The 144,179-nt window shown below is 40.8% G+C and overlaps 1 protein-coding gene, 1 long non-coding RNA gene and 1 pseudogene across 9 annotated transcripts; 2 read left to right on the plus strand and 1 right to left on the minus strand.

Annotated features, from left to right (window-relative positions):
* Nucleotides 1-23,456: 23,456 nt before the first annotated feature.
* LOC109027739 (uncharacterized) lies at nt 23,457-35,795 on the minus strand. Of its 3 annotated transcripts, none has more exons than XR_010134683.1 (5): nt 35,669-35,795; nt 35,006-35,095; nt 27,346-27,472; nt 24,544-24,619; nt 23,457-23,671 (listed from the first exon to the last, which is right to left on the minus strand). It is a non-coding gene; the product is annotated as an uncharacterized lncRNA (long non-coding RNA). The 3 variants fall into 3 exon arrangements; XR_010134682.1 differs by lacking the exons at nt 35,006-35,095; nt 35,669-35,795 and adding exons at nt 29,075-29,381; nt 29,686-29,882; XR_008667217.1 differs by lacking the exons at nt 35,006-35,095; nt 35,669-35,795 and adding an exon at nt 29,686-29,882.
* On the plus strand, nt 35,791-85,622 carry ZNF736 (zinc finger protein 736). Of its 6 annotated transcripts, none has more exons than XM_063708568.1 (8): nt 36,057-36,824; nt 36,937-37,271; nt 37,425-37,581; nt 41,766-41,809; nt 42,834-43,113; nt 65,202-65,328; nt 65,831-65,926; nt 77,039-85,622. In XM_063708568.1, exons 5-8 carry the CDS (start codon nt 43,111-43,113, stop codon nt 78,094-78,096), a joined length of 1,284 nt encoding a protein of 427 aa, XP_063564638.1. In that variant the 5' UTR covers nt 36,057-36,824; nt 36,937-37,271; nt 37,425-37,581; nt 41,766-41,809; nt 42,834-43,110; the 3' UTR covers nt 78,097-85,622. The 6 variants fall into 6 exon arrangements, with proteins under 6 accessions (XP_030868756.1, XP_063564638.1, XP_055202910.1 ...); XM_055346935.2 differs by having other exon boundaries at nt 77,063-85,622; XM_031012896.3 differs by lacking the exon at nt 36,937-37,271 and having other exon boundaries at nt 35,791-36,638.
* On the plus strand, nt 84,610-85,622 carry LOC101132569 (tripartite motif-containing protein 60-like; annotated as a pseudogene).
* Nucleotides 85,623-144,179: the final 58,557 nt, after the last annotated feature.

Below are 144,179 nucleotides of genomic sequence, written 5' to 3' on the forward strand. Positions count from 1 at the left end.
TAGTAGTGTGAAAACAGACTAATACAGAAAATTAATACTGGGAGTTTGGGGCACTGCTATAAAGAAAATTGAAAATGTGGAAGTGAATTTGGAACTGAGTAATAGGCAGAAGTTGAAAGTTTAGGGAGCTCAGAAAAAGAAAGATGTGGGAGAGTTTGGAACTTCCTAGAGACTTGTTGAATGCTTTTGACCAAAATGCTAATAGTCATATGAATGATGAAGTCCATGTTGAGGTGGTCTCAGATGGAGATGAGAAACTTGTGTTTAAAATGGAAGCAGAATATAAAAATTTGGAAAATTTGCAGCCTGACCATGAGGTAGAAAATAAAACCCCATTTTTTGGAAAGAAATTCAAGGCACTGCAGAAATTTGCAAAAGTAAAGAGAAGCTGAATGTTGATAGCCAAGACAATGGGGAAAATGTCTTCAGGTCACATTAAAGATCTGAGGCAGGTCCTTCCATCACAGGCCAGGAGCCCTAGGGAGAAACAATGGTTTCATTGTCGAGGCCCAGGGCCCCAGTGCTCTGTGAAGCCTCAGGACTTGGTGTCCTGCATCCCAGCTGCTCCAGATCCAGCTGTGGCTAAAAGGGGCCAAGGTACAAGCTTGGGTTATTTCTTCAGAAAGTGCAATCCTCAAGCCTTGGTGGCTTCCGTGTGGTATTGGGCATGTGAATGCACATAAAACAAGAGTTGAGCTCTGGGAACCTCTGCCTAGATTTCAGAGGATGGATAAAAATGCCTGGATGTTCAGGCAGAAGTCTTCTACAGGGGCAGAGCCCTCATGGAGAACCTGTAATAGGGCAATGCAGAAGGGAAACGTGGGGTTGGAGCCCTCATGCAGAGTCCCCCCTGAAGCTGCCTACTGGAGTTGTGAGAAGGCCTCTATACTCCAGACCCCAGAATGACAGATCCACCATGAACTTGCACTGTGCACCTGGAAAAGCCACAGGCATTCAATTCCAGTCCATGAAGGAGCTGCTCAAGGCCATGAGGGCCCACCCCTTGCATCAGCATGGCCCAGAAGTGGGACATGAAGTCAAATGAGATCATCTCAGAGCTTTAAGATTTTATTACTGCCCTGTTGGAATTCAAACTTGCATGAGGCCTGTAGCTCTTTGGTTTTGGGAAATTTCTCACATTTGAAATGGAAGAATTTATCTAATGCCTGTACCCCCATTGTATCTTGGAAGTAACTAACTTGCTTTTGATTTACAGGCTCATAGGTAGCAGGGACGAGACTTTGGAGTTAGACTTTTGGGTTAATGCTAAAATGAGTTAAGACTTTTGGGGACTGTTGGAAAAGCATGTTTGGTTTTGAAATATAAAAAGGGCATGAGATTTGGGAGGGGCCAGGGGCAGAATGATACCCATCGTGTTTTCATGATAGTGAGTGAGTTGTCATGAGATCGGATGGTTTTATAAGTGGTAATTTTTCTGCTCTCCCTCTCTACTGCCACCTAGTAAAGAAGATACCTGCTTCTCTTTCACCTTCTGCCATTATTGTAAGGTTCTTGAGGCCTCCCCAGCCATGTGGAACTGTGAATCAACTAAACTTCCTTTCATTATAAATGTTCCAGTCTTGGGTAGTATCTCTACAGCAGTGTAAAAAGAGACTAATGCACAAATATAAGATAGGACTATCTGTGTACTAGATGCTTCATAATTAGCCATAGTTATTCCTGCTTGATTTTCTTTGTAACTCTCAATCACAGATGGAAAATATTCATGGTGAAAATATAACATTGATTCTGCATGTGCAGAGGACATCAGTTCTTAGGTTGCAAAATGGCCTCTCTGAATTTAAATAAAAATTCTACTTTTTAAATTTTCTGATTATCTTTTGTTTTGTGACTTTTTATGTTTATCCTAATGATGTGTCCATCACAGCCCTTCCCATTTATTTCTGTGCTATGGCTACAGCTTTCTCACTGTTCTCTCTGTGCCACATCATTTCACACAGTACTTTGTAGGTTCTGATGAGAAAATAGGAATTTTTTAATATGGTGAAAAACTGTGTTAAACTTGGGAGTTTCAGCTTATTTATAGCTTCTCAGTGTAGCTTCCACATAAGTTGAGATAAGAGGCATACACTGTCCACAGGTGAGACAATTAAGTCAGATAGCACAATTTGTCTTTGTAAAAAAAATTTTCATTAGATTCTAAGACAAACTGAAGCATATACAAAATTATTTAGAAAATATATCTTAGAAATCTGAGGCAGGTGGATCACAAGTTCAGGAGAGTTAATATTAACGGATAATTATTAAATGTAGTTTTTACGATATATTTATAGCACAACTTAAGTTTTCATGCAGGATCTTGTATTTTTGAGTGTGAATGTTAAATGTTGCAAATAAAATGAGCTCTATGAATTTAAAAATTGGAATAATATTTCCTTTTCATATTAATGTTACATATTATGAACATATAATGTTTCATATTAATGTTACAGTCTTGAGAGATTTTTCTATCATTTTATGATTATTTTTTAGTGGGTGAGATTCAGTCTACAGTTTTCACTTACTCACCTAACCGTAGCCAACATTTTGGTCATTTTCTCTGGGAAAATTTTGGAGATTATGGCAGATTCAGATTAAAACAATTACTCAGTTATTTTTCATGCAAAGATGTTTATTGTGTTCACGGAGTGACCAATCATGTGACAGGTGGCAACACCTGATTTTTAGTGTCTTCCACTACATTGCCATCAGCACCAGAAACTAAAGGTTTCCAAGCGAAAGTAAAAGCCCTGAAGTATATTGGCTCCTCCCATGTTCTGCTGGACCCAGAATATGCTGTAAACATCAGAGTTTCTATTGCTATTGCTGACAAGTTAAATAACAGAAACAGCACAGAAAAACTGAGTTATCTTTAAGTTCTATCTAGGTGATGGTATTAATATTGTAATTGCTTATAAGATAGCAAGAATTGGCCAGGTGAGGTGGCCCACGCCTGTGATCCTGGCACTTTGGGAGGCTGAGGTGGGCAGATCACAAGGTCAGGAGTTCAAGACCAGCCTGGCCAATATGGAGAAACCCCATCTCTACTAAAAATAGAAAAAATTAGCCGGGCATGGTGGTGCATGCCTGTAATGCCAACTATTCAGGAGGCTGAGGCAGGAGAATTGCTTGAACCCAGGAGGCGGAGGTTGCAGTGAGCTGAGATCGCACCACTGCACTCCAGCCTGGGCGACAGAGTGAGACTCCATCTCAAAAATCAGAAAACAATAAAAAAAAAGAATTACTCTGTTTGGTCTAATGCAAAGTAGTTATTTCTCTTCTAAATGTAAATGGTAAATAGGGTTTCTATGATCATAAGCATATAAGGTATTTTAAGATGATCACTAAGATTAGAACAAAATTCATAGGCTTTTAGTAACATAAATTTTAATTTTTTTCTAATAGAAGTGAAGAAGCAATAGAAATAAGTTGTTAAAATGAGTTCAAGGAAACTACACATGTGGTCATTAAATAATATTTAAAACCACGTTGTAAGTGACTGGTTAGTAATTCTAATTTGTTTCATTTTAGTCACTGAGAAAACAATATGCTTTAATCATTCTATATGAAAAAGTATCCTTTTTTTGTTTTTTGAGACAGAGTTTCACTCTGTCACCCAGGATAGAGTGCAGTGGCGCGACCTCAGCTAACTGCAACCTCTGCCTCTCAGATTCAAGTGATTCTCCTGTCTCAGCCTGTTGAATAGCTGGGATTACAGGCACGTGCCACCATGCCCAGCTAATTTTTGTATTTTTAGTAGAGACAGGGTTTCACCATGTTGGCCAGGCTGGTCTCGAACTCCTCACCTCGTGATCTGCCCATCTCAGCCCCCCAAAGTGCTGGGATTATAGGCGTGAGCCACTGCACCTGACTGAAAAAGTATTCTTATATTAGTGTTTTCAAAACTTTCAGAAACTTTAGACCACTCAATGAATAATGATGTACATTTAGATCACAAATTTTAAATAAAATAATAGGCTTATTCTAGCTTTTTTTTTTTTTTCAGATGGAGTTTTGCTCTGTTGCCCAGGCTGGAGTGCAGTGGTGTGATATCGGCTCATTGCAACCTCTGCCTCCCAGGTTCAAGTGATTCTCCTGCCTCAGACTCCCAAGTAGCTGGGATTACAGGCACCGGCTATCACACCCAGCTAATTTTTGTGTTTTTAGTAGAGACAGAGTTTCAATATGTTGGCCAAGCTGTTCTTGAACTCCTAACCTCAAGTAATCCACCTGCCTGGGCCTCCCAAAGTGCTAGGATTGTAGGTTTGAGCCACTGCACTCAGCTTCATTGTAGCTTTTAATATAAAAGATATTTTTCAAAAGTACCATTAGTGACTCTTTTAAGTAATGGGAGGAATAAGGTCATTAGAAACCATTTACCAACCAAAATATTTGTGATAGGCTTTGTTTTGAGCCCTTTGAACCCTAAATGAAGTTCTCTATACTATCTAGGGGTGAAAAAAGTTGTTTTTAAATTCTGCTTCATTTCTAATAAATTAGAAAATTCAAAGCAAAAATGTTAAATAAAAAATGGAAAAAAAAATTGAGTGAGAGGGACTGGCCATAAGGGCTAATATTAAAGCTCGCTATCTGGTGGTCCCTGATTACATCCTGGTTCTGCCACTTATGGGCTGTGTGACCTGGAGACAGTTTCTTGACATCTCTGTGCTTGACTCTTCAGCTGTACAGTAAGGATAATACTGCCTAAATCCTAGGGTTTTGATAAAATTAAAGCAATTAATACAAATGAAGGTGTCAGAAGAGTGCCCAGCATAGAGCGAGTGTACAGAAAATTTATTAGCTCTGGTGATTTGTAAAGTTTTTTAGATCAGGACCAATGTTAAGCCTGGGATCAACAAGGTGGCCACACCAGGGGTTTGTAATTTATGTTCATTTTAATTGGTCAGTTTGGGACTATAATAGTCGATGGATATTTTTAATACTATCCTTGGCAAATTTTCATATATTCTCATACAGCATGAATATAAATACTAAAAAGAGATCCCTCATCTTGTTCTGCTCTTTACCACTCTAGTAACACTAGAGAATAAGCACTTAAATGCTGAGTGTTGTCAGTTTTAAAATTAGAGAAAGAGGCAAATTGTTTTCTGATCTATTTGTTTAATAAATTCTTTTTTGCCAGCTAATTTTTTATGTTCACTTTATAAATTTAAAGGTAGTTTAAAATATATATTTAAATAACTTTATAAGTGAAGAAAATCATTTATGTTGAGAAGATTTTACTTTAAACAGTTGCTTTAGAGTCTGTCTTTGAAAGTATTCTATTATCAAATAAGGCCAGGCACAGTGGCTCACACCTGTAATCTGAGCACTTTGGGAGGCTGAGGCAAGTGGATCTCCTGAGGTCGGGAGTTTGAGACCAGCCTAACCAACATGGAGAAACCCCGTCTCTACTAAAAATGCAAAACTAGCTGGACATGGTGGCACATGCCTGTAATCCCAGCTACTTGGGAGGCTGAGGCAGGAGAATCGGTTCAGCCTGGGAGGCAGAGACGGCAGTGAGCCGAGACTGCACCATTGCACTCCAGCCTGGGCAACAAGAGCAAAACTCCATCTCAAAAAAAAAAAAAAGAAAGAAAAAGAAAGAAAGAAAGAAAGAATTGTATTATTCTGAACAGTAATAATTAACATTTTATTATTGAGTGGTAGGTTCAGACTATTCACAATATCAAAAGTTTACTTATCTACATCACTAAATAAGCAAGCCATGTGTAATTAAAAATATATGTATATTTTCCTGAAATTATAAGATATGAAGAAACATTTATTTCTCTGGCCCAGTTTTTTAAAGTTAATTTTTAAAAAAACATGTATTACTAGTATATTTGGTTGAGTAATCAAAACTGTATACATTTATGGGGTACAGAGTAATGTTTTGATATATGTATAAAATATGAACTAAGTCAATTAACATATCTATCACCTCACTTACCTAGCATTTTTTGTGGTGAGACATTAAAACTTACTGTTAGTTATTTTGAGATATACAATACATTATCATTGACTATAATCACTCTACTGTGCAATAGATCTCAAAATCTCTTTGTCCTGTCTGTAAAACTTTGCATTCTTTTATCAACAACTGCCTCTGGTAACCAATTATTCCACATTCTACTTTGTAAATAACAAATACAACTTTATTAGATTCTACATACAAGTGAAATCATGCAGTATTTTTCTTGTGTGTCTGGGTTATTGTACTCAGCAAATATTCTCTAAATTTATCCTTATTTTTTCAATTGACAATATTTCCCTCTTTTCAAGGCTACATAGTATTCCACTGTGTATACTATTATTCTAAACGTATATACCACCTTTAAAATAAAATTGTAATTCAAATATATATTCATCTATTGGTTGGAAAACTCATATGTAATGGAAAAATATTTGTGTGAAAGCATGTATTAACATAATTCAGCATATAAATATCTCATTAATAATAGCTAATTTGTACTGAGCACTAACAATAACACTATACATGTGTTAATAAATTTTGTTGTCACATTGATGTGGTCTGGCTGTGTCCACACCCAAATGTAATTTTGAATTTTAGTTCCCATAATTCCTATGTGTCATGGGAGACACCTGGTGGGAGGTAATTGAATCCTGTGGTCAGTTACCCTCATTCTGTTCTCATGATAGTGAGTGAGTTTGCATAAGATCTGCTGGTTTTATAAGGGACTTTTCTCCCTTTTGCTCAGCACGTTTTCTCTTCTTATCACCATACGAAACAGGATGTGTTTGCTTCCCCTTTCATTATGATTGTAAGTCTCCTGAGGCTTCCCCAGCCATGCTGAACTGTGAGTCAAATTAACCTCTTTCCTTTATAATTTACCTAGTCTTGGGTGTGTCCTTATAGCAGTGTGAGAATGGACTAATAGACACAGTAACCTAATAACAAAGGTATTATGAGCCTCAATTTATAAAGAAAGAAACAGAGCCAGAGAGAGAAATAACTTGCTCACAATAGCAGAGCCAGTATTAAAACACAAGCAACTTTGACTCCAGGGATAATACTCTTGAATACAACAATAAAAACCCTGTCAAACAGAAAAGAAGTTACCTTTAACATCCATTCTTAAAAATTTGACAAAAATTAAAAAGGATACATTTGTACTGTTATATATGTATGTATGTGAATGTATAATATAAATGAAAAATACTTCATATAAGCCAGAAAAAGATAATTATTTTAATGAATAAAATTAGAAAGCAGTGAAATTATTATTTGCAGATGATATCTTTGTTTACTTAGAAACACAACAAAAGCAACTGAAAGGCTATTTTAGATATCTATTCAGGAGGGTAGGCAAAATTCTCAGATGACCTTCAGGTTCCCACTTCAGTGCACACCTGCTGTGTATCCTTTTCTCCTGAGTGTGAGAAAATGTGTGTGACTGTGGTGGGACATTTTTCATGTAATTAGGTTACTAATGTATTGGCTTCCTGTTTATCATAAGAGAAATTATCTTGATTAGATTAAATTTAATCAGAGGTGTTTTTAAAAGAAAAAGCACGTCATGGAAAAACAGCCCTGCTTCCCTGAAATTAATCAAACTTCTAGGTAAGCCATGTTGTAAGCTGCTTATGGTGGCCACATGGCAAGGGATATATTTGCATACTGCCTCCATTTCTGCCTTCAACATGTTGCTTTCTGTAGGGATAATTGGAGGATCTTATGGCAGAGAAAAGAGAAGAGATCTCACTTATGCAAGAAATAATCACCCTTCATCTGGGACAGCTTAATAAAAACAGAGGCCAGAACATGACCACATCAATGGGAAACAAAGGCAACTTGGTTGCAAGGGCTCACTGGCATTAGGAAGCAATGTCTACACAGCTGAAGTAAATGATCAGCCTCTGGGATACCAGTAGTCTACCAACAAGGCTGAATTCATTCTCATTCTGATTAAATTAGCATTTCTGTTCCATTCTGTTAACTCAGTTTTACATAATTCATGACAAAAATACCAGGCAGACCAGTAAGTACTCTCCTAGAATTGAACTTATCATGAAAAAGCATACCCAATTATTTAATTTCAACACTGGAAAATGTTGAAAAAATAATGAACTTATTAATAATAATTTGACATTGAAATTTCAGAGAATTCTACTCTTCTGTAATAGAATATTGAACTTTGAACATCTTAACATATTTCTTGAATGCACAAATTGTGATGTAGATCATTTCTCTTTTAGATTAACACAATAAGACTAACAATTAGAGAGAACATTTGAAATAAAATAACAGTCATCAGAACCACATCTTTCAATGGCTTGGCATAATTGCCATGCTCTTTGAAATGGTCAAGAAGCAAAGACAAGATTTTGGCTTTGCCCAATTATTAAGTCCTTGACCTTTTAAAATCTAATATCCTGGCTAAAAAATTAGGAGGGAATATTTTTTAGGTGGCTGCCTACAGTGTCAAAGGCAATATGAGAAGAATTTTGATAGTTAGGCAGGAAAATGCATACTACATACCCACACTACTCTTCTCTGATTTGCTTTAACATTGAAAGATTGGAAACTGCAAATCTAGTCCCTCAATTGAGGGTAAATTAACAAAGGTTCATGTCTCAGCTGAGCAAGTTATTATATGAAACTTATAGGTAACAGATGTCATTAGCTGCAAAAATCAAAATAGTATGACTACATTCAGTAACAATCTAGCCATGCAAATGATAGACCAATTAGATTAGTATCCTAACAGGTGCATGCAAAAAGAATTTATGTGCAATATTGTGACCCTCCCCCAAGCACTTTTTCTGTCTCCTTACGGAGATACCAGTTTTTCCTGAATGACTCAGGGTGAATACCGGGAACTGAGAATGCTCAGTGTTCAGAGTTGATACCGGGAACATAGTTAACCACATTTCTTCTATATTATAAAGAAATTTTATGAATCTTACTCTGCCCCAGAAAGGCTTTTAGCAAAAGATTGTTCATGTATAACACTCTATTTGGATTCATGGAAATTTTAAATATTCCATTTAAGTCAGAGACACTGAAATGTCAACCAAATTTCATAAAACATATTTGAATGAGATCAAGCCTTTCTTAGCTAAGAATTTTATTTCATTAGTACATTTAGAGGAAAATAATAAATGTGTGTACTTTAGGCCAAATCACAGTGTTTGCCACATGGGAACGATTCAGACAAGTGCTCTTCATCATTACTCTTAAAGTAGCACTAGCAAAACGCCCATTTCCTGGCACCAGCTGGCCTGTTTTTCACTGATATGAAGTGCAGAAGGCATTGAAACAGTGAAGAAGGGTGATATAAATGGAATGAAGTACAATTGTTAATAAAAAGTAGCATGACCCATAGTTAACCCGGACCATACACAGACTACTCACCAGTTGTCAGGGAGTCAAACACGCGTATCTGTGGACCAAACCGATGACATTTCTCCACACCTACCAAAGGGAATTGGGTTCCCACATGCACTTAGGAAAAAAGAAAGACCACGTGGGCACCAGATATTGGGTGAAATTCACCCCCGATATTTCACGTGGGTCCTTTTCTATTTTCCCCTAAGTGTCAGCTGGTCTGAGAAATAAAGGGAAAGAGTACAAAGAGAGAAATTTTAAAGCTCTCTTTAAAGCTCCTCCGGGTGTCCGGGGGAGACATCACATGTCAGCAGTTTCCATGATGCCCCCCAAGCCACAAAACCAGCAAGTTTTTATTAGTGATTTTCAAAAGGGGAGGGAGTGTATGAATAGGGTGTGGATCACAGAGATCACATGCTTCACAAGGTAATAAAATATCACAAGGCAAATGGAGGCAGGGTGAGATCACAGGACCACAGGACCGGGGCGAAATTAAAATTGCTAATGAAGTTTCAGGCACGCATTGTCATTGATAACATCTTATCAGGAGATAGGGTTTGAGAGCAGATAACTGGTCTGACCAAAATTTATTAGGCGGGAATTTCCTCGTCCTAATAAACCTGGGAGTGCTGCGGGAGACCAGGGCTTATTTCTTCCCTCCGCTATGACTGTAAAAGACAGCCATCTCCAAAGCGGCCATTTCAGAGGCCTCCCCTTAGGGATGCATTCTCTTTCTCAGGGATGTTCCTTGCTGAGAAAAAGAATTCAGTAATATTTCTCCTATTTGCTTTTGAAAGAAGAGAAATATGGCTCTGTTCCACCCGGCCCACAGGCAGCCAGAGTTTAAGGTTATCTCCCTTGTTCCCTAAACATTGCTGCTATCCTGTTCTTTTTTCAAGGTGCCCAGATTTCATATTGTTTAGACAATTTGTGCAGTTAACGCAATTATCACAGGGTCCTGAGGCAACATTCATCCTCAGCTTACGAAGATGACGGGATTAAGAGATTAAAGTAAAGACAGGCATAGGAAATCACAAGAGTATTGATTGGGGAAGTGATAAGTGTCCATTAAATCTTCACAATTTATATTCAGAGATTGCAGTAAAGACAGGCATAAGAAATTGTAAAAGTATTAATTTGGGGAACTAATAAATGCCCATGAAATCTTCACAATTTATGTTCTTCTGCCATGGCTTCAGCTGGTCCATCCGTTTGGGGTCCCTGACTTCCTGCAACACTGAACCTTGGTGTGAGAGTCACCATCCTACCTGTCGGCTGCATTCACGTATGAGAGTCACAATTCCAACTTTTGACTGCCTCTGAGTGTGAGATTCAGGACGTTGTAAGGAGGCTGTGTTCAGGTGGGAGGGTGAGAATCCTTATTGTCAGCCAGGTGTGCATATGAGAGTCAGAATCTCACCTGTTTGCTGGTCCCTGTTATGACACTCTCTGTACCACCTGAGGGTTTTATATGGCACATGTGAGACTCAAAATCTGCTTTGAGACCTTTGTGCTTGCCCAGGTGTTTCTTACAATACCAAATGTAGGATCTCACCCATTGCCCTAAGCCCAGGCATGAGAGTCAACATCTCTCTTATTTTTGGGTCCAGGTAGGAGAGTCATTTTTGTTCCTGTTATCTGGTTACAGAAATTGGTCAACATCCCTCCTGTGGCTCAATCCACATGTGACAGACATGATCCAACTGTGGACTGTGTCTGTCAGTGAGATTCAGGAACTCACTATTTTGCTCTCTCCTATGTAAAGGTGACAATTTTAACAGTCAGCTGAGTGTGCATACAATAGTCACAACCTCAGTGTTGTGCTGGGTCCTATGATGACACTCTCTGTACCATCTGAGGGCTTTACAGAATATGCATGTGTGTGGTAATCACCTGTGGTATTTTTTAAAGTAGAAAACCCAGAACTTTATTTTTTGGCCTAATCCCAGCTATGAGAGAGAGTCAACACCTCTCTTATTGGTGGGGTCCAGGTATAAGAGTCATCACTGGGCCTGTAAGCTGGGTCCAGATATGATCCACCATCTGACTTTTGGCCAGATCCACATGGGATGGTCAATATTCTAACTGTGTATTGTGTCCTCATATGAGAGTCAGGACCTCACCAGTAAGTTTTGTCAATGTGTGAGGGAGACAATTTTAATTGTCTGCTGGGTGTGCCTATAAGAGTCACAATTTTACTTCTGTGCTGGATGCTGATATGACACTCTTTATATCACCCAAAGACTTTATAGAATATGCATGAGTGTGATATATTGTGTGATCTTTCTACATGTAGAAGACCCAGATCATTGCCTGTTTTTCTAAGCCTAGCTAGAAGAGTTAAAATTTCTTCTATTGGCTGGGTTCACCTATGTGAGTCTTCATTACACCTGTGAGCTGGGCCAAATGTGTGATCATCCCACCTGTGGGCAAAGACTAGGAGGGAGAGTCGCATCAACTAGGTGGTGGCCCAGCGATATGTCAATATTTTTACTAAGGGCAGGGTCCTGACAATAAAACTTACATCTCCTGGGTGCTAGGAAAAGCAATATGTCACAATCCAGCCTGTAAACATGTTCCAGGTAGAAGATGGTCACACCATCTAGGTGATGGGCCCAGTGATATGTAACCATTTCTCATGTAAACAGATTCAAGGCAAAAAAGAGTCACGTAACATAGGTGATGGGCCAAAGGATATCTCATGGTAACCCCTGTGGACTGGCCCAGGCAGAAAGGGAGAGTCACATCGCCTAGGTGATTGGCCCAGAGATATCTCACAATACCCCGGGAGGGCAGAGCCCAAGCAGGAAAGTCACATTATCTAGGCCCTCAACCTAAGTATAATTTACAATCTAAACCGTAGGTGCAGCCTAGGCAAAGAGAAAAATCAGTCAGATACTGAGCGAAGGTATATGTCACAATCACACCTGTGAAAGTGTCCAGAGATACAATTTACAATCTCTCACATGCCCAACTTCAGGATCAGAGTCAATACCTCCTGTGAGTTGCGCCCAAAAGGCAAGTAACAACCTCAGCAGTGGACTGGATCCATGTTTGAGAGCCACAACTCCACCTGCAGACAGTGTTCCACTAAAAAAGTCAAAATATCACAGGGGTGCTGAATCTTGGTCCAAGAGGTGTATGGAATCCATATATGATGGTAACAATGCCAACTCTGACTGCCTCTAAGTGTGAGATTCAGAACCTTAACAGTGCACTGTGTTCATTTGGAAAGTGACCATACTGTTGGCTGGTTGTGCATATGAGAGTAACAATTTCACCTGTGTTTTGTGCCCTTTTATAATGCTCTCTGTAGTACCTGAGGGCATTATAAGGTATGCACAAGAGTCACAATACTCTCTGAGATTTGCATGCTTGTGTGGACACATGATCTTACTGATTACTTTAAGCCCAGAGAGGAGAGTCAACATCTGTCCTATTTGCTGTGCCCAGGAATGAGATTTACCACTGTGCCTGTGAGAGGGGTCCAGAAATGAGTCACTATCCCACCTTTGTGCAGATCCATATATGACTGTCACAATATCAACTGTGAACTGCACTCACAAGAGATTTAGGACCTCAGCAGTGATCACTGTCTGTGTGTGAGGGTGACAATCTTAATTTTTGACTAGATGTGTATATGAGATTAACAATCTTAACTCTGTGCTGGGCCCTGTTTTGACCTACTCTGCCTGTACCACCTGAGGGAATTATACCAGTTATACCATATGTTAGGGTTTCATAGTCCTCTGTGACCTCTGTACAGGTAGGAAAAGCAGGACCTTACCCATGGTCGTAAGTCTAGCTATGAGTCAATATCTGTCCGATTGGCTTGGTCTAAGCATGAGAGTCATCACCATGCTTGTAAGCTGGATCTAGAAATTACTCACCATGCAGCCTGAGGCCAGATCCACATATGACAGTCACAATTCCAACTCTGGACTGCATCCATGTGTGAGATTCAGAATCTCACCAGAGCGCTCTGTCCACGTGTGAAGGTGACAATTGCGATTGTTGGCTACATGTGTCTACAAGAGTCACAATCGCCCCTGTGTGCTAAGCCCTGTTTATCACTCTCTATACACCCCAAGGGCTTTATAAAATACATGTGAGTGTCATAATCTTTTGTGACCTTTTTATAATTACTAGACCAAGGCTTTTAGTTGTTGCCCTAAGCCTAGCTATTAAAGTCCAAATTTCTCCTATTGGCTGGGTCCATGTAAGAAAGACACCATCATGACTGTTGCCTGGGCCTAGATATAGGTCATAATCCCACCTGTGGGCAGAATCAGGGAGGAAAGTCACATCACCTGAATGCTGGACCAGGGAAATGTCAATATCCCTCCATGGGCAGGACCCATGCAGGAAAGCCGTATCACCTTTATTGCTAGGCTTAGTAATATGTCACAATGCCCACTTAGGAAGAACCCAGTCAAGAGCCACATCACCTTGGTGCTTAGCTTAGCAATATATCACAATCCTTTGTGTAGGCAAGGCCCATGCAGGAAAGGGGAGTCACATCACCTAGGTGCTGGGCCCAGTACTGTGTCACACTCCACCCTGTTAACAGGGCCCAGTCATGAGAGGAGAGTCATACCACCTAGATAACATGCCCAGATTATATGTCACAAATCTTACTGGAGAAAGAGATAGTCAGGAAAGTAGAGTCTCATCACCTAGGGGATGGTCTCAGAGATACCTTACAATGCCTTCTGTGGGCAGGGCCCAGGCAGGACAGTCACATCACCTAGGTGTTTGGGCCAGGTATGTCACAATCCCAACTGTTGCCTGAGCTCAGGCAAGATGGTAAAGTCAATCAGGTGCTGGGAAAAAATTATATGTCAGAGTCACACCTGCAGTAAGGTCCAGGGATGAGATTCCCAGTCCCACATATTTCCTGGCTCAAGGTATAAGAGAAAACACCTTTTGTGAATTGTATTTAAGTACACAAGTTACAATCTCAATTGTGTACAGAATTCATGCATAACAGCTCCAGCCTCACCTGCAAACACAATCTCATTAGGGCAGTCACAGCCTCACAGGTGTGCTGAGTTTTGGTATAAAATCATCATTCTACCTGTGAACTGCATCCATGTAACAGATTCAACTTTCAGTGGATGTGGGAGTGATACTCAGAACCTCAACAATGTGCTGTGTCCATATGGAATGATGACATTCCTCACTGTATGTTGTGTGTGCACAGAAGAATCACAATGTCACCTGTGTCCTGGGCCTTTGTATGACACCCTCTGTTCTACTCAAGAGCTTTTTATTTTTTATTTTTTTAATGCATGAGAATGAAAACCTGCTCTGAGACCTTCATACTGGTATAAACTCATGATCCTACATATTGCCCCAAGTTCAGGTATGAGAGTCAACATTTCTCTTATTTGTTGGGTCCAGATATAAGAGTCATCATTATGCCTGTAAGCTGGGTCTAGAAATTTGTCACCATCCCACTTGTGGATGGATCCATATATGACAGTCACAATTCCAACTGTGAACTGTTTCTGTGAGTGACATCCAGGACCTCATGAGTAGATTGTTCACATTTAATAGTTACAATCCAAACTGTGGCCTGTGTACGCATGAGTCACAGTCTCACTTTTGACAGGAGCCCTGTTTCGACACTTTTTGTACCACCTGAGGGCATTATACAATATGCATGAGTGTTGTAATTCTCTGAGACCTCTGTAAAAGTGGGAAATCCAGTACCTTATCCGTTGCCCTAAGCCTAGATACAAGGGTCAACATCTCTTCTATTAACTGGGAGCAGGTATGAGAGTCATTGAGATGCCTATGAGCTGGGTCCAGAAACAAGTCACCTGACCTGTGGCCAGATCCACATATGACAGTCCCAAATTCAACTGTGGACTGTTTGCACACGTGAGATTCAGGACCTCACCAGTGGGCTTTGTCCATGTGTGAGTGACAATCCGAATTGTTGGATAGTGTGCCTCATATGAGAAGCACAATTTTACCTCTGTAATGAGCTCTGATATGACTCAAGTATTTTATAGAATATTTATAAGTGTCATAATCCTCTGTAATTGTGATACAATTAGGAGACCCAGAACCTTACTGATTGTTCTAAGCTCAGCCATGAGAGTCAGAATCTCTTCTATTGGCTGGGCTCTCATATGACAGTCATTATTATTCCTGTGATCCGAACTTAGGTATATGCCAGAATCCCACCTGTGGGCAGAACCAGGCAGGAGAGTCACATCATCTGAATACTGAGCCAGGGGTATATTAGTATCCCCCCATGAGTTGAGTGCTGGTAGGAAATTCACATCACTATGGTGCTGGGACCAGTGATGTGTCAAAATGGCCCCTGTGGGCAGATCCCTGGCTGAAGGTTTACATCACAGAAGTGCTGGCCTCAGCAATATGTCACAATCCTCTTGTGAACAGGGCCCAGGCAGGAGATGACAATCACACCTCTGGAAACGAGACCAGAGGTATATCGCAATGCCACCTGCAAGAAGGGATTAGGCAGGAGGGTCACTGTACCGAGGCTATTGGCTTAGGCATATGTCACAATTCAAACTGTGGGCTTTATTCAGGCAGTATAGTCTAATCAGTCAAGTTCTGGCTGGGAAAAGTTATTATGTCACAATCACACCTGTGAGAAGGTCTAGGAATGGAATTTACATTCCTGAACATGTTCTGGGTCCAGGTATAAAAGTACACACCTCATGAACTTTTACAAACCTCATGTGTCCAAGAATGCAAATCACAATTTCTTTTCTTTTTTATTATTTATTTATTTTAATATTTTATTTTTTTTGGAGACAGAGTTGCACTCATGTTGCCCAGGGTGGAGTGCAGTGGCATGATCTCGGCTCACTGCAACCACTGCCTCCTGGGTTCAAGTGATTCTCCTGCCTCAGGCTCCTGAGCAGCTGGGATTACAGGTGTGTGCCACCACACCCAGATAATTTTTGCATTTTTAGTAGAGATGAGGTTTTGCCATGTTGGCCAGGCTGGTCTTGAACTTCTGACCTCAGGTGATCCACCTGCCTTGGCCTCCCAAAGTGCTGGGATTACAAGCATGAGCCACCATGCCCAGCTGCACATCACAATTTCAACAGCAACTTGAATCCATGCATGACAGCCAAACCTCAGACAGCATCTATTAGGAGAGTTAGAGCCTAACATAGGTGCTGAATCTTGGTCAGAGACTCATCATCTCCCCTGAAGGCTGGATCCACATATAAGAGTAAAAATACCAACTTCTGACTGCCTTTGGGTGTGAGATTCAGAACCTCAACAGTGGGCTGAGTCTATGTGGGAGTGTGACATTCTTTACTGTTGGCAGTGTATGCATATGAGAGTCAAAATCTCAGCTGTGTACTGGACCTTGTTATATTACTCTTTGCGTCATGTGCGGCTGTATATATGTGTAAGACTTGCAATGCACTCTGAAACATTTGTGCCTATATGAACCCATGATCTTACTCATTTCTCCAAGTCTAGGGATGAGATTCAACATCTCTTCTATTGACTGGTTTAGATATAAGAGTCATTACCATGCCTGTGAGCTAGGTCCAGCAATAAGTCACCATTTTACCTGTGGCCAGATCCACATATGACAGTCAAAATTCCAACAGTAAACTGTGTCTATTAGTGACATTCAGGACCTTAACTGTGGGCCCTGTCCATGTGTGAGATTGACAATTTTAACTGTTGGCTATGTGCTGGGCTCTGGAATGACATGTTCTGTACCACCAAAGGGCATTATAGAATATGCATAAGCTTCCGCATACTTTGTGATCTTACCAGAAGCTGGAGACTGAAGACATTATACATTGTCATAAATCCAGCTAGAAGAGTCAAAATCTTTTCTATTGGTTGCACCCATGTATGATAGTCATCATCATGCCTATGAACTGGACCCAGATATATGTCACAATACCACCTGCAAGCAGGGACTAGGAAGGAAAGCCACATCACCTGAATACGGAGCCTGAGTAGGTCAATGTCCCTTCTGTTGGAAGAGTCCTGGCAGGAAGGTGACATCATCTGGCTGCTGAGCCCACTCATATGTCACAATGCCCTCTGTGGGCAGGACCAAGGCAGGACAGTCAAATGATCTGGGTGCTGGGTCCAGCAGTATGTCACAAATTACCCTGTGGACAGAGCCCAGGAAAAAGAGGAGACTCGCATGACTTAGGTGATGAGCACAGAGATATATCATGATGTTCTGTGAGAAAAGGGCTCAGAAAAAACAGTTGCATTACCCAGATGTTTGGCCCAGGTATATGTCACAATCCCAGCTATATATAGGCACTGCTAAGACAGAAAAGCCGTATCACCTGGATGCTTGGCCCACTGATTTGTCACAATCCCTTCTGTAGGCAAGATCCAGGCAAAAAAGACAGTAACATCTGCTAGGTGCTGGGCCCAGTAATTTGTCTCAATTCCCCACGTAAGAAGGTCCAAGGCAAAAGAGGAGATTCATATCACCTAGGTGATAGGCCCACGGATATGTCCAAATTCGAAATGGGGGTGGGGCCCAGGCAGAAGAGGAGAGTCATGTCACCTAGGTGCTGAACCCAGTAATATGTCACAATGGCCCTGTGGGCTGAGCCCAGGCAGAAGAGGAGAGTCACATTAGCTAGGTGATGGGTGCATAAGATATTTCTAAATCACCTCTGAGAGATTGGCCCAGGCAGGAGAGTCCCATTACCTATGTGCTTGGCCTAGGTATATGTCACAATCCCACATTTAGTCTGAACCCATGCAGAAATGTAAAATCAGTTAGGTGCTGGGCAAAGGTATGAATCAAAATCACACCTGCAGAAAGGTCCAGGGATGAGATTAACAATATTGCATATAGCCTGGCTCCAAATATAAGAATTAGCAGCTCTTGTGAATTCTGTCCAAGTACCTGAGTCACAATCTCAACCATGGACTAGATCTGTGTATGAGACCCCCAACCTCATCTGCAAATAGTATCCTGATAGGGGAGACACAGCCTCACAAGGGTGTTTGATCTTGATTCAGAAGTCATCATCTTACCTGTGATCTGGATCCATGTATAAGAATCACACATCCAACTTTCAATTGCCTCCAGCTGTGAGATTCAGAACCTCAACAATGGGCTGTGTCCATATGGAAGGGTAATAATCCTTACCATCAGCTGAGTGTGAAAACAAGAGTCACAATTTCATCTGTGTGCTGAGCCCTGTTATGAAATTCTCTATACCTCCTGAGGGCATTGTATAATATGTTTGCGTGTTGTAAGGCTCTTTGACTTTTGTACAAGTAAGAAACCCAGGACATTACCTGCTGCCCTAAGCCTAGTTACTGAAGTAAACATCTCTTCTATTGGCTGGGTCTTGGTATTAGAGTCCTTACCATGCCTATGAGCTGGGACCAGAAATGAGTCACCATCCCACCTGTGGCCAGATTTACATGTAACAGTCACAATTCCAACTGTGGACTTAATCAGCATGTGAGATTCAGGAGCTTACTAGTAGGCTCTGTCCACATATGAGAGTGACAATCCTAATCTTCTGCTGGGTGTGCCTATGAAAGTCACAATTTCAGCTGTGTTCTAGTTTGTATTATGATGCTGTCTGTACCAGCCAAGGACTTCATAATATATGTGTGTGTGTAGGAACCTTCTGTAACCTTTCTACAAGTAGGCGATTCAGGACCTTATCATTTGCCCTAAACCTATCTATGAGAGTCAAAATTTCACCATTTGGCTGGTTCTACATCTGAGAGACATTATAATTTCTGTGTGCTGGGCCTAGGTAGAAGTCACAATTCTACCTGTGTGTGAAAAGAAGGCAAGAAAGTCATATCACTTGGGTGATGGGCCATTGGTATGTCACAATTCTTTCTGTTGACAGTCCATAAAAAGGAGTTACATCACCTGAGTGCTAGGCTCAGTGATAGGGCACAATGCCCTGTGTAGGCAGGCTACAGGCAGGAGAGTCACATTACCTGGGTGCTTGGCCCAGTGGCATTTTTTTTTCTTGAGACGGAGTCTGGCTCTGTCGCCCAGGCTGGAGTGCAGTGACTCGATCTTGGCTCACTGCAAGCTCCACCTCCAGGATTCACGCCATTCTCCTGCCTCAGCCTCCTGAGTAGCTGGGACCACAGTCACCTGTCACCATGCCTGGCTAATTTTTTGTATTTTTAGTAGAGACGGGGTTTCACCATGTTAGCCAGGATGGTCTCGATCTCCTGACCTCGTGATCCGCCCACCTTGGTCTCCCAATGTGCTGGGATTACAGGCGTGAGCCACTGTGCCTGGCCTGGCCCAATGGCATTATAATCCCTTATGTAGAAAGGGCACAGGTAGCAAAAAAGAGTCACATTACCTAGTTGCTTGGCTCAGCTATATGTCACAATTGTTTTAGTTAGCAGGGCACAGCCAATAGAGAGCCATATCACAAACTGCGGAGCTCAGTGACATGTCAAAATGCTTAATGGAGGCAGAACATAAGCAAGAAAGTAGAGTCACATCACTTAAGTGATGAGCCCAGAGACGTGTCACAATGTCCCCTATGGGCTGAGCCCAGGTCAGAGACTCACATCACCTAGGGGCCTGGTTCAGGTGTATTTCATAATCTCAACTCCAATTGTTGGCTAGGCTTACACAGGACAGAAAAATCAATCAGCTGCTGGACAAAAGTATACGTTACACCTGCAGGAAGGCCTGTGAATAAGATTCATAATCCCACACATTTTCAGGGTTCAGGTATAAGAGTCAACACCTTCTGTGAGTTTTGTCCAAGTATGTGAGACAGAATCTCAATGGTGGACAGGATTCCTGAATGAGAGCCTCATCTCCACCTGTGAACAGTGTCTCAGTAGGGTAGCCATATGCTCACAGTTGTGCTGAATCTTAGTTTGAGAGTCACCCTCCTAACTGTGGACCAGATCCACATAGAAGAGTCACAATGTCACCTTTCAACTTCCTTCAGATGTAAAATTCAGTGGGCTGTGTTTATGTGAGAGGGTATAAGTTCTTACTGTTGGCTGGGTATACACACAAGGGTAACAATCTCACCTGTGTGCTAGGCCCTGTTATTACACTCTTTGTACCACAGAAAGCTTAATAGGGTATGTGTGAGAGTTTCAGCCTGCTCTGAAACTTTAGTGGTGGTATAATCCCATGATACTACCCATGGCCTTAATTAAGCCCAGGCACAAGAGTCGATACTTCTCTTATTGGCTGGGTTCAAGCATGAAAGTTATCACCTTGCCTGTAAGCTGGGTTCAGAAATGAGTCACCATCTTATTTGTGGCTGGATCTACATACAATAGGTACAATTCCAACTGTAAACTGTGCCTACAAGTGAGATTCAGGATCTCACCATTGGTCTCTGTCCATGTGTGAGGGTGACAATCCTGTCAGCTGGGTGTGCATAGGAGAGGAATAATCTTATCTCTGTGTTGGGTCCAGTTATGACACTCTGTGTACAGCCTGAGGGCTTTATATGATATCTTTTAGTGTCATAGTCTTCTGTGTACCTTGTATAAGTAGGAGACTCTGGGCATACCCATTGTTCTAAGCTTATCTACAAGAGGCAAAATCTCTCTATTGTCTTAGTCCAGATATGAGCGTTATTACCTTACCTGTGTTTTGGGCCCAGATATATGTCACAATTTGAACTCTGGGCAGGAACCAGGAGGAAAAATCACATCACCTAGGTGCTGAGTACAACAATATGTTAAAATCCTCCTTACTACAGGGCTCGCCCTGGCAGGAGAGTCACATTGCCTAAGTGCTTGGCCCAGGTGTATGTAACAATCCCATCTGATGCGTGCTGGGCCCACACATGAGAGTCACATTACTCAGATGTTAGACAAAGGTATATGTCACAATCACACCTTCGGTAAAATCCAAACATGAGATTCACAATCCAGCACATGTCTCAGCTCCAGGTATGAGAGTCAACATCTCCTGTGAGTTGGGTTCAAATACATGAGTCACAGTCTTAACACTGGACTTTATTTGTGCATAAGAACCCCAATCACACCTGCACACTATGTCTTGGTAGAAAAATCACAGCCTATTAGGTGTGTTTAATCCTGGTATCAGAGTCACCATCCAACCTGTGGACTGCATTCCCATACGAGGATCACAGTTCCAATTTTTGACTGTCTCCGGTTGTGAGATTCAGAACCTCCACAGTGTGCTGTGTTCACGTGGTAGACTGACAATCCTTACTGTCAGCTGGGTGTACATATGAGGGTCACAATCACAGCTGTGTGCTGGGCTCTGTTACAACACTCTCTGTACCACTGGAGAGCTTTATATGATATGCATGAAAGTTGCAATCAGCTCTGAGAACTTCATTCTGGTATGGACCCATGATCTTACCTGATTTTCTATTTTGAGGTACAAGAGTCAACATTTTTTTTTGTTGGCTAGGTCCAGGGATGAGAGTCATCACCATGCCTGTGAGCTGAGTCCAAACATAGGTAACAATCCCACGTGTGAGCACTGACCAGGTAGGAGGGTCATATCACCTGGGAGCTGGGTCAGGAATATGTACCCATTGTTCTAAGCCTAGCTACAAGAGCCAAAATCTCTATTGTCTTGGTCCAGGTAGGAGAGTTATTACCTTAACCTGTGTTTTGGGCCCAGATATACATCACAATTTGAACTCTGGGCAGGAACCACGAAGAAAAATCACATTATCTAGGTGTCCCCTGTGGGAGAGGTCCCGGTAGGAGAGTAACAACTTCTTGGTGCTGAGCCAAGTGAAATGATTGGCTTAGCACCCTGTGGGCAGGGTCCACATAGGAGGGTAGAGTCACATCGCCTAGATGCTGAGTTCAGCAACATGTAAAAATATCCCCTTAGGGCAGGGCTCATGCAGGAGTGTCACATCTTCCAGGTGTTTGGTCCAGGCATATGTCACAATCCCTCCTGAAGGCAACACTTGGGCACAAAAGGAGAATTACACCACCAAAGGGATGGGCCCAGAGATGTCACAGTGCCTCTGTGGGTAGGGCCCAGGTCACATCACATGGATACAGGGCCCAGGGATATTTACAATCCCCACTGGGGCAGGGCCCAGGGAAAAATGTCATGAGCCACATCACCAGGTGCTGGGCCCAGTGATATATTACAATCCCCTCTGAGGACAGCATCAAGGCAAGAGTTACATCACCTAGGTGCCTGTGCCAGGTATGTGTCACAATTCTATTTGTGGGATTAGCTCAGACTAAAGTGGCAAATCACTCAGGTGCTAGGAAAAGGTATATGTCAAAATCACACCTGTGGGTGTGAACCAGAAAACATGTTACAACACCTGGTGCTGAAGCAGGGATATGTAAAAAGTATTTCTGTTGACAGGGCCTAGGCAGAAAAATAACATCTCTTGGATGCTGGGCCCACTGATATGTCACAATTACTTTTGTGGGCTGCGCCTAGGTAAAAAAGGAGGGTCATGTGGCCTAAGGGACTGGGTCCAGGGATATGTCACAATTCTCCTCGTGGGGAGGGCCCAGTCAGGAGAGTCACAGCACTTGGGTGCTGAGCTTAGAAATATGTCATGCCAGGCGCCGTGGCTCATGCCTGTAATCCCAGCACTTTGGGAGGTCAAGGTGGGTGGATCATTTGAGGTCTGGAGTTTGAGACCAGCCTGACCAACATAGTAAAATCCTGACTCTACTAAAAATACAAAAAAATTAGCCAGGCATGGTGGCGCATGCCTGTAGTCACAGCAACTTAGGAGGCTGAGGCAGGAGAATCACTTGAACCTGGAAGACAGAGGTTGCAGTGAGCTGAAATCACATCACTGCACTCCAGCCTGGGTGACAGAGCAAGACTGTGTCTGGGGGGGGAGAAAAAAGGAGTACATCACAATGCCCTTTGTTGACAGGTCCCAGACAAAAGAGTCACATCACCTGATAGTTGGGGCCAGTGATATGTCACAATTATCCATGTGGGCAGGGCCCAGGAAGAAAAATGACAGTCACATCACCTGAGTGCTGAGCCCATTGATATGTCAGAAGTCTTGCTGTAGGCAGACCCCATGTAGAAGAGGAGAATCACATGTCTTAGGTGCTGGGTGCAGTGTAATGTCACTATCTTTCTGAGAGCAGGGCCCAAGCACATCAATTACACCTATTAGGTTCTTGGCCAAGTATACAGCACGATTTTATTTGTGAACTGGACCCAGTCTGGAGAGTCAAATCACCACATGTTGGGCAAAGGCATATGTCACAATAACACTGTGGAAAGGTCCAGTGATAAGTTCCATCATCCTGCCCATGTCTTGACTCCAGGTAAAAGATTCATCATTGTGCTTGTAATTTGGTCCCAGGTATATGGCACAATACAACCTGTGGGGAGGGAGAGGCCAGAAAAGACACATCACTTGGGTGCTGGTCCAGAGACATGTCACAATCCCCCTTTCAGGCAGGACCCTGGCAGAAGAGTCACATCACCTGGCTGCTGGGCCCAGTGATATATCAAAATCCCCCTTGTAGGCAGAGCTTAGGCAGGAAAGGAGACTCACTTCACCTAAGTAATTAGCCTAGACAGGTGTCACAGTGGCCCCCATGGGCATGGCCAAGGCAGGAGAGTGACATCACCTTGGTGCTGGGCTCAGCAATGGGTCACAATCTCTCCAGTGGGCAGGAACTAGGCAAGAGGAGAATCACATCACCTAGGTGCTGGGCTAAGTGATATGTTCCAATGCTTCCTGTAGGAAGAACTCAGTCAGGAGAGTCACATTTTGTGGGTGCAGTACCCAGCTAAATGTCACAGTGCACTCTAAGTGCAGAGCCAAGGCAGTAGAATGAAGTCACATCACCTATGTAATGAACCCAGAAATAAGTCACGATGCTCTTTGTAGGCAGGGAGCAGGCAGGAGAGTCATAGCACCTGGGTGGATGCTGGTAGCAGTGAAATGTAAAAATGCCCTTGGCAGACAGGGCCCAGGAAGGAGTTTCACGTTACTTAGGTGGGTGGCCCAGGTATATGTCACAATTTTATCTGTGGGCTGGGCCTAGGAAAGAGTCAGATCACTCAGGTTCTGGGCAAAGGTATATTTCCCAATCACACACTTGGGAATGTACAGAAATGAGTTTCACAGTTTCACACGAGTCCTGGCTTCATGTATGAGAGGCAACCCCTCCTGTGAGTGGGGTTCAAGTAAAGGAGATACAGTCTCAACAATGCACAAATCCATGCACGACAGCCCCAATCTCACCTGCAGATAGTGTTCTGATAGGGAACTCACAGCCTCACAGGTCTGCCGAATCATGGTTTGAGAGTCACCAAACCACCTGGAAACCAGATCCACATATGAGAGTAACAAATCCAACTTGCAACTGTTTCTATGTGTGAGATTAAGTGCCACATTCATAGGCTCTGTTTATGTGTAAGAATGAAGAGCCTGTCGGCTGGGTCTGCATACGAGAGTCACAATCTCAGCTGTTAGCTAGGCCCTGTTAGAAACTCTCTGTATCACTGTAGGTCTTCCTATGATAGTCCTGAGTGTTGTAATGTTCTGTAAATTTTATACAAGTAAGGGACCCAGGACATTACCTGTGGCCCTAAGCCTGGCTACAAAAGTAAAAAATATCTCCCACTGGCTGTGTCCAGGTAAGAGAGTCATCATTGTGCCTGTGATCTGGACCCAGGTATATGCCACAATTTCACCTGTGGGCAGGAACAAGGCAGGAGAGTCACATCATCTGGCTGCTAGATCCAGTGATATGTCACAATGCCCACTGCAGGCAGGGCACAGGCAGGGGAGTCACATCATCTGAGTTCTTGTTTCAGCAATACATCAAAATCCCTTCTGTAAGTAGGGTCCAGGCAGCAAGAAGAGTCACATTACCTAGGTGCTGAGCCTGGCGATATGTCACAGTGCTCCCTGATAGCAGGGACCAGGAAAGAGCAGAGTCATATTGCGCAGCTGATTGGCCCAGAAATTTGTCACAATCTCCACTGAGGGCAGGGCACAGGAAGAAAAGGAGAGTCACATTAACTAGGTGATGGGCCCAGCCAAATGTCACAATCTTTCCTGTAAGCAGGGCCCAAGCAGGATACTAGAATCACATTACATAGGTTATGGGCCCAGTGATATGTCACAATCCCTACTGAGACTAGAGTCCTGGAATGAGAGAAAAATTACACCGCTTCTTTGATGTGCCCAGAGATATGTCACAATGACCCCTTTCGGCTTGCCCATGCAGAACACGAGAGTCACATCATCTAGGTAATAAACCCAGAGTCACATCACAATTTTTCCTGAAGGCAGGGCCAAGGCAGGAGAGTCACATCACCTAGGTTCTTGGCCCAGCAATATGTCACAATCACTTCTAAATGCACAAGCAGGAAAGAAGAGTCACATAACTTATGTACTGGGCACAGAAATATGTCACAATCCCCATTGGAGGCCAAGACAAGGCAAGTCAGTAGAGTCACATCACATAGGTGATAAGTCCTAAGATATGTCACAATGTACCCTGTGGTAAGGCCCAGGCTGGAGAGTTACATCACCTAGGAACTTGGTCCAGGTATATGTCACAGTCCCAACAGTTGGCTGAGTTCAAACAAATTGTAAAATAAATTAGATGCTGTGTGAAAGTATATGCCGCAATCACACCTGCGGGAAGGTTCAGGAATAAATTTCACAATTCTACATATTTCCCAGCTTTAGGTCTGACAGTCAACACCTCCGGTGAGTTGCATCCAAATAAATACAAGAGACACAGTCTTAACACTGGGCAGGATCCGTGCATGAGAGCTCCATCTCCACCTGCAAACAGAGTCCCCATAAGATAGGCACAGCCTCACTAGGGTGCTGAATCTTGGTCTCAGAGTCACTATCCTACCTGTTGACCAGATGCATGTATGTGAGTCAAACTTTCAATTTTTCATTGCCTCTGGGCGTGAGATTCAGAACCTCAACAGTGAGCTGTGTCTATATGGGAGAGTGACCATCCTTATTGTTGGCTGGGTATGCATATGAGATTCACAATTTTCTCTATGTTTCTGGCTATGTTATGACACTCTCTGTACCATCTGAGATTTTCACATAATATGCTTGAGAGTGGAATTCTGCTCTGAGAACTTTATGTTTTTATGGATCCAAGATCTTACCCGTTACCCTAAGCCCAGGCAGAAGTCAACACATTTTCTCTTGCCTGGGTCCAGGTATGAGAGTCATCACCATGTTTGTGAGCTGGGTCCAGAAATGAGTCACAATCTTACCTGTGGTCAGATCTGCATATGACAGTCACAATTTCAATTGTGAAGTGTGTCCACAAGGCAAAGTCAGGACCTCACTAATGGGATCTGTCCCTGTGTGCGGGTGGCAATTCTTACTGGCAGCTGGCTGTGCATATGAGAATTACTCAACTTTGTATTTGGGCTGTGTTGACACTCTCTGTACCACCACAGGGCATTATACTGTATGTGATTTTATGTTGTATGTGTTGTGATTTTTTTCTGTGACCTTTGTACAAGTAGAAAACCCAGAACCATCCCCATTTTCCCAAGCGTAACAATGAGAGTCAATGTCTCTTCTGTTAGCTTGGTTCAAGTGTAAGAGACAACACTGTGCCTGTGAGTTAGTCAAGAAATGACTTCCCTTCGACCTGTGGCCAAATCCACATACGACAGTCATGATTCCAACTGTGGTCTGCATTCATATGTGAGATTTATAACCTCACCAGTCGGCTGTGTCTAGGTTTAAGGGTGACAATCCCATTGTTGGCTGGGTGCACCTATGGGAGTCACAATCTCACCTGCGTGCTGGACCGTGTTATGACACAGCTTATACCACCCAAGGGCTTTGTAAAATATTCGTGTCATAATCTCCCGTGACCTTTTATAAGAAAACCCAGAACCTTACCTGTGTCCCTAAGTCTAGCCAGAAGAGTAAAAAATCTGTTGTTTTGGCTGAGTCTACGTATGAGAGTCATTATCATGTCCACTAACTGGGCCTGGGTATATGTAAAAATTTCACCTCTGGGTGTAGATCAGGCAAGAGTCACATCACCTGAATTCTGGGCCAGAATTCTTCAACATTCCGACAGAATTCTGTCAACATTCTTCTTGTGTGCAGTGCCATAGCAGGAAAGCCACATCACCTGAGTGCTGGGCTTAGTGAGATGTTACAACGCCTTCTGTGGACATAAAATGATAGTCACGTCACTTATATATTGGGTCCAGAAATATGTCACAATTCCCACTGTTGGTATGGCCCAGGCAGAAGAGTCACATCATTTGGGTGCAGGATCCAGCGATATGTTACAATCCTTACTGGAAGCAGGACCCAGGCAGAAGGGAAGAATCATGTCACCTAGGGGATGGCTCTAAAAATGTATCACAATTTACCCTGTGGTCAAGGTTCAGGCAGAAAAAGATGGTAACATAACCTAGGTGATAGGTCTGGAGATATGTCCAAATTTCCCCTAAGTAAAGGGCCAAGAACAGGAGAGTAATATTGCCAAGGTGTATGGCCCAAATATATGTCACTGTCTCATTTGTTGGTTTTATCCAGGCAAAATAATCAAATCTCACAAGCTGGGCAAAGGTATATGTCACAGTCACACCTGTAGGAATGTCCAGAGATTAGATTCACAATCTCACATTGGTCCCAACACCAGGTATGGGAGTAAACACTTGTGAGTTGGGTACAAGTTTGCAAGTCAGAATCTCAGTGGTGACCTGGATTCCTGCATGAGAGCCCCAAGACCCCTGCAGACTTTTTCCTGGTAGAATAGTAACAGCCTCACACATGTGCTGAATATTTGAGAGTCATCATCTTTTTTTGTAGAACAGATTCACATATGAGAGTCACAGTTCCAACTTTTGACTGTCTCTCAGCATAAGATTCAGAAGCTCAGCAGTGACTGGGCTGTGTCCATGTGGCAAAGTGACAATCCTGACTGTTGGCTGTGCCTATGAGAGTCACCATCCCACCTGTGTGCTGAGCCCTGTTATGACACTCTCTGTGCCACGCAGGAACTTTATAAAATATGCATGAGTGTTGTAATCTCTGATCTTTCCACAAGTAAAAGACCCAGTAAATTGCCTATTTCCATAGTCTATTTAGAAGAGTCAAAATATTTTCTACTGTCTTGGTCCAGGTAAGAGAATCATCATTATGCCTGTGAGTTGGGCTTATGTATATGTCACAATCTCACATATATGGGCAGGGACCAGGCAGAAGTTCACATCACCTGAGTGCTAGGCAAGGAATATGCCAATATTTCCCATGTGAGCAGGGCCCAGGAGGAGAGTTAAATCAACTGGGATCTTGGCTCCATGATATGTAACAATTTCTTTTAGGCATAGCCTGGGCAGGAAAGGAGAGTCACATCACATAGGTACTGGGCACAGCAATATGTCTCAATGTCCCCTTTAATTATGGCTTAGGCTGGGGAGCAGAGTCATGTCACCTAGTTTATGGGCTCAGTAATATGTCACAATCTTCAGTGGGGCTCGGCCCAACTGGCAGTGTAGAGTCACATCTCCTAGGTAATGAGCCCAGAGATCTGTCACAATGCCTTCTGTAAGCTGGGCCTAGAAAGATAGGGAGAGTCACATCACTAGGTGATTGGCCCAGAGATATGTAACAATTTCTCCTGAAGGCAGAGCCCAGGCAGGAACATCACATCACCTATGTAGCCCAAGTATATGTCACAATTTCAACTGTAGACTGGGCCCAGGCAAAAATGTAAAAGCAATCAGGTGCTAGGCAAAGGTATATGTCACAATCATACCTGAAGAAAGATCCAGAAATAAAATTTCTAATCCTGCACATGTCCCAGCTGGAGGTTTGTGAGTCAACACCTCCTGTGAGTTGAGTCTACACATGCAATTCACAATCTCAACAGTGGACAGGATCCATACATAAGAGCCTCAACTCCACCTGCGCACAGTGTCTTAGTAGGGCAGACACACCCTAGCAGGAGTGCTGAAGTTTTGTCCAAGAGCTGAGGCAGGAGAATTGCTTGAACCTGGGAGGCGAAGGTTGCAGTGTGCTGAGATCGTGCCACTGCACTCCAGCCTGAGCGACAGAGCGAGACTCTGTCTCAAAAAAAAAAAAAAAAAGAGTTATAATTTTACCTGTCAATCAAATCCCCATATGAGAGTCACAATTCCAAATTTTGACTGCTACCAGGTGTGAGATTGAGAACCTCAAGAGTGGGCTGTATGCATGCATTGAGGGTGAAAATCTTAATGATTGGCTGGGTATGCCTAGGGGAGTCACAATTTCACATGTGCACTGGCCTGTGACAACATCTTTGTACCACCCAAGGTCTTTATAAAATATGCATGAGCGTCCTAATAGTCTGTGACCTCTCTATATGTAGAATACCCAGAAGCATACCTGTTGTAATAAGCCTAAGAGCAAAAATCTCTTATTGGCTGTGTCCACGTATGACAGTTATCATCATGCCTGTGAGCTGGACCTAGGTATATGTCACAATCCCATCAGTGGGCAGGAACCAGGTAGGTGAGTCACATTACCTTGGTTCTGTGCCAGGGATATGTCACAATACCCACTGTAGGCAGAATGCAGGCAGGCGAGTGACATCATGTGGGTGCTTGGCCCAGTGATGCCTTAATCTTTTCTGTAGAAAAGGCCCAGGCAGGAAGAGAAAGTCTTATTATCTACATGATGGGCCCAGTGATTGTCACAATCTCCCTTGTAATCAGGGCCCAGACAGGAGAGAAGAGTCATAATGCCTAGACAAAGGGCCTGGTGACATGTCACAATCTTCACTTGGGGCAGGACAAAAAGAAAAGGGTCACATTATCCATGTGATGGGCTCAGAAATATGTTACAATGTTGCTTGTAGACAGGTCCTAGGGAACAGAAGTCAGTCACATTCCTAAGTGATTAACCCAAAGGTATGTCACAATACCTCTTAAAGGCAGGACCCAAGAAATAGAGTCAAAGACTGGGTGTGGTGGCTCACGCCTGTAATCCCAGTACTTTGGGAGGCTGAGATGGGCAGATCGCTTAAGGTCAGGAGTTCGAGACCAGCCTGACCAATATGGTAAAACCCTGTCTCTACTAAAAATACAAAAATTAGCCAGGCATGGTGGTGTGCACCTGTAATCCCAGCTACTCGAGAGGCTGAGGCAGGAGAATCGCTTGAACCCGGGAGGCAGAGGTTGCAGTGAGCTAAGGTCATGCCACTGAACTCTAGCCTGGGTGACAGAGCAAGACTGTCTCGGGAAAAAAAAAAAAAAAAAAGAATATATTACATGAGTCCCCTAGACCTAGAAGGTGCTGCTGAGGTTAACACTGCACAGGGCATGAGAGGCATATTAGTCTTCCATTGCTCTGTAACAGGTCACCAGAAAATTAGTGGCTAAGAACACACCCATTTATTAGCTCATGGTTCTGTAGAACTTATGGTTCAGAGTCCGGCAGGCTCCACTGGGCTCTCTGTTTTAGTTTTCAAAACTCTGAAGTCAGAGTATCAAACAGTCTGGGCTCTCATCTAGAGGTGCTGGGAAGAACCCATTTCTAAACCCATTCTGGTTGTTACCAATTTCCAATTCCTCATGGTTGTAGGACTGGGATCCTTGTTCCCTTGCTCGCTGCTAGCTAGGACCCACTCTCTGTAAGTAGATGTTTCCCCACATTTTTCTCAAATTGCCCCTCCATCTTCCAAGTCAGCAAAAGCACATTGCATTTCCCTCCTACTTTGAATCTCTGACTTAGAGAAAGCTCTATGCTCTCAAAGGCCTGCATAGTTAGGCCAGGCCGACCTGGATAATCTTCCTATCTTGAAACATAACACAATCACAGGACTGAAATCCCATCATATTCAGAAGTTCCCGAGATTTGGACATCTTTGGGGAATTTTAGAAATTCTGTCTACTACAAGAGCTAGGACTCAAAAAAGAGGCTTGGAATCCTAACTGGCAGGTCTTTGACAGCAGCCAAAAATCCAAATGAGACTTCAGTGAGGGTAAAAGTGGGGTCTGAATTCTGATTACCCACCAGGAGGTTTGCCTTTGCACTGCTTGAGTGCACACATTTGTAAAAGGTCTCACACCCACTCCGTTATTTCTTTGATCTCCTAGGGCATTCTGATGGTCATAGTAATTTTGAAGGCCAGGCTCCTCCTTCCTCTGAATTGGGTCAGTGAACCTTCTTGCTGTCCGCATGAAGGGTCCCTGTTATGTTCCATGACAGCCCAGATCTGGAACTCAGTCCAAACAAGCCTGTAATCCCAGCAATTTGGGAGGCTGAAGTGGGTGGATCACCTGAGATCAGGAGCTGAAGACCAGCCTGGCCAACATGGCAAAACCCTGTCTCTAGAAAAAATACAAAAATTAGCCGGGCATGGTGGTACGTTCCTGTAGTCCCAGCTACTCAAGAGATTGAGGCAGGAGAATTGCTTAAACCCGGGAGATGGAGGTTGCAGTGAGCCGAGGTCGCGCCATTGCACTCCAGCCTGTGCAACAAGAGGGATACTCTGTCAAAAAAAAAATAAATAAATAAGAGTGTTTTACCATTTATTAGGAGGGCAAAAGTTTTATTTTCATCCATATTTGCATTGTATTTTAATGCACAGAAGGAATTTACAAGAGAAAACCCAGAAAAATAATTAGGGTAAGTCTGGGCGCTGTGGCTCACGCCTGTAATCCCAGCACTTTGGGAGGCCTAGGCGGGGGGATCACCTGAGGTCAGGGGTTTGAGACCAGTCTGGCCAACATGGTGAAACTCTGTCTCTATTAAAAATACAAAAAGTTGGCTGGGCATGATGACAGGCGCCTGTAATCCCAGCTACTCAGGTCGCTGAAGTAGGAGAATCTCCTGAACCCAGGAGGCAGAGGTTGCAATAAGTCAAGATTACACCATTGCACTCCAGCATGGGTGAAAAGAGCAGGACTCCATCTGTCTCAAAAAAAAAAAAAAAAAAAAAAAAGAATAGAATAATCACACCTGCGAAAAGTAAGTGGATTAGCTTTACATAACAAACTTTAAAGGTGAGGACTGGCCAGGCTCCGTCACTCTCCAGCTCACTCAAAAAAACTAACAATTATCAAGGGTAAGAAATAGAAAACGGAAGGCCCAGCTCCAGCTAGTTTCCTCCCTCCCCATGAGGCTATTTTTTTGCCAGTTTTGTATCGACAAGAAGAAAATGGAGTGAGAATGAGATCTGTACCCTCTGGGACTCTGGCAGTGAGAAACAAAGTAGAATATGAGATATGCTTAAAAATCCTAGAGAAAGATTTCTAGGTTAAGATTTGAAATGCTCTAAAAACTTGTGTGGTGTTAATGAAATGACTCAACCTCTGGGTGTCAGTTTCCTAACCTGTAAAATGCGGATCTATGCCTACTTCATCAAATTGTTGCCAGAGTTAAATTCTTTTTTTTGAGACAGAATCTCGCTCTGTCGCGCAGGCTGGAGTAAAGTGGCACAGGCGTGAGCCATCGCACCCAGCCTAAATTCACTAATATTTAAAAATGGTGGTTACTGCAAGTGTCCACATTATTAATAAAATAGTATCAGTGGCTGGGTGCAGTGGCTCATGCCTGTAATCCCAGCGCTTTGGGAGGCCGAGGCAGACGGATCATCTGAGGTCAGGAGTTCGAGAGCAGCCTGGCCAAAATGAGGAAACCCTGTCTCTACTAAAAATACAAAAATTAGCTGGGCATGGTAGTGGTGGGCACCTATGGTCTTAGGTACTCCAGGAGGCTGAGGTAGGAGAATCACTTGAACCCAGGAGGCAGAGGTTGCAGTGAGCCAAGATCCTGCCACTGCACTCCAGCCTGGGCGACAGAGCAAGACTCTGTGTCAAACAAAACAAAACAAAAAGGTATCAGACTTCAAAATATATAAAAGAGATAATATTGATGAGACCAAAGACACAATTCCCAGATTCATAGAGTCCAGCAATATCCGAACGAGAAGACTGACAAGTAAGTTGAATTCTTCACAGCTCCGCTGGAGAGAATGAGCATGGGGGCTCCAGCAAGATAAGTACCTGACCAATGTCCAGTGACTAGTCTAGTAAGGGTAGAATCCCTAAAGACCCTGTGAAATACAGTTAAACAACAGGCTAACAGGAAAAAAAGTGGAACAAACCACACGACCCAGCAGATACTACCAGGAATGGGAGAGCAGAGGAGGGTCAGAGCCACAAAATCTAACCAGAAGACACCAAATTGCAAGGAGCTCCTGCTCCATGCACAGCAGCTGTGGCTGCATCAGGACCAATCTTCTCAGACAGCTGCCATGAGATGGCTGACAGCACAGTGTCTTTGCAGCCACACACCAAACAGCAGTGCATCTAAACACAGGTCCCAAGACTCCTCTCCGTTAATCCTCATTTTAAAATGATGTATAGGTTCACATTACAACATTCCCTTTCAACACTTGTGAGCAAGTGTAATCAGATACCCTTACCTAAAGAGGGAACAGGGAGTAGGGTGAGAATACTGAGGGATAGGGGAGGGATGCAAGCACTTCACCACACAGACTGTCACTAAGGGCCTTACTTTTAAAAAGAGCAGCACCCGGCTGGCGTGATGGCTCACGCCTGTAACCCCAGCAGGTTGGGAGGCCAAGGAGGGTGGATCACCTGAGGTCAGGAGTTTGAGACCAGCTGGCCAACATCATGAAGCCTTGTCTCTACTAAGTATACAAAAATTAGCCGGGCGTGATGGCAAATGCCTGTAAAGCAAGCTACTTGGGAGGCTGAGGCAGGAAAATTGCGTGAATCCGGGAGGCGGAGTTTGCAGTGAGCCGAGATTGCACCACTTCACTCCAGCCTGGGTGACAGAATGAGACTCCGTCTCAAAGAAAAAAAAAAAAGACTAGAGCCCTAGTATTGTGCTGTCATCTCCCTATACTTCCTCATCTTGCCACCTGCATAGATGACACATGGTTTCTCTTCCTTTCTTTACAAAGGCAGTGATGAATCCAGGTGTAATTAATCCTGAAGTGGTGAATTCTTCACAAGTTTCACAAGTACAGTAATAGATTTCCATGGTCACAATCATGTTTTCCCATTTTTTTTGATAGTGTACCACATTCAGAAATCACAAATGAAAAACTATTGGAATGTGTGACATGAATGAACTATCACTTTCCTGTAGATTAACACCCGGGTTATTACAGATTAGATATAAAAACAAGAACGCTGATACCAGCTTTCTGAAAGTAACTTTCTTTTTTTTTTTTTTTTTTTTCTGAGATAGAGTCTTGTTCTGTCGCCCAGGCTGGAGTGCAGTGGTGCAACCTCAGATCACTGCAACCTCCACCTCCTGCCTCAGCCTCCCATGTAGCTGAGATTACAGGCACACACCACCATGCCCAGCTAATTTTTGTATTTTTAGTAGAGATGGGGTTTCACCATGTTGGCCAGGCTGGTCTCAAACTCCTGGCCTCAGGTGATCCACCCGCCTTGGCCTCCCAAAGTGCTGGGATTACAGGTGTGAGCCACTGTGCCCCGCCAAAAGTAACTGTTTCTGAGTACTTAGTATTTTAGGGACATCAATTATTAAGAGGCTACATGGAAGCAGAAGTGCTCCTGGATGTTTCCACTATCTAGACAGAACATTTCAACAGATCAGTCCCAGCAAGTTCAGTTACATCCCTGACTGCAGAAGGTCATGAGCTTTCCATCCAAAGCAGAGATGTTAAACCTCACAGGTTCAAATGCCTTCCAAATGATCTAACCTTGAAAGTTGCTCCCGCAAAGCTGGAGTGCCATCTGTTCCAGAGAGAGCTGGTCACCATCTATGTCTTTGAGACACTGGCCAGTCAGGTCTAAGGTGAGATGAAGCCATGATCACATGTGTAAAATATCACAACAATCATTACCCTTAGGTTGATTTTTGGAGGCCTAGCCCCTTAAATGGGTTGGTAAAAATGGCCCACCCAGACACATGCCTGGAAACACTGGGGCTTTCTCCTCTGCTTTTAGCAGATCCCAGGTAAGCCAATAATTACTGTCCCTCATGTCTCGACTTCTACTTCCACGAAAAAGGGGTCAGTGAGGTTGACATTTTCACCAAACCACAGCCCATGTTACCCACTGCAAAGCTCAAGTTGTTTACGGGCGGCCCAGGCAGCAAATTTCTCCCAAATGCTGCTGAACTGGCGCTCTGCCTGGAGTAAGCAGAGGCCGGTGGCACAATGTACAATATCTCAGACAGACATCAGGCCAGTTTCTGTAGTAGTTTAGAAAAGCAGGCGGCTCCATGGGCTGAAGGAGGCGCGATGCCATGGAAAGACCAGCGGATAAGGATAAAGAGAGGAAGAGCTGCTCAGCCGGAGGTAGGACCTGCCAGATTTGGGCAAAAGCCCAGATTTATCCCTTATATCTCTCTCCAAACTCACTCGCCATGGAGAGAGGGCAGCAGGGGGTGAGCGGGCAGCACTGCTTTGCCAGGTCCACACCACCCTGCCCCTCCCACTGAGCCCGGTGCCTGCTGGAATTGTAGTCCTGCAGCCAGGCGACCAGAGAGCCGGGAGCCGTTAAGAGACTACAACGTCCCCGCACGCCCGGCGAGGTGCGCAGCGCCCTGCCTCTCTTTCTTCTTCTTTCTTCTTTCTTCTTCTTCTTCTTTTTTTTTTTTTTTTTTTTTGAGACGGAGTCTCCCTCTGTCGCCCAGGCTGGAGTGTAGTGGCGCGATCTCGGCTCACTGCAACCTCCGCCTCCGGGGTTCAAGAGAGCCTCCTGCCTCAGCCTCCCGAGTAGTTGGGACTACAGGCGCCCGCCACCACGCGCGGCTAATTTTTTGTATTTTTAGTAGAGACGGGGTTTCACCGTGTTAGCCAGGATAGTCTCGATCTCCTGACCTCGTGATCCGCCCGTCTCGGCTTCCCAAAGAGCTGGGATTATAGGCGAAAACCACCGCGCCCTGCCGCCCTGCCTCTCTTTCTAAGGCTATGCCCAAACCCCGAGCCCGGAGCATGCCGGGACTGTAGTCCTGCAGTCCTGCAACCTAGGGACTGCGAGCGGTTAAGAGACTACATCTCTCAGCATGTCTAGCTAGGCGCGCATCGCTGTGTACCCAGGGCTTCGCACCGCCCCCAGACTTGCGCATGCTGGGATTGTAATACTGTCGCCTTGCCACCAACGGGCTACGAGCGGTTAAGAGACTACAGCTCCCAGGATGTACGGTGATGGCACCCGTTTGGACTCCGCCCCTCTGCGCGTCTAGAGCTGTTTTCCCATGCGGAGGGGATCCTGGCTGTTCCCAAATCTCGCCTGCCTGCGAGGAGCCAGCGTGGCCCGGGCAGCTGATCTCAACCTGTGATTGTGACATCACCCCTACCTGAGGAAGCCTCTTCCAGCCTGCTCAAGGTTGCCGTAGTTAGGTTTACCCTCCCTTCCTTCCCTCACCCCGTCCTTTCCCTCATCCCTGCCCCTTCCTCTGTCCCACGCGGCTTTCAGACATGCATAGTGCAGCCCCTCCGTAAAGGTGCAGCTAATGGCCCGTGGGCCTAGCAGTTGTCAGGTCTTTTGGGAGCCCGTGATGGGAGCTCCCTAGTAAGTGAAACCGTCAATTAACTGCCTAAAATGACAATACCCCATCTCTGATATCTTTGCACTTGCCTCTTCAAAGCCACCTTTTCCTTTCTCTCTCTCTGGACTGTCACAGATCCTCCTCTGTACCCCAAGAACACCCCATTGGATTTCCAGGCTGGCTGCTTGGCCTACACACCTGGGTCAGGCCTCTCGCAGGGATGCGCCTGCCACTGTAATAAAGAGGAGAAAACGTCACACGGGAAAGGCCTGACTCCTTCGTACAATCAGAATACTCAACTGCACAGAGAAGGGACCCCTTTAAGCCACTTTGGGAGCCACATCCACCACTATGTGACTCCCACACAGGCTGGTTCCCAGGTATCAGGTGTCCTCGTGTTAACACGGGCCAAAAGGACAAAACAGGACCCTAGGTCCTTCCCAAAACATTAGGAAAGTTTGTGTACTGAGGTAATGTACAATGTCTTTTTGCCCTGAATAGGGCTCCCTTAAAAACTCTTTTAATAATCATTTTTAAATATCTCTGTGGAACCACTTTTAGTAATTTGCTGAAGGAACATAACAGTAATTATCTTAATTCATGTTTTTCTTTTTGTTTTTCAGATTAACTAAGTAATTCATACTGTATATTTCTGAAATTGAAGTACACACAGCTTCAATTCTGTGCAGGGAGGATGCAACAGGAGAGAATATCCTGGGCACATCTTTCTGGAGAATCACTTTTACTACAAGATTTGTAAGAAACAAATTTATTTCCAAGGTAAGAAATTAAAACTCTAAAACAAGGCTAGAAAGTCATCTGCCTTTAATAACCCTTAGTCATCTGTGCCTGATATGTGAGACTTTCTCCAAGATAAATCTCTCAAGGATAACCTATTTTCCATCATTATAATTAGTAAAAATTAGAAATTTTAGAAAGTCAGTTGGAAGCCCTGTCCTGCCAGTTTCTTAAATCATAATGTGGCCTTTGTACGATTTTACTTGGATTTTCTTTTTGGAATTTGTTGACTGCTTGGATACAAAATGTGGGGTTTTGATAAATTTTTGCGAGTTTTCAGCTATTAGTTGTTACTTTTGCACCCCATTTAATTTTTCTGTCCCTTCACTCTTTCTAGGACACAATCTGCCCACAGATTGTAAGACTCTGTTCATTTTCTTCAAACTTTTTTTACTCTTTTTTTCAGATTGAATAATTTCTATTGTTCTGTCTTTTTCTAATCTATGAATCAACCTAGAAGTACTATTTAAAATTTCATTATCTTTCTATTTGGTTCTTTTTAATAATGTGCATTTCTCTGCTGAGATTCCACATGTATTCATTCATTATGAAAATTTTTTTTCTTCATCCCATGACTATAGTTTTAATAGCTGCTCTCAAATACTTGACTGCTGATAACAACATCTTGGACATTTTGGGGATAGCTTCTAATGCCTGTGTTTTGTCTTGTGTATGGATAACATTTTTGTGTTTCTTCTCATGTCTCTTAAATTTTAAAATTGTATTTTAAAAACTGTAAATAATACTTACAGAGACTCTGGATCCTGTTGTATTCCTTTGAAGAGTGTTGTTAGTTTTTGAAGAGGGAGTTAATTTGGCTGGATTCAAATTCAAATGCCTGTCTCCCTTTCAGTGGGCACAGCTAAAATTATCATTCGCTTCTTATCCCCACATATATCATATGTATGATATATAGATGTGTGTTTCTATATAATATATGACATTGTATCCAGATTTTACCATTATTTGTAAGAGTAGTGTTCAACAAGCTACTCCACTATTACTGAACGCCAAAACCTCAATTTTATATTCTTTTTGGATTTTACATAAATGACATTATATAGTATGTATACTTTTACATATACTTTCTTTTGTATGTCATATTTGTAATATTCATCAATCCTGCTGTAGATATGTAAGTACTGAGATTACAGGCATGAGCCAATGTGCTCAGCCTAAAATATTTTAGGAGGTTAAGGTGGGAGGATCACTTGTGGCTGGGAATTTTAGACCAGCCTGGGCAATAGAGTGAGACCCTCTCTCTACAAAAAAATTAAAAATTAGCCAGGCACGGTGGCATGTGCCTGCTATTCCAGCTACTCAGAAGACTGAGGCAGAAAGATGAGTTGAGCCCATGAGTTCAAGGCTACAGGAAGCAATGATTGCACTCCTGCACTCCCGTCTGGGTAACAGAGCAAGACTCTGTCTCTTAAAAAATAATATAAAAATTTAAAATAATTTTATACATTATGTTAAAATACACATAAAATTAACTATTTTAACCATTTTAAAGGTTTCCATTGAGATGAATTAAGTACACTCATTATTTTGCTACCATCATTTCCATATATAAAAAGCATATTCCATTTTTTGAAACTGAAACTGTACCCATTAAACAACTCCTTATTCTCCCTGTAGCCCCTGGGAAACACTCTCCTACTTTGTGTTTTCTATGAATTTAACTACTCTTAAGTACCACATATGAGAAGAATCATATAGTAAAGAAATCATGAGGAAGAATGATAAAAAATGTATCACATGCTTATTAATTTTCAATAAAAACACCAACAGAGATCAGTAGTACCTGTTGATTATAAATAAACAGATAAATGAGAAAAAGGAATAGGCAGTGTGCATTGTATTTATGACAATGGGGCCTCAAGTACCATAGCAGTGAGTCCTCTGCCCCACTGGTCAGTGGTGGAGCTGGAAGCCCAGTGTAGCTGTCTGACACCCGGATCCCATGCCTAACCCAAATGTCACTGAGCCCTAAGGCACTTCACTCCTGCTGGTCCAGGCAGTGTCCCCTAAGATTCATCATGGCATGTTCTCCATGGCCTTAAGGAGTTGCTGGCCTACTGGGATAAGCGATCCAGCTAGCAGGACAGGTTGTAGCTACAAGTCATAGAGGCAGATGTGAGGTCTCTATGTAGGAGCCACACCCCTAGTCTCCTTCCCAGTGCCTGCCCAGCTGGAGTGCTGGGCCCCCGGGGTCACCATGCAGCAGGGCCTGACACTGACCAGGGAGCCATGGCCACAGGCTCTTGGCAGCTGGCCCAAAATAAATATTCTCCATAACCTCTGCCGATCTGCTGGACCCTCACCTCTCAGTCTCACTGAGCCACTCCGTTAACTGGAGGCAGACCCAAAATTGCTCCACAGGCTGAAGGTGATAATTGTCTACAGCCAGCTGAAGCAGCTGCATCTCCTGGAGAACTTTGATCTCCTGCAGCTAAAGGGAGGGACAAGTGGAAGATGCAGATAGGAGGGTCCAGGAGACAGGGGATTATGAGATTTCAGGGGACAGGCCTCGAAGGGACACCCAAAAGTGAGTAGTCATCCCCATCACCACCCGACGGCACAGGGTGTTGCCTCCATCCTGGGCACATTTTCCAGTTATCTGGTGATGGGAAACCCTGCCAGAAAGGATTATATGGATGGGAGTGAGCCTGGGATGGGCAGGGCTGGAACCAGAATCCTGAGGCTTGGGAGAAGAGAATCCAGGACTACACCCTTAGATCTCAGCACTTGGCAAACTTCCTCTCATGAGAGCGTCACGGCTGCCTCTGTGAGCTGAGGTATCAGGCCCCTCTTCCCTATGAATGTTGAAGATTCCACACCAGCCACCAGTCCCTGTTCCCTGAGTGATGAAGTTGCAGAGCTGCCTGCTTGCAAAGCCCAGTGAGGTTTTGCCTGAGCTGGACTCAGACTCTCCCTCAGATGGTGCCAATGGAAGGATAGTAAACTTAGGCCTCTCCAAGGGCAGGCAGCTCGTATGTGGCTGAGCACTTTTGTTTTTTGTTTTTTGGTTTTTTTTTTTTTTGAGATGGAGCCTCCTCTGTCGCCCAGGCTGGAGTGCAGTGGCATGATCTTGGCTCACTGCAAACTCCGCCTCCCAGGTTCAAGCAATTCTCTGCCTCAGCCTCCTTAGTAGCTGGGATTACAGGTGCCCACAACCACGCCCAGCTAATTTTTGTATTTTTAGTAGAGACGGGGTTTTGCCATCTTGGCCAGGCTGGTCTTGAACTCCTGACCTGGTGAGCCACCATCCTCAGCCTCCCAAAGTGCTGGGATTACAGGTGTGAGCCACCGTGCCTGGCCTGGCTGAGCACTTTTTTAAATGGGAGCCCTCAGTTTTTATGTCTGTCATCAAAGAGAGTTGGGGTGGGAGGTCCCTGAGCCTCAGCTCCCATTGTCCCCTTTGAACCCCAGAACCTGATGCAGACCCAAGTCCTGCTTTGTGCACATCCCCTGACCCTGGTGGCCCTGGCAGTAATGCAGTATGAAGAGTGTGGGGAGGGGACCTAGTCAGGGTCCAAGGGGCCTTTCTGATGACCATTGGCTGACTTCTAGGGAAATGTAACACCCAGAAAGAAAAGGAAGGTGAGCAGCTGGGGCAACATTGGGAGAGAGTGGGGAGGTGAAAGTCAGCAACACCCTGTGCTATCAGGTGGTGATGGGGATGAGTGTCCACTTTTGGGTGTCCATTCAAGGCCTGTGCCTGAAATCTCATAAGCCCCCATCTCCTGGACTCTCCTATCCACATCTTTTACTTGAAAAAGCCAAAGACACGCAGCTGCGTCTCTCCAACTCTCTCCCCTCTTCCTAGCTGGTCTCCAAAAACATGAAGCACTCCCTTATTAACTCTGTGGTGAGATTTTAACAAGTCACAATGTTATGTGGTCCCTAGCTCCACCGTTTCCCAAATCCACTCAGCCCAGCTCTTCCAGGCCTTTACTCTGATTTCTCTTATAGAGGCATTTCAGGGACTGTTGCCACAGGAGGGAAGGGCTGAGGGAGAAAGGCCCCTTGCTCTTTTGATGTGGAGGCCTCCAGCTGGGAGGGAGGAGCTCTTCCCTCTGAATCCCTGGAGCTCTTCCCCATCACAGGGACCTGCCTTTTTGCTGCTTTAGCCTCATCTGGGCTTTCTGTGGTTTCTTCTCTAGGGTGGCCAACTTGGGTGTCTTCATCTGCCAGGGTCAAGAACAAGGTCAGTGATATTATGCTCCCTTCACCCAGTTATGCCCAGTTACATTGACCTGGTACCCTGGATAACTGGTGTGAGTCAAGCTGGTCCAGTGCTCCTGCCACCTCCAGTAAGCTCTGATTCTAGATTCACTCCCTGCTGCAACACTCACTGTGTGTGGAACCTTGGGCATGCAGCCAGGCCTCCCTGAGACTGTTTCTCAACTTGAAAGTGTGATGGGAACCACACCTACCTCACTGGGCCTCGTGAGGACTCAGTTATATGTAGCCGTCACCATTGTTCTCATCATCATCTCTCTCAGGAAGAGCCAGGCACAAACACTCTCAAATTTTTCTCCTTTGAAGCTCCTCATTACCCTGTGAGGCTCATCATCCCTACATTTTTTAGATAAGAAAACAGAGGCCCAAAGAGGGCAGTGACTTGCCCAGGGCTCTACAGAAGAGGCCGGCTCCTCCCCACACCTGGAGGCCCTGACCCAGCTGACTTTACCCCGCAGCCCAGCACTATCCCTGACTAGGGTCCCATCTTCGTTCTCCATGCTTGTTTAGGTCCTCAGGCAGGCTCAGCTTTGGTGGGAAAGAAACAGGGTGTTTTGGGAGGCCTGGGCGAGTGGCACCTCTAACCAATCTGCTAGGCCCTCACCTCTCAGCCTCACTGAGACACTCCATTAATTGGAAGCAGACCCAAAATTGCTTCACAGACTGAAGGTGATAATTGTCTGCAACCAGCTGGTGCAGCTGCATCTCCTGGAGGACTTTGATCTCCTGCAGCTAAAGGGAAAGACAGGATGCTGAGACAGGGCCTGCAGCATACACATAACTATAATTCAGAATGTAATATATACACACACACGAAAATATAATCAGAAAGTGATATAATCTTATATGCAAGGTTAAATACAAATGTCTCTCAGGCAGGGCCAGGCCCCCAACACAAGGAGAAATCGCTGCCTGAACATGCTGCAGGCAAAAACCTGTCACTCTTGCCTCATTCAGCCCAGTGTCTGATTACATCTTCTGTCACTTAGGATTGAAACGGGTGGGGCCTGGAGCCCTAGCCAATCAGTGGCGCCAGCGTGAAACTGTCCAATCAAGTGCGCAGCTACAGAGGAAGAGGCGGCCTCTTCAATATGGCGGGGCCTTTGTCTCCTAGCTTCCGGGCTCTGGTCCTATTTCGCGTCTCCACTGTTCCATCTCCTCCGTTCCTGGAGTTCCTCGGTGACTCTACTATAGCTTCTGTTATCCTGTGACCTGCAGGTACTGGGAGATCCATAGGAGGACGGCGGAACATCTGGAGGCTGGGAAATGGTGAGTGCGTGGAGTGGGTGTCCCGAGAATGGGGAAGAGGCTGTTTGAATCCGGCCGGAACCGGCTGCGGTGGTATCTGGGCCTTCTCGCGGTCTGCTCTGGAGTCTGCATCCCCGAGTCCCCGCGGGCACAGCTCAATCCTCATTTCCCTCCATCGCAGATTAGGGGCTGAGCCAGCAGCCAAAACCCTACGTCTTGTTTTGTCCCTAAACTCGAATTTCTCCCCAGCTCAGATCCCTTTCTGGGCAGCTCTGTGCCGCAACCTCGAGTCTCCCTCCTCCAGATTGTGTGGGGGTGATGGGAGTGTCATAAGACGGGAATTCTCATTTAGGGTCTGGAGTTCCTCCGTGGAAGAAGCAGTGGGCCGTGGGGTCCCTAGTCCCTCCTTTCTCCTTTTAAAAATAAAATCGTGGCCCTTTTTTTTATTTATTTATTTTTGAGACAGTGTCTCACTCTGTTGCCCAGGCTAAAGTGCATTTCGGTTCACTGCAGCCTCCACCTACTGGGCTCAGATGATCCTCTCACCCCAGCCCCCCAAGTAGCTAGGACTAGAGGGGTGCGCCACCACGCCTATTTTGTTTTGTTTGTTTTTGTAGAGACAGGCTTTTGCCATGTTGCTCAGGCTAGTCTCGAACTCCCCGAGCTCAGGTCTCAGGTGATCCGCCCGCCTCGGGCCTCCTAAAGTGCCGGGATTACGTGCATGACCCACCACCCTAGCCTAAATTGAGGCAACTTTAGGATATAGTTTGGATGTGTTTTCCAGCCCAAATCTCCTATTTAAATGTAATCCCCCATGTTGGAGGTGGGGCCTGGTGGAAGGATTGTGGGCCCGGATTTCTCGCGAATAGTTTAGCACCATTCCTCTTGGTATTGTCCTCTGAATAGTGAGTGAGTTCCCTGAAGTTCATCATTTAAAAGTGTACAGCACCCCACCTTGCCTCTTTTTCAAGCTCTTGCTTCACCTTCATCCATGATTTTAAGCTTTCTGGGCGGGGCCTCCCCAGAAGCAGACGCTGGTGTTATGCTTTCTATGCAGCCTGTGGAACCATGAGCCAATTAATCCTTTTATAAATTACCCAGTCTGAGGTATTTATAATAATGCCAGAAGCGATTAATACAAATAGATTATTTGCACAAACAGCAATTTATCAATCAGAGAACACCCAGCTATGATTTGTTGTTTGGGGGCTCAAAGGAGGGTCTTGGAACAAAAGGTTGTTTTTTTTTTTAAGAGGTATGAGGAAGCAAACCAGATTCAATATTTGATTGGTTACAGTTACGTATTGCATTTGCAGCCCTCCGGTGGAAATGTCCTGGTTATGTAATTAGAGCTTTTTATTGGCAGCTTGTGGTTGGTTAAGCCTAAGTTGTTTTGTTGTTGTTGTTGTTTCTCAAAGTTAATAATTTACCAGAAATGCCTTCGACGTAGTTAGGTTTCTTTAGGCAGAATCCCAGGGCACCATGGCCACTTCAGCCTAATTGCTAGCTATTTAATTATTTTAATGCTCCACAGGGTCGTTGGTTTTCTCTGCATTTTTCAAATGTTTGGCAAGCAGGGTCTCAAATCTAAAACTGTTCTCCCAGCCTAACTCTTCTAGGGACTATATAAAATTCTAAATTTCCAATTTCTTTCCCACATTCCCAAATGCCAACTATCCCTCTCCAAATCACATTATGAACTATCAGTTCTTTATTTAATTTTAAAACGGATGTGGCATTTTGTTTATTTTTGTTTAACAGAGCCGTGGGTGGCTCTTTTTAATATATTAGTCCGTTTGTGCATATTTCACAGGACAGAAAAGCAAAGAGTAGTCACCTGACACTGCGCATCTCCTCTCATCTTCTCTAGGCACGCGCGCCTTCCCAGAATGTCTTTGGATCCTTTGCAGGGTGATGTGTCCTCAGTCACTCTCCTGTGTTTTCCTGGTCCAAGTATTACAGCTTTCTGGGGATGATCCAAGATACCCACAAGGACCATGTCTCTTGGAGTGTCTAGCAAACATTAGCCCCTGGGTCATCTCCTTTCAGAGAAGAGCCTGAGGCATTGGGTGGAGCCTCTCAGGGGAGCAGCTGGATACCCTCGTGCTGAGAGCAGTTTCCTGATACACCCTTCCTCTAAAAAGCTAACTGCTTTAACATTAAGATTTTTTTCCCCTCAATCCTAGTTTTCATTTCTTGCAGACACATTGGTGCTCAACCAATCAGGTGCTGGTATTGAGGGGAAAAGGCACAAATGCATCTTGCCCTCTGGCTTCTCTCAGGCTTGTGAAGGAGAATAACTGTCCCAAAGTACAGGAAAGATCCACTCTAGTGAGGGAGTGTATAAATTTGCAAAGCAAAATACACATCTGCCACACAGGGGGCAAGTGCAGTATCTTTTGGGACAGTGATGATCAAGTACTTTAGTGAGCAGAATGGGGGTGGGAGAATCTCTCAAGTGATTGACACATGAGTCTAAAACATCTGTGTTCCAGTCAGCACTACTTCTCCCTGTGTTTGTCACCTTCAATATATGTGTTCAGTTATTTCAACTTCAGTTTTTCATTAATTGTATAATGGATTTTATCATTAGAGCTTGAAAGATTAAAAAAAAGTTTTCTAAGAGAAAAGAGGTAGATTTTAGAAAAAAATAGTTTATATTCCATTGGTTGAAAATTCTCATTTACCTTTTATATTTCCCACAGTGAGTGTAGTAAGATTCTGAGTCTGTTCTATTTAGCATGATTTCAAACAGAATCCCAGGGCTTAGCTTTGGGAATGCTACCTGGGAAAAGACAGAGGAAATGTCTCTCTCATGATGCCTGAAGAAAAATAAATACATTTCTACAAGAAAGTGTGGTAGATTAACACGTAAATTACAAAACATTCATGAAAACATCAGTTTCTCTCTTGTGCAGGGTGGAGAATTTGTGATAGTGGCCAACTCATTTTTTAAAAAAATTTCTACTTCGTAGGAAGTATTTATGTGTACACAATAAAAAGATATTTCCCACCATACATACATATCTTTGCTCAGGTAATGTATATAACCTAAAGCAATATGATTGTCTAGTATAATCGTAGCCAGTGAATCAGTAGCTTTTTTTTGAGCTGCAATGGATGTAACAGTTTTATCAGTAATTTTTTCTAAGCTTATAAAAATATTTTTAATCATGTGTTCATGGGAGGTGACACCTCACCAAGGCAAAAACATTTTTTTTCCAATAAAATGAATGAAGTTGTTTTTTGAAAGCCAGGCAGATAATTAGCAGATTTTTTTCAAATAGAATCTTAATCTAAAACAGATTGGTGGCCATGCCTGTGGAAAAGTTAGAGAGAATTTGTCCAGTACTGGGTTTTTTCAGAGCTATGTAGAGAGCAGTGACCAGATATTTTAAAAGACATTACCCTTCAATTTAGTGGCACAGGTACTGGCCAAGAAAATCTAATATGGTTCCTTCCAACAAATTTGGAGTAAATCTTCATAAAAATAGAAAATCAAATTTTATTTTTATATTATTAATATTAAAGCTAACTTTAGGAAAGCATTATAAACAGATGTATTCAATCTCAATCAGCTTTGACCATACAAGATTTCTATAAACCTTTTATAACCCCTTAACATTTTATTTTTCTTTCTTTCTCCAGCTTTCTATATCCATTAAGTTTACCTCATTTTCTTTATCTTTTTTCTCTCAATTTTATGTATTTTTTAAATAACCTCTAAACTCAGCAAAATTGCCTTTTCTTTAAGAAAAACCACATTCTCACATCTGTTTCTAAAATGTTTTTTTTTTCATCAAGAAACACATTTTCTTTGTACTGTGTATGTAAAGTTGTTTCTCTCCTTAACGATAGTTTTAGTTATGAATCTTGGGCAGAATTTTAATTTTTAATAATCTTAACTTATAGTGAAAGCCTGAGAAGTAAGCAATTTTAACTATTAGTCATGAACTAAAATTTTATAAAGATATATTTTATGATTTTTAGAAACATAGGATTTTAAATGGAAACATTTTTAATGTGGAATAGGACATACTAACAGATCTAAATATCTTTGGTTTCTGTGAAGAAACCAAAAATATTTAGCTTAAACTTATATTTAAAAATTAATATCTTAGCATTTTGTCTTACTTGGAGATAATTTAGATGTTTAATGAATAGCCATCATTTAATATAGCTTAGCAACAGTCTACGAGTATAGTTTCCATAAAGATTTGAGAAACTATTTAAATTAAACACATTACAAAACAATCAGTATTGTAAGTTTATAAACTTTTGTCCCATTTACATGCTTTATTTATTTATTCTTAACAATTATTTTTGTAAAATCTCATGAAACAGACTAATATACTCATCTAAAGTTAAACTTCCTATTATCCATTTTTATATTACCATGTTGGGCAAGTATCATAAAAGCAATAAAGTTAAATATATACATATTTTGCTGAGAAGTCAAAAGACTTTTTTTAAATTAAACTAACAATATTAAACTAGTCATGTTTACCAAAAGATTTACTCAATTCACATATTCTTAAAAATATTGGGCTTATTTTTTTAATTCATGAGCAGTTATCTTTAAGTTAATTCAGTACCATGTAGATAATACACAAAGACATTTATAGACATATATATACATGTAGACACAACATATAACTTACTCATGTTTGTATCTAAAAGCCCTAGAGAGGGAGTTCATTGTAAAAGGGAGTAGAGCTTCAGACCTCAAAAGAAACTGTTTACCCACAACTCTGGGGGCTTCATGAGGAAAAACAGAGGTACCCTGCCAAAAAGGAGAAGCCTGTGGCACTTTATCTGTGCTCTTCAAGGGGTCTCAGGCTGCTAGAAGTTTCCTTTAGTTGTCCTCTATAGTGACAAAAGGTTTTAAGTGGAACATGAGACAGATAGAAGTAAATGGAAGAATTAATTCCAGAGGAGACAGTTTGAGAAGACTTTGTTTTCCAAAAAGCCAGTAAAGTTTTACATTATCCTTGCAAAAATCATGTCGGCAAGAGAAGAAACGGGCACATAGAGATGCTAGTCTAGGGAGAGAGAAATTCAGTTAACTAAAGACCTTATATGGGAAAACCATAGGCCTCAAATACGTATGTATATGTACGTGTGTGTGTGTATATATAAAATATGTGTATGTATGTATGTGTGTGTGTGTATACGTATGCGTGTGTGTGTGTATATATATATATATATATATATATATATATATATATATATATATGCCTAAGCCTGACTGTCAATTCTAAATAAATGGACTTTTGACTGTAGAGCTTTTAAATTTTTTAAAATTAGATTTTACCCAGGTAAATAGAAAACACTTCTTCCTTTTTTTTTTTTTTTTTTTGAGACAGAGTCTTGCTCTGTTGCCCAGACTGGAGTGCAGTCGAGTGGTCTCGGCTCACTGCAACCTCTGCCTCCTGGGTTCAAGCAATTTTCCTGCCTCAGCCTCCCAAGTAGCTGGGATTATAGGTGCCTGCCACCATGCCTGGCTAATTTTTTGTATTTTTAGTAGAGACGGGGTTTCACCATGTTGGCCAGGCTGGTCTCGAACTCCTGACCTCGTGATCTGCCTGCCTCGGCCTCCCAAGTGCTGGGATTGCAGATGTGAGCCACTATGCTCAGACAAAAACATTTCTTTACTTGTCTTTTTCTTTCTAAAATTTACATCAAGAAGGAATTTTGGAGATGGGGCATTTTTGTTTACTGGAGGCCTAGGGTAATCACTATTCAAAGCTGTTTCTCTTTGAAATTTTTCAGTAAATAGTTTTCTTTTTTCCAAACCACAGTATATGGTTTTATTTAGTTCCAGAGAGAAGACTAAACAAACAAAACAACAAAAGTTTCTATTACACTCTAAATGTAAACTGAACTTTTAAATTAAAGGGATACCTGAACTAGTGACTAAAAACCAACACAAACATTCATGAGGCCAAATCCAAGAAATCCTGTATGACTTTAAAACTTCAGAGAAATAACGAAAAAATTGTAGCTCTTCTGTAATCAAAACTTCTCCTAAGAACAGCTTACTGCAAGTGGGTTGCAATCTATATTTTCAGGCCACATTTTTTAGTATCTCAGCTTCTCAGTTTACCATCTACCCACAAAGGCCAGACACAAGATTTTAAGAAATGGTTGGTAAAACAGGAGAATGAAAGCTGTCTATGGGAGTAGACAAGTTTACAAATGTGGACTCCAGAAGGTCAAGAGCAAAAATCAAATAATAAAAACAAATACATTAGTAATTAATTATTATGTATGTAACGTTTTTTGCCTAAGTTAGAGATAATTCATTGAGAAATAAAGTTTTGAGGTTTGGTCTAAAAAAACTTCAATTTTTTTTTCTCCAATTTGATCTCAGCTAGAATGCTGTTTTGCTAATTCTCTGGATGTTAACATTTCAAATACATGGTAAGATTTACATCTCCGAGAGACTGAGAAAAGACTGGAAAAAGTTAAAATATGTATTGTAAATCCTGCAGCAATCAAACAGGCAGTTTGAACATTTAAAAGGTTTTTTTTTGAGGAAGTGAAAGAGCCTTCTTAAAATGTACTTTGAAATCTCTTATTAGAATGTAGCCAGGCAAAACAGAAAGGCCTTTCATTAAATTTCATTCTAAAACCTGCCGTTTCCAATTGTGCATGGAAATATATTAATTTAGAACTGTCATAAGACCTTCATTTTTGTCATTGCATTTTGGGGTCATCTGAAGTCATGTCGGTCCATTTACCCAGGCATTTGCAAGATGAAGCTCCATAGGTATTATACATAAGTTCAGCTTATGTTTCTAAGGCATGTTACCTAGAAGGAAAAGAATGGTTTTGATGATCAGTTTTCCATAATTTAGAAACTTTTCAAAGGTGATCATGGCCAGAGCAGTGTACCAGGTCTAAGTGTGCTGTGTATGAGCATCACTCCTCAAGGTGTCACCCAAGAGTTGCTGATTATAGTGCTGGGTGAGCAATGCTTATGTTTACCTTCCAGCTTAGTTAAAAGTCTCTGCAGGTATTTTTCTTTTGGGAGGACCCTGTGAGACTGGTACAAAGCATTGAAAATCATCCTAACACCTCTACGAAGTCTCTAGTTGCTTAGAGCACCCAAATGAGTCAGTTAAAGAAATTGCCTTTTCTCTTTGGGATGAGAGAATTCACTCCCATGCACCTTTTGATTTGAAGGTCCCAAAAAGTCAAGTTCAAATTAGAAGCAATAGAAAACAGCTGTGTTTTTTAAAGCATGTTACCTAATTTTAGAACAAAAGAAGTAAAACCACCAGGGCTAGACTGCCAGTATTATGACCCAGATTTTCTGTCTTGAGACAGAAGCAGAGAAAGCAGTTAAAAATATTGAAATTAAAATCTCCTGACTTTAGCCAAAAATGGAAATATTTTTTCTAGAAAGTGAGGGTTGAAAAGAACAGCTCAAGCAAAGTCTTGACCTCATGAAATAGTAGGGAGATCTGAATTCAGGAGGACTCACCCCTTACACTCAACAATGTACTGGGAGCTGGAAGAATACAAGGGGTTCTCATTGGCTAGTTTCTGAGTTCAAGAGGGATGTTGGATGGTTGGGGGTGTCCCTCTGAATCCTGCTCACAGCACCAGAAATATCAATCCAAAGGAAGAAGCAGGGGCAAAAAAATAAAATTTTGAAGAATTTACTTCAGCCAAGGTGAGGACAGCTGCCTGGAAGACTCAGATGCATGTTACCTAAGATATGAACTTTGGCCTTTTTAATACGGTTTATAAAGTAAGAAGCAGAATAAGTAGTCAGCCATTGTCAGGAATTCTCGTTAGTTTGCAGAAATAACATTGATTAGTGATAAGCTGTATGTTGTTGAACTACAGTCTATGAATTTAGCAATGAAATAGCTGGATCATATAATTCTATGTTCTAAACATAGAAGAAGGTACATTTTATGGTTTTTTTTTTTCAAGAAATGTCCACATTGTTTTTTATAGTGGCTACACCATTTTACATTTGCACCAGGAGTCAAAAATCATTCTAATTTCTCCCTCTTCTTTTTACCGCTTGTTCTTTTAGGGATTATGCTGTTGTTTTTCGTATAATAGCCATTCTCATGTGTGTGAAGTGGTATCTCAATATGATAGAACATCAGTTTTTATATTTATTTTATAAAGTTTTATTTTTTATGCTGCCACTATGCTAAATCTTGGTATTTGTCAAATCTCTTGAGTTTCTAGGTATAGTATATCATCTACAAATAGAAATTATGTTTTTATTTTTTTCCTTTGGGAATCATGTTTGATAATGCTATGTACAATATGCCAAGCACTGTTCTAAGAAGTGTTAAGATAGTAACATCAAAATACAGTGTGAGCAGGAGTGAAGATACAGACATTTCTAAAATTACGGCTGAGAATATGACAAAAGACATCTAATAGAGAAGAAAGTTCGCTTTAAAAAGGACCTGAAACTTATTCTCACAATTAAAAAGTCAACTTTTATAAGTTACACAGCCTCTTTGTGTCTCACAGCTCTTATTTGTGAAACAAATAATAATAACAGATTATTTATTGTTGAGTATATTAAGAGACAGAAGTAATATCCTGACTTGAAAATTAAAATATTTATTAGTGTAATTAACTGAGATAACAGTAGTAAGAATATGTCAATTATTGGAATAGATTAGATAATAGTTTAATAGGACCATCAACATTTTAATTCTATAAAAAATGTATGTCTTTCTGTTTACTCTTTACAAAACTACTTAGTCACTCTCTATTACTTAATTACTAAAACCTCGTAATTCTTAGTAAGGCCTTTCTAGGGCCACCTAAACTTACAGTCTTTAACCACACTGTTTATCAGGATTCCCTTCTTTAGCGCCTTCTTTTTTTCCTTATCTTGCCTGGTGCAAACCACAGTTTTGCTCTGCTTTTCTGTCTTATGTGTTTGTATAAAGACATCTGCCTTTATGTAAATTCTAACCAATTACAGCTGTGACATTTTCCTCGAAACATGTAAATTCTGTGAGTTCTTTTTTATTTGAAATCTCTTGTATCTTTACCATATTATGGGCACTCATTTGAAGTAATAAACATTTTTTTAAAATACCGGATAAGAAATTTTGAAACACAGTCAACAAATATTCATAACAAATATTAAACTACAGTTGCTTATTGAGCATGAAACACTTGTGATTACATTTCAATAGGTTCTGTGCTCTCAAAGTATGTTTTAAAAATTTATTTTTTTCAATTAAACTTAAGCAGTATATTGTTTTTAAAAGTAAAACAAAAAAAAATACTATTCACAATAGCAAAGACATGGAATTAACCCACATTGCTTTCAACAGTAGACTGGATAAAGAAAATGTGGTAGATATATACCATGGAATACTATGCAGGCATAAGAAGGAAAAAGATCATGTCCTTGACAGGGACATGGATGGAGCTGGAAGCCGCTATTCTCAGCAAACTTAACACAGGAACAGAAAACCAAACGCTGCATGCTCTCATACTAATAAGTGGAAGCTGAATGATGAGATATATGGACACCTTGGGGGAACAACACACCCTGAGGCCTGTCAGGGGGCGGAGAAAGCATCAGGAAGAACAGCTAATGGGTGCTGAGCCTAATACCTGGGTGATGGGTTGATCTGTGCAGCAAAGTACCATGACACACATTTACCTGTGTAACAAACCTGCACATCCTGCATATGTACCCCGGAACTTAAAAGTTGATTTTTTTAAAAAAGTAAAAAAATAAATACCTAAAAGCAGGGGGTATTTGTGGTACAAAAATTCATAGTAAACACATACAAACTATTTGAAAACAATCTTATCTCTTAATGCAGTTATATTCTGCTTTATTACTTACATATTATAAAATATGGATTCATGGCATAATTGTCAAAGGCTTCCATCTATTCCTACCACATATCCATGTTTGCTGATTTTGTTCATTTTCTGTTTTTGATTTGTTCGTTTTCCAACAAAGCTGGAATAAAAACATCTTCATGCTCATGCTATAATAACTTCTCACAATACGCCCTGGGTTACTCAAAAGAAAATGGAGTTGTTTTTCTCATGTTTTTGACACTTGAGTCAATCATCAACAAATAGCATAAGAGGAGCCAAGGACATGTGCGTGCATGACACTCAGCAAGTGTCAGGCAGGCCCTGGGCTGAAGGGAGACTCCAGGTGTCTCAGAAAAGGGAGGTTCTGCTCTAGTGCACACAGACTGTCACACTGTAAATTGTTCTGTGATGCCATGTTTCTCCCAAGGTCAACAGGAACTGAGGACACATAGGAAGTGAGTTAAGAGGGCAGACTCCCTCTCCCATTTAGCTACCAGTATGTGATTTTGCCCCCCCGGACACATGCACACTATATAATAATGTGCTCACAACCCTCTTAGGACAAATCTCCATGCTCACATTTCAGCCAGATACAGGTGCCTAGAGGACTTTAGACTTATCCCTGTCCTCAGACGCAAATCTGTGGCAACAACCTGCTCCATCCAGTCAACTGGGCTTCTGAGTCACCTGATCATAGTCTCATCTACCTGCATAGACACAGAAATAAGCCAGAGCCTAACCCTTTCTGAGCCACTATCTGTAGCACAAATTAGTCTTTCCACTAACTCTGGACTTTCCCCTGCCCATAGGTCCTATGAAACTAAATAATTCAAAATTTAAGCTGTTTGATACTCTAAATTATTCTGGGTCTTAAAGGAATGTAAGTACAAAATCTGGGTAATATGACAGGCAGCAGTAACAAGGCAGCTGTAACCTTTGTTTTTCTGTTTATGGATTACACCTACTTCTACATCTGCATTCTTTTGTCAGGTGTTGTCAGTGGCCGAAGTGCCCCATGGAAGACCTCTTTCCCCTTCACTATTGACTTTCGTTATAGATTAACCTCCCTCTTACCTATGGCTATTGCATTGTCTTAAGATGAAATGTTAAATACACGCTTAGGTTGAAAAGGAAAGAAAAACCAGTTGTAAAAAAAAAAAAAGTTGGAAAAATACATTGTAACCAATTAATTTTTTGTAAATCTTAAGCCAGCCTTGTATAGAAACTGTTGTAGTCTTGTTAAATTTGTTTTTTGCCTGTAGAAATAAGAACTTAACTTTCACCTATGAAGCACTCATCTCCTTTCACTAGAGCTTTTGTCTCCTGGATGACTATTTCTAGCTTTTCACTTGAATAAACTCTAAAATTGGATTTTGAGGCTTTATTGATTATTCAGATTATTTCAGATTAACAGTCCTTCATGGCATCTTTCTTCTGCCTTTACTTCCTGATTAAACCCTCTTTCATGTGAACAAATTGTACCCAATGCCACTCGTTGGGTGCCTGATTAAAATGCCTACTGGAAATCAGATGTCCATGAGTTCAAGGTCATGGCCTTAGACTTGGCTGTTGTAAGGGCAAATACAAATTAGAAATACCAGACTTAAATTATGAAACTTGAAGATAAAAAAAGACATTTTACTCTCCTTTTAAAAAATAATTTAAGAAAACTTTTATATGTAAATTTATTTTGTGTCTCTATTAAATGTATGTACATCATTTAAATAGGTAAATAGGACTTTGTCAGCCTTTTTAACTTAGAAATGTCTTTCTCTAGGACCTGGAAACCATTGCATTGAAATGTAAATGGATTACCTTTCTGTCCTACAGTAGGTAACTTCATAAAATATTATGAAGCCAAGGAAATCTTATTTTGCTTTTGAATATAGCCAATTTAAATTTTCATTGAATATACCCAATATACATATAGGCTTCTCAATTACCTGGTTAATTTAAGATGAACTATATATGACAAATTATGCTGTTAAGTCTTCTACTTAAAGACTAAATATGGTGATTTTTATTTCTGCTTTTGTAATCTCAGCAGATTGCCTATGATGGATATCACATTGTGGTTTAATTATGTAAAAAAAAAAATTTTTCTTTCTCTTGTACCATTTTAGAGTGTCTCTGAAGTTGGAGATAATTTTGTTTTTAATTATGTTTTCCAAACACTGTACAGAATTACCAGACAGGATATAAACACAGGAGGTACACACAAGGCTTTAGTTCAGAGAGGCTTTTCTCTCTCTGGCTTGCCCCAAAATCTGCAGGCAGAATATTTATCTGCCTATTTTTAATACACAGTCCCTTCCAGAGCACTTCAGCCAGATTTGTAGAAAAATAGCTTCACAGCAGAGCAATCAGCCATTCCAGCCCCATCTTTCAATGCACTTGGCACCTTCAGACCTGAAAGTAATTCAAACACCATGGGACCCTGAATCCCAAATCTTTAGCCAATGGGCTAATGTTTTGTAAATTTTATCTTTTCAAAAAACTAACTTTTCATTATGTTTCTTCTGAATTTTTGTTTTTATATTCATTTATTTCTGCTATAGTTTTTATTTTTTCCTTCTAATTTTGGATTTGGTTTGCTCTTTTCTAGTTCTGTATGATATATCAGTAGTTTATTTGGAGATTTTTTTTTAACTTTTTTTGATGTAGGCACTTACTGCTATAAACCTTCTTAGTACTTCTTTCATTGTATTCATAGTTTTGTTATGTTTTCATTTTCATTTGTTTCAAGAACATTTTAAATTTTTTTCTTAAATTCCTTATTGGCCTACTAGTCATTCAGGAGCATATTTTAATTTCTCTGTGTTTGTATAGTTTCAAAAGTTTTTTCTGTTAGTGATTACTAGTTTTATTCTATTATCATCAGAGAAATTACTTGATATAATCTTATTTGGGGGGAGATTATTTTAAGAGTTATTTTGTGACCTAGCTTATGGTCCATCCTTGAGAATAATCCAGGGGCTGAAGTGTAGCATTTGTATTTCTGTAGCTTTTTGATGAAATGCTTTGTAAATTTCTATTAGGTCTATTTGGTTCATAGTGCAGATTAAGTTCAATGTTTATTTGTTGATTTTACTATCTGGATGATCTGTCTACTGTTGAAAGTCTCTGTTGTACTGGAGTTGATCTCTCTCTCTTTAGCTTTAATATTTGCTTCATATATCTGAGTTCTCCAATGTTAGGTGCATATAAATTTGCAGTTGTTGTATTTTCTTGCTGAATTGGCCACTTTATTATAATAACTTTTGTTGTCTCTTTTTATAGTTTTTGTCTTAAAGTCTGTTTTGTTTAACGTAGCTATTCCTCCTCTTTTTTGGTTTCCATTTGCATGAAATATCTTTTTCTATCCCTTTATTTTCAGTCTTTCTGTGTCTTCATAGGTGAAGTGTGTGTCTTGTAAGAAACAAATTGCCGGGTCTTGGGTTTTTGTTTGTTTGTTTGTTTGTTTTAACTCAATTGGCCAATTTGTGTCTTTTGATTGGGGAGTTAATTTATATTCAGTGTTGTTATTAATAAATAAAGACTTACACCTGCCATTCTGTTATCTGCTTTCTTGCTGTTTTGTGGTCTTTTCTCTCTCCTTTTCGCTCTCCCATTCATCCTTTCTTTTAGTAAAGATGATTTTTTCTAGTGGTACGTTTTAATTTTTAGATTTTATGTATGTGTGTCTATTACAGGTTTTTTATTTGAGGTTACCATGAGGCTTGCAAATAACATCTTATAACCCATTATTTTAAACGGATGGCAACTTAACACATATTGTAAAAATGAACAAACAAGAAAGCAAAGAGAAAACTAATAAAAACTACAGTTTATCTCCCAACTTTTTAACATTTTATTGTTTGTATTTATATCTTATACTGTCTATGTCTTAAACTTGTTGTGGTTAGTATTTTTAATAACTATAACTGCCTCAAAAGTAGAAATATGAGTTATGGCCTTAAGGAGGTAGAGAAAGAGTTATTACTTTTCATAATTACAAGTAGTTATATATAGACTAATCTTTTAATCTTCTCAAAATATGAATAGTTTACACACCACATTTATAGTACTAAAAATTCTGTCTTTGTCTGTGTCCTTCATATTACCAGTGAGTTTTGTACCACATGTTTTCTTATTGCTCATTAATGTCCTATTCATTTAGATTGAAGAACTGCCTTTAGCATTTTTTGTGGGACAGGTCTGGGGGTGTTAATAAAATCTCTCAGCTTGTTTGTCAGTTTTTTTTTTTTTTTTTTTATGGTAGAAGGATATTTTTGCTGGATGTATTATTCTAGGATAAAAGTTCTGGCCTGTAAGATTTCCATCTCCTGGTCTGTACGATTTCCACTGATGAGTCCACTGTCAAACATATTGGTGCTTGTTTGAATGTTATTTGTTTCTTTTCTCTGCTGCTTTTAGAATCCTTTATCTTTGAACTTTGAGAGTTTTATTGAAGATCTTCAGGTAGTCGGCCGGGCGCGGTGGCTCACGCCTGTAATCCCAGCACTTTGGGAGTCTGAGGTGGGCGGATCACAAGGTCAGGAGATTGAAACCGTCCTGGCTAACATGGTGAAACCCCGTCTCTACTTAAAAAATACAAAAAATTAGCCAGGTGTGGTGGCGGGCGCCTGTAGTCCCAGCTACTTGGGAGGCTGAGGCAGGAGAATGGCGTGAACCCAGGAGGTGGAGCTTGCAGTGAGCTGAGATTGTGCCACTGCACTCCAGCCTGGGCGACAGAGCGAGACTCTGTCTGAAAAAAAAACTTCAGGTAGTCATATTTAAGTGAATTGTGCTTGGTATTCTATAACCTTCTTGTACTTGAATATTAATACTTTTTTTTTAGGTATGGGAAGTTCTAGTTATCCCTTTGAATAAACTTTCTACCCAGAACTTTTTCTCTACCTCCTCTTTAAGGCCATATTTCTTAGAGTTGCCCTCTTGAGGTTATTTTTTTTTTTGGTCTCATCTGACTGTATCTGTTCAAATAACCTGTGTTCAAACTCACTAATTCTTATGCTTGATCAGTTCTGCTGTTGAGAGACTCTAATGAATTCTTCAATGTCTTTTGAATTTTCAGCACCAGAATTTTTGCTAGATTCTTCAAAATGATTTTAATCAATTTATCAATTTTATTGGATCCAGATTCTGAATTTCTTTTTCTTTTTTTTTTTTTTTTGTTATTTTGAATTTTGCTGAGCTTTTTTGAATTTCCTGTCTGAAAGGTTACATATCTCTGTCTCAGGATTTGCACACTAGTGCCTTACTTGGCTCATTTAATGAGGTTGTGTTTTCCTGAATAGTCTTAATTTTTGTGAATGTTCATTGAAGTCTGGGCATTAATGAGTTAGGTATTTATTTTAGTTTTTGCATTCTGGCCTTTTTAATACCTGTCTTTCTTAGAAAGGCTTTCCAAGTATTCAAAGGAAATTGAGTATTGTAATCTAAGTCTGATCATTGCAGTCATATCTGCATTAGGGGGCACCCCAATTTGAATAACACTGTGATACTTGCAGACTTGTAGAGGTACCACTTTGGTGGTCATAGGTAAGATCCAAGAGAGTCTCTGGGTTACCAGGCAGACTCTTTTTCTATTTTTTTACATTCTGCCAAATAAATGGAATCTCTCTCTCTCTGCATGCTGAGCTACTTGGAGCTGGGGTGGGTGTAACACAGGCACCCCTGTGGCCACCATCACTAGGACTACACTAAGTCAGACCCAAAGCCAGCACAGGACTGGCTCTCACATAAGGCCCACAGTGACCACTACCTAGCTACTACTGATGTTCACTCAAGACCCAAGTTCTCTTCAGTAGGTGGTGAATCCAGCCAGGCTCATGTCTTTCCTTCAGGGCAGTGAGCTCTGGGCTGGGGGTAGCAAAATGCCTTTGGTAGCAAGAACATGGAGTCAGAAACCTTAGGAATCTACTTGGTGCCCTATTCTGTTGTGGCTTAGCTGGCACCAAGGCCATGAGACAACATCCTTCCTACTCTTTTTTCTCTTTTATCAAGCATAAGAAGCCACTCCCCATGGCCGCCACCACCCAGAGTCCACAACAAGTACTGCTAGGCTACTGCTGATATCCACTGAAGACCTAAGGGGTCTTCGGTCAGCTTGTGGTGAACTCTGCCAGGCCTGCTTCTTTTGCTTCAGGGAGGTGGGGTTTTTTTTTGTTTTGTTTTGTTTTTGAGACGGAGTCTCGCTCTGTAGCCCAGGCTGGAGTGCAGTGGAGTGATCTTGGCTCACTGCAAGCTCCGCCTCCCGGGTTCCCGCCATTCTCCTGCCTCAGCCTCCCAAGTAGCTGAGACTACAGGTGCCCACCACCGCGCCGGCTAATTTTTTTGTATTTTTTAGTAGAGATGGGGTTTCACTGTGTTAGCCAGGATGGTCTCCATCTCCTGACCTCGTGATCCGCCCGCCTCGGCCTCCCAAAGTGCTGGGATTACAGGCCTGAGCCACCGCGCCCGGCTGGGAAGTGGGTTTTTTTTCTGACCTAGGGTGGTTCCAGAAATGTCATCCAGGAGCCAAGGCCTGAAATCAGAGACCTCAGGAGCTACCTTGTTACGGCTACCCCACTATGGCTGAGCTGCTAATCAAGCTTCAAGACAAAGTCCCTTCTTCCCTCTCTTTTCCTCAAGCAGGAGTCTCTCCACATGGCTGCAGCAGCTTGGATTGCACTGTACTGGGTCTCACCCGCCGAAGGGCTGCAGCGAGTTACTGCTTACTGGTTACTGCTGATGTTTATTCAAGGCCCGAGGGCTCTTTACTCAGCAGGTGATGAATGCTGCCAGAACCGGTACCTTCCCTTCAAGGCAGTGTGTTCTCTTCTGGCCCAGGGTATGTCTAGAACTGTCACTCAGGAACTAAGTCCTAGAATAGGAGCCTCAGGGCTTTTTCTGATGCCGTATTCTACTGTGGCTGAGATGATGTCCCAGTTGCAGGACAAAGTTTTTATTAACTCTTCTCTCCCCTTTCCTCAAGTAGAAAGAAAGATTTTCTCCTGGAGCTGTGAACTGCACTGCCTGTGCCTAGGGTAAGGGTAATGCAGGCACTTTCTTGGCCATCCCAGTTGGCATCTCACAAGGTCACATGCACTTCAAGTTTTCTGGCTCTGAGCCTAGCAAAGCACCAGGATTTGCCCAGGAGTTGCAGTCCCAGTGGCTTAGACTGCCTTTCAAGTTTATTTAGAACCCCAGAGTGCTTTAGCCCATGGTGGTGGGGCTACCTGAAACTCGGGTTTTGATTACTGAAATGGACAATTCCTCTCTGACTAGGGCTAGTCTGAGTGCTCCCTCTGTAGGCTCTGGCTGAATTCTGCCCCATGCTGCTTTCTGCTATGACAGGCAGCACTGAGTTTTACTGCACAGTCTCACAATCACCGCACTCTCCCTTCTCTAAGCACATGGATTTTCTCTCTCTGCCGAGCTGCACTCCCAGGGAATGGAGGAGGGCTGCTGTTGGCAATTAACAGCTTTCTTTTTTACCCTCTTCACTGCCTCTTTGATTTGATGCTAAAACTAGGTCCTGTGATCACTCCCCAGAGTTTTTTGCTCTTATGAAGATGCTTCTTATTTGGATAGTCATTCTATTTGGTGTTTTATCTGGGGGATGATTGCTGGAGGGTGCTATTTAGTCATCTTGCTCCACTTCCCTTGCAGCCATGTTGTTTGAATTAAGTGCCACATATGAGGCTAAGGTGAACCCGGGGTCAATCACGAGCGCTTTCAGATACATTCACGAGAGGTGAGTTTAGCTTTAGTTCCAAATGAAGATCATAGAGACTGCTCTGCTTGGATTTGGTAGAGGCAGGTCAGTGTGGCCCATATTCCCATTGCTGCAGTAGAAATTTCTGGCATCTGTGGCAGAGAAAGGCAACTGAGTGTTGGAAAGGGGAGACTCACATTTTGGTTTTTATGTAGGATTTTACTGGTTCTGAACCTCTCTTGTGATAAAGAACAAAGGCAGACTTTATCTGCAATTCTAGGTCCTTCTGCCTGTGGGTGTGGTGGTTTCAGGGGAGGGAGTTTTGCTCATGCTTCAAAGGCATATTCTCAAGAAACAGGTTTAATTTGTGCAGATAATCACACCTGGGAAGGGATCACAGAGAAGGAGAAAAAGAAAGAAATGGCTTATTCTGAGGTGAATGTGTCTCAGGTCAGAGACTGTGTCCACTTTTTCTTCTGAAATATCATGTGTGTAGAACTTGCAAATGTTTACTTCTCTACTATCAGGGGAACCTGCCCCCAGTCTTTCTGTTTTCCATAAGTGTCAGCCAGCTGAGAAATAAAGAGAAAGGGTATAAAAAGAAGAATTTTACTGGGCCACCAGGGGTGACATCACATATTGGTAGGACTGTGATACCCACCTGAGTCTCAGACTAGCAAGTTTTTATTAAGGGTTTCAAAAGGGGAGGGGGTGTAAAACAGGGAGTAGGTACAAAGATCACATGCTTCAAAGGGCAAAAAGCAGAACGAAGATCACATGCTTCTGAGGGAACAGGACAAAAGGCAAAGCAGAACTGATATGGGTCTGGGTTCAGCTGTGCACGTATTGTCTTGATAAACATCTTAAACAACAGAAAACAGGTTTCAAGAGCAGAGAACCCGTCTGACCACAAATTTACCAGGGCGGAGTTTTTCCCCACCCTAGTAAGCCTGAGGGTACTGCAGGAGACCAGGGTGTATCTCAGTCCTTATCTCAACCACACAAGATGGACACTCCCAGAGCTGCCGTTTATAGACCTCCCCCCAGGAGTGCATTCCTTTCCCAGGATATTAATATTAATATTCCTTGCTAGGAAAAGAATTTAGCAATATCTCTCCTACTTGCATGCCCGTTTATAGGCTCTCTGCAAGAAGAAAAATATGGCTCTTTTTGCCCGACCCCGCAGGTACTCACACCTTATGGTTGTCTTCCCTTGTTCCCTAAAAATCACTGTTATTCTGTTCTTCTTCAAGGTGCAATGATTTCATATTGTTTAAACACACGTTTTACAATCAGTTTGTACAGTTAACACAATTATTACAGTGGTCCTGAGGTGACATACATCCTCAGCTTACAAAGATAACAGATTAAGAGATTAAAGTAAAGACAGGCATAAGAAATTACAAAAGCATTATTTGGGAACTGATAAATGTCCATGAAATTTTCACAATTCATGTTCCTCTGCCGTGGCTCCAGCTGCTCCCTCCATTCAGGGTCCCTGACTTCCCGCAACACGCTACTTGTGATGTTTTGCGTTATCAGTTTAACTCCTTTTTCACTTTTTATTCTCATGATAGTCAAAGGGCTCTGAGAAATACTTTTTCCTTATATACCAGAGCCTTCTCCTTATTCCCTACATCCCAGCTTTTAATAAGCCGTGAAAAAATTGTCACCATGAATTTATACCTGCAACATTACAAATGTTTCTTGTGGCTGTCAAACATGGAAAGGTGTGGAGGCCCAAGATTCCTGTTTGAGATGGGATCAGGTCTTTGGTTATCAGTGAAGAAGGAGACCGTGTACTGTTTAGCTTCCATTAAATATATGCAAAACTGCTTATAAAAATGCACATTTAATGAGAATGGTCTTTATTGCCCAGGATAACTCAGAAAGTTCTGAATAAAAAATAGAAGAGACTTCCTCTCTAGGATGCTAAAGCAAGGAAATAAAAGAGGACACAAATGGAAAAAAAAAATCCGTGCTCATGGATAGGAAGAATCAATATCATGAAAATGGCAATACTACCCAAAGTAATTTATAGATTCGATGCTATTCCCATCAGGCTACCATTGATTTTCTTCGCAGAATTAGAAAAAATACTTTAAATTTTATATGGAACCAAAAAAGAGCCCATATAGTCAACACAGTCCTAAGCAAAAAGAACAAAGCTGGAGGCATCACGCTATCTGACTTGAAACTATACTACAAGGCTACAGTAACCAAAACAGCATGGTACTGGTACCAAAACAGATATATAGACCAATGTAACAGAACAGAGGCCTCAGAAATAACACCACACATATACAACCATCTTATCTTTGACAAACCTGACAAAAATAAGCAATGGGGAATGGATTCCCTATTTAATAAATGGTGCTTGGAAAACTGGCTAGCCATATGCAGAAAACAGAAACTGGACCACCCTTCCTTACACCTTATACAAAAATTAACTCAAGATGGATTAAAGACTTAAATGTAAAACCTAAAACCATGAAAACTCTAGAAGAAAACCTAGGTAATACCGTTTAGGACATAGGCATGGGCAAAGACTTCATGACTAAAACACCAAAGGCAATGGCAACAAAAGCCAAAATTGACAAATGGAATCTAATTAAACTAAAGAGCTTCTGCATAGCAAAAGAAACTGTCATCAGTGAACAGGCAGCCTACAGAATGGGAGAAAATTTTTGCAATATATGCATCCGACAAAGGGCAAATACCCAGAATCTACAAGGAACTTAAATAAATTTACAAGAAAAAAGCAATCCCATCAAAAAGTGGGTGAAGGATGTAAACAGACACTTCTCAAAAGAAGATATTTATGCAGCCAACAAACATAAAAAAAAGTTCATCATCACTGGTCATTAGAGGAATGCAAATCAAAACCACAATGAGACACTATCTCACACCAGTTAGAATGGCGAGCATTAAAAAGTCAGGAAACAGATACTGGCAAGGATGTGGAGAAATAGGAACGCTTTTACACTGTTGGTGGGAGTGTAAATTAGTTCAACCATTGTGGAAGACAGTGTGGTGATTCCTCAAGGATCTAGAACCAGAAATACCATTTGACCCAGCAATCTCATTACTGGGTATATGCCCAAAGGATTTTAAATCATTCTGCTATAAAGACACATGCACACATATGTTTATTGCAGCACTATTTACAATAGCAAAGACTTGCAGCAAACCCAAATGCCCATCAATGATAGACTGGATAAAGAAAATGTGGCACATGTACACCATGGAATACTATGCAGCCATAAAAAAGAATGAGTTCACATCCTTTGCTGGGACATGGATGAAGCTGGAACCATCATTCTCTGCAAACTAACAAACTAACACAGGAACAGAAAACCAAACACCGCATGTTCTCACTCATAAGTAGGATTTGAACAGTGAGAACACATGGACACAGGGAGGGAAACATCACACTCCAGGGCCTGTCAGCAGATGGGGGCAAGGGGAAGGAGAGCAATAGGACAAATACCTAATGCATGTGGGGCTTAAAACCTAGATGACGGGTTGATAGGTGCAGCAATCCACCATGACACATGTATACCTATGTAACAAACCTGCACATTCTGCACATGTATCCCAGAACTTAAAGTTTAAAAAAAAAAAAAGTTTAGCCAAAAATTAGAGATTACAGAACATGGGAGATATTTGTAGCTTACATTTTTCCTAAAACTGATGTTTCTTCGTGACTAGACTCAGATTGTTGACCCTTTTTTGTGTTAATGTTAATAATAGCACAGTAGTCTTGTATCCTTCTTTGTTAATCAGCACCTGATAACAAATTTCTTTTAATATAGTTGATCTTAATTTATTTACTTGGTAAATACGCTTTCTGACAGATATTTTTCACTCTACAGTTAATTATTTTTCTCTATTAATAGATACCTTGGGGAGTTTATCAAGTGATGTGCAAAAACAAGATTAAGCCATGTTTAATCTGATAGCTCTTCTTTCTTCCTACCTTCTCTTTGCATATCGCTTGCTATGGAAAATGAAGGCTCTCGTCTTTCTTTACTGGTCAAATAAACTAAAAACCTAGGCTGTGCCACTTACTGAATTTTTGACAAAATATTCTCCTTGGGCCAGAAGCAACGATACCACTGGCAAACTTCTTACAAATTTGGAAACTCAAGCTTTACGCTAGATCTTCAGAGTCAAAATCTAGGTTTTAACAAGATCTCCTGTTCATTGCTATACACAGTAAGATTTGAGAAGTATGCTTTTAACTCACCATGAAGTTTCCATATGGGAACTATAGACAACTTTTCTTGTATTATGTAAATGTAGCATTAAGAAATGTACATGCCTGTGTTAATGTCCTTTATTTTATACTGTATCATCAAGAAAAGTATTGCACATCCACTGGTTTCATGATCTTATGCCATCTTTTCTCAGAGTTAAAAATACACTAGAGAATATTTCTGTGCTAGAAAGTATCCTACTGGATAACTCCAGTAACTCATATAAGTCAGAACCAGCTCTCTTTATTCTCATTTTACCTGATGTCAAATCAAGAATTCTTTCTATGGTCACTTGGTAAATATGTTTTGTTTTCCAGGGAGTGCTGACATTCAGGGATGTGGCTGTAGAATTCTCCCCAGAAGAGTGGGAATGCCTGGACTCTGCTCAGCAGCGTTTGTATAGGGATGTGATGTTAGAGAACTATGGAAACCTGGTCTCCTTGGGTGAGAATAACTTCAATATACAACTCATATTCTACATTAAATATTTTATTTTCTTCTGGTTTTTTTGGAGGTTCTGCTTTGCATAAATGAGTTTCAGAATCCTGCTTCAAAAAGAAAAAATTGGGTATCTGTTGAGGTAGAAAATATAATCTTCAAGATGTTTCATCTTAACATTAATCTTTCCCTTTTTTGAGCTCATCTGTATACTTCAGTCTAAATTAGTGGTAATATCAGAAATTTAGTAGCATAAAATATTGTTACCCACACCTAAAAATGCAATTTTCACAGCTGATTTTTGATTCAGTATTACTGGGTAATAGAGCTAAGAACCACAGATTTAAAATACTTTCTAAATATTCTAAAGTTTCTGTTAGGAAACAGTATATTGAAATTAATTTTCTAGAGTCTTCTATAATGTTCTCTCTTCTCTACTGAGCATAGTACTAGATTAGTAATCAGATTATCCTAGCAAGAGTCATGTTATTTTTTTCTAATAAAACAGGTCTTGCTATCTTTAAGCCAGACTTGATGACCTGTCTGGAGCAAAGAAAAGAGCCTTGGAAAGTGAAGAGACAGGAGGCAGTAGCCAAACACCCAGGTAGGTGGGAGTGAATGAAGCAGATGACACAAATGACGGATCCCAATGTCAAGGAGGAAGCCAAACCTTTAAACATGCTTCCAGAAGCTCTGCTCCAGTGGAAATGGTTTCTGAGAAACCTTCATTTCTTTCTCTTGCTTTAACATAGGGACATTTTTTGTCCCATTCTTCTGAATTTTCCAAGCACTGTACTTCCCCTTCAGTAATATGTGTGTGTGTGTGTGTTGTGTGTGTGTTTTGTTTTGTTTTTTGTTTTTAGTTTACAGCAATAATGAAAGTCTTTCATGGCTTGACAGAAAATGTGTGATTTGACTGCTTTTCCATTGCTTTGGGGAAACAGCAATATCTGTATTTTTGAGAAACTCTGTATTAAACCATTTTTTTAAGTTCTGTTTTTGGATAATGTCTAAATATTTAAGTTTTGGTGATATTACAATTTGGATCAGAAATCCCAGGAACACCACAAAAAGATGTGTGCTTCCTGCTTTATAATTTTCTATTCTATGGAACCTTCAAACGTGATTTTACAGAAATTTATACTCAGTAATTATATCAAAACACTAAGCATCTCCCTAAATGAAACAAACTCTAAAATTGTGTTACTTCAAATGTTATTCTTTTCATATAAACAAATGTTGGTAAATATGGCCAAATTCCTCAACTGTATGTAATATAGTTCAGTGTATCTACTTCATACGTTTATTAAATATACTATGTCATTGGGGAGCTTAAAACATTGCTGAGTATTTTTTTTTTGGTTTTTTTGTTTTTTTGTTTTTTTGAGACAGAGTTTTGCTCTTGTTGCCCAAGCTGGAGTGCAATGGCACGATCTCGGCTCCCTGCAACCTCCGCCTCCCAGGTTCAAGCGATTCTTCTGCCTCAGCCTCCCTAGTAGCTGGGATTACAGGCATGTGCCACCACACCTGGCTAATTTTGTATTTTTAGTAGAGACAGGGTTTCTCCATATTGGTCAGGCTGGTCTCGAACTCCCAACCTCAGGTGATCTGCCTGCCTTGGCCTCCCAAAGTGCTAGGATTATAGGTATGAGCCACTGTGCCTAGCCTGCTGAGTACATATTAAACTCTCAATTTTAACTTTATTTTAAACGACATCGTTTTGTGGTTTTATTTAGTATGAAGCTTACTGTGATTGTATCATTCATATGTATATATATAAACACATTTATATACGCATGTGTATGACACACATATAATCCCAGTAACGCAAATTTTTTCACAAATAATTGAATACCTATGTATTGTATACAATGTATTGATTTTGTATGTGTATACATAAATGATTAATACAATCAAATTAATGAACAAACACATTTATGACCTTACAAATTACCTTTTTTGTAGTGAAAACAATTAAGATCTCTCAGCAAATTTTCAGCATACATAACAATATTACTTTCAGTAGTCATAAAGCTGTACCTTAGGTTACCATAACTTGTTTGTCTTTTAACTGAAAATTTGTACCATTTGAACAACATACTCCACTTTCTCCACCTCCAGGGCCTAGCACTCACCTCTATACTCTCTTCTTCTAGGAGTCCAACCTTATTATATTCTCCATAGAAGTGAGATCATACAGTATTTGTCTGTTTCTGTGATGTTTCACTTGGCATAACGTCATCTAGGTCCATCCATGTTGTAGAAATGGCAGGGCTTTATTATTTTTTATGGCTGAATAATATTCTATTTTGTATATATACCATGGTTTTTTTTTTTGTGCAGTCAGTTTCCACAAACACTTTAGATTGCTTTCATATCTTGACAATTGTGAAAAATGTTTCAATGAACATGGAGGTGCAGGTATTTCTTTGAGATAGTAAATTTATTGTATATGCAGAAATAAGATAGCTGAATTGTATAGTAGTACTACTAAAAAATTTTTAAAAGAACCTACATTCTAGATTTCATAATGTCTCTAAAAAATTGCACATCACTAAAATTGTACAGCATCTTTTCTTTAATATATTGTCAACACTTGTTATAAATCTTCTTCTTGATATTAGCAGTCCTAACAGGTATAAAGTAATATCTCACAATGAATTTAATTTGCATCTGCCAGATTGGTGACATTGAGCACCTTTCTATATACCTGTTGCCCAACTGTATGTTTTCATTTGTAAACATTTATTTAGTCCTTGGCTGATTTTTAAATTTTGTTACTACTATTATAGTTGTTGCCTTTTATTTGCATGGGTTTCTTATATATTTTTTATACTAACCACTTATCAGATATGGTTTTCTTATTCTATTTTTTCTTGGTTCTACAGAAGTGTTTTAGTTTGATGCAGTTTCATTTGTTTATATTTGCTTTTATTGCTGTACTTTTGCTGTCGTATCCAAAAATTCACTTCAAGACCAATATTAAGGTTTCTTCATATGTTTTCTTTTAAGATTATTAAGAATTTATGTCATTCATTAGAGTCCTTATTTTATATTCAGTTAATTTTTAAATATTGTAAGAAAAGTGGTCTAATTTTATTCTTTTACTTGTGGATATTCAGTTTTCCCAGCCCCAAGTGTGGAAGAGACTATATTTTCTGCATTATGCATTCTCAGTGGCTCAGTGTCAAAGATGAGTTGATCTTACAAGGATGGATTTGTTTCCGGGCTCTCCATCCTGCTCCACTGATATCGGTGTGCATTTTTATGCACACATCATCCTGTTTTTAACAGTAGTCTTCATATGTAGTTTAAAATCAGAAAGTATAATGCCCCTAGCTTTGTTTTTAATCCTCAAAACTGCTTTGGATATTCAGTGTTTCTTGTAATTCCATATAAATTTTAAGATTGAATTTTCTATTACTTTGAAAAATTTTACTAAAATTTTAATAGGGCATTTATTGAATCTAAATTTTCCAATTTTATAAACTGCTCTCAGTAGGTACAAATCTTCTCTTGGGTCAATTAGCTGATAGAATCTTCTTGGGTATGCAGTGGAGAGGGGTTATATGTGGGTTACATGGCTGTTTCTTGGTCTGTTGTGGAGTTTGCTTTTAGTGGGTTTGTTACCAGGAGCCTGGGTAGTGGTTAATCCTGTCTTATTTCTTGGCAGACCGAATTGCCTTTAGGACTTTGATCTGTAGGGCCAGCACTAGGGCAGTGTTCTGCAGTACGGCTGGTATATGGTGTGCCTGATGTGTGTTTCTTACTGAGTATGTGGCAAGATTTCCCCAGGTAACTCTTTGAGTACTTAGGTTGGCAGAACTTGCCACAAACTGTGACTATCGGTGCTGAAACTGAGTCACTGAACTGTTTCAGAGAGCACAGTAAAGGCCAAGGTCTGCAGACCTACTGCTGTAACCACAAACAGGCATCTTTCTCTGGGTCTCTGGATATGCAGAACCACTCCTAGGCTATGGCTGGAAGGAGCTGGAGATGGTTATGGAGTCACTACAGAATTTTAAGTCAAGTCAAAATAGTTGAACCATTTCTTGACCTGTAGCCAAAGAGCAAGGGTTTTCAAGTTTGCCACCTATATGAGGACCTGCCTTTTCAAAATGACTTCAATCAATCTTTAGTTCTAGCAGGTTTTAAAACCCTCTCCCTGAAAAACAAAATTATTATAAAGGTCTCTTCTTTGAGAAGGAGTCTCACTATATCACCCAGGCTGGTCTCAAACTCCCAGCCTAAAATGATTCTTTTTCTGCCTCAGCCTACAAAGTTGCTAGGATTACAGGTGTGAACCACCATGTCTGTCAACATAATGGACTCCATGTAGTAGTTCTTATAAGACTTTTCTAGGGGTAATGAACACCCTTACCTTTGGTTCATGTTAGAAAGTCTTTATTTTTGTCTTATTTTTAAAGTAAATTTCTCCCAGATTACGTATCCTTGGTTGGTAGCATTTTTTTTCATCACTTTGAAATTTAGGAAGTTCTTAGTGAGTCCTTTTTTCTTCAAATAACCTCTTTATGACTTTTCTCCTGCATTCTTCTTCAAAGACTCCTTTCATGAATACATTGGTCTCCTTAATCATATCTAATAAATTAGTTACATATTCCATGTTGATGTTTTTCAACTTTTTTTGTTTTATTTTTTCATGACTCAATGTTTATAAATAATATGTCTTTAGTTTTCTGATTTTTGTTTTCTGATCATTAATTCTGTTGTGACTTACAAAATTTTTCAACAATTATTTTTCTGCCACAATTTCTACTGGGTTCTTTTTTTTAAATCTTTGTTCTATTTTTGTTATTGAGCATACTTAGTATCATTATTTTGACATCTTTGTCAGATAATGCAAAGATCTTCTTTTCTTAAGGATTGAGTTTTGGAAATTTATTTCTTCAAGTGGGGTATGTTTTCTGTTTTTTTTTTTTTTATGTTACGTGATCCTTTTATGAAATTTGAAAACTTAAAAACAGCCATCTAATCTAATATTTAAAGACTTGCTTAAAGAATGGCTGTAGCAATGAGCCAGGCTATAGATTTTTTAGTGCTTCACAAACATGTTCTCAGTTATGTCTTTGAACTTTTGTGTGTAATTTCTAAGTTAAAGAGATTTTTCCTCATTTTCTTGTCAGATTCTATAATCTTTTGCTTCCTTAGATGACTGTGGCATGGCAGTTCCTCTAGTATTATAACAACATTCACCTTCTAGCAGATACAAACTGTAATTCTCATTACTCCATCATTTTCACGTTAAGGGAGACAGACTCTATTAATCAGAACTTTAAACAGACCTGTTGTTTTAGATTTCTCTTGAGGATAATACTGGGAGTTGATTGTGTTTTACTTAGACCAATTGCTGTTGAAGGAAAGAAAGGTTGTGTTGGAAAGTCTTTAAGCTAGACCTGGTTACCTTCTGCAGCATAGAAAGTATTACTGGAATGTGAAACGAGTGGAAAGAATAGCCATACACTCAGATAGGTATGAATGATTTAGCAGATAACACATGTGATAGGTCCAAACGTGAAGGAGAAAACAAGAGTTTAAAATGTGGATTGGGAGGCTATTCTCCAATGGAATTGGTTCTTGAAAAGCCTCTTACTGTCATGGAGGACAATTTTTTGATGTATGCTTATTAAGCTTTTGAATTCTTTAAGTCTTCTATCCATTTAATCTGCTGGTGCATTGACAGAGAGAGACAACTCCTTTTTATGCTGTAAGGATCTAAATAATCTAACTGCTCTTCTATTGCTTTGAGGGATCTGGAAAATGTGTCCAAATTTTTGGAGGTGTTTTTAAAAATCTGTGCAGTATGTTAGAGAGGAGTAGGGAGATTTGGTTAAGAGATTTGAGAGAGACCCAGAACAGATGTCATATGTTTCTGCTTTATAATTTCCAATCAGTTGATCATACAGAAAATGAAAGTGAGAACTTTTATCAGAGCACAAAGCATCTGATTAAGTACAAGAAAATCTAAACATCTATTTCACTTCAAAAGTATATTTTTCTTAGTAGGAACTAAACTTAGAAATTTAAATTCTATATGACAATTGCCTCTACTGTGGAATAGTTGATTTTATCTACTCACCTCACAGAATTCCTAAAAACACTAATACCATAGGTTACTTAGAACACTGTCCAGCACATAATAAACATAATAAATTCCAAATTGTTACCTATTTCTTAATAACTATTATTTTATAATTTTATCTTCTTTACTATGAAGACTACTAGGGCTGTGTCTTATATATATGTTTTTCTTTCTGAATTGTGTGTAACAACTATGCCTGTAATTTCACAAGCTCTGAAGTAATGTGCTCAAATGTATATGTTGTATAAAAGGTGAACTAGATAATTAATAGGCACACCATATATTATAATCTTTGATTTATATGTTTAGGTTTACTGCATACAAAAAGATACTAGCATTTTCATCAACTTTTCTCAAACTTTGTCTATGTGATTGTATAAATTTATTTCTAATTATTTTATCTTATTCCATATTGTACTGTATTTATATTGTTTATATTATTTTAGTAATGTAATGCTTTGCTTCCAAAGGTCGCCTTGCCTTTACATTTTGTGCAAAAATAGCAGCTATACATTAATGACATAATAAATATGTCTAGTATTATTTAAGTGCCTATTCATATTTTCTCATCAAAGCTTTTTATGAATGATTATAATGCATTTTCTATAAAATGTTATTGCTTTCACTGTATACTAGTGATTCAAACTTTATTGTCTTCAACAGCAATGACATGAAATCACTCTAGTTGCCCATCAGTGGTGGATTGGATAAAGAATATGTGGTACCTATATACACATTGAAATACTACACAGCCAAAAAAAATTGTGTTCTTTGTAGCAACACTGATGCAGCTGAAAGCCCTTATCTTAAGTAAATTAATGGAAAAAAACCAGAAAGGCAAATACTGCATGTTCTTACTTATAAGTGACAGCTAAATATTGAGTATACATGGATATAAAAATGAAAACAATAGACACTGGGGACCACTAGAGGAGGAAGGGAAGAAAGAGACAAGGCCTGAAAAGCTACCTATGGGGTACTATGCTATCTATCTGAGTAGTAGTAGCAGTTATCCCAAACCTTAGCAATACATAATATACCCATGTAACAAACCTAGACATGTGGCCTCTGAACCTATAGGAAAAGTTGAAATTAAACAAAAATACCAAAATATGTGCTCTTTATAAATGTGCAGTCACAGTTAAAATGCTTGGCTATCTAGAATAATTATTGTTTGGTAGTACACTATGTTGATTCAATATCTTTTGGTTAATTCTTTTTGTTAAATTTTGTTCCACCATTTTATATTTTAGTGGCTTATGTTTTACAGTAGGCTATGTCACATTAATTGTGTTTTTAGTTTTTATGTATCATAATTTTATATGACAATAATTCAACTCTGTACACATTAAAACAATGTTTGGACAAAAGTCAGATATTGATCAGTCATACATATGTTGCCAATATAATTATTTCTGTGTTTGTTTGCCTGTGTAAATATTACCCCTATTTTATGACTTGTATATTTGCTTTTATTTTTTTTTATTTTTTTGTTAGTAGTCAATGATTGTTTTATTCTTAAGTGTAAGAAATACAAGGGCCGAGCATGGTGGCTCACACCTGTAATCCCTGCACTTTGGGAAGCGAAGGCGGGCAGATCACCTGAGGTCAGAAGTTCAAGACCAGCCTGGCCAACATGGCAAAACCCTGTCTCTAGTAAAAATATAAAATTAGCCAGGTGTGGTGGTGCGTGCCTATAATCCCAGCTCCTGCAGAGGCTGAGGCAGAAGAATCACTTGAACCTGGGAGGCAGAGGTTGCAGTGAGCCAAGACGGCACCACTGCACTCCAGCCTGGGCTTCAAGAGCAAAACTCTGTCTAAAAAATAAAAATTAAAAAAATTTAAAAATGTATACTCTTTAATATTTTCAGTTATATAGTTCAGCTTTGTTAAGTATATTGACATTTTTAGCAACATATCTTTAGAACATTTTATTTTTGTAAAAGAAATATGCTATACACATGAATCCACTACTCATTTTTCCCATTGTCTGGCCCTTTACAAACATCATTCTATTTTCTGTTTTTAAGGATGTAACTCTTTTACATATTCCATGTAAGTAGATTCATACAGTATTTTTGTGTGTGTGGCTGGCTTACTAATTTAGCATGTTGTCTTCAAAATTTGTCTTTATAATAGATATGAGAAGATTTCCTGCTTTTAAAAAGCTGATTAATATTCCCTTTTTTGTATTTTAAATTATATTTATCGATTCATTTGGTAAGGAAAGTTTAAATTGCTTTTACCTATTGGCTTTTGTGGATAATGCTTCAATATGGTGTACAAATAACTCACTTGACCATATATTCAAGAGTTTATATCTGTGCTGCATTGTGTTTCATTACTTTGGTGTTCTACCTTTATACCAGTACCAAAGTGCTTTGATTGATGTAGTTTTGTTTTGTGTTTGGAAATTGTTAAGCATAATGCTTCTAATATTTTTCTTCTTTTTAAAGATTGTCAGGCTTTTCATGTTACCTTGAGATCTTACGTAATTTTGTGGGTTTTTTTTTTCTTTTTGGAAAAGTAAAATTTATTTTATTTTTTATTTATGTATTTATTTTTTTGAGATGGAGTCTCGCTCTGTCACCCAGGCTGGAGTGCAGTGGCGCGATCTCGGCTCACTGCAAGCTCTGCCTCCCGGGTTCACACCATTCTTCTGCCGACGCCTCCGGAGTAGCTGGGGCTATAGTTGCTCGCCACCGCGCCTGGCTAATTTTTTTTTTTCTAGTAGAGACGGGGTTTCACCATGTTAGCCAGGATGGTCTCGATCTCCTGATCTCATGATCTGCCCGCCTCGGCCTCCCAAAGTGCTGGGATTACAGGTGTGAACCACTGCGCCCGGCCAGGAAAAGTAAAATTGAAAATTGAAAAAGGGGTGTGTTGAATGTGTGGGTCACTTTAAGCAGCATTGTGAAGATTCACAATGTTATGTCTTCCAACCCTTGAAAAAGAGCATGCTCAAAAGTGTGTTGTTGGTTGGGTGTGGTGGCTCATGCCTGTCATCCCAGCACTTTGGGAGGCCGAGGTGGGCACATCATAAGGTAAGGAGATCGAGACCATCCTGGCCAACATGGTGAAACCTTGTCTCTACTAAAATACAAAACATTAGCTGGGCGTGGTGGTGCATGTCTGTAGTCCCAGCTACTCGGGAGAGGAGGCTGAGGCAGGGGAATCACATGAACCCAGGAGGTGGAGGTTGCAGTGAGCTGAGATCGTGCCACTGCACTCCAGCCTGGTGACAGAGCAATACTCCATCTTAAAAAAAAAAAAAAAAAAAAAAAAAGGTGTGTTGTTTAATTTTTATGTTTTTTGAATTTTTCAGCTTTTCTTCTGTTACCGATTTCTAGTTTCATTCCATTTGGACCATAAATAATTGTCCGTAAAATTTCAATTAAAAAAATTGTTAAGACTTGTTTTGTGGTGTCACAGGTCATCCATCTAGGAAAATGTTTCATGAGCTATTGAAAAGAATGTGTATTCTGCTGTCTGTATACATTTGTTAGGTGTAATTATTTTATAGTGCATTCATGTTTTTTGTTCCCTCATTGATATTCTGTCTTGCTTTATGTATTAATGAAAGTGGGATGTTGATGTATCCTTCCATTATTATATTGCTGTCTATTTTTGCTTCAGTTCCGTCAATGTTTGCTTTATATGTTTGGGAAAACTGTCTTGTATTTATAGGTTCTCAGTGAATGAACCCTCTTATTATAATTGAATGTCCTACTTTGTCTCTTGTGAATTTTGACTTAAAGTAAATTATATGAAATATGACCGTTTTCAACTTAATAAATTGTTGCCTCTTCTCCTCTCATTTGGTTAACACTTGCGTAAAATGTATTTTTCACCCTGCCATTTTCAGTCTTTTTTTTTATTAGATCTAAAGTGAATCTCTTGAAGACATGATATAGTTAGATCTTGATGTAGATCTTGATATATGTCATGATATAGTTAGATTTTTTTTTTTCCATTTTGAAGGATACTTTTGCTGGATATAGTATTCTTGCTTAGACTTTTTTTTTTCCAGTGCTTTAACTATGTCATCCTACTCCCTTCTTGCCTGAAAGATTTATGTTCTTAAATTTACTCGTAATCTTGCAGAAGCATGCATATAAATAACACGTCTCTTCTTCCTGAATTCCAGATTCTCTTCTTGTCTGCGACTTGTAAAACATTGCTTGTGTTATGTCTTGTTAGAAATCTCTTTGTGTTATCTTAGTTGAAATTTGCTGAGCTTCTTGATTTTCTTATATTTTTTACTAATGTTGAAGTGCATATTAGTCTTTTTTTGTAGTTCTACTACACAATTTTTATTTCTGTGCTTTTTATCTTTTTGTTGGTTTCATTTTTGTTATTTCATTTTGTTTTTTTAATTTCCATTTTACTCATTGAGCATCATTGAGATGTAATTTTGATTTTCTAGGGTAATTTATTTTTTTTTCTTTTAAAAAATAGATCAAGACTTTAATTCAAATTGTCTCATGTAATTTTTACATCTCCTTTTTTTAATAATTGATTTCTGGATATTCTTTTTTATCTTTGAGCCATATTATCTTGATGTTTTGTATATGTTGTAATGTTGCAATTTGTATAATAAAAAGCCACATGTCAAAATCTGTATTAAGTGACTTTTGTCTGAGGGAATATGATACCAATTTTTTAGGCTAGAGAGTCTTGGAGTCTCTCAAGCCTGTTCTATGGATGTTTTCTCTGAGCTTGTGTGTTTTTTAGTTAAAAAATATTTGCCTTTTTTTTTTTTTTTTTTGAGTATTGCTCTTGTTGCCCAGACTGGAGTGCAATGTTACAAGCTTGGCTCATTGCAACCTCCACCTCCTGAGTTCAAGCGATTCTCCTTTCTTCTGCCTCAGCCTCCCAAGTAGCTGGGATTACAGGCACCTGCCACCACACCCTGCTAATTTTTGTATTTTTAGTTGAGACAAGGTTTCACCATGTTGGCCTGTCTGGTCTTGAACATCTGACCTCAGGTGGTCCGCCTGCCTCAGCCTCCCAAAGTGCTGGGATTACAGGTGTGAGCCACCACTCCTGGCCATTCCCTATGTTTCTTATTGAGATCCCTTAGTCACTTGCTATACCCATTGTCTGTCTATGATACTGAAGTCTTTCTTCTCTTGTAACAGTCATTTACCTTTGGTCTCAGCTGTCCGAAACTGTCAGTGTATACCACCTTTCCTTTCAACACTGTCATGGAATATAGAAATTAGTCTTTGGTAAGGTCTCAATAAGCCAGAAGCATGGACACATGTGCCACTGTTTTATTTATTTTTGGAAGGGGAAGACAGGAGTTTGGAGTCTATAGTTAGAGTCATCATAGGATGAAGAATGGCTGTGGTGCGTAAATATGAAATACTTTTATTACACTTCTATGTGGTTCTTGGCATTTTGCTCACTTGGTGTGCCGCAAATGCTTAACTGGTTCTTAGACTTCTCACAAAGGCATTTTGGTCAGTATATTTCTGTTAGGTTTATATGTCTATAAGAATATAGAGCCTGTGGTATTTTATTGTCATTTTGTTAATTGCTTTGTATAATTATATATTTGTGAAGTATATTCACCTGAGTCTAATGAGGGAGAATTTTATTTTTTTTCTCCAGCTGGCTCTTTTCATTTTACTGCAGAGATATTGCCGGATCATGACATAAAAGATTCATTTCAAAAAGTGATTCTGAGAAAATATGGAAGCTGTGACCTTAATAATTTACATTTAAAGAAAGACTACCAAAGTGTGGGTAATTGCAAGGGGCAGAAAAGCAGTTATAATGGCCTTCATCAATGTTTGTCAGCTACCCATAGCAAAACCTGTCAATGTAATAAATGTGGCAGAGCTTTTCAGTTGTGCTCAATCTTCACTGAACATAAAGACATTTTTAGCAGAGAGAAATGCCACAAATGTGAAGAATGTGGCAAAGACTGTAGGTTGTTCTCAGATTTTACTAGACATAAGAAAATTCATACTGTAGAGAGATGCTACAAATGTGAAGAATGTGGCAAAGCATTTAAAAAGTTTTCAAACCTTACTGAACATAAGAGAGTTCATACTGGAGAGAAACCTTACAAATGTGAAGGATGTGGCAAAACTTTTACCTGCTCCTCAACCCTTGTTAAACACAAGAGAAATCATACTGGAGACAGACCCTACAAATGTGAAGAATGTGGCAAAGCCTTTAAGTGCTTCTCAGACCTTACTAATCATAAGAGAATTCATACTGGAGAGAAACCCTACAAATGTGAAGAATGTAACAAAGCCTATAGGTGGTTCTCAGACCTTGCTAAACATAAGATAATTCATACTGGAGACAAACCCTACAAATGTAATGAATGTGGAAAAGCTTTTAAGTGGTTCTCGGCCCTTAGTAAACATAAGAGAATTCATACTGGAGAGAAACCCTACATCTGTGAAGAATGTGGCAAAGCCTTTACCCGCTCCTCAACCCTTTTTAACCACAAGAGAATTCATATGGAAGAGAGACCTTACAAATGTGAAGAATGCGGCAAAACCTTTAAGTGCTTCTCAGACCTGACTAATCATAAGAGAATTCACACTGGAGAGAAGCCCTACAAATGTGAAGAATGTGGCAAAGCATCGAGCTGGTTCTCACACCTCATCAGACATAAGAGAATTCATACGAGAGAGAAGCTCCACAAGTGTTAAAAATGTGGAAAAGCCTTTACCAAGTCCTCATACTGTGTTCAACATCTGAAATTTAATACTGAACAAATGCAGTATAAATGTAATGACAGTGGAAGAACATTTATCATCTTAGAGGGTCTCTAAGAACTTACTTTATAATCTGGTTGCTTATATGTTGGGTGCATATATAGCCCTTTGCTATTATGTAATGCCCTTTTTTTAAAAATCTATGTTAATTTCAAGTCTGTTTTGTCAGAAACTAGGATTGCAACCCCTGCTTCTTTTCCTGTTTTCTATTTGCTTGGTAGGCTTTTCTTTTTCCCTTTATTTTGAGCTTATTTGAGATGGGTGTCTTGATTAAAGCATACCATTAGATCTTGATTCTTTTTTCAGCTTGCCATCTGTGTTTTAATTTGCGTATTTAGCCCATTTACATTTAAGGTTAGTATTCATATGTGTGGATTGGATTATGTTATTAGGATCTTAGCTGGCTGTTTTGCACATTTGTTTCTGTGGTTGCTTTATAGTGTCCGCAGTTTGTATACTTTAGTGTGCTTTTGTAGTGACTGGTAATAGTCTTTTTCTTATTTAATGCTTTCTTCAGAAGCTCTTTTAAGACAGATCCTGTGGTAACATTTTCTCAGCATTTGCTTGTCTGAATAGGATCATATATATTTTTTACTTCTGAAGCTTACCTTGGTCAGATATGAAATTCTGTGTTGGAATTCTTTTTTTAAGAATGTTGAATATTGGCCCCTATAATCTCTTTTGACTTGTAGGATTTCAGCTGAAAGATTTGTTGTTTTCCTGATGAGCTTCTTTTTAGAGGTGACCTGGCCTTTCTCTCTAGCTGCCTTTAACATATTTTTTCTTTCATTTTGACCCTGGAGAATCTCATGATTATGTGTCTTGAGGATGACCTTCTCCTGGGGTATCTTACTGGGGTTCTTCACATTTCCTGCATTTGAATGTTGGCCTCTCTAGGTTGGGGAAGTTCTCATGGATGTTATCCTGAAATACGTATTTCAAGTTGTTTTCATTCTCCCCATCACTTTCAGGCAATCTCTTGCATCATAGATTTGGTTTCTTTACATAATCCCATATTTTTTAGAGGTTTTGTTCATTCCTCTTTATTCTTTTTTCACTGTTCTTGTCTGTCTGATTTCAGAAAGCCAGTCTTGAAGCCCTGAGATTCTTTCCTCTGCTTGGCCTATTCTGCTGTTAATATTTGTGATTACATTATAAAGGTTTTGTATTGTGTTTTTCAGTTCTATCAGGTTGGCCACATTTTTTCTCCAGACTGGCTGCTTTTTCCATCAGTTCCTGCAATTTTTTTTCCTTCCTTGCATTGGGTTGCAAATTACTTTTGTAACTCAGTGAAGTTTGTTTCTACACATATTCTGAATTCTACTTCTGTCATCTTAGGCCTTGCTGGAAATGTAATTTGGTCATTTGGATGAAAGAAGTCACTCTGGCTTTTTGTGTTTTTATCTTTGCACTGATTGTGTCTTATCTTTGTGGGCATATCTTTGAGGTTGCTGACCTTTGAATGGGCTTTTTTTTTTTAATCCTATTTGATGGTCTTGAGTATTTGATTGTGGTATAAGATGGATGCAGCCAACAGGCTTTGTTCCTGGGAGGTTTTTTTTGTTTTGTTTTGTTTTGTTTTACTTGGTGGTGGTGGTGGGTGGGCAGTGCTCAGCTCACAACTCAGAGGCTGCATACTCTAACTCCGGGGGACTTGTTTTGAGCCCCAGCTGCGTTCTCTGGCTCCTTGAGATTTGGAGTTTGCGATTTTGTGGGACGAAGGTGCCATAGCTGGAGCAGAGTGCTAGTGGATATGGGGTTTCTGCCTGTCTTTGGGTATTCACCTCAGTGGCAGGAGCAAAGCAGCTGGGAGGGGAGTGGGGGATACCTGCTGGAGGCTGTGTGCTGTTGCACTAAAGGTGGTGTTGGCTTGGGGCAGGATACTGGCCAGTAAAGGTTTTGATGCCTTCTCTGCCCCCCAAGAAAGAGTGATTGTTCAGAGTGTGGGAGGATACCCTGTTCTCTGCACAGTGTTAGCACAAAGGCAGGGGTGGAGTTTTCTGGCTCTCTGCCCACCAAAGTTTCATCTACAATGGCAGTTGCTGGGGGTGGCGGGGCATATTGCATTCCCATTTGCTGATGGGGCAAGCAAAGCCAAACCTGCCTTTGCAGACATGTGCCAGCAAAGAAATATCAGGAGTTGCCATGGTGTCACGGGAAGCTGCAGTATAGGGAAGAAATGTGGGCTGGTGCAGTCATAGGGGCTGCCTTGCTGGAGCTCTTCATGAGTCAGGCATGTCCCTCCAGTGCAGATGCTCTGGTATGAGCTTCCAGGGTACCTGAGACTGCCCTGTAAGCAGCTGTGGCCAGACTGGGTCCCTGGGAGAGGCCAGCAGACCAAGGATTGCTCAGTTGGACCAGCTGCTTCTGATTTGCAAGACCATCCTGCAGAAATTAGGCCCAACAGTTCCCCTAGGGCTAAAGTCTCTTATGGGAGAAAGTTGAGCCTAGAGAAATGGCCATCACTGGCCACACTTTACTACAGATGCTCTTGCACCAAACCCTCTGGCCACCACATGAGCTGGCTTGCTGCATTATCTCTGCTTGTCTTCTGGGGGCTGCATCTCAGAGAGATGTAGGTCAGCAATTACTCAGTGCAGCCAGCCCAGGATGGAAGATCTTTACTTTTGGCCAAGTTAGGGGTTTACTGTCTGCTGAGGAGCAGTGGGTAGTTTGCGGGACCCATGGAGGATGGGCTGGCTTCCTCTCCTTGGGTAAACTGCAGTTTGAGGTGTGAATAAGGCACTTAGGGTTTGGGATTTTTTATTAGTCTGAGGGTAGCAAGGACAGTTGTACTGCAGAGGCCCCTGGAGGCTCTGTCCAGGGAGTTGTTAAGTTGCTACTGGCTCAATAGCTCTGGCAATGATTGGCTAGTGGCCCGGGCCTGGAGAACCTGCCTCGTGAGAATATATGAGAACAGGCACTCAGGTAACAGTCTGACCACTTCTGAAGGGCTGCTGCAGTATGCTGGGTGTCCACTGCAGTTTCTAGTCACCTCAGATTTTCCAGTACTGGAAGTTATCACCACTGAATGCTGCAAAACAGCAACAATGGCAGCGTGCCCTTTTCTCTGGGAGCGCCATCCCAGGGAGGTATAGACCTGTTGCCAGCCCAAAAGCACCTGTAGGAGGTAGCTGGAAGCCCCTGTTGAAGGTCCTACCCAGTGAGGAAAACATGATTGGGGACCCACTTAAGAAAGCAGTCTAGCCATATTTTTGCAGGACAGCTCTGCTATTCAGAGGTACCACTTCCACCCCCAGTTTATTTGGATTCTCCAAAGCCAGAAGGCTGGAACAGCTAACTCACACAAACAGCAAAAATGGCAGCTCACTCCTCCCTCTAGGAACTGTATCCCAAAGAGGTTTCAAAACTCCATCAACCAAAGAGCGCTGGTGGTGGTAGCTGGAGACCCTCATTGGGAAGTACTTTCCAGTGAGAAGGAATGAAACGGGGGACCTGCTTTAACAGGCAGTCTGGCCATGTCTTTTTAGAGCACCTGTACTGTGCTAGGAGATCCTTTCCGCCCCCCGGTCAGCTTGGGCTCTTCAAAGCCTGAAGGCTGGAATGGCTTAAGTTGCTCAAGCAGCAAAGATGGTGGCCCACTCCTCTTTCTGGTAGCTCCACTCCTCTTTCTGGTAGCTCCATCCCAGGGAGGTGCAGTGCTGCTACCAATGGTTGGCTGGAATCTAAGCCAGTAGGTCTTACCACGTGAGGCATTGTTGAAGTGGGTCCTACAGGCCATCACTATCAGCCCCCTGGATTCTGCCTCTTTCCTATGGGTATGTTCAGGGGTGTAACCTGCTTTGCTCGAGTTGCAGCTACTTTTTCTGGGAAGCCTGGAAAGCCAGTATCTAAGGCTCTTGAATCTGTGCAGGCCTAAGTGGCTGCTCTGCTGAGACTCCATGTAGCTCTGTGTGTTAAACTGAAGGCCTTGGTGAAGTGGGTTCATGAGGGTATCTCCTCACCTGAAGGTTGGAGAGATCTGGGGGAGAAACATGGGTTTCTAGGGTCACACATGCACTCACTGCTTTGCTGGGTGGGGAGGTTCCCTTGGCTCCATGTTGTTCCCAGGTGGCCCATTGTCCTGCCTTGCTTTACTCCATTCTCCATAGATTGTTTCTTTGATTATTCCCAATGCAAGTACCTGGATGTTTCAGTTGCAGGTGCTGTATTTATGTATACCTTGCATTCCTGTCTATGAGAACTGCACAGTCTAGCTGCTTCTAGTCAGCAATCTCAATCACTTTTCTCTAAAGGGAACCTACTTTTTTATATTAAAAGGATTCAATATTTTTCAAAAGCAAATTTCGATGTAATTTAACTCTTACATTTGATGCTATGTCTTCATTTCTAGAATTTATGTGAAAGAACATGGTCAGTGGTTGCTGCACCAGAGTTATGAGAGGTTCTTCTACATTAGATGAACAGATTTATATACTTTTCCATGGAAGATTAAGTAAACTGAAACCTAAGATACACGAAGAAATTCTAAGTGGAAAGGCCACTTATTAGTTAGTTTACAGCAGTATCGTAAGTGACGGGATGATAGGAGTGTGGTAAGTGATCAGGATAATAATCTGCTTAGTAAGAGAAACAATTTGAATTTTAGAAGGAAATTGCCTTACCATTTGCAAATTAAGGTAATTAAAATACAGTGAATTTCAAAATGCCTTTTTAATGACAATGTGTGAACTTAATTTGTTTTAATAAACCAAAATTGTTGTTATTGTGTTAAGGCTATTTTACATTGAATGTGTATCTTGCCACTGATGTTAACTTATCCTATCTTACCCAAGGTTGTAGGTAACAATATACTATTGGGTGACAGTGGACTAACATCTCTAGTGATCCCTTTGTCAGTGGTCTTTAACTTAAAATAATTTAGAGAATATGGTTTCTACAACTTACATTTTTGTTTTCTTGTAACTACAGGTTATTATGATGGTTGTAACGAAGATTATGAGTATAATTGGAGCTATATGTTTCTGAATTCTGAACAACTATTTATAAAATTTTATCTTACTTTTTTCTGTTGAACATATGACTTCTCTGGTCTGCTAAACACATACAGACCTTTAGTTTTGGTTTACATGGATTTAAATATATAGATATATCACTGTAAAATAAACTTCAGGTGTAACAGATTTATAGAGAAAGTAATCATATTTGTTTATGGTTGTGTACCTACTTTGAGAAGAAAAGAAAAATATTAGAATGAACAGATAATTTTACAAGTGTTGATCACTTACCGGCAAACCAGAAACTTCAAAGATTTTGAAAGCAAATCTATTTTCTCTGCTGTGTATTAAATTCATTTATCTAAAATGTTATTGCTCCTGGCTTAGAATCATCTTGTGCAAATTCTCTTTTTTTGTTGTTTGTCTGTTTGCCTGTTGCTCACCGTAGACATAATACATAATTTTCTTTTCATAAAACATTCTTTGTATAATCACCTCAGAGATTATGAAAGTGACTTTGATAAAATTTAATGGTGTTCACAAAATAATTTTCACGTGAGTAATTTCATAGTGCGTGTATTGTATGTTATTTAGTGTATTTTATATTTTGTTTCAATTAGAGAATGCTATTGAATCCAGTTTTTGTTTAGTTACTGTTCATTTTACTTTATAAAATTGACATAATTGAGTTTATTAAATTTATTGGGCCAATTTAAGTAAACAGTTGAATGTTTCATAAGTCGTGAGGTCTTTTTGGCATATACATGAAGTAAACAAAGACAATACTAACTATGTAATAGAAGCTACATAATTAGAAGTAAATATTCTTTTTGAAATTGGCCTGTGGTCTCAGGTGAAAAATGGAAAATATCTATAGTAAAAAAAATGACATTAATTCTGCATATGAAGAGAGCATAATTGTACCCGTGCCGCACAATTGACTCACAATTGAAACAAGATGAAGAGATGGACATTTTAGCAAAACTAAGTGAAAACCTTGTAAAATTTTCAGATTATGTTTCTACATTTAAACATCTACTGGGGGAGGCAGAGGCCAATTGTATGCAGTCAAACCTGGAATTGCTGACACAGGTTAAGAGTATGCACCACAGGTATCGAAACCTAAAATGCCCTGAACTCTTTTCATATAGATTAACAAAATATAAAATATGGTTTTAGTCTTCCTCCTCTATATTCTGGCTTAGACAGAACTATCAAGCCATTTCAAGTAGATTTAATTCTAGATCTTTTTTTTTTTTTCGTTTTTTGAGATGGAGTCTTGCTCTGTCACCCAAGCTGGTGTGCAGTGGTGTGATCTCGGCTCGCTGTAGCCTCCACCTCCCAGGTTCAAGCAATTCTCCTGCCTCACCCTCCCAAATAGCTGAGACTACAGGCACCCGCCACCAGGCCCAGCTAATTTTTTGTATTTTTAGTAGGGATGGGGTTTCACCATGTTAGCCAGGATGGTCTTGATCTCCTGACCTCATGATCCACCCACCTCAGCCTTCCAAAGTGCTGGGAATGCACATGTGAGCCACCGTGCCTGTCCTTGATTTTAGATCTTGACACAGCACATCCTCAACTTATTGTCTCCGAGGATAGAAAAGCTGTGTGATGGAAGAACAAAACCAAACATATGTTATAACCCAAGGAGATTTTATTTCTGCCCTGCTTTCCTGGGCTCTCAGAAGTGTAGTTCTGACAGACATTACTGGAAGGTAGAGGTGAGAAACAAGCCTAAATGAAAATTAGGTGTGTGTCAAGATTGTCTTCTTAGGACCTGGCAGGATCAGCCTTCAGTTCTGGGTTGATTTGGGGGCAATTGGATGATATATAGAGTGGTTATGCTGCATCAGGTCCTAAGAAAACCCACCTTCTGCCAGTAGTAAAATCCAGTAAGATTGGTATTCTTTTGGACTATGAATTGGGTGATTTTTTAAAGTAATATAAATAATAGGTTTGTTCTGTATATTTTAATGATCTTTCACAAGAGCTGTTTGGCCTTATTTCTATACTGAAGCAGATTCTGAACGTCTTAAAATCTGTTCATTATCAGATGCTGAAAGATAAAGAACAAGTAAATGAATCTATTTCAGTTTTTGTGGGTAATTTAGCCAGTAAATTTAATCTTATTTCTTAAATCTTTAAGTTTTACTACTGAAGGCCAGAATAGATTTTTTTCTCTTAAATTTTCGGCAAGTATAAAAGCACATTCAGAATGTCACTTTCATAGATACTATGAATATCAATTGTCAAGTGTGTTGATTTCTAAGATGAAATATTTGAGAATTAATATTACCCAACTTGTCCAATAAAATGTTTTTAAGTTGCCTATTTTAAAAAAATCTATCAATTTTGAATTGCATACCTAGCTAAATTTTTTTTAAGATTGAGGATAATATGTAAAATAATTTATACAAGTAATATAAACTAAGTTTACTTAAATTATTTACTTATTTAAGAAATCTAATTACATTTTAAATAAATTGCTGTTACCTGTTAGTATTTGTGTAGCATTTTTTTTTAAGTTTTTGCCTCTAAAGCAGGTAACAATTTGAACAAAGAAGAAAACAAAAATTCAATGATTGGGAGGAAAATAAAAGGTTTGTATGATGACCTAATTAAGGTAATGTAAAGGATAAAAATCTTAATATTTGTTTTTACACATTTTTGGGCAAAAGTAACCCTGAGATAGTAATGTGCAGAAAATACTATTAATTATATTCTTGAGACTCTTACTGACTTTGGCACTTAGAGAACCTCCAGCACAGGCCCAGGATTCCCTAGGCATTTCTTATGGAAATGAAGCAGAAGGCCATGTCCACAAAGAGAAACGAATGCTCATCTTCTAGAGACCAGTAGGTACAGGTTGCAGAAAGAGTAGGCCCTTCTTGAAGGTCCAGGAAGGGGCTGTGGGCACCATCCTAGAAAAGGGATCTGGGGCTCCATGGAGTCCTCCTGCCTGCAGGAGCCTCAGAGGGCCCTGGGTGAGGCCAGCCAAGGTGCTCTGTCCTGTCCCTGGCCCCTGAGTCCTGCCTCACCTGCTAGCTTTTTCCACCAAGAAATCAGGATGGCAACCACCAATGCAGCCCCACTAGAGGAAGGAGATCAAGAGTGTCAAGGCCCACACCCATCTTGGCACATTAAGTGACCCATTGGTTAACTAGTCAATACGTTAGAGCGGAATGTGCTACTGCAATCCCCTGAGATCACATGCTAGGAGAATACCTGGGTGGCACCTGCCTGAGGCTGTACACTGGAGGAAAGATGATCAGGCCACCTGGGCTTCAGTGAGCATGTGCCCCAAGCCAACCCAGAGAGACATGGGCTTGGAAAGAGCATGCAATAAGGGTAGCATACAGCATACATGGTGAGCTGTCAGGTGGGCACAGAGGGGTAGACAGGAGGAGTCCCTGAAGGGGAGAACCCTTTCAGGGCCCTGAACTCAGCCCAGAGATCCCCCAGCTTTTTGAAGCACAGGTGGTACCTGGAGCTGCAGAGTGAGCACTGTGCAGTGACCTGGTAAAAGGGATGAGCAGCCAGTCACTGAGAGGCTTTCATTGCCCATTTTTCTGATGAGCAATGTGAGCCCCCAAAGCCACAAGCCAGGAGGGGCAAAAACACTGAGCTAAGGCATCATCTTTTTTCTTCACTTGCTCCCATGAGCCTCAGATCTCCCTGGGCTTGCCTTTAGAGAGGAAGATCTCTCTTGTGAGTGTAGGCATAGAAGCAACCAGTCGTGTGGTAAGCCTACCCACAGCCACTTTTGTGGGCCCACCTGGGCCTCCTCACTCCACTGGCCTGTGAAACCCAATGGAATTCCTGAGTCCAGAATTCACATTTGGTTCTAGAACCAAAGTGTTCAGCACCCAGGCCAGAGCCGAAGTGGGCCTGTTAATCCCACTGCACAAGGCCCAAATCAGAGAACTGGCTTGACTGTTCAGCTGCACCCAGGCAGTGTGTGTACTGTCCCAAGCAGGTCCCATTCTCTTCCTGCCTCCAATTATTTCACCTGCAACTTGTCATTTGTACCAGCTCTTTCTCTGCCCCCCACATCCTATGGTTTTTGAAATTCCTCTGAAGACTGTATGAACCAAGCTTTAAGGGTCACAGTGCTCTAGCCTACTCAGGCTGTGCCAGGAAGAGATCTCTCAACCTACCTTGACACTTAAGAGTCATGTATAAATAGTACCAACCCTAGCAGGAGGGCTGTCGCAGACTCTACTCTGGTCTGCATACCAAAAGATACATTAGAATGATGAGGAAAATAAGACACAGACCTGGCAGTTCTGCCTTTTAAAGAGCAGCCTCAGCCTGGTCACCTTGAACCACAATTCCAGGGTCTGGCTCAGCATGTCTCACCTTGGAAAATAGTGGAACTGGGGCCCCAGAGTGTTATGGTCCAGTGAAAGTCTAGAGAAGAGGCACGTCAGCAGCCTGTACACACCCAGTCACACCTGTAACAGGAACAGGCCCTACCAACTGTGAAGCCATCTCATTAACTTAGACAACTGTACCAGCAATGTGCACACACATCAGGCCTTTTAGTAAACTGTCAACCCCATGATTGAAGAAAAAGCAAAAACTTTTTGAATCTAGCGTCTCAGGAAGAAGAACCTCTAGTGCCTGAACCAGCCTGTAATGATGGATGCAACTGACAGTATTAACTTGACTTGGGCATACCTGGAGACTGACCATGTATAAAAAAAATGCTTCTGAATTTTCAGTTTTAAGCTAAAAAGTCTAGTAGGGGCCAATCTGGTGATTATTTTTTATTTATGAGGAACATCTTAGCCCTGGTCTGTCCCATCCTGTGGCGTGGAACACAGGCCACACAGGGGATTGAGGCCATTCCTTTTTTGTTAAATGAAGTCTGACAGATGAAAGGTTGTTCAGAAAAAAGTGCTAAATAAAAATGCTATACAAACTGCATAATTTTTGCAAGTGGGCATGGTTATCCTGCTAATCCCACTGACACTGGACCTCTGTGTAAGTCCCCAGTAAAACTCCATCTCATTCACTGGCTCTGAGTCTATTTGACACAACTTACCCCATAGTGAGGAAGAGTTTCAGACTCTGCTCAGTGTGCTTCAAAGCTCACCAAGGCATGAGCTATGGAAGGATGCAGTTGTTCTCTTACCACTCTCATCCAGGCCTCTTTTCCTTAGATGCACAATCAGTGGAATACCGAGAAAGATGACTAAGAAACACATCATGGTCAGAAGCATGATTAATGCCAGAATAAGCAGTGACCACTTGGAAAGCAAAAGGGAGCATTTTTGTTTCTGCTGTGGGTAGTCCCTGACTTCTGTCATTACTTTCTGGATTCAGGAATGATTTTTAATTTCATCCTGCCTCTGGAGGAACCGTAGGCCCTGAGTGGTAAACACCTTCACTTAATCCTGCAACAAAGCTTTCTCTTGACAAATATGACCTCTGTGATCATGAGCTTCTAAGCAATCTGGACAATACACAACCTGAAAACCTATGGAAGGGAGATGAGTAGGTCTGAGGGAAACAATTTCCCACTTTTTCCCTTGGCAAGTTGAAAAAATTATGATGGCAGACAAATGTGCAGAAGAGGACAGCATACTACAACTCCTCATCATGTGAGTTTGCAACTAAGAGTTGTTAATCCTAGCTGTGAGAGCTCCGAATGAAAACCAGAAGTTACTTCACTGCATCTATCAGTGATTAGATTGCACAACATTTTGTCTGTCATACTGAGGAGTCTTCACTGAGGATTTTCCCATTGAACATATAAAGACAGGAAAGGGTAAAATAGCAACCCTATGAAATCATTAAATACAATGTAGAAATGTTCATCTTCTCACATGATTAGCATTTTTGTACATATTTGCATGTGTATCTACCCATAAAGCTGACATTTTCATAATAAGTCAGTTATATGTCAAGTTAAATTTTTTTTTTTTCTCAACTGGGCACAGTGGCTCACACATGTAATCCCAGCACTTTTGGAGGCTGAGGCGGGTGGATCACCTGAGGTCGGGAGTTCGAAACCAGCCTGGCCAACATGGTGAAACCTTGTCTCTACTAAAAATACAAAAAAAAAAAAGTTAGCTGGGTGTGGTGGCACACACCTGTAATACCAGCTGCTTGGGAGGCTGAGGCAGGAAAATCACTCGAACCTGGGAGGTGCAGGTTGCAGGTTGCAGTGAGCTGAGATCACGTCACTGCACTCCCCCCTGGGTGACAGAGCAAGACTACATCTCAAAAGACAAAAAAATTCTTTTATAACAAAGAAAAGACACACATATTGTCCAGACATGCCCTGGTGCAGTGGAGTGGGTGTGGCCCTCTCCTGGGAAAGAAGTCAGTGCACTGGATTATGTGTGGGGGATCCATTGGGACACAAAGAGGCAGTCAGGGTCTTGGCCTGGCAACACTAAGACTTCCAGGGGGCTTCAGAAAGCAGCAGAAATGGCCCATGACACTGAGTGCCAGATGGGCCTGTAACAATGAAAGATCTGCCGAGGGATCTTAGCAATCTTCCTAGGAGGCCCTGACTATACCCTGGGTTGGAGACTCCTGGGGTAGAGTGGCTGCCAGAGAGCCTCAGCAAATGAGTCTTGACCACTATGGCTGGGCCAATGTAAAATAGCTCATCCCTTCTGTTTTACAAAGCAAAATACAGAAAAATAAAGTGAAACAAATGAAATCAAGAGAAAGAAAATAAAATTTAAAAATAAATTTAAAGTAATTGAAAAATAGTAAGGACAAACTGAAATAAAGAAAAACAAACATAATTAAGATCAGTGAAAATAAAATGAAGATGAAGATACTAATTACAATAAAAACAGAAGTAAACAAATGCAATAATTTGCAATAAAATAAGAAAATTTTAAGAAATGAGAAATGGAAAAAGAAACATGGAGAATAATAGGGGATATGAATGGAAAAAACAAGAAATTAAAACATGACAAAAATTCTGGAAAATTTGAAATTAAGAGAATGTAATGAGAAAAAAGAAAAATAGAAATAAAATTAATAGAAAGAAAGTAAATAAAAAAGAAAATAAAGATAAAGGCAAATGCAGAGAGAAATAAAAGGTTAAAAAGAAAAATAAGACCTGGGAATAATCTACAAAACATTTCACCTGACAATAGCATAATACATAATATTTCTAATTGCATATGGCACGTATTGTAAGATAGGCAAACTTCTAAGCTGGAATGCAAGTTTTAGCGTAAACAAATGGTAATCATAAAAATATTATTTCTGACTACAATGAAATATAACTGGAAGTTAAAAGCCAAAAGAAAACTAGCATACCTGCATATATATGAAAACTCGACAAATTCTTTAGCATACTATTTTTCAAGAGTTAGAACATGCAAGTTTCTTTAGATGTTAATGGTATTCGAAATGATCTACAAATCAATGAGATCTCTTTCAAAAAAACCAATGGTACTTTTTGCAGAAGTACTAAAATATTCTAAAATGTTTGAGTCAATATTTAGCTGTGTCACCCAGGCTGCAGTGCAGTGTCATAATCATGGCTCAGTGTAGCCTTGACCTCTCAAGCTCAATTGATTTTCTCACCTCAGCCTTACAGGTAACTGGGACTGCAGGTGCATGCCACCAGGCTCAGCAAGTTTTTGTATTTTTTGTAGAGACAGAGTTTCACCATATTGCCCAAGCTGCTCTCAAACTCCTGGGCTCAAGCAATCCACCTGCCTTGGCTTCCCAAAGTTCTGAGATCACAGGAGTAAGCCACCAAAATATTGCCCTATAATTTCTATAAACACTCAAAAAAAACCACAAGTAGCCAAACAACCTGGAAATAAATAATAAACTCAGAGTCATAATTCTTTTTTTGTTTAAAAATATATTGCAAATTTACAGTAATCAGAATACTGTGGTGTTGGCATAAAGACAGAAAAATGTTGAAACAGATAGAAGCCAGAAAGAGACCCACATGCGTATACTAAGCTTATCTTAAATGAGGGTTCCAAATCTTCATGTTGCAGAACTTTCCTTCAGCAAAATTGGGTTCTTGTCACATGACTAGGAAAGATTAGGCTCAGAGACACTCTGAAGGGTGAGGAGTAGAGTTGATTGGGTTAAAAACCAGAAAAAAAAAAAGTGAGTCGGAGTCCTGTTTAAAGGCCCCCACCTCCTGGATTGGTCAACACCAGACCATCACACAGAAACTGAAGAGGCCAGGCTCCTCCTCCCTGCACAAGGGGTAAACTTTCCATGGCTCCACTTCTTTCCCCCCAGTGTGCAGGAGGACATTATTCAGTTAGAAAATTATTCATAATCAGTTAGAAAAAGGCAGGCTTCATCTGGGACCAGCAGTCTGATTTTTTAGTCTTCAGGCTGTTTTAGGCTTGAAGACGGGGTTTCACCCAGGACCCTTGGCTGTTTTCTAACTCTGTTATTTCCCTCTCTAAAGAAGCACATCTAACTGCTATTAGAATCAAAATAAAGATAAGGACAAAAACCATTTTTAACTGCTTCCTGATGACAGGGGACACTGTTTTGGAAAAATGGCAGTCAGATCTCCCTAAGAGGCCTATCTAAGTGTTCCCTGTGAAAGGGGCCATTGTCCAAGGCTCTGGTTGTGTGACTCTTTGAAGTTTGATAGCCTGAAGGTGGGAAGAATCAAACTGGGTTACTTAAAAACATGTATTAAAACGAAACAAGGGGAAGGTGGCAAGGAAAGCTAAAAAATCCCAAGGTCTTTTACCAGTTTGCATAGTGAAAGGGAGACCAAAAGCCCAACGGGGGAAAGAAAGAAAAAAAAAACACCTTTTACCCTTTTGCCAGCATGTCAGGCTTCTGGGTTCTTTTGTCTTGAGTCCAATCCTAAGCCACCCAGTCTAAGGTTTGGAAAATTAATTCTTCCAAGCTTGGAGGATGCATCTGAGGGGACCGTCCCATAGTATGAAGACATGATTACCTATCTGTAAAGAGAAGACAGAGGGGATAAAAGGAAAAAAGCATGTTTTCAAAGGAGTCCCAAGGGTTCAGGATGCATTCGAAAAGGATATAGACTGAAGATGAATGAATGGTTACTCATCTAGAAAGAGAGGAGCAGGTGTCCCTGGTTCCTTTTTCATCCTAGCAAATACCCAGGTATGTTGACAGAAGAAAAAATGTTCTCTTTTCCCCTTCCATCCTTGTATCCCCAAGTCCCAGTGATTGTGACAGGGTGCCACCCACTGGTGTCCAAGCAGCTTCCACCCTGGTTAACAGGGAGGCCTAGGGGGGTGGAAATATTTGCTGTTATCCTATCTCCCCTTCTGTCAGTGGTTCTGGAGTTCACTAGACCTCACTTATTCCACAGATCCTAGGATGATATTTGTCTATGAAATGGGAGGCTTGGCTTAATCGGCTGGAATTAGTCATGCTCACCTGCACTGTGCCTTTTAACCTCCATTATCTGCCTGTAGATTTCTCAGATCCAGTATTCTTTCCTAAGGCTTCAACTTGAAGCTTGGAATTGAGGTTGGGACAAAAATATGTCTCAGGGGATTGCATAGACTCCTTACCATGAGCTGAATGCTAAGATGAAGCTGTGGAATTAAGTCCTCTTTCCACAAGGGAGAGAAAAGAATGTCTTTTGACACACCCAGATAACTAGTGGCTATAGTTATGGTTGCTGAGATTGCGATGGGCACCCTATTTATTCCCATTCCTCTGCAGGATTTGCAGAATAATTGCCCAGAAGTAGAATATTAATCCAGATTTTTACATTACCCATCCCTTTTTGTTTCTTCTGAGCTGCAGTTGAAGATCGCCAGGTGGTTCACAGGAATAAGCAGGATTGGTCTAAAATGTAGGCAAAAACTCAAAACTAATGAGTTTAGAATTTAATGACAATTGTATAATAAGTTTTGAAACATAATCTTTATCCAGTCCTCTTTTCTGTTAAAAAACAAATCATGACAGGACTGAGTTATTTGTGAAATAAACGTTAGTCTTATACTTGGCCTGATTATTTGCATAAAGTGCAGCAAGAATAATTATTTTTACATAGGTCTTTTACACTGGCTTCGATGGAACTCTGTTCCACAAGAAATTTTACATAGGACTTTCTGAAGTCAAGCCCAGCCATGGGTTTCTACTATCAAATACTTATGAGTTGGGTGATCCTCTCCTCTTGTGGTCCCAAGATAAACTTGGGGCTCCTGGGCCTATCAGAAAATGTCATTCTTTACTTACCACAGATCAGGAACGGAACCCTGCACAAGGACTGTGTAGATGAGGTATGAGGCCAGTTTTTCCAAGGGGCTTTTATTGGCTCTGCAAGTTGAGCTTGACTCCATAAAGGGAAGCATACCCAATGCAAACAGCTATATTGCCATAGGTTAAGAATACTCACACTATTTTTCAAATTCTGGAGAAGCCAGGCAGAGAGAGACAAACATGCTCCAAATTTTGTTCACAGGAGTACACCTTAGTCAAATATTAAATGCTGTAAGTAGCTCAAAATAAGTTTCTTTGATGCTGGTAAACAATACAAGGATCAATAATGTTACAAGCAAAAGTCAGAAAGATTACTTCAGTTTTCTATTAGTCCAGTCCATTCAGTTAACTCTTGTTGTGTTTGATATTCATGAACATTTTAGCTCTTCATGAGTCCTGTATGTTTTTCCTATATGCCAATGTCACAAGCTCCAAAGTTATCAGAAGCATGCATTTGAGAGCACCTGTCAAAGTTCTATAGCTGATTAAAAACGATTTTTTTGAAAAAAATCAAAACAAGACAACAGTTGTCTGTGTATAACAAAATGTCCAGGGTAGTTACAGTCAGAAACATGATTGACAAAAAATTTCGGTTATTTCTGTGGTTTACAATAACTTAATTGTGGTTGATAGCATATACTTCAGACATTAGAATTTTAGAAATCCCATACAATTTTGGAACACGTATTAGTATTGTTCACCACAGTATCATCTACAGAATATTGAACACCATTTTGGTGATTCTATGTAACTAAACCTGTCATATAATCCTATTTACCTCTCTTGTGGATACTCCAGGAGCCCTTTTTAGCATCAAAAAGCCAGGAATTAGGAAAGACAATTTTGTAACTAGAGTTTGATTTTGAGAAGGATGTTACATGTTAGGGGTTTAAAACACTTGATGTTATGAAATAAAATTTCAGATTACCATAAATTACTTATTTAACCAAAATGATGACTTAGAAATGTAAAAAGCAAAAACTTTTAATTTTAAATTCTTTACAAATGTTGCTAAAGAGCAGATTAGTGCCTTAAGTGTACCTTGTTGTGCTTTTATGTCAATGCTCAATTTATAAAAAACCCATATAATACCTTTTTGAATTTAATTAATATTCACACAGAATTTTTTTGGCAAGATTTATTTTTACAATCCTTCTACAACTTGTTTGAACTTTTAGCTTTATCTTGTGTAATTCAAAACAATTGTTTGACTCTAGGCAATAATTTATATTTCCATGCCTTCTTACAATCTTTTATTTAAAACACATTTGACTGTTCTTACACACCTTGTATGTAAATCTACTTCCAGTGGTTTCAATTACATGTTACAATGGTAACTTCTAGCAATTTCTACTTTAATGTAAAACCAGGTAGATTGTTTTCATTATGTGCTAGGTGCAGCCAAGGGTTTGGCTGCTTTCAGCATAATTAAGGGTGTGGTTAATTCCATTTGTCTTCCAGTCTTACAATTGTGAAGCAAAGTTGAACTGTTCCAAAAAACCAAAAAAGTAGTTTATAACCTTAAAACATATAGCAAACTTAGTATCTGACCTGCATAATTTAGTTCACCTACTCATATATTGATGACATTTGTGTTTTGCCAATAATCTTTAAGGCTGTTTTCATTTCTCAAAGAGTAACAGTCATGTGAACTAAAAGGTACACAGCTTTTTTCTTCCCTTCAAAAAATATTTGATCCAAGTGCTTATCATTCTTTAAGTAAATTTATTAGAGCTCTTTTTTATAGACATCACACACACAACACATACATAACTACACAGACAGGCAGAAGAAAACCCAGTAGCCATAAGGTTTTTTTATTTGCCAATTTCCTGATTGAATTACTGGCCTCTCATGCATGCATTACAGTGGCAAGACAAAATAAAAAATTCAATTGGCTGAGAAAAAAACCTTTCCCCAGCAAAACAAGATCCCAGAAGAGAAAAACATAAAGGTTTTTTAAATATACCTATAATTTGGATATCCACTTTTAATTAAGTTGAGCACTCTTTAAGAAAATCCTTTTAAATTCCTTATTACCTGACTCTAGCAGTGCCAAGTAGCCAGTATTTCTGGCTTTCAAACTTTATCAAAGGTAACTTACCAGGTGCTCAGTGGAAAAACAAAAAATTAAGGCAGTTTGTGAAGGGGAAGAGAATCTGCAAATGGCAAAATTTACATGCTGATAGGAAACCAGAAGGGACTTATTCCCTAAGCCAGGATTAAACCTGGGCTACCATTGTAAAATGGCAGAGACCAAAACAGAACATTGCCACGTGGTTACAGGTCATGCTCCTGAAAACATAAAACAAGATAAGAGGCCTACAGCAAAATTTCCTGACAACCATAGAGAATGACATACAAAGCACACCAGATTGGCCACAGCTCAAGACCAACTTCACAAATACCCTTTCACTATTAAAACTCTACAAAAAATATAAGCAGTGACCATTGAGGTCCTAGACCAGCAAACCAGTTTCTAAGAAGAAGAAAGTAGAGGAGGAAGAAGAAGAAGAAGAAAAAGAGGAAGAAGAAGAAGAAGAGGAGGAGGAGGAGAAGAGGAGGAGGAGAAGGAGGAGGAGAAGAAGGAGAAGAGAAGGAGAAGGAGGAGGAGGAGAGGAGGAGGAGGAAAAGGAGAAGAAGAAGAAGGAGAAGGAGAAGAAGAAAAGAAGAAAGAAGAAGAAGAAAGCCTGTTGCTTAAAAGTACACTGCTGACAGGGTGAATAAAAGGGGGGAAAAAGGCTTAAGTGTAGGGCAGGGAAGAACATTTTCACTCTTATGCAAATGATTCCTTCAACAGAGGGAAAAACTTAATTGTTATTGGATGAGGCTGGATCCCTTGGCCAGTGAAGGGGAAGACACCATGAATGCCTGGCATTTTCCAGCCCAGAGGAGATGGGGGTGAGGAGCCGCCATTCACCTGTCCATCCCGCATATGCCTGGGGCTGTTGGGGTGGTGCACAGTTTCCTCTACCCTCGGAGAAGTCCAAGGATAAAAAGGCTTACAAGCAAAGTAGAAAAAGATATTTTGGTTTACATCTTACCCTTCCTCAAGCCCCACATCTAGACACCGAAATGTAGAACTTTTTCCGTAGTTTGTCTAAAACTAGGATCTTATCACATGAACAGGAACAAATAGGCTAACAGGCATACTGAAGGGTGAGGAGTAAAGTTTATTGGGCAAAAAGGAAAAAGAAAAAAAACTGTCAGCAAAGTGAGAGGGACTCCTGTTAACGGGCCCCCACCTCACATATTGATGAACACCAGGTCACCACATAGCAACTGAAGAGTCCAGTCTCCTCCCCTGCCAAAAGGTGTGAATTTATGGCTCCAACTTCTTTTCCCAGTGCACAGGTGGGCATTATTCAGAGAGAAACAGTCAGGAAAGGGCGGGCTTCATCTGAAACCAGCAGTCCAGTTTTTCAGCCTTCAGGCTGTTGTAGGCTTGAAGGCGGAGTTTTGCCCAAGACCTTTGACTGTCTCCTGTCTCTGACTCAAAATGGGAAAAGGTCCCTTGGCTATCTACTGTCTCTATCACTCAAAATGAGAAAGGAGCAGTCTTTTAAACAAATGGGTTGGAGAATACTGAATATCCAAATGACAAAAAATAAAGGTGAACCTTACCACAAGCATGAACTTAGAATGAAGTAGGACTTATTTTTTATAGCTGTAGTAAGTGATTTTTTCTTGAATTTTTTTTCAGATGGCTTATTCTTGTCATGTAAAAATGTTCCTACTAATTTTTGTATGTTAATTTGGTATTCTGCCACTTTACTGAATTTCTTTATTAATTCTAATGATTTTTAGTATAGTATTTAACTTTTGCTGTATAGACAATTATGTGATCTGCGAACAGACAATTTGACTTTCACCTTTTTTATTTGGATGTGTTTTATTTATTTCTCTTGCATAAATGATCTGACTGGGACTTCCAGTACTCTGTTGAATAAAAGTGGTAAAAGTAGACATCATTGTCTTGTGGTTTGGTGATGCATGATTTGGCACGCCTGTGAGGCTGGGACTCCCCTACTGGAACACAATCTTCAGGTGGGATTGGGCATCTTATACATGGATCTTGCCCGTCGTTGAGATTGCGAGTCCTCTGCTTCGACCAAACTCACAGGAGGTGTTGACTCACATACACAGAGCCAGGACTTGAGTGGGACTGTGAAACTTATTTCTGAATATTTCGTAGTGTGTAATTAGACCATAAAAGCCCAGCTCCTGAATAATTTGACTCTTCAGGCCATGACCACAGATGAAACTGTGACATATGTGGACCATACACCTAAGCAAAGGTGCCTGGGCCTGCCTACCAAGGGCAATTTTACGAATCACTGGGACCAGCACCCAAGTGATGAGAATTCTTTACCTGATCCCTGCCTATAAAAAGCATTGTGGCTGGCCGGGCGCAGTGGCTTATGCCTGTAATCCGAGCACTTTGGGAGGCAAGGCGGGTGGATCACCTGAGGTCAGGAGTGCGGGACCATCCTGGACAACATGGTGAAACCCTGTCTCTACTAAAAACCCAAAAAATTAGCCAGGCATGGTGGTGGGCACCTGTAATCCCAGCTACTCCAGAGGCTGAGGCAGGAGAATCATTTGAACCCAGGAGGCGGAGGTTTGCGGTGAGCCGAGATTGCACCATTGCACTCCAGCCTGGCAACAAGAGCGAAACTCCATCTCGAAAAAAAAAAAAAAAAGCATTGTGGCTTATATCTAGGTCCATCATGTAAGTGAAGTTACTCCCTTCTACTGCCTTGGCCCTGCACTTATGGTGCATTGTGACACATAACTGGGTACTGCACCCAGGTGATATGACTCTGTGCTTTGGGTTGTGCCAACAGGAAGCTTTGTTCAGCACCAAGGTGATTTTTCTCCTCTGTTGCCTTGCCCTGACCACAGAGGAGATTGTGACATATTGCTAAACCCAGTGCCAAGGTGAGGTCACTTTCATATCTTGGTTTTGCACATAGCGGCCATTGTGACACAGATCTAGGCCAATTGCCTAGGTGAAGTCAGTGTCCTCACCTTACTAAGACCTGCCCACAGGGGGAATTTTGATATATCACTAAAACCAGCATCCAGGTGATGTGACTCTTCTTCCAGGGTCCTGCTCACAGAAAGATTGTGACATCTCACTGGACCAGCACCCACACAGATGATGTGACCTTCCTGCTTGTTCTCTGTTCACAGGTGATATTGTGCCATATACCTGAGGCCAGATAAGAGAACTAATCCTGACTCTTAAATGTGGAGCCAGGTCATATGCAAAATGGTGACTCCCATTCCTGGAACTTTCTACCAGTGTTATTGTGACATATACCTTTGCCTAGCTCCTGAGTGATTTAATAATCCTGCCTAAGAGTAGCCCACAAATGAGATTTGGAAAATTACCTCAGCTGAGCATCTTGGTGATTTGACTCTCCTGTGTTAACAATATCCTCAGGAAGAATTGTAACGTGTCTCTGGACTTAACCATCTAGGTTACCTGACTCTCCTCTCCTGCCTGGACCCTGCTTGCACTAGGGATTGTAGCATTTCTAGGCACTGCATCCAAATGATATGACTCTCTTGCCTGGTCCTTTCAATAGGAAACATTGTGACATATCTCTGGGCCTATGATTTAGGTGATATGAGTCTCCTGTCTGGACACTGCCCACAAGGGGCATTGTGCCATACATCTGGAGGTAACCCCCAAGTTATGCAACTTTTCTGCCAGGAACAGGCCTATATGGAGAATATTGGAAAATTTCAGGCTCAGCATTTATGTTACTTAGCTGTCATGCCTGTTTCATTACCATAGAGTAAATTGTGACATACACCTAGACACAGCTCATAGGCATGATAATGACTCTCATGTGGATCCCACAAATAGGAGTAATTTTGACCTAACTTTCTTTAGAAACACAAGTGATTAAATCTCTTTCTGTTAAAAAAAAAAGGAAAAGGACAAAGAAGATTATAACAGCCTCAGATATTTTATAAAGCTCTTAGCTTGTACAGAGCATGTCTTAACAGAACCCGGCAGAAAGGTGAAATAGTGAGTCCCTTTTTTTTTTTTTTTTTTTTTGAGACGGAGTATTGCTCTGTCGCCCAGGCTGGAGTGCAGTGGCATGATCTCGGCTCACTGCAAGTTCCGCCTCCTGGGTTCACGCCATTCTCCTGCCTCAGCCTCCCAAGTAGCTGGGACTACAGATGCCCGCCACCATGCCCGGCTAATTTTTTGTATTTTTTAGTAGAGATGGGGTTTCACCACGTTAGCCAGGATGGTCTCGATCTCCTGACCTCATGATCTGCCCACCTCGGCCTCCCGTAGTGCTGGGATTACAGGCATGAGCCACCACACCCGGCCAATTGTGAGTCTCATATGCACATCCAGCTGACAGTAAGGACTGTCACCGTCTCACATATATGAAGCCAACTGTCACTCATGAAAACAAGACATGTGGTATTGTAAATCTTATCCTGGAAATGTTCTGCCATTGTGATTGTCATATAAATCTTTGCCAAGCACTTGTGTGATTTGACTCTCCAGACTGGGTCCAGCCCACATATGTTGTTGTGATCTCTACCTGGGCCAACCTCTAGGTGATGTGACTCTCTTGCCTGGGCCCTGCTTTCAGTAAGAATTGTGACATATCACTAGATCCAGCACCCAGGTCATGTTACATTTTCTCCTGAGCCATGCCCACAGAAATCATTGTGACATGTCACTGTGTCAACCACTTAGGTGATGTAATACTCCTCATTAGAATGGCCCCTGCACCCAGTGGGGGATAGTAACATATGGCTGGGCCAGGTGCACAGGTACACGTTTGCTAGGGCCATGTCCTAAAGAGGGCATTGTGACAAATCTCTGAACCTATCACCTAGGTGATGTTGCTCTCCTGCTTGGGTCCTGCTTACCTGGATAGTGACATATTGCTAGACCAGGCACACAGATGTTGGTACTCTTTTGCCAGGGCCATGCCTCAAGGAGGACATTGTGACATATCTCTGGGCCTGTCACCTAGGTGATGTGACTCCCTGTTCAAGCCCTGCCCACCTGGAGCATTGTGACATAAGGGTAGAACCTGCACCTATTTGTTATAATTCTCTTGCCTGGGGCCTATCCTAAGGGAGCCTTGTGACACATCTCAGGACCCAGCATCAAGATGATGTGGCTCTTCTGCTTGCTTTCACCTCTCATGTTAGATTGTGTTATATACCTAGGGAAGCACGTAGGCGATATGACTCTTCTCTTCTGCCCGAGCCCTGCCTAGGTGGGACATTGGGCCATATAGCTGAGCCTGGGTCCTAAGTGATGTGACTCTTTTCTTCTGCCTGAGCCTTTACAATGGGGTGATATGACATATTGCTAAGCCCAATACTTAGGTAATATGACTCTTCTTTTTGTCTCAAACCATGCCCGTGAAAAGGAATTTTGATGTATTGCAGGGCCCAGCACCCAGATGCTGTTCCTCTTCTGCCTGGGTCCTGCATAAGAGAGAATTATAGCATATTGTTGGGCCCCCACCTGATGATGTAACTCTCCTGCCTGTGCCAGAGAAGGAGAAAGTATTTTTACATATCTTGGGCTCATTCTGTAGGTGTTTTTGCTCTCATCATTTGTCTGGGGTTTTTTTCCACATTTGGGATTGTGTCATATTGCTGGGTCCAGCACCCAGTTAATGTAGACCCTGCTTAGAGAGGGCATTGTGACATATTGCTTGCCACAGCACCTAAGTTGTGCTACCCTCCTGCCACTTTTTTTTTCTACAAATGGGATTTTAAAATTTAATTTTATCAGTTCACAGGCATGATGATCAAAGTTAAATTGGAATTCCACCAAGAGTAGATATTTTGCCTCTCATCGCTATGCTTAGGGCAATAGGTAAGGTTATGAGTTGCATATTGTAGAAAGCTCACAGAAGGTTACAACACTAACTCATATTCTGAAAACTCCTTGGGTGGTACACAGAGTTTCATAAGAGGGTCCAGCAAAAGGTTAAGATCATGACTTTTGATTACACATGCAGGTGAGAGCAAAAGTCACCATCCCACATTTACAAAGCCCACTGTTGAAGTCCTGAATCTAACAAGTAAATAAAGTACAAAGATAAAATTGTGACTTTCATATGTGGATCTTACTACAGGTGAGATGGTGACTTATTTCTGGACCCAGATCACAGGCATAGTAATGGGTCTCCTGTCTGAACCCAGCCTATAAGAGAGATGTTGACTATCATAACGGGGTTTAGGGCAATATGTAAGTTTGCGAGTCAATATGACCATGCAGGCCTCAGAGTGGTTTGCAACTCTTATGCATGTTGTATAAAGCTTTCAGATGTTGTAGAGTGTGTCATACAATGACCCAGAAAACACATGAGATTGTAACTCTTATATACACACCAAGCTAACAGTTAAAGATGTCACCCTAAGAGATGAGTAGATTGTGTCATATCACTAGGCCTAGTACCCCTGTGTTGAGACTTTTTGGCTTAAACTCTTTCCCATAGGTGCATTGGGAAATATTGCTGGGTCAGAATCATAATAATGTTACTCTTCTGCTTGGACCCAGCCAACAGGGGATACTATCACATATCTCTGGGCCTATCAGCTGGGCAATGTGTCTCTCTTGCCAGTGCCCTGCTCACAGGGGACACATATCACTAGATATGGCATGTAGCTAATGTGACTATCTGCTTCTGCCTGGATCCTGCCCACTGAAGAAATTGTGACATACCTCTGAGCACAAAACGTAGGTGATGTGACTCTCCTCTTTATCCTGGACTCTGCCAGGAGAGGGAATTATAACATTGCTGAGCCCAGCATCTAGGGAATGTGACTATCCACTATTTTTTCAATCCTGCATACAGTGGGCATGATGACATATTATTTGAGACTGTACCCAACTGATATGACTCTTCTGACTGGGTCCTGTCTATAAAGGAGATTATACTGTATCCCTGGCTCAGCACCCAGATGATGTAACTCTTCTGTCTTGTCTCTGTCCAAAGGTGAAATTGTGACATATACCTGGATTCAGCTCATATGCACAATCATAACTCCCATACCTAGACCCAGCCAGGGGTGATATTTCGACTCTCATAGCCAGTCTTACAGCCATGGGTAAAGTCCTAGATCTCCCACCTGTAAGAATTTGCAGGAAAGTATGCTGCTCAAGCATATCATATAAAGCCTGAGTGGTACAAAGAGTGTCATAACAGGCACCAGCAACCAGGTGCTATTGTGACTCTTGGATGCATACCCAGCTGACATGATTATCATTCTCACACATGAAGACAGCCTACAAATGAGGTACTAAATCTCACACACATAAGCAGTCGAAGCTTGAAATTGTTACTCTCATACATGAATCTGATCCACAGGGGGTTTGGTGATGTTTGAACAATGATTTAGCAGACCTGTGGTGCTTTGACTCTCCTACTGGAACACAGTCTTCAAGTGGGATTGGGACTCTTATGCATGGATCTTGCCCATTGTTGAGACTGTGACTCCTGTGCTTCGACCCAACTCATAGGAGGTGTTGACTTTCATACCCGAAGCCAGGACTTGTGTGGCACTGGGAAACTTATTTCTGAACATTTTCAAGTGTGTGATTGGGAAGTATGACTTTGCCCAGCATCTGAGTGTTTGGACTCTCCTTTCTAGGCCTAGAGCACAGTTGAAATTGTGACATACGGGGACCAAGCACCTAAGCAATGTATAACACCTTCTTTGGCAGTGCGACAAAGGGCACTTTTACATATCACTGGGACCAGCACCCAGCTGATGTGAAATCTTGGCCTGAACTCTGCCTACAGAGCATTGCGGCTTTTATCTAGATTCATCATGTAAGTGATGTGACTTCCTTCTATTGCCTTGGCCCTGCACTTATGGTGCATTGTGACACGTAACTGGGTACTGCACCCAGGTGATGTGAGTCTTTTTTGGTGGGGGGGGGGGGGGGTTCTGTCAATAGAAAGCTTTGTAACATATCACTAGGCTCAGCACGTAGGTGAAGTTTCTTCTCTCTTGCCTTGGCCCTGACCACCAGAGAGATTGTGACATATTGCTGAACCCAGCACCAAGGTGAGGTCACTCTCCTGCCTTTGTTCTGCACGTAAGGGCCATTGTGACATATATCCAGGCCAATTGCCAAGGTGAAGTTTGACTCCTCTCCTGCCTAAGCCCTGCCCACAGAGGGGGATTTAGATATATCAGTGAAACCAGCATACAGGTGATGTGACTCTTCTTCCAGAGTCCTGCCTACAAGGAGGATTGTGGCATTTCACTGGAACAGCACCCACTCAGCTGACGTGACTTTCCTTTCTTCTCTCTGCCTACAGGTAATATTGTGCCATATACCAGAGACCAGATCAAAGGCCTAATAACGACTCTTGTACCTGGAGCCAGGACTTGTGCAGGATGGTGACTCTCATCCCTGAACATTTCCACGGGTGTTATTGTGACATATACCTGTGCCCACCTCCTGAGTGATTTAATAATCCTGCCTAGTTATAGCCCACAGATGACATATTGACGTATACCTGGGCCAAGAACCTTGGTGATTTGACTCTCATATCTTAACAGTGTCCTCAGAAGGGACCGTCACATATCTCTGGACCCATCATCTAGGTTATGTGACTCTCCTCTCCTACCTGAACCCTGCTTCCAGTGAAGAGTGTAGCATTTCTAAGCACTGCATCCAAATGACATGACTCTCTTGCCTGGGCCTTTTTAACAGGAGTTATTGTGACATATCTCTAGGCCCATCACTTAGGTGATGCGACTCTCCTTTCCTGCCTGGATGTTCTCCACAAGAGGCATTATGCCATAGAGCTGAGCCTAGCACCCAAGTTTTGTGACTTTTCTGTTAGGTCCCTGCCTACAAAGAGAATATTGGAATATTTCTGGCTTAGGATTTAGGTGATGTGGTTGTCCTGCCTGTTTAATAACTACAAAGGGGATGGTGACACATACCTAGGCACAGCTAACGGGCATGATAATGACTCATATGTGGACCCAGCCAACAGGAGAAATTTTGACTCATAACTAGGTTTAGGGACATGAGTGATGTAAAGGGTCTCCTTCTGGTAAAAAGGTCATGGAAGATTATAACACACACATATTTTATAACACCCTTGGGTTGTATAGAGAGTGTCAGAACAGGTCCTAGCACATGGAGAAAATTGTGAGTCTCATATGCACACCCACCTGACAGTAAGGACTTTCACCATCACAGACGGATGAAGGCACCTGTCCTACATGAAAACAGAACATGTGTGGTATTGTAAATCTAATCCCCAAAATTTTATTTCATCGTGATAGTCATGTGATATAAATTTCATGTGATATAAATCTTTGCCAAGCACCTGTGAGATTTCACTCTTCAGACTGGTTCCAGCCTACATATGGGATTTTGATATCTACCTGGGCCAACCTTGAAGTGTTAAAGAACTCTTCTGTCTGGGCCCTACTCTCAGTAAGAATTGTGACATCACTGGATCCAGCACCCAGCTGCACCATGCCCACAGACATCATCATGACATATCTCTGTGTCCATCACTTAGAAGATGTAACTCTCCTGTCTGGAACAGGCCCTGCACACAGGGCAGGATAGTGACATATTCCTAGGCCAGGCACACAGGTGATGATACTTTTTTGCCAGGGCCATGCCCAAAAGAGAACATTTTGACATATCAGAGGGCCTATCATGTAGGTGATATGGCTCTTCTTCTTGGGAACTACCACTTGAATAGTGACATATTGCTAGGCTATGCAAAAAGGTGATGGTACTCTTTTGCCAGGGCCATGCTTTAAGGAAGGCTTTGTGACATATCTCTGGGCCTATCACCTAGGTGATGTGACTTCCTGCTTGGCCCTGCCCACATCGAGCATTGTGACATAAGGGTGGAACCTGCACCTAGGTGATGGAACTCTCTTGCTTGGATCCTTTTCTAAGGGGGACTGGTGAATATCTCTGGACCCAGGACCAGGTGATGTGGCTCTGCAGCCTGGGTTCTGCCCACATATTAAATTGTGACATATACTTAAAGAAGCACCTATATGATATGACTGTCTTCTTCTGCCTGAGCCCTGCCTACTGGTGACACTGGACCATATCTCTGAGCCCCTGACCTAAGTGATGGGACTCTCTTCTGTCTGGGCCTTTACAATGGGAAGATTGTGACATGTCGATGAGCCCAGCACTTCGGTATTGTGACTCTCGTCTTGTTGCTGAACAATGCCCATCAACAGGACTTTTGCCCTATTTCAGAGCCCAGCACCCAGTTGATGTTACTCTTCTGCATAAACAGGTCATGCATAAAGAGGGAATTATGGCATATTGCTTGGCCCAGCCCCCTAATGATGTGACTCTCCTGCCTGTGCCAGAGCCACAGAAGGTATTTTGGCATATCTTTGGCCCATTTTGTAGGTGTTTTGGCTCTCATCAGTTTGCTGGGTTTCTTCCACGTGTGGTTGTATCATATTGCTGGCTCCAGCCATCAGTTAATGTGAGCCTCTTTCCTAGGCCCTGCCTAGAGAGAGCATTGTGACATATACCTTGGCAAAGCACCTAAGTGATGTTAACATTCTGCCTAGTTTTTTTTTGCCCACAGATGGGATTATGACATATACCTTGCTTGAGTTCAACAGCATGATTATCAAGCTTATATTGGGATTCAGCCAATAGGAGATATTTTGCCCCCCACCACTAGGTTTATGTCAGTAGGTAAGGTCCTTCATTGCATATTTGTACAAAGCTCACAGAAATTTACAACATTAACTCATATCATAAAAACTTTTTGGGTGGTACAGAGAGTTTCATAACAGGGCCCAGCAAAAAGTTAAGATTGTGACTCTCAACTACACACTCAGGTGAAAGTAAAAGTTGTTACCATCCTACATTTACAAAGCCCATTGTTGAGGTCCTGAGTCTAACAAGTGAAGACAGCACAAAGTTGGAATTGTGACTTTCTTAAGTGATTCTGGTCACAGTTGGGATGGTGACTCATTTCTGGACCCAGCTCATAGGCATAATAATGTTCTCATCCCTGAAGCCAACCCAAAGGAGAGTTGTTGACTGTCATACCTGGGTTTAGGGTATGTGTCCACCTCTTAGGTTATGTAACTCTCCTCTCTGGAATGGGCCCTGCACAAAGGAAGGATAGTGACATATTGCAAGGCCAGGCACACAGGTGAGAGTACTCTTTTGCCAGAGCCATGCCCAAAGCAGGGCATTGTGACATATCTCTGGGCGTATCACCTAGGTTATACGACTCTCCTGCTTGGGCCCTGCCAATCTGGAGAGTGACATATTTCTAGGCCAGGCACACAGGTGATGGTACTCTTTTACCAGGGCTATGCTTCATGGAGGACATTGTGACATATTGTTGGGCCTATCACCTAGGTGAAGTGATTCCCTCCTTGGACCCTACCCACATGGAGCATTGTAGCATGAGCAGAGAACCTGTACCCAGGTGATGTAACTCTCTTGGCTGGGTGCTGTCCTAAGAGAGCCTTGTGACCTGTCTCAGGACCCAGCACCCAAATGATGTGGCTCTTCTGCCTGGTCTCTGCCCACATGTTACATTGTGACATATTCCTAGGGAAGCACCTATGTGATATAACTCTCCTTGTCTGCCTGAGCCCTGCCTGCTGGGGACATTGGGACATATCTCTGAGCCCATGACCTAGATGATGTGACCCTCTTTTTCTGCCTCAGCCTTCACAATAGGAGGATTTTGACACAATGCTGAGCCCAGCACTCAGAATACGTTACTCTCTTCTTTTTCCTGAACCATGCCCACAAAAAAGGAATTTGGACTTATTGCAGGGCCCAGCATCGAGATGATGTTACTCTTCTGCCTGGGTTCTGCAAAAAGAGGAAATTGTGGCATATTGCATATTTCTTGGCCCAGCATTCTTATGATGTGACTCTCCTGCCTGTGCTGGAGCCACCAAATGTATTTTGACATATCTTGAGCCCATTATGTAGGTGTTTTGGCTCTTATAACTTGGCTGGGTTTTTCCACATGTGAGATGGTGTCATATTGCTGGGTCCAGCACCCAGTTAATGTGGCCCAATTTCCTATACCCTGCCTAGAGAAAGCATTGTGACATGTTGCTTGGCCCAGCACCTAAGTGATGTTACTCTCCTGCCTAGTTTTTGCCCACAAATGGGATTATGACATACACCTTACTTCAGTTCACAGGCATGATGATTAAACTTATATTGGGATTCAGCAAATAGGAGATATTTTGCCTCTCATCATTACGCTTAGGGCAATAGGTAAGGTCCTGAGTTGCATATTTGTACCAAGGTCACAGAAGCTTACAACACTAACTTATATTGTATAAACTCTTTGGTGGTAGAGAGTTTCTTAACAGGGTCCAGCAAAAAGTTCAGATTGGGACTGTCAATTACACACCCAGTTGAAATTAAAAGTTGTCACCATCCCACGTTTACAGTGCCTACTCTTGAGGTCCTGAGTCTAACAAGGGAATACAGCACAAAGTTGGAATTGTGACTTTTATACGTGGATCTGGCCACAGGTGGGATGGTGATGCATTTCTGGACCCGGCCCACAGGCATAATAATAGGTCTTCTCCCTTAACCCTGCCTAAAGGAGAGATGTTGACTATCAAACCTGGGTTTAGGGCAATATGTAAGATTGTGAGTCCATACGAGCATGTGGGCCTCAGAGAGGTTTGCAACTCTCATGCAGGTTTTATAAAGCCCTCAGATGTCATAGAGAGGGTTATACGTTGGCCCAGCACACATGTGAGATTGTGACTCTAATATACACACTCAGCTAAAAGTTAAAGGTGTCACCCTCAAAGATGATGAGATTGTGTCATATCACTGGGCCTAGTACCCAGGTGTTGAGACTTTATTCCTCAAATTCCTTTCCATGGGCGCATCGTTACATATCACTGCGTCAGAATCATAGGAATGTGACTCTTCTGCCTGGGCCCTGTCAACAGGGGATATTATCACATATCTCTGGGCCTATGAGCTAGATGATGTGTCTCTCCAGCTTGTGCCCTGGGTTGTATGTGTCTCCTTTCTATTCTGGACTCTGCCAAGAGAGGGGATTATTACATATTTATGAGCCCAGCAACTAGGTAGTGTGACTCTTCTCTTTTTCTTAAACCCTTTCTATAATAGGATTGGTGACATACTACTTGAGACTTTACCCAGGTGATGTGACTCTTCTGCCTTGTCCCTGCCCACAGGAGAAATTGTGCCATATGCCTGGGTTCAGCTCACATGCACAATAATAACTCTTATACCTGGACCCAGCCAGTAGAGATATTTTGACTCTCATAGCCAATCTTACGGCCAAGGGTAAAATCCTGGTTCTTCCACTTGTATAAAGTTCACAGAAGATTATGACACAGGCATATTATATAAAGCCTGAGTGGTACAAAGAGTGTCATAACAGGGACCAGCAACAAAGTGAGATTGTGACTCTCGGATGCACATCCGGCTGACACGGTTGTCATTCTCACACATAAACAGAGCCTATGAGTGAGGTACTAAATCTCACACACCAAAAGCAGTTGAAGGTTGAAATTGTTACTCTCATACATGGATCTGATCCACAGTAGGTTTCATGATGTTTGAACTATGATTTAGCACACCTGTGAGGCTGTGACTCTTCTACTGGAACACAATCTTCAACTAGGATTGAGGCTGTTACACATGGATCTTTCCCATTGTTGAGACTGTGACTCCTGTACTTCTACCAAACTCACAGGAGGTGTTGACTCTCATACCCGAAGCCAAGACCTGTGTGGGAGTGTGAAACTTATTTCTTAACCTTTTCAAGTGTGTGACTGGGACATATAACCTTGCCCAGCACCTGAGTGATTTGACTCTCCTTCCTAAACCCAGACCACAGGTGAAATTGTGTGATACGTGGAACAAGCACCTAAGCAATATAAAACTCCTTCTTAGGTTCTACCTACAAAGAGAAATTTTACAAATCACTGGGACCAGCACCCAGGTGATGTGAATTTTGTGCCTGAACCCTGCCTTCAAAGAGCATTGTGGCTTTTATATAGATCCATCATGTAAGTGATGTGACTCCCTTCTACTGCCTTGTCCCTGCACTTGTGGTGCAGTATGACACATAACTGGGTACTGCACCCAGGTGACATGACTCTCCTTTTTGAGCTCTGCCAACAGGAAACTTTGTAGCATATCACTTGGCTCAGCACCTAGGTGATGTTTCTCCTCTCTTGCCTGGGCCTTGACCACAGGGGAGATTTTGACATATTGCTCAGCCCAGCACCAATGAGAGGGCACTCTTCTGCCTTGGTACTGCACATAAGAGCCATTGTGACATATATCTAGGCCAATTGCCTAGGTGAAGTGAGTCCCCCTTCTTGCCTAAGCCCTGTGCAAAGGGGAGACTTAGATATATCACTGAAACCAGCATCCAGGTGATGTGACTCCTCATGGGCAGGAACTTACTTCTTAACCTTTCCAAGTGTGTGACTGGGACATATAACTTTGCCCAGCCCCTGAGTGATTTGACTCTCCTTCCTAAACCCAGACCACAGATGAAATTGTGTGACACGTGGAACAAGCATCTAAGCAATTTAAAACTATGGGCAGGTTCCTGCCCATAAAGAGGTGTTGAGGGAAGTCAGGGACCCCAAACAGAGGGACTGGCTGAAGCCATGGCAGAAGAACATGGATTGTGAAGATTTCATGGACATTTATTAGTTCCCCAAATTGATACTTTTATAATTTCTTATGCCTGTCTTTACTGCAATCTCTAAATTGTAAAGATTTCATGGACACTTATCACTTCCCAATCAATACCCTTGTGATTTCCTAGGCCTGTCTTTACTTTAATCTCTTAATCCTGTCAGCTGAGGAGGATATATGTTGCCTCAGGACCCTGTGATAATTGCATTAACTGCACAAATTGTAGAGCATGTGTGTTTGAACAATATGACATCTGGGCACCTTGAAAAAAGGACAGGATAACAGCAATTGTTCAGGGAATAAGAGAGACAACCTTAAACTCTGACCACCAATGAGCTGGGTGGAACAGAGCCATATTTCTCTTCTTTCAAAAGCTAATGGGAGAAATATCGCTGAATTCTTTTTCTCAGCAAGGAACATCCCTGGGAAAGAGAATACACGCCTGGGGGTAGGTCTATAGATGGCCCCCAGGGCGTGGCCGTCTTTTATGGTCTGTAGACTGTAGGGGTGAAATAGACCCCAGTCTCCCATAGTGCTCCCAGGCTTACTAGGAAGAGGAAATTCCTGCCTAATAAATTTTGGTCAGACCAGTTGCTCTCAAAACCCTGTCTCCTGATAAGATGTTATCAATGACAATGGTACCCAAAACTTCATTAGCAATTTTAATTTTGCCCAGGTCCTGTGGTCCAGTGATCTCGCCCTGCCTCCATTTGCCTTGTGATATTCTATTACCTTGTGAAGTACTTGATGTCTGTGACCCACACCCTATTTGTATACTCCCTCCCCTTTTGAAAGTCCCTAATAAAAACTTGCTGGTTTTGCGGCTTGTGGGGCATCATGGAACCTACCAACATGTGATGTCTCCCCCGGATGCCCAGCTTTAAAATTTCTCTCTTTTGTACGCTGTCCCTTTATTTCTCAAACTGGCCGACACGTAGGGAAAATAGAAAAGAACCTACGTGACTATCGGGGCAGGATCCCCGATAAAGAGGATTGTGACATCTCACTGGACCCACACCCACCCAGGCAATGTGGTTTTTCTAACTTCTCCCTGCCCACAGGTGATATTGTGCCATATACCTGAGACCAGTCCTCTTATACCTGAAGCCAGGGCATGTGCAGAATGGTGACTCTCATCTCTGGACCTTTCCACAGGTGTTTTTGTGACATATACCTTTGCCCAGCTCATGAGTGATTTAATAACCCTTCCTAGGTCTAGCTCACACATGAGATTTTGATATATACCAGGGCCACACTCCGTAATGATTTGACTCTCCTGTCTTAACAGTGTCCTCAGGGGGGATTATAGCATACCTTTATACCCAGCATCTAGGTTACATGATTCTCCTCTCCTGCCTGAACCCTGCTTCCTGGGGAGATTGTAGCATTTTCAAGCACTGCTTTCAAATGATATGACTCTTGCCTGAACCCTGTCCACACAAAGCATTGTGACATACCTCAGGGCCCATCATTTAGGTGATATGAATCCCCTCCCTTGCCTAGACACTGCCCACAAGAGGCATTGTGCCACAGAGCTGGGCCTAGCACTCAAGTTATGTGAATTTTCTGCCAGAGCCTTGCCTACAAGGGTAATAGTGAAATTTTTCTGGCCCAGCATTTAGGTGATGTGGCTGTTCTGTCTGTCTCAAAACCACAGAGGGGATTGTGACATATACCTAGGCACAGCTCACAGGCATGATAACGACTCTCATATGTGAACCCAGCCAGTAGGGAAATTTTGACTCTCGTAACTAGGTTTAGGGACAGGAGTGATGTCCTGGATCTTTTTCTGCTAAAAAGTTCACAGAAGCCTACAACACCCACACATATTTTACAAACCTTTTGGATTGTACAGAGAGTGTCATAACAAAGCCCAACACACAGGTGAAATTTTGAGTCTCATATGCACACCCAGCTGACAGTAAAGACTGTCACTGTCTCACATGAATGAAGCCAACTGTCATACATAAAAACAGGACATGTATGGTATAGTAAATCTCATTCCTGAAATTTTCTGCCAGTGTGATTGTCATATAAGTTTTTGCCAAGTGCTTGTGTAATTTGACTCTCCAGACTAGTTCCAGCCCACATATGGGATTGTGATATTATTTACCTGGGCCAACGTCTACGTGATGTAACTTTTTTTGCTGGCCCCTTCTCTCAGTAAAGATTGTGACATATCACTGGATCTAGCACCCAGGTGATGTTACATTTTTGCCTGCACCATCGTGACAGAAATCATTGTGACATATCACTGTGTTCACCACTTAGGTGATGTAACTCTCCTCTCTTGAATAAGCCCTGCACACAGGGAGAATAATGACATATGTGTAGTCCAGGCAGAGAGATAATGGTACTCTTTTGCCTGGGCCATTCCCCAAGGAGGGTATTGTGACATATCTCTGAGCATATTACCTAGGTGATGTGACACCCTGCTTGGGCCCTGTCCACATGGAGCATTGTGACATAAGGGTGGAACCTGCACTTAGGTGATGTAACTCTCTTGCCTGGGTCTTGTCCTAAGGTAGCTTGTGACATATCGAAGACCCAGCACCCAGGTGATGTGGCTCTTCTGCCTGGTTTCTGCCCACATGTCACATTGTGATATATACCTCGAGAAGCACCTAGGTGATATGATTTTCCTTTTCTGCCTGAGCCCTGCCTATTGGGGACATTGGGACATATCTCTGAGCCCATGACCTAAGTGATGTGACTTTCTTCTTCTGCCTGGGCCTTTACAATGGGGGAATTGTGACATATTGCTGAGTCCAGCACTTAGGTAATGTGACTCTCCTCTTTTCTGAACCATGCCCACAAAAAGGGAATTTTAACATATTGCTGGGTCCAGCACCCAGATGATGTCACTCTTCTGCCTGGGTCCTGCATAAAGAGGGAATTATGACACATTGCTGGTCCCAGCACCCTGATGATGTGACTCTCCTGCATGTGCTGGAGCCACAGAAGGTATTTTGACATATCTTGGGCCCGTTCTATAGGTGTTTTGTCTTTTATCTCTTGGCTGGGTTTTTTCCACATGTGGAATTGTGTCCTATTGCTAGGTCCAGCACCAAGTTAATGTTACCCTCCTTCCTAGGGCCTGCCTAGAGAGGGCATTGTAACATGTTGCTTGGCACAGCACCTAAAGGATATTACCCCCCTGCCTAGTTTTTTGCCCACAAATGGGATTATGACATATACTGTGCTTCCATTCTCAGACTTGACAATTAAGCTTATACTGAGATTCAAACAATAAGAGATATTTGCCTGTCATAGCTAGGCTTAGGGCAATAGGTAAGGTTCTGAGTTGCATATTTGTACAAAGCTCACATAGTTTAAAACATGAATGTGTATTGTATGAACTTTTGGGGTGGTACAGAGAGTTTCATAACAGGGACCAGCTAAACGTTAAGCTTGTGACTTTCACCACCTCTTATGATGGCGCTTGTCTTTCATGTGCATCTGATTCACATCTTTAACAATTGTGTTCAGAGCCCCTGCTTCCTTTCAGACAGAGGGTACAGAAAGTGCATTTCTCCCAGGAGCCCAGGCTTTACTCACCTCCTCTGTGAAGCTAAAGACAAAAGTGCTGCAGAGCTCAGAGGCTGCTTTATACAGAGGTTTTATATGCACAAAACTGAGTCTTGGTGTGTGGATTGGTGTAAATTACATTTTGAATTTATTTTCTCTCCCAATAGTTGTAAATCTGGTGTTTGTAAAATAATATCTGTGCCTTTTTTGGTGCTGGCCATTCATTCCAGAAAGTTTGTATTGCTTTCCATATGGATTTTCAAGTTGCTACTGATTGCTTTGGGTGCAATGCTCTAACATATGAAGGTGAACTTTTGTGATTGGTGACCTGGTATTGTGTTTTTAACTAACTTCAATTCTCACAGTATTAATCATAATTCCAAGAAGACTATTTTATGATAATATTTATGGACTTTGAAAATCTGACATAAAGTCCCCTGTTTCAGCAGCAAGTAAACATTAATTTTTATAGGTTAGTGTTTTTAGAAACTTCTGCTAAACAACAATCTGATTATTGTTGTTGGAATATAACCCAGGTATTATTATAGCAGCTGCCCACTGTCAGTTTTGTGTATATATAAACATATCTTTATGTAATAATTTTATCTATAACTTAGATTTTTTCTTATATTTTTCTTATTTTTCCAAACAGTGCTGGCATATTTTTGGATATATTACACAAAATGTATGACAAAATTCTAAATATTTAAAAGACCTTGGCTTCCTGACCAGTGTAAATTTGTATTTTTTATCTCTATTTTAAACTGAATTATAAATTTCTGTGTAAAGTTCTGTAACTATTTTTTCAAAAATATTTGCAGTGTTTTTGTCAGATAAATAAAAACTAATAGTTTGGGTATCAGATTTCCTTCCTACAGTTTAAGTTTTGTAATGTCCTGTATAGTAAATAGCATCTTTCTAAAGAATACAATTTGCTGACTTTTACACAAGGATACAGCAATGAAAGCATCACCACATTCCAGATTCAAGATAATAAACACATTCCTCCCTCTCCAAGCTTTTCTCCTCCCTCTTTCTAATTCATCTGTCCTTCTCCCTCCATTCTATTATTCTTCCCCTGAGCTGCCACTTCATGTAATGGAATCGTACAGGACAGGTATTTTTGTTGTTCTGAATTCTGTAAAGTCAGAAGAATCATTTTCACATTGATCCATATCATTTTAAATGTTAATGGTTTGTTCTTTTTCGTTACTAAGTAAAATTCCTTTGTATAGTCATGTGACAGTGTGTCTATCCTCTACCTTAGAAAGAGACATGAGGCTTAATTTTTCCATTTGGTCTTTGTCCTGAAAACCAAAACCCAGAAAGCAGCCCCTTTGCAAGATTTCTCTGTGTATCCTTGCATTTTGCAATTCCATGATCAATTGACAGGGAAAACGTCCAACTGATATTGTGTTTAAAATTGTTCAAACATATAGAACATAAATAATAATTATTTTGGAACTCTTCTTGAAAGGAAAAATCACTGACATGAGACAAGTGATTTTTGCAATTACCATCAACATTTTATTATAAAAGTGTTCATACATACAGCATTGAGTTGTTAACATTTTAATGAACATGACTTAATGCATATCTACCCATCTTTCCATTCCTCCATCCACTCATCACCTCATCTTATTTTAGATGTATTTGCAACTAAATTGGAGATATCAACATACTTCACACTGAATGGTTTAGCAAGACTAACGTTAACTGAAATTCAGTATTTTTTAATAAAATTTTCTTCTAAGGAACAGTGATATAGAAGAAAATATACAAATCCTAAGTGTGAGTTTACTAACTTTGAAACCAGCACACTCCCACCCCCTTTCAAGATCTACAATATTATGTCACCCCAGAAAGGAAACTGTCTCTCTTCCCAGCCAATCCCTTTCTCATCATAGGTTAATTTTGCTTAATCTAGAATTTCATGTATATAGATGCAGGCCATGCCATAGGTACTCTTTTGTGTCTGCCTTATTCTGCTCAACACAATGTTTCTGAAATATTCCCATTGTTGCATGGATTTCTAATTCAATTCTTTCCATTTAGGACTCAGCATATGTGTAGTCCTACCTGTTGAATGGCTGTCTCTGTTTAATTCACCATCTTGAAAGAAATATTTAAAATTAAGATGTTTTCAAGAACATACAGCTAAATCCTGAACAATCTATGTAAGAATCTTATCAGAAGCCATTATCATTATGGATATTGTGTTTTACAAAAAAAATTCAGGGAAAAGATTTATTAGCATAAGAATTACAAAAAATCTGCCATTAACATTATGAAAATTAAATAGTTTGATGTTCATTTAATAGAATGTCAACAGAGCTTTCAGTCAAAAATAAGTTTTTTTTTCCTTTGTGTTCTTTATCAGAAATAAAGTATGAAGTTTCACCACTTAAATAGAAAATTATTTCTACACTTTTCTGCCTTATAGTTCTATAGTATGGGTGGAAGGAAAGCTTCTACTCTCCTCTCTAAAGGTTCACTGCAGAAATAATCTGACAACAGACAGCTTAACAGAAGAAGAAAAACATACAACCTTATTAACAGACATAAACATGGGAGCCAGCCAAAAAATGAGACTGCAAGAAGAGCCAGATTCTTGATGCTTAAAGAGCACTCTCTTCTCAGGGGAGAGGGAGATGGAGATACAGGTAATTTAGAGGGGCACCACATGATTTTTAGGGGAAATGAAAGAGCTCAAGGAACAAACAATTGTCCTGACACAAAATTCCTCTGAGATTGTAGGGAAGAGGCGACAAACTGCAGGAAGGTGAAAAAAAGAACTGCACTGCATCTCATGAGGAAGAGAAAACCCTCCAAATAACAAATAAGAAGTGTGTCTGGACAGGGTAATAAGTTATCATTTCAAATGACATTATTCAAAGTGCATGTTCCCGGTTGCAATTGGAGAGAGATCAGTATGTCAAAAGTCTGTACTTGATAAGAATTTGGCTGCTAAGTTGTGCCGTAATTTAGCTTTTAAGCCTTTTTATTTATTGGGTAAACTGAGCTCTACATTTTCACTTGCTATTCATTATAGTAAAAGTGTCTGGGTGTCTAGGGGCTGAAACTTCTTCTGAACAATGATCTATAAAAAATGCTAATACCACAATAATTTTTTATATTCAAGGAAAGAGAAAGTATGTTTTATTTTTACAACCCAGATAATTACACATCATTCAGCACTGCCCTTCAAGATATGTAGAAAACAGAAAATATATAAGTTATGAAGATATCTAGGCACATTAAACAGTCCCTACCCCGCTTAGAATTTTCAATGTAAATTGGAGAAAGTTTTTTATTGAACCACTTTTTAAATATTCCATTAAGAAAAGTTCAGTCGAGCTGTTTGACTTGGACATCTTTGCACCTTCTCCTGCATCTCATGATGCACACTTCTGCATCATCTCCTAAGCAGGGAGGTTGTGGGTGGCTCACAATGTTTCTTCACTTCTCATTTCTTCATGTGTTTGACATTTCTCCTAGCTCTGAACTGTGCCAGCTACTTTTCCCATGAAACCAAGCAGTGGCTGTGGGATAAATGTGGTTGCTCTTTCATCTTTTTAGATCACCTATTGTTTCTATCAAAATCCTACTACAGTTTTTGTTTCTATTCTAGGTGGAAAAATCAGAAAAAAAATTTCTACAAAGAACTTGAAAGATGCTATTTCAATAAATACCTCAGAAATTTCAGAGGTATATAACCCATATCTGTCATGGGATTTATATTGCATCTTGGCTATGATGAAAACAAATATTTCATGTCTTAGGAGATTAAGATCATACAATCTCTATATGGAATTCCTTGTGATAATTCATTAGTTGGTGAGAATGTTTTGTTAGGTTTAAACCAGCCTCAGTGAAGCTGGTGTCAGGGAAGGGAAAGTGGACTTTGAACAGAGCAGAAACAGAAGAAAGATGCTCTGCTGCAGGTCAGGAAAAAGCAGGGGGTGAAATGTTACAAATTCTAGAACTCAGAGAACTGAAGGTAATTACTTTCTTTTCAAATTGTGAAACATTTTAACCTGTGGTAAAATATTCATAACATGATAATTACCATCTAACCACGTTGAAGTCTACAGTTCAGTTATTTGAAGTATATTCGTGTCATTGCTCAATTATTATTTGCTAAATGTCTTCTCTCAAGTCTTTCTTAAAGTCATAAAATGTAAATGATGAATCCATGGATTAACAGTGGAAAGCCTGGAGGTCCAATAGCCTTAGCCAGGAACATATGCTATCTGTCAGAGTCCCCATAGCATGAAAATGAGTTCGCCCTGGAAAGGGAAAAAACAGCTTTTTGCCCTCAGCTTTCTCACCTTCTTCTTTTCCCACCTGAACCAATGATTCAGGTCCACTTGTATGCATACAAAGAAAAGGGGTTTATCTTTTCCAGGAATTAAAATTGACCTGCCAGACGTCTTTACTTCATGGAGATCTGTAGAAGCTGAAGTCCAAAATGTGACGATGAAGCTCGGCAATTACAAAATCTATAGATAAAGAAAGACTGCCAAGGAAGAGTAAGGTATTCATTGACACAAATGCTGTTGTATGAACCATGTCCCAATGAAAGTAGACAACTGTAATGTCCTTGAGAATATTTTCTGCAATATATGTGGCAAATTCAGTGGGCATAAAATTGAGTTTTTTCTTCATGCTTTGTTAGTTCAATCTTCATATTTTCTTTTCCTTCCTACATTCTTGTTTGTAATTTTTTAGAGGGAAGAGGAGGTACTGGTACTGGCATCGTTCAGTTTAATGCTTGGGTCACCTCTGGATTCATTATCACAGTCTTAGCTTTTGGTCATATTACATTGTATTTTTCTGCCATATGAATACTCTATTTAAATTAATTGTGAGATGCTGATTAATAATCTTTAGCAATGAAACGAAGCCTACTAGCATTTTATCTTGCTGCAGAAAAGATGGGAGTCTACTTCTGGGTTATGGTCAGGGTTCCTAGCACACCTGGATGCCCTTTATATAGTCAGCCCTCTATATACTCAGCAATTGAGGTCATCAGTGCAGGCTCAGCCCCTACAAAGGCCAGGGTATTTCCTGTCCACCTCTATTGCTGGTGTGTGATTCTTCTGGGTTCCAGCCAAAGCCAGTGGACTTCAGTAGGGGTCACCTTCATTGGCAGACCCTCAATTCACTTCTTTTCCATCTAATCCCATGCATGTGTGCAAAAGCTGCTCTGCTTCTTTGCATCTCAGTAGTCCCTTTCAGAATCCAATGATGAAACTCAGGGAAATGGGCTCCAAATGTGAGACTGACCTTCTTCCTGAGTTTTCTTCTTCTCCATCTCAGCCTCATGTCCATTTACTTCTGTGTTAGCAATTTGATGAATTAAATTATGGGTTTTATATACTGTCTGGTGTTTCCCATTGTTCTCATAGGAGATCAGAAACTTCAGATGCACTCGTGTCTACTCAAGAGCAGAATCCTTCCTTAGATTCCTTCCAGACTCAGGTTTTGTGTTTTTTAGTTTCCAAGGGCACAGCAGGAGTAGTGATGTCCTCACTAGCTTTTCACTTGCACTAAACTGTCACCTCATTTAGGGTGAGGACAGGAACCTGCTCCCATTTCAGCTTTAGCACCTCACAACACACTCCTTGCTTGAGATCACTCCAGGCAGCATGTGTTGAAGGATGGCCTGGGTGGTCAGAAACAAGTGCATTAACTTTCTCTTTGAAGAGTTTTTGTTCCTGTTTCCTAGAGTTATTGGAATTTTACATGTCCTTCATATGAAATCAAGTATCAAGTGAGATCCTTGGAGTCAGAACCATGAATCAAGTAGTGTGAAGGCAACACAGCAAACCTACCTTTTTAGGCCATTTTCTTTTTCTGCACTCACTCTCTATGAACTGAACCTTGTTAAAGTTGCTCAACAGCAGGGTGGAAGATATGCAGTTGTCACGAATTTTCAGGACATAACACCCTGACTAAGGAGCCATTTAGATCATTTCTAATTCAGTATATATGCCCAGCACTCAAATTAGCCTTATCTCTCAATAAGGAGCTTTAAAGTCGATGATAAGAGTTCCATTCCTCAATTATGGAAATGTACAGTGGTGAACTGCAGGGTTAATGACACCATGTTCTGGAAGGATCTGTCTAAGACTGATTGTCAGGATTCTGACATTAGCCTCTGATAGAGAATCAGATCTGCCACGGGAGGAGAAAGATGAGTAGCGATTCCTACTCCATCCTGATGGAGTTAGTTTTGATGAGTTGGTGAGGTCTGGTTTTCCACACTAAACTAAAATGAGCTTTTGCCGTGTCAAGCACAAGGCTGACCCCAGAAGCAGACATAGTGCATCTCATAGAAGCTTGTAATAGTCTTTACTTACTTACTAAAGAATAGGACTATAGACCTATTAAGATGAGCTGGAAATAACAGGTTACTTGCTAGCAGGCCAGAGTGTGATTTTTCTTTGTCTCTCAATGGGAGGTGTCAATTCTTCCTCCAGTTGTGAGGATCAGTTGCTTCACTTATGGGAAGGTTGGCAGAGGACCTTTGAATCATGGCCTTCAGACATCAGAAGGGAAGAGAGAATCCCACATGGGATAGTGAATCGTGTGCATGTATTTCCCTTCTCACCTCAGGAAGCTGAGAATGAAAGAACGTGAGTGAGCAGAAAAGAAGAGACAGCTGTCAGAGGCAGAGGAAAATGTAAAATTGATTATGGAAAAAATACACATCTACATGTGAGTTCAGAAATTGGACACCAGCCTCTTGGGAAACTTCCATTGGAGTGTTTTGTTTTCAACTTTTGTACAATGTTTAGACCCAGTTAACACAGAAATAGAAACAAATGGTCAGAAGACGTATCTAAAGAGAGAATTCACACAAGGGAGAACAAAGTACCTTAAGATTTAACAGTGACCAAAACATGTGAAGTAGCAAAACATCTCCTGACCCCAATGCAGGTCAGACTGTGTGGAATCTAGGTTCATACCAGCCTTTCTAGGGATTGTGTGAGTTTTTGTCATCCTTAGAAAAGCACGTTGTTGTAGGATCAGCCACATTCTTCAAAATGACTGTGCCTGTTGAGAAGCCCAGCTTTTTCTGCCCTGTGAAATATGGCAAAGATATTAATACAAGGAGAATAGAGCTTTATGACAAAAGATGACAAGTGAAGGATGAATTAGGGACATACTGTGAATAGGTAAGAAAATTGTCAACTCAGAAACCATCAGGCATTAAGTAAAGCAGGAGGAATCATTATAGCAACACTTTTGATCATACTGTACTTTTATAACCATGTGAAAAATGTTTTCTATGTATAGATTTACATAGGGTACGGTTATGGGGATAACAGGAACATTACAGATTATTTAAAATCATACTGAAAATGGTGCTTTATCTGATGAAAGTGATTCTAAATCATAGGAAAATGATTTAAGACATGCAAGAGCTGTGGCAGCAGGTAGAGGACTACTATAGATGCGAGTTAAGAAGCCTTCCTCCCCACAGTTACGGAATCTTTCAGTGCTGATGCAGATGATTCCACGACACTTGGACTCTCTCAACATACAATTTTTCATGTGTTGGCTTTTTCATGTCATGCCTTCTGCAAGAAAGGCTCTCGAAGAATCCTGTCTCCCAAGGGAGGAGTCAGACAGGGATCAAGAAGAGTCAGACAAGAGCGATCCCCTGCCTCCCAGATGCTCCATTTTGACTGAGTTAGTTGTGAACTTGTAAAATACTACAAAAAAGTGTTCTGAACTTGTTGAATCAAAACATGGGTTTTTTCTTTGATATAAGGTAGCACATCACAAAGCCTTTACTCAGATAGTTGTTTCTAGCTTTTAGGACTGGATATTTGTATGTACCCATGAAAGCTCAATGGGCTCAGACATAACACTTCTTAAATTCTACAAAAAGAGTATTTGGAACTTGTTTTATCAAAACGCATGTTCAATTGTGTGATATAAACAATACATCACAAAGTGTTTTCACAAATAGCTTATTTCTAGTTTTTAGGGCTGGATATTTCTATTTTCATGCAAAAGCTCGATAGGTTCAGAAACATCACTTCTTAGATTCTACAATAAGCCTGTTACAAACTTGTTGAATCAAAACAGGTTCCATTCTGTAATATAAAATAGCATATCCCAAAGCATTTTCACGAATAGATTATTACTCACTCTTAGAACTGGATATTCATATGTCTCTGTAAAGGTTCAATAGGCTTTGAAATGTCACTTAGATTCTACAAAAGAAGTATTTGAAACTCGTTTCATCAAAATGCAAGTTTAATTCTGTGATATAAAACAGCACATCACAAAACGTTTTTACAGATAGAATGTTTGGGTTTTAGGGCTAGATATTCATATTTTTTATAAGGGCTCAATAGGTTCAGAAACATAACTTTTTAGAATCTATAAAAAGAGTGTTTTGAACTTGTTGAATCAAAACAGGTACAATTGTGTTATATAAAATAGGAAATAACAAAGTGTTTTCACACATAGCTTGTTTCTAGTTTTCAGGGCTGGATTTTTGTATGTTGCTATAAGGACTCAATACACTTAAATATGTCACTTTTTAGATTCTACAAAAAAAGCATTTGGAACCTGTTTTGTCAAAATGCAGGTTCAATCCTGTGATGTAATACAACATATCACAAAACACTTTAACAGATAGCTTGTTACTAGTTTTTAGGCCTGGATATTCATATTTTCTTATCAGGGCTCAATAGGTCAGAAATGTCACTTCTTAGATTCTACAAAAATCATATTTTGACCTTATTGAATCAAAACACAGGTTCTATTCTGTGATATAAAATAGAACATTACAAAGCATTTTCACAGATAGCTTGTTTCTAGTTTTTAGGACTGGATATTCATAAGTTCCTATAATAAATTAATAGGAAATGTTCCTTCTTAGATTCTACAAGAAGAGTGTTTGGGACCTGCTTTATCAAAATTCAGGTTCAATTCTGTCATATAAAACAGCACATCACAAAGAGTTTTCACAGATAGCTTATTTCTAGTTTTTAGGACTGTATATTTGTATTTTCTTATAAGGGCTCAATAGGTTTAGAAATGTCACTTTTTAGATTCTATAAAAAGAGTGTTTCAATCTTGTTGAATCAAAACACAGGTTCCATTCTGTGATAAAAAAGAAAAAACAGCAAAACACAAAGCATTTTCACAGATAGCTATTTTCTAGTTTTTAGGGCTGGTTATTTGTATTTTCTTGTAAGGGCTCAATAGATTCAGAAATGTCACATCCTAGATTCTACAAAAAACTGTTTCAGACTTATTTAATCAAAACATAGTTTCCATTCTGTGATATAAAACAGCACATCACAAAGCATTCTCACAGCTTGTTTCTAGTTTTTTGGACTGGATGTTTGCATGTTCGTATAAAAGCTCAATAAGCTCATCTATGTCTCTTCTTAGATTCTACAAAAAGAGTGTTTTGAACTTGTGGAATCAAATCACAGGTTCCATTCTGTAGTACAAAACAGCACATCACAATGTGTTTTCATACAGAGCTTGTTTCTCATTTTAAGGGCAAGATATTCATATGTTACTATAAGGGCTAAATTAGCTTAAAAAAGTCACTTCTCAGTTTCTACAAAAAGAATGTTTGGAACATGTTTCATCAAAATACACGCTTAATTTAGTAATAAAAAACAGCACATCCCAAAGTATTTTCACAGATAACTAGTTTCTAGTTTTTACTGCTAGATATTAGTATTTTCTTATAAGGGTTCAATAGGTTCAGAAATGTCACTTTTTAGATTCTACAAAAAGAGAGTTCTGAACTTGTTGAATCAAAACATAGATTCCATTCTGTGATATAAAACAGCACATCACAAAGCGTCTTCACAGATAGCTTGTTTCTAGTTTTTAGGATTGGGTATTCATATGTTCCTATAAAGGCTCAATAGGCTCAAAATTGTTACTTTTTGAATTCTACAAAAAGAACGTTTGGAACCCGTTTCATCAAAATGCAAGTTCAATTCTGTGGTGTAAAATACCAAATAACAAAACATTTTTACAGATAGCTTGTCTCTAATATTTAGTGCTGGATATTCCTACTTTCTTATAAAACCTGAATAGGCTCAGAAAATTAATTCTTAGGTTCTACAAATATAGTGTTTCTAACTTGTATCAAAACACAGGTCCCATTCTGTGAAAAAAAAAAAAATAGCACATCACAAAAATATTTCACAGATAGATTGTTTCTGGTTTATATTGCTAGATACTCATATTTTCTTATAAAAGCTCAATAGGCTCAGAACTGTCAGTTTTTAAATTCTACAAAAAAGGGTTTAAAATCTGTTTTATCAAAATGTGGATTGAATTCTGTGATATAAAACAGCACATCGCAAAGCATATTCAGGGATAGCTTGATTCCAGTTTTTAGGGCTGGATATTTGTATTTTATTATATGAGCTCAATATGTTCCTAATCATCACTTCATAGATTCTACAAAAAAGTATTTCAAACTTGTTGAATAAAAAAAGGTTACATTCGTTGAAACAAAACAGCAGAACACAAGCGTTTTCACAGATAGCTTGTTTCTACTTTTTAGGGCTGGATATTTGTATTTTCTTATAAGGTCTCAATAGATTTAGTAACATCACATATTAGATTCTACAAAAAGACTTTCAAACTTGTTGAATCAAAACACGGGTTCCATTCTGTGACATCATACAGCACATCACACAGTGTTCTCACAGATAGCTTGTTTCTGGATTTTAAAGCTGGATATACCTATTTTCTTCCAAACACTCAATAGGTTTGGAACCGTCACTTCTTAGATTTCACAAAAAGAGTGTTTTGAACTTGTTGAATCAAAACACAGGTTCCATTCTGTGATATAAATACCACATCACAAAGCATTTTTACATATAGCTTGTTTCTAGTTTATAGAACTGGATATTAATATATTACTACAGGGGCTCAATAGGCTCAGTAATGTCACTTCTAAGATTCTACAGAAAGGCTGTTTGGAACCTGATTTGTCAAAACACAAGTTCGATGCTGTGCTATAAAATAGCACATCAGAAATTGTTTTCACAGATAGATTGTTTCTAGTTTTTAGGACTGGATATTTTTATGTTCCTATAAGGGCTCAATAGGCTCAGAAATGCCATTTTTAATTTCTACCAAAAGAGTGTTTGGAACCTGTTTCATCAAAATGCAGGTTCGCTTCTGAAATATAAAACAGCACATCACAAAGCATTTTCACAAATAGCTTTTTTCTAGTTTTTAGGACTGAATATTCACTTGTTCCTATAAGGGCTTAATAGGTTTGGAAATGCCACTTCTTTGATCGTGCAAAGAGAGTGTTTGGAACATGTTTATCAAAATGGAGGATCCATTTGGTGATATAAAACAGCAAAACACAAAAGGTTTTCACAAATAGGTTGTTTCTAGATTTTAGGACTGAATATTCATGTGTTCCTATAAGGGCTCATTGGGCTTGGAAATGTCACTTTTTAGCATCTACGAAAAGTGTTTGGAACCTGTTTTATCAAAATGCACGTTCAATTCTGTGTTTAAAAAGAGCACATCACAAAATGTTTTCATAGAGGGCTTGTTTCTAGTTTGTAGAGCTGGATATTCGTATGTTCTCATAAAAACTCAATAGGCAAGGAAATGTCACTTTTAGATTCTATGTAATTTTTGCTTGGAACCTGTTTCACTAAAACACAGGTTCAATTCTGTGATATAAAACAGCACATCACAAAGAGTTTTCACAGATAGCTTGTTTCTAATTTTTAAGACGATATTTGTATGTTTTTATAAGGGCTCACTAGGCAGGGAAACGTCACTTCTTAGATTCTACAAAAAGATTATTTGGAACCTGTTTCATCAAAATGCAGGTTGAATTCTTGGATATAAAATAGCACATCACAAAGCATTTTCACAGATGTCTTGTTTCTAGTTTATAAAACTGGATATTTTTGTGGTCCTAGAAGTGCTCATTAGTCTTGGAAATGTCACTGCTTAGATTCCACAAAAAGAGTGTTTGAAACCTATTTAATCAAGATGCAGTTTCAATTTCATGATATAAAACAGCACATCACAAAGTATTTTCCCAAGTAGGTTGTTTCAAGTTTTTAGGGCTGGGTATTCATGTGTTTCTATAAGGGCTCAATACGCTTGGAAATGTCACTCATTGGCATCTACACAAAGAGTGTTTGTAATCTGTTTCACGAAAATGCAGGTTCAATTCTGTGATGCAGAACAGCACATTACAAAGTATTTTTACAGATAGATTGTTTCTAGTTTTTAGGACTGGAAATTCATATTTTCTTATAAGGACTCAATAGTTTGGAAACATCACTTTTAGATTCTATAAAAAAGGGTGTTTCATCCTTGTTGAATAAAAACACAGATTTCATTTTGTGATATAGAACAGCACATTATAAAGTGGTTTCACAGATAGCTTGTTTCTAGTTTTCAGGGTTGGGTATTTTTATGTTCCTATAAGTGCTCAATAGATTCAGATATGTCAATTCCTAGAATCCCCAAAAAGAGTGTTTCAAACATGTTTCATCAAAATGCATGTTCAATCTGTAAGACAGAACAGCAGATCACAAAACGTTTTCACATATAGCTTGTTTCTAGTTTTTCATGTGTATATATGTACTTTTTAATAAGGTCTTATTAAGTTTGGAAATGGTACCACTTAGATTCTACAAAAAGAGTGTTTCAAACTTGTTGAACCAAAATACAGGCTCCATTCTGTCATATAAAACAGCACATCACAAAGCGTTTTCACAAATAACTTGTTTCTAGGATTTTGGGTGGATATTTGTACTTTCTTGTTAGGTCTTAATAGATTCACAAACAGCACTACTTAGATTCCACACAGAGTGTTTTGAACTTGTTGAATCAAAACAAAGCTTCCATTCTGTGACATAAAACAGCTCATCACAAAGCGTTTTTACAGAAGCTTGTTTCTAGTTTTAGTTTTTAGGACTGGGTATTCTTATGTTCCTATAAGAGTTCAATAGGTTCAGTAATGTCACTTCTTACATTTAAAAAAAAGAGCATTTGAAACCTATTCATAGAAACACTGATTCAATTCAATGATATAAAACAGCATATCACAAATCATTTTCACAGATAGTTGTTTTTTTTTTGAGATGGAGTCTCACTCTGTCACCCAGGCTGGAGTGCAGTGGCATGATCTCAGCTCACTGCAAGCTCCGCCTCCTGGGTTCATGCCATTCTCTTGCCTCAGCCTCCCAAGTAGCTGGCATTACAGGTGCCCGCCACCATGTCCAGCGAATTTTTTGTATTTTTTAGTTTCACCATGTTAGCCAGCATGATCTCGATCTCCTGACCTCGTGATCCACCCACCTCAGCCTCCCAAAGTGCTGGGATTACAGGCGTGAGCCACTGCACCCGGCCTGTTTCTAGTTTTTAAGGCATGATTTTTGTATTTTCTCATAGGGGTTCAATGGCTTCAGAAATAACACTTCCTAGAGTCTACAAAAGAGTGTTTTGAACTTGTTGAATCAAAACACAGGTTGTATTCTGTGATATAAAACAGCACATCACAAAGCATTTTCACAGATAGCTCGTTTCTAGTTTTTATGGCTAGATATTCATATTTTCCCATAAGGGCTCAATGGGGTAAGAAATGTCACTTCTCAGATTTTACAAGAAGAATGTTTGTAACTTGTTGAATCAGAACGCATGTACCATATTGTGATATAAAACAGCACACGACAAAGCATTTTCACAGATGGCTTTTTTGTAGTTCTTGGGACTGAATATTTGCATATTCTTATAAGGGCCCAGTAGGCTCAGAAATGTAACTTTTTAGACTCTACAAAAAGAATGTTTTGAACACTGTTTTATAAAAATGCAGGATCAGTTCTGTGATATACAACAGCAAATCCCTAAGCATTTTCACAGATACGTTGTTCATAGTTTTTAGGGCTGAATATTTGAATTTTCTCATAAAGCCTAAATAAGTTTGGAAATGTCACTACTAAGATTCTACAAAAAGATTGTTTTGCACTTGTTTCTTCAAAATGCGGGTTTAATCATGTAAAATAAAACAGCACATCACAAAGCATTTTTACAGATAGCTTGTTTCTAAGTTTTAGGACTGGATATTCATATTTTCTTTTAAGGACTCAAATTTGGAATGCCACTTTAGATTCTACAAAAAGAGTGTTTGGAACCTTTTTCATCAAAACACAGTTTAAATTCTGTGATAGAAAACCGCACATCAGAAAGCGTTTTTACAGATAGTTTTTTTTAATTTTTAGGGCTGAATATTTATATTTTCTAATAAAGGCTCAATAGCTTTGGAAACTTTACTTTTTAGATTCCAGGAAAAGTGTGTTTAGAACTTGTTGAATCAAAACAGAGTTTCCCTTTTGTGATGTAAAACTGCACATTACAAAGCATTTTCACAGATAGTTTGTTTCTATTATTAAGGGCTAGATATTGGTATATTCCTATAAAAGCTCAATAAGTTCAGAAAGGTCACATCATAGTTTCTACAGAAAGAGCATTTAGAACACGTTTCATTAAAATGAAGTTCAATTCTGTGATGTAAAACAGGACATCACAAAGTGTTTTCACAATACATAACTTCATAATTTCTACAAAAAAAAAGTGTTTCGAATTTGCTGAATCAAAGCATAAGTTTGACAGATTTTTACATATACCTGGGCCAAGCACTTTGATAGTTTGACTCTCCTGTCTTAACAATGTCCTCAGAAGGGATTGTGATACATCTCTGGACCCATTATCTAGGTTACATGCCCCCCCCTTTTGCCTGGACCCTGCCTTCAGTCAGCATTGTAGCATTTCTCAGCACTGCAACCAAACAATACGACTCTTTTGCTTGGGTGGTGTTTACAGGAGACATTGTGAAATATCTCTAGGCCCATCATTTATGTGATATGACTCTACTCTCCTGCCTGGGTGTGCCCAAAAGGGGCATTGTGCCATAGAGCTGGGCCTAGTCCCCAAGTTTTGTGACTTTTCTCTCAGGACACTGCCTACAAGGAGAATATTGGAATATTTCTGGAAAAGCATTTAGGTGATGTGGCTGGGCTGCCTGTCAAAAACACAGAGGGGATTGTGACATATAACTAGGTACAGCTCACAGGCATGATAATGACTCTCTTATGTGGACCCAGCCAATAAGAGAAATTTTTACTCTCATGACTAGGTTTAGGGACACGAGTAATGTCTCAATCTCCTTCTAGTATAAAGGTCACAGAAGATTACAATACTCACACATGTTATATAAAGACCTGTGTTGTACAGAGAGTGTCATAACATGGCCCAGCACACAAGTAAAATTCTGAGTCTCGTATGCACACCCAGCTGACAGTAAGAACTGTCACTGTCTCACATATATGAAGCCAACTCTCACACATGAAAACAGGACATATGTGGCGTTGCAAATCTCATCCCTGGAATTCTCTGCCAGTGTGATTGTGATATATATCTTTGCCAAGGACCTGTGTGATTTGACTCTCCAGATTGTTTCCAGCCCATATATGGGACTGTGATATCTACCTGGGCTAACCTCTTGTGATGTGACTACTCTGCCTGGGGCCTGCTCTCAGTAAGGATTGTGACATATATCTGGATCAAGCACCCCGGTGATGTTACATTCTTGCATGCACCATGACCACAGAAATTACTGTGATATGTCACTGTGTCCACCACTTAGTTGACATGACTCTCCTCTCTGGAATGGGCCCTGCATATGGGTGGGGATACTGACATATTGCTAGGCCATGCTCACAGGTGATGGTACTTTTTCGCCAGGGCCATGCTTCACGTAGGGCATTGTGACACATCTCTGGGCCTATCACCTAGGTGATGTGACTTTCTTCTTGGGTCCTGACCACATGGAGCACTGTGACATACGGGTGGAACCTGCACCTAGGTGATGTAACCCTCTTGCCTGGGTTTTGTTTTAAGGGAGCCTTATGACATATCTCAGGACCCAGCACTCAGTTTATGTGGTTCTTCTGCCCAGTTTCTGCCCCCATGTTAGACTGTGACAAATACACAGGGAAGCACCTAGGTGATAAGATTCTTTTTTTCTACCTCAAGCCTGCATACTGGGGAAATTGGAACACATCTCTGAGCCCATGACATAACTGATATGACTTTCTTCTCTTGCCTGGATCTTTACAATGGGGGGATTGTGACATATTTCTGAGCCCAGCCCTTAGGTAATATGACTATCCTCATTTTTCTGAATCATTCACACAAAGGGAAATTTTGATCTATTGCAGGGCCCAGAACCCAAATGATGTTACTCTTCTGCCTAAGTCCTGAATTAAGATGGAATTATGGCATATTGCCGGGCCCAGCACCCTGATGATGTGACTCTCCTGCCTGTTCCGGAGCCACAGAAGGTATTTTGGCCTGTCATAGACCCATCCTTTAGGTGTTTTGGCTCTCATGCCTCATCTGTGTTTATTCCACATGTATTAGTCTGTCACATTGCTGGGCCCAGCACCCAGTTTATGTGACCCTCCTTCCTAGGGCCTGCCTGGAGAGGGCATTGTGACATACTGCTAGATCAAGCACACAAGTGTTGGTACTCTTTTGCCAGGGCCATGTTTCAAGGAGGACGTTGTGACATATCTCTGGGCCTATCACCTAGGTGATGTGACTTTCTGCTTGGGCCTTGCCCACATGGAACATTGTGAAATAAGGGTGGAACCTGCACCTAGGTGATGTTACTCTTTTGCCTGGTGTGATGGTTAATACTGCATGTCAACTTGATTATACTGAAGAATGCAAAGTATTGATTCTGGGTGTGTCTGTGAGGGTGTTGCCAAAGGAGATTAACATTTGAGTCAGTAGGCTGGAAAAGGCAGACCCACCCTTAATCTGGCGGGCACCATCTAATCAGCTGCCAGTGAATATAAAGCAGGTAGAAAAATGTGAAAAGGCGAGACTGGCCTAGCCTTCCAGCTGACATCTTTCTCTTGTGCTAGATGCTTCCTGCCCTCAAACATCGGATTCCAAGTTCTTCAGTTTTGGGACTCAGACTGGCTCTCCTTGCTCCTCAGCTTGCTGACAGCCTGTTGTTGGACCTTGTGATCATGTAAGTTAATACTTAATAAACTAACTCCCATATATATGGGAGTTTATTTTATATATATAATATTTTATATTAATTTATATATGTGTGTGTGTGTGTGGTACCAAAATCTGTATTATAGTCTGTTAGTTCTGCCCCCCTAGAGAACTCTAATACAGATTTTGGTACCAGTATTGGTTCTAACAGAATATTAAGGATGGAGTTCTTTCATTGGTTTTGGGGTTTCTGGAGTTGGCTGCTTAATATGATTAGACCCCAAAATGCTAAGGAGTCTACTTCTAATAGTATGAAGAACACTGATAGTCCTTGGCATGAACTGTTTAGAGAGTTATGCAAAATAAATGCATTTGATGCTCCTGATTTACTGCTTGTGAGGGGCAAGAAGTTTAGTGACTCTACACATAATACCTTTGACCATATGTGGAGAACCATGGAACATAGTGAAGCTTGTTGGTTGCTCCTAAGTTCAGCAGACAAAGTGATGAAAGAAAATGATGACATCAGGGATGCCATCTCCTGGTTTCAGAAGCAAATGCTGAGCCTCAAATCTGCTAAGATTGCCCTGAATGAGAGTCTTATCTGATGTAGAGAAAGAGCTGAAATTGTGGAAAAACAGACACAAGCTTTTACTATGCAAGTGGCTGACCTGCAATGGAAGATGCATGCACAGCCTCTCCAGGTGTCTACTATTAAAGTGAGGGCATTGATTGGAGAAGAATGAGATCCTGAAACTTGGAATAGGGATGTGTGGGAGTACCCTGATGAAGCTGCGGACACTGAATTTTTAAACTCTGATGAACCTGTTTTGCCAGAAGGAACAGCTTCCCCATCCCCAGGAGTGGCAACATCCCCTTCCCAACCCATGCCATCAGCCTTTCCACCTTTGTCTGAGGAGATAAACCCTGGGTTGCCTGAGAATATTCTGTTCCTCTAGATGGCCTCCCCAGAGGCAGTTGCCAGGCAAGATAACGTTGATTCTCCACAGGAGCCACCCCCAACATCCCATTTGCTTCTAGACCTATAACTAGACTAAAGTCCCCGTGGGCCCTAGAGGTGGGGTTCAGAGTATGACCCTGAGAAGGTATGCTACACTCAAAAAGAACTGTTTGAGCTCTCTAATTTATATAAACAGAAATCTGGAGAATGGGCATGGGAATGGATATTAAGGGTAAGGGATAATGGTGGAAGGAACATAGAGCTGGATAAGGCTGAATTTACTGATTTGGGCCTACTAAGTAGGGACTCTGCTTTTAATGTTGCAGCTTGGGGAGTTGAAAAAGTTTCTGATAGTTTATTTGCTTGGTTAGCTGAAATATGGATTAAAAGATGGCCTTCTGTGAGTGAGCTGAAAATGCCTGATCTCCCTTGGTTTAATGTAGAGGAAGGTATTGAAAGGCCTAGAGAGATTGGGATGGTGGAGTGGATTAGTCACTTTAGACCTACTCATCCCAGCTGGGAAGGTCCAGAAGATATACCTGACCAATGCCTTCTGATATTGTTTGTGATAGGTGTGTGGGGGCAGCACCTGTATCTTTGAAGAGCCCTGTAATTGCTCTTCTCTGTATGTCAGATCTAATGGTGGGAAATGCGGTCACTCAGCTACAAAATTTAAATTCAATGGGAATCATTGGATCCCAAGGTGGCAGGGGCCAAGTGGTGGCACTCAGCCATCAAAGGCAAGGTGGATGTAGTTACCATAATGGACAGCAGAGGCAAAGTGGCAGTCAGAATAGTCTGACTTGTGCAGAGCTCTGGCATTGGCTAATTAATCACGGTGTTCCTAGAGATGAAACTGATAGGATGCCTACTGCATTCCCACTTAATTTATATAAGGAGAAAACTTCTAGGTCGAATGGACAAAAGACTAATTTAAATTATAAAAACAGAGAATCATGGCGCCTCAATCAATTTCCAATCTTGAGCCATTTTACAGACCCAGAACCCCTTGGATGAAGGAAGGGGAGGCCAGATTGTCTTGAGGAAGGACCCCACTACATTACTGACAATTTACATAGTGAATCTTTTACCCATCCTTCCCCAAGCAGACCTCCGTCCTTTTACCAGGGTAATTGTGTAGTGGGGAAAGGAAAATGATCAGACATTTTGGGGACTACTGGACACTGGCTCTGAGCTGACGTTAATTCCAGGGGACCCAAAACGTCATTGTGTCCCTCAGTTGAAGTAGGGGCTTTCTGGCTTCCCAGAATACTAGGGTGAATTTATATTATTTATTTATTTATTTATTTATTTAATTTATTTATTTATTGAGACAGAGTCTTGCTCTGTCGCCCAGGCTGGAGTGCTGGAGTGCAGTGGCGCGATCTCGGCTTACTGCAAGCTCCGCCTCCCGGGTTCAAGCCATTCTCCTGCCTCAGCCTCCCGAGTAGCTGGGACTACAGGTGCCTGCCACTACACCCGGCTGATTTTTGTGTTTTTTAGTAGAGACGGGGTTTCACTGTGTTAGCCAGGATGGTCTGGATCTCCTGACCTCGTGATCCGCCCGCCTCGGCCTCCCAGAGTGCTAGGATTACAGGCCTGAGCCACCGCGCCCGGCCGAATTTATTTTTTTGTAACACCGCCAGGATTCGATGGTGCAAGTCTTGTAGTCCAGAGACATCTTCCTGACGCTGCTCCCCATCTTGTGCCCTCTCTTTCCTGGCATCCTCCCCCTTGCAGAAGGAGGAACTTTTCTCTTATGTTCTTTCCAGTCCCTCCCTAACAGGGAAGCCTGGAGACTAGGGTGCCTGCTTTCCACTGCAGCCACAAAGTATGGGGGTGCCAGCTAGGAGGTGGTTTCCTGGGGTGCCCTCCCGAGGGTGCTTGGTAGGAGCATCTGCTGTGCTCTGCTCTGTGGACTTTGATCCTCCTGGGCAGAGGACACTGGCATGAAGGGGGCAGCAAGCAGCCCTGCACCCTGGCCCTTTCCTAGCTGGCAGCTGTGGTGTGTCCTACTACCATCTAAGGTGCCCAGGAAAGAAGGGGGCCAGGGCCTGGTCATGGGGGCACCTATTGTTCCTCGAAATTCCATTGGCGGGGTACATGTTTTACTGAAAACCGTCGGTGTGGAGTGCACCATCCTTGCACAAGGTGGGGGGCTTGGTGCCCGGTGCGATTGTGAACCCAGAAAAAAAGGCAGGGGTCCTTCTCCCACTGGAACAATTTTTTTTTTTTTTTTTTTTTTTGAGATGGAGTCTCGCTCTGTCACCCAGACTGGAGTGCAGTGGCACGATCTTGGCTCGCTGCAACCTCTGCCTCCCAGGTTCAAGAGATTCTTCTGCCTCAGGCTCCTGTAGCTGGGACTACAGGCACCCACCACGCCCGGCTAATTCTTGTATTTTTAATAGAGACGGGGTTTCACCATGTTGGCCAGGCTCAAACTCCTGACCTCAAGTGATCCGCCCGCCTCGGCCTCCCAAAGTCCTGGGATTAGAGGTTTGAGCCACTGCCCCCGGCCCTGCTGGAACAATTTGTCGCTAGTTCTGGGGCTTCCCTTCCTCCTCTCATACTGGCCCACAGTCTAGTGTTGCTACCTCTGCCCCTAGCAACAGCCTCTGCCGGGGCCCCCTCACCCCCTCCCCACTCGCTTCTCTTAGAAAACTGCTACCCTGTTGTTTCCTGACTTTTTAATGATCGCCATTCTAACTGGTGTGAGATGGTATCTCACTGTGGTTTTGATTTGCATTTCTCTGATGGCCAGTGATGATGAGCATTTTTTCATGTGTTTTTTGGCTGCATAAATGTCTTCTTTTGAGGAGTGTCTGTTCATATCCTTCGCCCACTTTTTCATGGGGTTGTTTGTTTTTTTCTTGTAAATTTGTTTGAGTTCATTGTAGACTCTGGATATTAGCCCTTTGCCAGATGAGTAGGTTGCAAAAATTTTCTCCCATTCTGTAGGTTGCCTGTTCACTCTGATGGTGGTTTCCTTTGCTATGCAGAGGCTCTTTAGTTTAATTAATCCCATTTGTCAATTTTGACTTTTGTTGCCATTGCTTTTGGTGTTTTAGACATGAAGTTCTTGCCCATGCCTATGTCCTGAATGGTATTGCCTAGATTTTCTTCTAGGGTTTTTATGGTTTTAGGTCTAACATGTAAGTCTTTAATCCATCTTGAATTAATTTTTGTATAAGGTGTAAGGAAGGGATCCAGTTTCAGCTTTCTACATATGACTAGCCAGTTTTCCCAGCACCATTTATTAAATAGGGAATCCTTTCCCCATTTCTTCTTTTTGTCAGGTTTGTCAAAGATCAGATAGTTGTAGATATGCGGCATTATTTCTGAGGGCTCTGTTCTGTTCCATTGGCCTATATCTCTGTTTTGGTATCAGTACCATGCTGTTTTGATTACTGTAGCCTTGCAGTATAGTTTGAAGTCAGGTAGCGTGATGCCTCTAGCTTTGTTCTTTTGGCTTAGGATTGACTTGCTGGAGAGGATGTGGAGAAATAGGAACACTTTTACACTGTTGGTGGGACTGTAAACTAGTTCAACTATTGTGGAAGTCAGTGTGGCGATTCCTCAGGGATCTAGAAGTAGAAATACCATTTAACCCAGCCATCCCATTACTGGGTATATGCCCAAAGGATTATAAATCATGCTGCTATAAAGACACATGCACACGTATGTTTATTGCGGCACTATTCATAATAGCAAAGACTTGGAACCAACCCAAATGTCCAACAATGATAGACTGGATTAAGAAAATGTGGCACATATACACCATGGAATACTATGCAGCCATAAAAAATGATGAGTTCATGTCCTTTGTAGGGACATGGATGAAGCTGGAAACCATCATTGTCAGCAAACTATCACAAGGACAAAAAACCAAACACCGCATGTTCTCACTCATAGTGGGAATCGAACAATGAGAACACATGGACACAGGAAGGGGAACATCACACACCAGGGACTGTTGTGGGGGGGGGAAGGGAGGAGGGATAGCATTAGGAGATATACCTAATGTAAATGACGAGTTAATGGGTACAGCACACCAACATGGCACATGTATACATATGTAACAAACCTGCACGTTGTGCACATGTACCCTAAAACTTAAAGTATAATAATAATAAAAAATAAATAAGTAAAGATAAAAAAAAAGAAAAGAAAGAAAACTGCTACCCTGATGTTTGCTGAGACACAGGAGAGGTTCTTCCCCTCACCGACCCCCTCCCTAGGAAGCGGCATATTTTCTGAGCCAAGGGCGCATCAAGGATGTGACCCACTCCCTGGCCAAGTGTGAGGCCGGGGCGTGGCGGCTGATCCCACTGCTCGGCGGGGCACTTTCCTTTCCAGGCAGAGAGGAGCCCTGGAGGGCACCGGGATCCCACCCAGCGCAGAACGCACTGGCCAGCGGGCCGCTTGGCAAGCGCCATGGGCCGCTGGCGACCCTCGTCAGCTCTGCATTAGTGAGAGGTTATGTAGAAGAGGAAAGAAATTTTCCCTGCTTAGCCGATTTGTCCTCCCTCTCTGCTTACTGGTTAGGAGATAGAAGGAGAGCCCAGATCCGGGTAGCAATTCACATTCCATTACAAAACTCTACACAGCTTCCGGGCTAGCACCAGCACACATTTGGGGAACATCGGAGGGATTTTCTTCTTCTTTTGTGGGTGGTCATGATCGTGGTAGCAGAGAGACATAGAAGGGTGAATAAAAAATATAACGATTTGGTAAGTCAGAGCACCTGTCTGGGATTTTTATTAACGGAAAATTAAACCTTCGTTCTTAAGAGTTTCAGCTTAGCCCTTTCTAAGTCAATGGAAACAAAGTGCCTGTTGGATAAGAATGCTGAAATAGTAAGACATTTCTGTCTTTAAAAACCTTAAAATGATTTCTGCAAAGACAGAGTTTCCAGTGCACCCACATATATTTGAGAGGGTTTGTTTTGTTTTGTTGTTTGTTTGTTTCTGAAACGGAGTCTCACTCTGTCGCCCAGGCTGGAGTGCAGTGGCACGATCTCGGCTCACTGCAACCTCCGCCTCCCGGGTTCAAGCGATTCTCCTGCCTCAGCCTCCCGGGTAGCTGAGGCTACAGGTGCGTGAAAGGGTTTATTTTTCCTTACATATGTAGTTGTCTCTGAATCTGTGCACGATTATTCTGAAGGAAGTTTAATAGAAGAGGAAGGTGAGGGAAAGAGAACTGCCAAGAGAAGGATGTGATTTTGTTTTCATTTTTTCACACTCATGAAAAGCATCCTCTAGATTTTGTTTTTTTTCAAGTAGGCAGGTATAGTTTTGAAGCCATATTTTAATTAGGGAATCTGAAATTAGAGGCCAAAGTCTTGGCTAAAACCTCTTTGAAAAAACAAAAAAATGCTTAGTTCAGTGCTACATTCAATTGCCACAGAACTTTTGCAGGAATGGGTATGAATTCCTTCTAAAGGATCCTGTGCTCCATTTCAGGTAAATAAAGTTACACTGTCTTATCATTCTTGAAAATACAGCTGGCCGGGCATGTTGGCTCATGCCTGTAATCCCAGCACTTTGGGAGGCCTAGGCGGGTGGATCACCTGAGGTCAGGAGTTTGAGACCAGCCTGACCAATATGGAGAAACCCTGTCTCTACTAAAAATACAAAATTAGCTGGGCGTGGTGGTGCACGCCTGTAATCCCAGCTACTCGGGAGGCTGAGGCAGGAGAATCGCTTGAACCCTGGAGGCGGAGGTTGTGGTGAGCCAAGATTGCGCCATTGCACGCCAGCCTGGGCAACAAGAGTGAAACTCCGTCTCAAAAAAAAAAAAAAATATGGCTAAACTGGTAGCATATTAGGGTGTCTTGTTTTTCAAGGGATTTGCTGGATGTGTGATACTTTTAAAAATGCCACAGATGCTCACTGATATATGGAATATCATTCTCTGGGGTTTTCTAGATACCATTTTATTTCTCATCAGAAATTCAGACTCTAAGTTGAAAAATCAGGCAATGAAAGGAGTTCTGATGCTCTTAAGTAGCATAAGATCTACTCTGATGGACTTAAGCCATTGTAAAAGTCCCAGCTTGGTTCCTATCAAAAGCCTCTTTCCATGAATGTTATGCTTACAAGTCAAACAGATAAAGCATCACTAAAGCAAACATAAACTACAAAGCTCTTAAAATTTAGGTGTACATTTCATTTGAAAATTATTCAAAAGCTCAAGCCATCTATAAGAAATGTCTTCTTTGCCTTTTAGTATCAAGAAATTAAAAAGAAAGAAGAAAAAGGAGAAGTGGGCAGACACGTGTTTGTTATGTGATGGGGAACATGTATCTCACTGAGCTGGTACAGGTGGTGCACCCATTCCTAACTTGTTACAACCATCCAACAAGTGACCTTTTGATGAAGGGATCTTTTATTTTAAGTTTCTTCAGGCAGATTCCTGAGGTCTTATTTGCATCTGACACAGGTACAGCATGTTACCTTTACCTAAAGCATTTTTTTCTCCTTTAAGAGAAAAAATAAACCTTACCTTGTAAGTCCTGCATTTGATCAATAGCTTTTTATTGGCTACCTGGTTTATGCCAGGCACTACACAACATAGGTGTGCTAGTAATAAATGCAACTGCCCTACATCAGGGGTCGCCAACCCCTGGGCCACAGACTGGTATAAAGAGAGACCGTTGCTAGTCTCATAGATGATATGTCACATTGAAAGAAACTCATCCAGCCATGAAGAGGTTATTTATATCTGTGTTAACTGCTAAAAGTTAAGTATGACAAGAACCTATGAAGTAAAGTTTGGCCTTTGTGTTGGGGGGAGAAATGGAGGATGCTGGGATGCAGGTCAAGGAAGGCATCCCGTGGAAGTGACATTTTAACTAATATCTGAGGGATAGGTGACAGGAGGGAAAGAATGCTTCCGAGAACAGTCCAGGGTAGTGAGAGAAGTACGGTGTGTTTGGAAGAAGAAAAAATACTGAATGAAGTAAATGACAGGAATGGTGAAGAAGGTAGGGAGTTGACCAGGTTTGTAAGAACTGTGGAAAGCTGTGAAAAGTGTTGGCCCAAAAAGCAGCATGATGATTAGCTGGGCATGTGGCTCAGGCCTGTAATCACAGCACTTTGGGAGGCCAAGGCAGGCACATCACCTGAGGTCAGGAGTTCGAGACCAGCCAGACCAACACAGAGAAACCCCATCTCTACTAAAAATACACAATTAGCCGGGTGTGGTGGCACATACCTGTAATCCTAGCTACTCGGGAGGCTGAGGCAGGAAAATCACTTGAATCTGGGAGGCGGAGGTTGTGGTGAGCCGAGATCGCGCCATTGCACTCCAGCCTGGGCAACAAGAGTGAAACTCCATCACAAAAAAAAAAAAAAAAAAAAGCAGCATAATGATATTTGCATGTTAAGGACTATTTTTCCCCTGGTAAGAGGACATAATAATTGGCCTTCTCTTTGGAAGGAGATCAGTTAGAAGGCTAGTTTATGAAAATTTTGAAAACTAGTGGTGGCCTGGAGCATTGTGGCAGTAAAGATGGGAGCTAAGATGGATTTGATAGAGGTTTAAGAGATAGGGAAAGCTTGCTAATAGAATGGTGTTGGGAAGGGATGGATGACTTTCCGATCTTGGCTTTTATAGCTGGGTGGATGCTGATGCCTCACTGATACTGGAATGTTGGATTAAGCAATGTTTATGAACACAGCATGTTTTCTACCCTTTATAGAGTTATGTACATGTTTTTCATGTTTTTAGCTTTTTCTCTACTTGTAATGTGTTTTAGTTGGTTAAAAGTTATGTACCTGGCATGGATGAAGCATGAGAAGTACTCATGTAACAGTGAAAAGTCAATGTCATTTTCTCACCTATTAAAATAATTAAATGGTTTCCTACTGCCCACTTCTCCTTTTTCTTCTTTCTTTTTAATTTCTTGATACTAAAAGGCAAAGAAGACATTTCTTATAGATGGCTTGAGCTTTTGAATAATTTTCAAATGAAATGTACACCTAAATTTTAAGAGCTTTGTAGTTTATGTTTGCTTTAGTGATGCTTTATCTGTTTGACTTGTAAGCATAACATTCATGGAAAGAGGCTTTTGGTAGGAACCAAGCTGGGACTTTTACAATGGCTTAAGTCCATCAGAGTAGATCTTATGCTACTTAAGAGCATCAGAACTCCTTTCATTGCCTGATTTTTCAACTTATTTCTTAATTGGAACCCCATAAAGAACATGAGTGGTCTTCTGATACCCTTAATGTCTTAGCATTATATCAATATTTTGCTTACCAGTAATCTGTGTGAAAATAAAGTTTATTTAGTAAACGAAAGTTGCTGTGTATCTACTGTATGCTAGGATCTTCACTAGATCTGTGGGTGCCAAAGAAAAAGATCTATTTTACCCCTTTTGCAAAGAGTGAAACTTATTCCCACAGAGTGATTGTCTAACTAGCATTTAAATACATTTGGTGATGGCAGACTTACTACCTACACCTCGACAGCCCTTGGGTTCCTACTATATTCATTCACTTCTTTTTTTTTTTTTTTTTTTTTTTTTTTGAGACAGAGTCTCGCTCTGTCGCCCAGGCTGGAGTGCAGTGGCACAATCTCGGCTCACTGCAACCTCCACCTCCCAGGTTCAAGCGATTCTCCTTCCTCAGCCTCCCAAGTAGCTGGGATTACAGGCACCTGCCACCATGCCCAGCTAATTTTTGTATTTTTAGTAGAGACAGGGTTTCACCATTTTGGCCAGGCTGGTCTGGAACTTCTGACCTTGTGAACCACCCGTCTCGGCCTCCCAAAATGCTGGGATTACAGATGTAAGCCACCACACCCAGGCTAATTCATTTTCTTTCCCATGGCAAATAAAATCTTTTTGGAACAAGATAGATTGTGATGTGTTTTCTGCTAAGTTGGTACATGCTAGAAGCTGTTGTGCAGACATGTTGTTCTGTGCTTTATGCAACTTAGGAGACAGTGTGCAATCTGATCCCCAGAGAATTCTATCGGGGCATGCTTCAACTACTCAGCAAGTGGACATCTTTTACATGAAGATTTCTGCTCCTGAGAGAAGATATCTGTCTCCCTGGGCTGCACAGCCATCCTCTTATGTGTGAACTGGGCCACAATCCTCTTAAGACAATCTCACATGGAAGTCTTATTGGGACTCTCATTTTGGGCAATGCTTGTCTCTGATGTCATCTAAATGACTTAACAAAACCTCAGGTAACCCCCACTGTGCTCCAAAGAAGGTTCTCTTTTGTGGTGTCAATCCTGACAGATGCAACCTGAACATCCCTTTGGGCCCCAGGGAGCACTGGTCTCTCCATTTTGGGGAGAATGTGATTTTTCATCTCTTGCTTGGGAGCATGGATATTTCTGAATAACCACAACCATAAATTCTATTAAGAGAGACACCACACTTTATTTCATCTCTCTATTAGATAAGATAAACTGAATAGGAAGGAATCAAACTTTAAAAAGCCCTCCCTACTCCTCATTTTTTAAAATTGGAATAGCTTGGTGAAGAGATGCTAAAGAGAATACTTCTAAAACTAAGCTTAATTGTGATTTTTGAAAATTTAAATTTTAAGGTACTCTACAAATAACTCAGAGTCCTTTGCCTCACTGTGACCCAACCATATGTGTGGGTTTAGAAGCCTAATTATATGTTATTTATAAATATAACTTACCAGATAATTGCCTTGTTGTGAATATCCAAGATTGAAATCACTAGTATGTTTAGAACCAATTTTTGGTGATGAGCATATATAAGCTAACTTTTGGATAAGCCATGCATAGCTACTTATTTTAAAGAATGCAGGATAGTGGTGACCACACGTGCTGTCTGTTGGGTGATGAATTTTTAAAAAATATTTGTGTATTTGCACTATTATAGTGTTGGCTTCCTCAAGGCCCTGGTGTGTTGAATTTGCTATGCTTTGGGGTATGGGCATGCGTTACATACAGCTGTCTTCTAAATGTTAGACCATCTATTGTGGTAAGATTAAGTGAATGAAAGTTGAATATATTTTCTGTAAGTCCCTGAGAAAATTAATGAAATAAGTGAATAAAGAAATACATGTTTTCGAATTTTAGTGAGTTTACTTCAGAGAAATTAAAAATTGTATCAGGTAAGCCAGGCCATGTAATGTGTCTTAAGGGTGTCTGTGATATGCTCATTCTTTGCACACTCAAAACCACTGTTGGTTAGGTGCGGTGGCTCACACCTGTAATCCCAGCACTTTGGGAGGCCAAGGCAGGTGAATCACTTGAGGTCAGGAGTTCGTGACAAGCCTGACTAACATGGCAAAACCCCATCTCTACTAAAAATACAAAAAATTAGCCAGCCATGGTGGTGTGCACCTGTAATCCTGGCTACTCGGGAGGCTGAGGCAGGAGAATCAATTGAACCTGGGAAGCGGAGGTTGCAGTGAGTGGAGATCACATCATTGCACTCCAGCCTGGGTGACAGACCGAGACTCCGTTCCAAAAAAAAAAAACAAAACAAAACTACCACTGTCATCTTGCTAAGAATGTGGCATTGGGTTACATGCTGTAAAATCACCTTTTCCTCGGAAAAGTGGATGTTCTGCCTTAGAATGAGAGAGTGTGTGTGCATGTTTCATCTTCTTGTGACAGTAAGTGCTGAGAACAGAATAGCCACTCACTTTCTCAGTTTCTCATTGATTTTGCCTCTTTTTTAAAGCAGCTCTAGATTTAGATGGGGTGGGCATGGTGGTCTGTGTGTTCTGAAGCTTGCTTTGTACCTTTATTTATCTGTTCTGCACTGGAGAGTAGATGGTGGGTGGCCACGTGTTTGTTTTGTGTTATGCTCAAGAAAAAGGGAGAAGTATATGTATATTGGGAAAGTGGAGTGGTTAGCACTGATCAAATTCTTATATTTATAGATTCTGATTTATTTCATTATTACCTTTATAGTAAGTGATTTTTTTTTTTTTTGAGACGAGTCTCCTTCTGTCACCCAGGCTGGAGTGCAGTGGGGTGATCTCGGCTCAGGGCAACCTCTGCCTCCCATGTTCAAGCGATTCTCCTGCCTCACCCTCCCAAGTAGCTGGGATTACAGGCACCTGCCACCATGCCTAGCTAACTTGTGTATTTTCAGTAGAGACAGGGTTTCACCATGTTGGCCAGGCTGGTTTCAAGCTCTTAACTTCAGGTGATCTGCCCACCTCGGCCTCCCAAAGTGCTGGGATTACAGGCATGAGCCACCACGCCTGGCAGTAAATGAAATTTTGTAAAATCTCATTGGACCAGCTTGTCTCTAAGAAGTCTGATAGTAGCTACTGCTGTCTCTTGTGTCTCTTCAAAAAAACTAAAAACACAGAAATCCTGGCTGGGCGCAGTGGCTCACGCCTGTAATCCCAGCACTTTGGGAGGCTGAGGCAGGTAGATCACCTGAGGTCAGGAGTTTGAGATCAGCCTGGCCAACATGCCAAAACCTCATCTCTACTAAAAATACAAAAATCAGCTGAGCCTGGTGGCAGGTGCCTGTAATCCCAGCTACTTGGGAGGCTGAGGCAGGAGACTTGCTTGAACCTGGGAGACGGAGGTTGCAGTGAGCCAAGATTACACTACTGTACTCCAGCCTGGGGGACAGAGTGAAACTCCATCTCAAAAATAAATAAATAGACAAACAAACAAACAAACAGAAATCCAGTCTGAAACATCAGAAACTACAACATGCTTATATTACAAATGAATCTGTCTAGACTATTTTTAAATAAGTTTAACCTACAGCATCCAAGTTACAGACAAATTTTGGTGAAAATCATTTCTTAGCCAGACCTGCCTGTATTTGCTTTAAATCAGATAAAACCAGAAATTAAGTATTTCATTTTCTCTTCTGCCTGTGCTAGACTTATTACCCCAATAGGTCTCCAGTTTGACAAGTCAAGAATCTAAAGTTATACTTTAATTTTTACCCTTTGTTGGTTGTTAGTTTATGTAGAAACACACTCAGCATGATAGCAGTAGGAGCAGAAGTCATAAGATCTAACAATTATTGAGCACTAGCTACCAGCATCCTAATTTTTTTCTTGCGACATCTCATTCATTCATCACAACAACTCTTTTACACAGAGATGTAGATGTAATTATTATCCTCAGGATTCAAATGAGGAAATAGAGACCCAGGGAGGCGGCCAGCTATTAGAACTCAAACTGTTAAGTGTGTCTTTAGGGCTGTACTTCTGACCCCTTCCAGACTACCTGCCATAGAGTCATGATCCATTCACCAAACAAATACTAACTGAAAACCTCCTGTGTGCAGAGTCCTCCCTGTGAGGCACATCGAGGGAAAAGATGGGCACACCAAGAGAGAAAAAGAAGTGTGCCAGCACAGGGTTCTGGCTTCCAGAAATAGATTACAGCACATTCTAGCTAGTATTTGACAATATAAGTTAGACCTTCACTTCTGTGATGGTCAGGAAGTGAGAGGGATGTTTTGTGGAGGGAGGGGCTTGCAGAGGTGGTGGTAGTACATGAAAGAACTGACTGGGATTTGTGTGCCCTTAGAAAAGGGGAGGTCAACAAGACACTAAAGCAGAAGGTTGACAGAGTGAGATCCAGTGGCAAACTAGAGTGAAACTTT

This window comes from Gorilla gorilla, chromosome 6 (assembly GCF_029281585.2).
Source record: "Gorilla gorilla gorilla isolate KB3781 chromosome 6, NHGRI_mGorGor1-v2.1_pri, whole genome shotgun sequence".
Lineage (NCBI taxonomy): Eukaryota > Metazoa > Chordata > Mammalia > Primates > Hominidae > Gorilla > Gorilla gorilla.

Coding starts and splice junctions, on each gene's coding strand:
- ZNF736 (XM_031012896.3), top strand. Junction 65,329..65,830: donor TGGAAACCTGGTCTCCTTGG/GTGAGAATAACT, acceptor CTAATAAAACAG/GTCTTGCTATCTTTAAGCCA. Junction 65,927..77,038: donor GGCAGTAGCCAAACACCCAG/GTAGGTGGGAGT, acceptor TTTTTTCTCCAG/CTGGCTCTTTTCATTTTACT.